At 35.5% G+C, this 137039-nt stretch overlaps 11 protein-coding genes and 1 non-coding gene across 18 annotated transcripts; 5 read left to right on the top strand and 7 right to left on the bottom strand.

The window, feature by feature from the left end:
* The first annotated feature begins 13347 nt into the window (after positions 1–13347).
* On the top strand, positions 13348–15945 carry LOC133302917 (F-box protein SKP2A-like). Its single transcript, XM_061502748.1, has 4 exons — positions 13348–13639; positions 14449–14797; positions 14883–15024; positions 15384–15945. The coding sequence occupies exons 1-4, from the start codon at positions 13380–13382 to the stop codon at positions 15749–15751; spliced, it is 1119 nt and encodes a 372-aa protein (XP_061358732.1). The 5' UTR covers positions 13348–13379; the 3' UTR covers positions 15752–15945.
* Positions 15946–22996: 7051 nt separating this feature from the next.
* LOC133302922 (chaperone protein dnaJ 10) lies at positions 22997–26549 on the bottom strand. The gene is made up of 10 exons (XM_061502753.1): positions 26463–26549; positions 26265–26324; positions 26060–26142; positions 25306–25459; positions 24914–25043; positions 24482–24640; positions 24195–24373; positions 23779–23859; positions 23238–23369; positions 22997–23077 (listed from the first exon to the last, which is right to left on the bottom strand). The coding sequence occupies exons 1-10, from the start codon at positions 26547–26549 to the stop codon at positions 22997–22999; spliced, it is 1146 nt and encodes a 381-aa protein (XP_061358737.1).
* A 508-nt stretch (positions 26550–27057) lies between these two features.
* Positions 27058–27129, bottom strand: TRNAQ-UUG (transfer RNA glutamine (anticodon UUG)). The gene has a single exon. It is a non-coding gene; the product is annotated as a tRNA-Gln (tRNA).
* A 1222-nt stretch (positions 27130–28351) lies between these two features.
* On the bottom strand, positions 28352–33924 carry LOC133302907 (ras-related protein RABC1). The gene is made up of 6 exons (XM_061502731.1): positions 33567–33924; positions 31980–32048; positions 31168–31233; positions 30197–30318; positions 29880–30008; positions 28352–28750 (listed from the first exon to the last, which is right to left on the bottom strand). The coding sequence occupies exons 1-6, from the start codon at positions 33715–33717 to the stop codon at positions 28637–28639; spliced, it is 651 nt and encodes a 216-aa protein (XP_061358715.1). The 5' UTR covers positions 33718–33924; the 3' UTR covers positions 28352–28636.
* A 9812-nt stretch (positions 33925–43736) lies between these two features.
* LOC133302918 (uncharacterized) lies at positions 43737–45074 on the bottom strand. The gene has a single exon (XM_061502749.1). It carries the CDS (start codon positions 45033–45035, stop codon positions 44037–44039), a length of 999 nt encoding a protein of 332 aa, XP_061358733.1. The 5' UTR covers positions 45036–45074; the 3' UTR covers positions 43737–44036.
* Positions 45075–50061: 4987 nt separating this feature from the next.
* On the bottom strand, positions 50062–51686 carry LOC133302926 (trichome differentiation protein GL1-like). Its single transcript, XM_061502756.1, has 2 exons — positions 51510–51686; positions 50062–51088 (listed from the first exon to the last, which is right to left on the bottom strand). The coding sequence occupies exons 1-2, from the start codon at positions 51655–51657 to the stop codon at positions 50250–50252; spliced, it is 987 nt and encodes a 328-aa protein (XP_061358740.1). The 5' UTR covers positions 51658–51686; the 3' UTR covers positions 50062–50249.
* Positions 51687–77711: 26025 nt separating this feature from the next.
* On the top strand, positions 77712–81300 carry LOC133302911 (scarecrow-like protein 1). Of its 3 annotated transcripts, XM_061502736.1 has the most exons (3): positions 77712–77870; positions 79114–79183; positions 79286–81300. In XM_061502736.1, the coding sequence occupies exon 3, from the start codon at positions 79326–79328 to the stop codon at positions 81078–81080; it is 1755 nt and encodes a 584-aa protein (XP_061358720.1). In that variant the 5' UTR covers positions 77712–77870; positions 79114–79183; positions 79286–79325; the 3' UTR covers positions 81081–81300. The 3 variants fall into 3 exon arrangements, with proteins under 3 accessions (XP_061358720.1, XP_061358722.1, XP_061358721.1); XM_061502738.1 differs by lacking the exon at positions 79114–79183; XM_061502737.1 differs by lacking the exon at positions 77712–77870 and having other exon boundaries at positions 78153–79183.
* A 701-nt stretch (positions 81301–82001) lies between these two features.
* LOC133302913 (small RNA degrading nuclease 5) lies at positions 82002–89321 on the bottom strand. 4 transcript variants are annotated; one of them, XM_061502743.1, is made up of 14 exons: positions 89194–89321; positions 88981–89037; positions 88839–88904; positions 88415–88554; positions 88220–88332; positions 87452–87574; positions 87293–87363; positions 86210–86269; positions 85631–85686; positions 84924–84984; positions 84524–84791; positions 83251–83432; positions 82858–83153; positions 82002–82271 (listed from the first exon to the last, which is right to left on the bottom strand). In XM_061502743.1, the coding sequence occupies exons 1-14, from the start codon at positions 89284–89286 to the stop codon at positions 82148–82150; spliced, it is 1710 nt and encodes a 569-aa protein (XP_061358727.1). In that variant the 5' UTR covers positions 89287–89321; the 3' UTR covers positions 82002–82147. The 4 variants fall into 4 exon arrangements, with proteins under 4 accessions (XP_061358727.1, XP_061358725.1, XP_061358726.1 ...); XM_061502741.1 differs by having other exon boundaries at positions 87452–87580; positions 88421–88554; XM_061502742.1 differs by having other exon boundaries at positions 88421–88554.
* Positions 89322–89607: 286 nt separating this feature from the next.
* LOC133302916 (uncharacterized) lies at positions 89608–92238 on the top strand. Its single transcript, XM_061502747.1, has 5 exons — positions 89608–89779; positions 89854–89983; positions 90083–90283; positions 90382–90549; positions 91504–92238. Exons 1-5 carry the CDS (start codon positions 89646–89648, stop codon positions 91948–91950), a joined length of 1080 nt encoding a protein of 359 aa, XP_061358731.1. The 5' UTR covers positions 89608–89645; the 3' UTR covers positions 91951–92238.
* A 7183-nt stretch (positions 92239–99421) lies between these two features.
* LOC133302906 (heavy metal-associated isoprenylated plant protein 43-like) lies at positions 99422–100467 on the top strand. 2 transcript variants are annotated; one of them, XM_061502730.1, is made up of 3 exons: positions 99422–99483; positions 99829–99904; positions 100070–100467. In XM_061502730.1, exons 1-3 carry the CDS (start codon positions 99478–99480, stop codon positions 100342–100344), a joined length of 357 nt encoding a protein of 118 aa, XP_061358714.1. In that variant the 5' UTR covers positions 99422–99477; the 3' UTR covers positions 100345–100467. The 2 variants fall into 2 exon arrangements, with proteins under 2 accessions (XP_061358714.1, XP_061358713.1); XM_061502729.1 differs by having other exon boundaries at positions 99443–99483; positions 99826–99904.
* Positions 100468–113062: 12595 nt separating this feature from the next.
* Positions 113063–114188, top strand: LOC133302925 (thioredoxin M-type, chloroplastic-like). The gene is made up of 2 exons (XM_061502755.1): positions 113063–113390; positions 113691–114188. The coding sequence occupies exons 1-2, from the start codon at positions 113162–113164 to the stop codon at positions 114008–114010; spliced, it is 549 nt and encodes a 182-aa protein (XP_061358739.1). The 5' UTR covers positions 113063–113161; the 3' UTR covers positions 114011–114188.
* Positions 114189–114317: 129 nt separating this feature from the next.
* LOC133302924 (transcriptional corepressor SEUSS-like) lies at positions 114318–123627 on the bottom strand. The gene is made up of 10 exons (XM_061502754.1): positions 123200–123627; positions 121431–122798; positions 121224–121343; positions 120909–120957; positions 120547–120761; positions 120173–120241; positions 119720–119817; positions 117953–118046; positions 117278–117347; positions 114318–115727 (listed from the first exon to the last, which is right to left on the bottom strand). The coding sequence occupies exons 2-10, from the start codon at positions 122508–122510 to the stop codon at positions 114745–114747; spliced, it is 2778 nt and encodes a 925-aa protein (XP_061358738.1). The 5' UTR covers positions 122511–122798; positions 123200–123627; the 3' UTR covers positions 114318–114744.
* Between the last annotated feature and the right edge of the window lie 13412 nt (positions 123628–137039).

The raw sequence follows: 137039 nt of genomic DNA, 5'->3' as shown, positions 1-137039 counted from the left end.
CTCAATAAATTAAGAAATTACCCACTTAATATTAGGATTATGTTGCAAGAGACAATTTTGTCTCATGCACACACACAAATGGGTGTGATCCACTTGTTTGCTTTCTCTTCTTTTTAATGGGTCCGATCCACTTTTTTGTATGTAGAACGAGATAAAATTATCTCGTGCAACATGATAAATGTTGCCTTGCTAACATTTGTGCAAGTAATGCGCGCAAGTATACGCAACAACAAGTAATATAGGGTTGTTATAAGTCCCATTTATCCTTCCCACAAGGATCGTTGGCGTTTTGAAATGACTAACATTTGTAATTGCTTAAAACTGAATTACTATTTGAAAATATAAGAAATAAAAATTGTAAAGTATAAATAATCTAGAATGGACCTAAAACACTACTGTTCACTTTTCTTTTAAAATTTTCTGAATTACTTTCCTAAGTTATAAAATAAGAAGTAAGAATGAAGCAACTTAAATGACAGATGTGACAAAAAAATTTGGAAACAGAACAGAGATTGAAATATGAAATAACAAAGGAAATTGGAAATTGAGTTGATAAAGATGTTCAAAAAGGTGGGTTGAGTTCTGGCTCTCCTTCCCCACAGTGCTTGAAAAATAATTTGATTAACAAAAAGCTCATCCTAAGATTCTCATTTAACAGAACTGTATTGTTAATTTTAATCTCTTAAAAATTATTTTATCCCAAAATTGCCCACTTCCATATCTCTATGCCAAGTGGGATTATGACTCTTGAGACTCAGGTCCAATATTACATGAGGTCTCATTCATTTCTGAAATGAGATCCCTTAAATGATTTCTCATCTAAGTCTATGTGTCTAATGCAAAATCCAGAGTTAGTTGTTTCTCAACAACTAAATCCTAACCAAACCTCTGACATTCGGCCAAAATGCAGATAATTTTACACATTAGAAAAAGCATTAAACAACTGAGATAGAAAAATTAAAACCAGAAAACCAAACATTTAACAAGCACTGAAGTTTGGGTATCACCTAAACCCAACCTTTAAAAAGTTAGCCACTATCCATAGAGATGAGGCTTACAAACAGTAACAGAAAACTAAAGAAATTACAAAAGAAAAATGCTAGAAACTAAATTACAGCACTGGCCTAACAACCGGCAATCTCAGTGCTGTAAAGACATGCATCAAGTTCATCAGATGAACCAGAATCTCATTACAAAACAGAACTTAAAAGAAAATAAATTAAAATTGTTCAGACAACAATAAAACTAAAAACAGTAAATCAGAACCAGAGAGGAAAAACAAAAAACTCTCCATTGACTCACTCCTATTTTCCTTTTTATAGGGCTCATTTCCTTCTTTGCACGATTTTCCTCTCCAGCTCAGCAAGTGTCACGCGCTTCTCGCGCGTTGCAGGCAGGTGGTCCCCAGCAGCTCCCTTCTTCGCTCAGACAACCCGGATGGACTTGTTGCTCCTGCAACTCATACGTAAACTTGCGCCCAAAAATCGCTCCAACCTCCACTCTTAAAAAGTATCCAGCTCACCACTCATTAACGGTTTTCTTTTGTCCTTTTTCTAACTCAAAATAGTGGCTAGGGTTTGGTTGTTTCACTCAAAGCACTAATCTTTAATGGCTAAGGTTCTGTGGTTTGAGAAATTGTGCGGTTTAGTGTGTCAATCGGGTAGAAAGGGTGCAAGCGATGGAGATGGGTTGAATGAGGGTTAGGGTTCGGTCAGAGAGAAAAGGCTATAGGGTTTGCTGATCCTTCTTTGCACGATTTTCGTTTCTCTTTCTTCTGATCCCATCAGCTTCTTCTCTTACTTTTCTTTCACTTGGGCCTTCAATCAAAGATCCAGCCCAATTTCTCTTATTTTCTTCTCTTCTTTCAATTCTTTCTTTTACTTGGCAATTGGGCCTGAAGATAAAACATGTGCAGCCCATTAGCATTTTTAAACAACTAAAGACAATTCACAACAATTTGGGGTATAATATTCACAAAATCAATTAATTTCTCTTCATTTGTAATACAATTCACATGATCTAAGTCTCAATTAAGAGACTTATCAATAAACATATTCCTCTTTAGGGCATATTTTGTGCATAGCATAAGACCTGATAGTGTAAGGTCTGATTGTATAAGATTTGATTAAATTTTAATACTATCCAGCGTTTGACATGATATTATATAAGATAATGTATTGTATAAGATAATATCATCAAGTGTTTGGTAATGCATTGTACAATACTAGATAAGATAAAATAAATATTTTTGATAAAAATACCCTTTAATAAAGAATTTATATAATTCTTCCAAATATGTCATATAATATTAATTTTTATAAAAATTTATTGATCAATATGTCCAAAAAATATATTAATTTTCATAAAAAAAAAATCTCCAATATTTTAAAAATTAATATGTTAAAAAATTATTTTTTATTTAATATATTTATATTAAAATAATATATTAATTCTTGAAAATTGCACTAGTCAGCAATGTTAATACATCAATCACTTATCAGGCCTTATCCCACCCCCTCAGGCCTGATTAAGTTATATATCATTTTGATGTATTAAGCGACTCTGTTGTATAAGCTTATACTATACGATGGTTACATTAAGGCTTGTTTGGTGTGACGTATAAGGCATGATAGTATAAGCTTATACTATACGTTATGATATTTTCAGTTGTTTGGTGTAACCATAGTTTAGTATAAACTTATATAGCATAATCCCGTAATATATCAAAACGATGTATAACTTAATCCGGCCTAAGGGTGAGGGATAAGACCTGATAAGAGATTGATGTATTAACATCGTTGACCAAAGTAATTCTCAAAATTAATATATTATTTTAATATTAATCTATTAAAATAAAAATTAATTTTCAATATATTAATTTTTAAAATATTGAATATTTTAAATTTTATAAAAATTAATTTATATTTTGGACACACTGATCAATAAATTTTATAAAAATTAATATCATATGATATTTTTTGAAGAATTATATAAATTCTTTATTAAAGGATATTTTTATTAAAAATATTTATTTTTATCATATATAGTATTATACAGTACATTACCAAATACTAGATGATATTATTTTATACAATATATTATTTTATTCAATACCGTGTCAAACGTTGGATAGTATTAAAATTCAATCAGGTCTTATACAATCAGGTCTTTTACTAGCAGGTCTTATACTATCAGACATTATCTTATACTATGCACCAAACATGCCCTAAGATAATATATTGTATAAGATAATATCATCCAATGTTTGGTAATACACTGTATATTACTAGATAGGTTAAAAATAAATATTTTTGTCAAAAATATCTTTAATAATAAATTTACATAATTCTTCCAAATATATCAGATGATATTATTTTTTATAGAAATATGTTGATCAGTGTGTCTAAAAATTATATTAATTTTAATAAAAATAAAAATCTCCAATATTTTAAAAAATTATGTATTGATTTTTTTAATTTTAATATACTAATATTAAAATAATATATTAATTCTTTAGAATTGCATTGGTTAACACATCAACCCCTTATCACGCCTAATCCTACCCTCTTAGGTCTGATTAAGTTATACATCATTTTGATGTATAAAGGGATCCTGCTGTATAAGCTTATACTATACGATGGTCACACCAAATAACTAAAAATGTCGTAACGTATAGTGTAAGCTTATACTTTCATGTCTTATACGTCACACCAAACAGGCCATAAACAACTAAAAATGTCATAATGTATAGTATGTGCTTATATTATCAGGCCTTATACATCACTCCAAATAGGCTCTTAATATTTATACTAAGTGTTGTTGAATGAGCATGTTATTCTTACACCGGTATTACCAAATCTTAACCGTTGATTTTCATGTATATAACGGTTAAAATTTATTGGGGTGTATTAATTAATTAATGGGATAGGATCCTTTGATACCAAATCCTAACCGTTGATTTACATCAATCGATAGTTATAATTTATTGGGAAGTAATAATTAATTAATAAGTGAGATATAATAAATTATAACTGTCAGATTGATAAAAATTAACAGCTAGAACTTGATGTCAAATTTTTAGTTTGATGTGTCAAATTCTCTTAATTAATTAATGTAACCCAATAATTACAATTGTTAGATACACAAAAATAATGGTTAAGACGTTTTGTTCTTATATCGGTCTAAATTGATCTTATCTCATTGTTGAAAAGATAATATTAGCGAGTTATTTAACCAGGGGCGGACCAAAGGGAGGGGCGAGCGTTGGCGGTCACCCCTCCCTAAAATTTTATTTGTTTATTATAATTTGTATAAAATGATATTTTTCTAATAATACAAAATTATGATAGCTAATAATTAGCCTCTCTTAATAAATACTTGTAATAATTGCCCTAGCCTATTATTCTTAATAACACTTTTAACTTTGGTATTTTATTTTCTCCCCCGTCATAACCGCCACTATATTTAACTAATGTCCAAAGTATATGGTTATATCTTGATTTTGATTAGGATCTTCACATGCATTGTTATAAAACTAATTCACGAGAAACTGTCGTAATTATGGAATTTTCGTAATAATTATCTTTTCATGAATTTACACATATAAATAAAGTATATTATATGTAATATTTTTATTTTAAATTATTTTAATGATATTACTGACACAACGTCTATAGTCGATGCTATATCATTATATGGGATTATATATTATATTAGATGTAGTTAATTATACAGTTCACTAGATATTCTAGATATTGGGGTAGATCACACACGCTTGAGACTGATCCAATAATAATCTAGGTCTTTTCTAAAATGATATTGTTGAGAGACACTTATGTGGGATGTAGAGTCTAGTGCTAGATGGTTTTGTTTCGTTGAGACAAATATGGGGTAGCATGGGGTAGCAAGGTACTGCAACGCTCAAATCAGTATTTGATTCACAAACATTAGCAAAAATGGATAAGATGATCATACTTGGACTTCAAGTCTTTGTTATATAGTAATTGGTTGTCTTCCTTATGCCGTCTTAATATGACAATATTTAATTCCATTGGTGGGCCGAAACGGCTTTTGCAGACTATCTTGTGTGGAGGATGCCAATTAGCAGGCTATGCCTTTTAGATATAGTTGAAATGATGTGCTTGTCCTTTTTGACTATTAGGATGGTTGTAGAGTCTTGGATTGCTGTGATTATAATTGTATTTGTGCAGGATGCTGTCAACGCAAGATAGATGTGTTTCCTTGTCCTTTAAGTTTGGTTGTTGGGTCTCTTGGGCTATTCATGGGTTGGGCTTATATCCTCAGTGAATGAGTCCAAATCACATATTCATTCTATACCTTTGATTTGACTATGTCATAAATACAAAACAATTGAGAAAAAATAATATATGAAAATTAATAATAAGAGAAAAGTTTATGTAAATTATCAAATTAAGTTAATGCAAAATAGTTAGGGTTCATTTTCTCTGTAATCAACGTAAATAATTTATCTACATTGAACCTAAAACGATATTATTTTGGAGTAAAGATCAAGATATTTTTATAACTATAATTTATTTCAGGATTATAATAGTCTTTCTCATTATAATTTTTTAATTTTTCAATCCAAAACAACATTGTTTTGAGAGTAAATGTAAATAACTTATCTACGTTTACTATAAAAATATTAAAGTCAAAGAGTTATGCCGAGAACATTATTCAATTACTCATTCACCCGATTTTGATTATAATTAATTAAATTTACTCTTGAATATTGTAGGCGCCAAGGCATGTTGCATTCTCTCCTTTCAGTCTTTCACAGTATTTCGTTACGTATCCTAGGCATGATGTGAAACATGTTCGATCCTTTACCTATCAAATTGCACAAAATTATGGTGGGGTAGTGGGAACGAGGGGCATTCAATTGCACAAATTAAAGGAAAGGACTATTTTTCATGGGTTCATTTCTTCAATGACTACTTGATTGCTACATCCACAATCATCAACATACATGCAGATAGATAATAAAGGATATGCACGAGCAATTGCATCAATCAATTCTTTAGACAAAAGGTTAAAAAAAATGTGATGGGATGTGCATTCCAAGATGCCATTACCAACTAACAAGGGGCCAAGATTGTGCTTCCAATACATCTCAAATGCCCTACATAAGAACAAGCTTGTCATTTTTTTAATCCAATAGTTTACCTGCTCTTCTTTCTTTTCAGGCTTAAGAGAAAGAGTTAAAAAGACATGAAGGGACAAATATTTGTCTGAATATATTACGGATAAGAATATGTCTTATTTGAATTTTCAAATGATTTATTATTAAATATAAGAGGCTAGAAAACAAAGATATATAGGTGATATAATTTTTTACTTACGCACTATAGCTTTTGCTAATACTGGATCATCATCAAGCACGGGATTCAGTGGGGCCTCATATTCAAGTTTTGACCATGAGTGCGGCACCTATGTCATTATTTTAAAGAACAAAATGAAAAAGAGAGAATATGAATTTTCATAGTATATTAAATTCAACACTTTATCTAGTTTTAATAGTCATAAATAATTGAGGCCAGATCTAACAATATTTCTTAAGTTTTAAAATTTTATTGTAAGATTTAGTGTATAATGAATTATGAAGAAGTGAATGTAACAAAATTATTATACAATCATGGAGATCGAATATTCATAATAAATTCTTAAATATTAAAATAAAAAATAATATATTAATTACTATTTATACTAAATAGGAATTAAAAATAAATAAATAAATATTAAAATATATGAAAATAGGAAAAATAATTTTAAAATATTCTCTAAAATACCCTAAATCAAACTACTTTAAAAATACTCTTAATATTATAGGACTTTTTTTTTATATTCTAATATTCTTCTTCTTTTATAACTATTATACCATGTAATAAATATATCCTAATTTAGAGCTCAATCCCATACAAAATATATCTTTGATATAATGAATTATAAAAATAAAAATAAATATTTCAAAATATTATTTGTTTCAGGATAAATAAATATTTTTATGTCCAAGTTGTGAAATAATCAAGAATAAGAATTAAAAATATTTGAAGTTTTAGGGGGATGTATTGTATTGAGATTTCAAAGGATTTTAATGAATTATTTTTGAACAAAAAAATTCATTAGTATTCAATTAGGATTTTAAAGAATTGAAAAAATATAACATGATATTCAATTAGGATTTTAAAAGATTATTTTAGAGTCCATATAAATTTGTTGATATTCAATCAGGATTTTAAACAAAATAATAATAATCTTGTTGTATTCAAAAATCTGACAATTGTAATGATTTTCTATTGGTGTGAATTTCGTGAGACTTTTTAGTGATAAATATAAATAAGATACCTCTTTCACAATCTCATTCTAACTCCCAGGATTTTTTGATATTTATCTATTGCAATGTCTTCTTCTTTCTTTGGTGAGTTGACCCGCTCGAAATTGAATTCCGCCACGAGAGCTTCGTTAAAGCTCAAAATCAGCAAATTTTTGAGCGATTTTCATCACAAAACAACCTAGAAACAACAAACCAACAAGATTCTAATATAATCCATCTCAAAAATAACAAATTTTTGAGAGCTTTTAAATGTTTAAAAATTGATTTTTCAAGCTATGCATTGCGATTTTTCTTGGCACAAAAATGTGTGATTTTTGTATTAAAAATAAGGGTAAAGGATTTCTCCAGTCAATGGAGATAAGTTATCCTCAGTGAGCTCAAAACGACGTCATTTTGTGACAGAAATCAAGGTATTTTTGTAAAGGGAAGGATATTGTAAAGGGAATTGAGATTCTTTTTTATTTCACTCTATTAACCAGTTATCTCCAGTAAGCTCAAAACGACGTCATTATGAATATTCATTTTTTTTTCCATATCCGAACGAGTGAAAATAAATTTTGGACCCATGCTTCAAAATCATTGCCTAAAGCAAATGCCAAAATCCCGATAAAAAATCCAATATTGGATCAAATCATGAAAAGAAAAGAAGCCAAACGAAAGTGGCTAATGAAATGAATATGAAAAATTAAAATAAGGGCAAGTGTTATGAATCTCATGCCATTGAAATTAATCCCACTAATAAGGCTAAATATCGTTGTTGGTTATTGCTCTTGAAGTAGCAAAATCTGAATTATTTTATCAATTGCCTATTAATGTCTCAATATAAAACTCTAGAAGAGCTAATTTGTGATTATCAAGGGGGGCCAAATTGGCTATAAATGATATCACATTGAGACCACAAATGGTGGTAAAATTGACTATTTTTATAAATATTGCTAATTGACTATTTTTATAAATATTGCAGGTAAGAAATGTGTATAAAAAGAAAAAGTTACCTGTTTTGCTTCTGATATATATTACACTAATATTAGCATGATTGAAAAACATGTCTTGGTAAATCAAAAGGATATTGATTATAATAATTATATTATTTGGCATGACCGGATGGACCATCCCGGATCAATTATGATGCGAAAAATTATTGAAAATTATTATGATCATACATTGAAGAACCAGAAGATTCTTCTTATACTGCTAGTTCTCAATAGAAATTATCATCGGCTAAAGGGTGAAATATTTGGGCCCATTCACCCATCATGTGGACCTTTCAAATATTATAAATATATTAGATGCATCTACAAAATGGCCTCAGACAATTCGTCTTCATAATGCTGGTGAATTTATATTAAATGTCTCCAATTGATTACTAGAACATTGTTTATGAGAACAAAGCTCCCTATTTTTGCATGGGGATATATTATATTTTATACTGCAGTACTTGTACGCATCATGCCAATAAGTTATAATCTCCCCATTACATTGGCTTATGGTCAGGAGCCAAATAATTTTTAGATGTGCGACTTATATTCTAATTACTCCACCACAACGCACAAAGATGAATCCCAAATATAGTTGAGAATATATGTTGGATATGAATTTTCTTATATAACATTTTGAAATAATGACTGAAGATTTAGTGGATTATTGTTATCAGTCTTTCCAACATGATGGGGAGAGAATAAACAGTTGGAAAATACATAACGCATTATCATTGTCTCATAGATCCTCGCACAAAGCAAATATGAGCAAAAAGATATTATACATCGACTGCTAGATGATTTAACTGACCAATAAGTCTAATATTCCAACTGTACATGCTCCAATTTATATTGTACATAGAAAATTGATCGGTTCCAAGGATAAAAATTCTTAAAAGGGAGGAAAGGAGCAAATGATTAAGATGGTCATAATATGGAGACATAAAGACATAACTTTGATCAAACCTCAAGGGAGGTTCAGGTACCTGAAAATAATGAAAATGAAGAGATCTCTTAGTTATGTCATTTTTGGAACCGTAAAGATATAGTTGTCGACAATATTTTTGCATAAAATGAAATGATGAAATAAGACGAGGATCTTAAAGATAAATTTGTTGATGATGATTGGCCAAAATATAAAGACACAATTCAAATTTAAAGTTTTCTGAACCTGTAGTCCAAACATGAAGGTGTAAATGCCAGTGGGGTACAAATGTGCAGAAATTATAATGAAGTCATTGTAGCACAAGAATTTTGCAAAATCCTGGCATCTATTATATGAAAATATATTCTCTTGTGGTGGATGAGATCACCTTCAGATATTTTAATAATCTGGCAGTATATGAAAAATTGACATGCGTCTAATGGATGTTATTATAGCCTATTTATATGGCTTATTCGATCGATAATGAAATTTATATAAAATCCTAGAAGGATTTAAAACTCTTGAAGCATATAAGAATTCTCGGGAAATTTGTTGAATAAAGCTTCAAATATCAATAAATGGATTAAAGAAATAAAGGCGTAAGTGGTATAATCGCCTTGATGAAATATTTATCAGTTGAATTATAATTTAAAGAGATTGTATATGGATAAAGGAAATCCATTGAGTACCCCAATGGTTATGAGATCGCTAGACATAAATAAAATATCTATTTCAACCCCGTGAAAAATAAAATTCCTAATCTTGAAATGCCAATTGGGCATAGTATATAGCGTGATAAAAGAGATTAATTATGTGGCTCAGTTAAGGGGGAGATATTATGATGATATTCAAAGGGAGAGTTATAATAATTGCACTCTTTTTCCCTTCATCAAGTTTTTATCCCACTGGGTTTTTCTTGTGAAGGTTTTTAATGAGGCAATCTATTACCGTATGATTAAGGGTGAACATCCAAAGGAGAATTATCCCATTTTTACCCTCACATTTTTACTTTATTGTTTGTAAGTCTATTAGCAGGATCATACTCTTTTCTTTTCTTTTTGAGTTACCCAACCCTAATTACCTCTTTGAGGCGAGTTGGCTCCCTCCGGTATCCCCACGAGCTTCGACTCTTTGAGCCGGCTATGAGACTAATCCGGAGTGCGGGGGAGCAGTGATGGCTAAAGGTTCAGCCCCCTCCCCAAGAATGCATTCAGCAGGAATCGAACACATGTCCAACCCCACTAACTCAGCGCCAAGTTACCAACTGAGCTGCACCCATTGGGTAGCAGGATCATACTCTTATCCAACACGAAGATACTAGAATAATTATAAATACAAGTCATTTACCTGAGCCACACAAAGGCAGATACCAAGCAAGATTTCGATCACAAGTGGAAGCATAATTATTTCATGGAGTTCAACAAATTCGTTCAAGTGATAATTTGACAGATTTATTTACCAAGGCATTACCTACTTCAAGGTCTGAGAAGCTCGTTTACAAGATCGAGATGTGTAAACTCGGAGATATTAAATAATGTTATTATCAGGGGGAGTGAAATACGTGCTGCACACTTTTTTCCTTCACCATGGTTTTGTCCCATTGGGTTTTCTTGGTAAGGTTTTTAATGAGACAACTTCTCATACATATTTCTTGTCAATTGGATTATTGGACATCTAAGGGGGAGTGTTATAAATAATTTATGGCTGTCCATATCCGTTATGACTGTTGGAGACGTTATGGCTGTTGGAGACATTATGGCTGTTGAAGATATTATGACCGTTGGAGAATATTTTCAGTTATTGTAATCTTTATATTTCCCGAGCCTATAAATAAGACATCATTGTAGTATTACAAGAAAATAAGAATACTTTCCTCTATCTCTCTTATCTCTTCTCTCCTATAGTTCTTATTAATTTCACAACATCCACTACTATTTTGCATATTTATATCATTTTTTGGCAACGGTGGAGTGCAAGCATCAAAGGGAGGACTTGTAAAAAAGGAGTGATGAAGAACAGTAGAATTCCACAATAATTGTGATTATGAAATGTGGGATCAAATCAGTGTCTTAAAGAGTAACAAAACCATTGAAAGCGGAAAAACAAGGAATTGCGTTACAGCAAAGACTCCTCCATCCACCTGGTACCACCCCCGTCCCGTTTTCGTCAAATTGTCTCCTTCACGACAGACCCACAAATATTGTGCTTTTAGCTGCGGTTTCGATTTTAGACAAAAAGGAATCATCTACACACCAAAGTTCTCTTTCTTATCCCTTTTGTCCTTTACCTCTTACATTTAATTTCTTTTATTTTCTGGCATTAATTTTTTTTTTTAAATTTTTTTTTCTCTTATTTTTTCATGTCTTTTTATAATTATAATACAATTTATTAAATAAACTACCAAATTATGTAAAAATAAATATTTTATTAAAAATAATACAACCATGATATGCAAATATCTTGAATGCGCATCCATATGCATCCTATGCCACGTGGGTAAAGCTAATTAATTTATATATAATTCAGGACACACATTCCATCCATATCTTGTATTATTTTAATAAAATATTTTGCTTTTACATCAATTCCATATAATCGCCTATTTCCATTTTTATGCGAAAAAGATTTGTTTTTTTTTTTATTTTTTTCACTTTGACAGTGACCTGTATTACACCGACATCGACACATGACACGAGATATAACACGACACGATACTTCGACACGTTAATTTCAAAAAATGTTAAATTTTGACACGTTAAGACACATTTTGATATTATATAATATTTTTAATTTATGTAGTACACGCTATATTTAATATTCAATAATTTAACAAAAAATAAAGCTAAATTTATAATATCTATCAATTTTGCAAAAAAATATAAGATATTCCAAATGTTCATATTAAACTCAATAAAATGATAATTCTAATCTAAAGAATCTAATAGTTGGAACTCAAAATGCAATGCAATGTAAATTTTGAAATTTTTTTAAATTTTTGCAACGAGTATTGGGGTATCAGAAAGTGTCGGACACAACACATCAATTTTTTTTTTTAATTTTTACAACAAGTATTAAAATGTCAGTAAATGTCAGAATTTCGATGAGTGTCAAGAAATTTTGAAGTGTTCTACTTTGTAGATAATTACATCCAATTTCGTCAAATTATAACAATTGGGATCCGCATAACATAACCTGTTACGTCAAAAGCCTATATATGTGACATCATACAATTTCTCTTAGGCCCTGTCCTTTTTTTCTCCCTCTTCAATGTCTTCATGTTCCTTCCTTTCTCAATATTAAACCGAACTATATTCTGTATTCTGGTTATTAGCAGAGCCATATAAAAATAATCTTTATTTCACTCTTCTATAGCTACTCGCTGGTAATGTTCATGTCCTTATCACTCATGTATTGTTTGTTTTCCACGGTTACTGTTGATCACCCTGCTGATATCTGGTTGCAATGGGTTATGGGGTTTTCAGTTTTCACCTTTTTTCCTTTCATTTCCCATTAGTGGGGTTGCTGCTTTGTGATAGATATCATGTTTTTATATTATAAAAGGTTTTTCTTTTTTTATTTTTTGGCTCAACTTTGTTTCTGAGTACTTGCTCTTTCCTCTTATGAATTGAATTTCTTGAGTTCTTTTTTATCTGCATTTCAAATATGATCAAAAGGGGTTCACTTTCTGGGAAGGAGGGACTGGATCATCTTCATTCTGTGATTTCCTGTGCGGCACCTCAGCTTGCTTCAAGTTTGATGCTTGTGCTAAGTCGTAATCGTGTAATTGAGAAATATGTGATGGGTATTGATGTAATGTGCTGAATTTCTACCTATCAGATTAGACCCCTTTTTTTAATATTATAATTGTACCATTATTACTATGATTATGATCATTAGTATTATTATATTATTTTTCTGTTGCTTTCTCTTGTAATTTACTTGGGGCCTTGAACACATAGGTTTTTTTATTTATTTGTTTGTGATTGTTATCGTTTTGCTACACCTAGGTTTCTGGAATATGTTGTGCCTCATCTATTTCCCTTGTCTGACATCACTCCCACTCTGTTTGGTGATAAAAACAAGGAGCTTAAAAATCTGACTTTGGTTAAGGGCGGTGCTGGAAATGGTTGGCAAGGAGAACTTGAGGACAGAAGACTTGAAATTGTGCTTTGAGAAGCTTATGATGGTTGCTGGCAGTGGAGCTAGTGGGAAAGGAGTGAACATGAAAGCTGGGAAGATCACAGAATGGAAGGATATTCCAGTGGAGCTTTTGATGCAAATTTTGTCACTTGTGGATGATCAGACGGTGATGGCAGCTTCTGAAGTGTGTCGTGGTTGGAGAGATGCGATTTTCTTTGGACTTACCCGTTTATCACTCTCATGGTACATGTTCTTTTTTCCTTCTAATTTTTTATATCTTGAGGCTATGCTTGGGAGGCAGTGAAAAGTGGAAAACAGAGAGGGAAATACTAAACATGATATTTTTCTTGGTTTATTTTGTTTGTTGTATGAATTGATTTTCCTATGCTGCAATCTTGGCCCTGCCAATAAGTTTTTAACCCACTTTTAACATGTGTTAATGGATTATTGGAGTAGAGACTATGGTGGAGGTAGCGACCCATTTAAATTCACATATTTGTTGTATGTCTCATTCAGCAAGCTGCATTACTTCCTTTGTTTTGGAGAATTGGCAAGTTTAGTATGCTTGGCACTGGAACTGGCATATTTTAAATAGTTTAAGAATGAACAGAGATTTTCTCATGAGAATGTGGTGTGCTTTGGAGTTAAATATTATCCTTTAACTTTTTATGTCAAGTAAATTGGTGTCTTATGAGTTAGTTACTGTGGTGTGGTTTAAATCATGGGTAGAAGTTACTGGTTTTGGATGAATTTGGTATTGGGATTCCTTTGGTTGGTGACTTCACGTACTTTTCTCCTTCATTTCCTCTAACTTTTGCACTCTTCTCGGAAATCTACATTATATTTTGGTTTAATGACATGTATTGGTTGTAATTATGCATAGTCCTTTGACAAATTAAAAAAAGAAAAAAAAAAAACTGATGTGTGCTACTATTTTTTTATTGTTTTGAGGGGATAAAAAATCTGATGTATGCTTTATGCATGGGGTATTGTTTAATTCATGTAAAAGAAAAAACAGTAATAACTGGATTATGTAATTCCTCTCTTTTCAGGTGTAGCAAGAACATGAATAACTTGGTCCTTTCTCTTGCTCCTAAGTTAACAACATTGCAAACTCTAATTCTTCGTCAAGACCAGCCTCAACTAGAGGACAATGCTGTTGAGACTATTGCAAATTTCTGTCACGACCTGCAGACCCTGGACCTCAGCAAAAGTTTCAAGCTTACTGATCGTTCACTGTATGCCATAGCCCTTGGTTGTCGTGATCTTAAAAAACTGAATATTAGTGGGTGTTCAGCCTTTAGTGACAATGCTCTGGCTTACCTAGCCAGTTTATGCAGAAAACTGGAAGTTTTGAATCTCTGTGGATGTGTTAAAGCTGCATCTGATACTGCATTGCAGGTATGATTGATAATAGTTGGTTGTCATAATCATACAAGAACTGAGATGGCTATGAATTATAATCCAATATATATGTGATATGCAGGCAATTGGACAGTACTGCAATCAGTTGCAGTCTTTGAACCTTGGATGGTGTGAAAATGTCAGTGATGTTGGAGTGATGAATTTAGCATATGGGTGCCCTGATCTTAGAACACTTGACTTATGTGGTTGTGTCCTTATAACAGGTATTTCGTTCAAAATTTCAGTAGTTTAAATCTACTGTAATTCCCAATTATTTTCAGTATTCATATTTTTGTTCATTACACAACAACTTTCATTTCCATATTTTCCCTTATTTACTTGAGCTTATTCTGGGGTTTAGATAGGTGCTTACAAGACACATGCGGATATAACCTGGGTAGTGTTTATGTAGTAGTTTCAAAATCTGTAATCTCCTTTATCTTGTTATTCGACAAATAATTACTACAGTAACTAGTTGCTTCATACAGTTTCAGCAAATGCCAAATAGTTACTCCATTTAGTTTGAATGTTTTTTATATCTAGATTGACAACAGTATAACCTTTGACTGTGATGTTATTGCAGATGATAGTGTGATTCCCTTGGCAAACAGATGTCCTCATCTGAGGTCCCTTGGGTTGTACTACTGCCAAAACATCACAGACAGAGCAATGTATTCTTTGGCGAAAAGCAAATTGAAAAATAGGATGTGGGTATCTATGAAAGGTGGAAACAACGATGAGGATGGGCTAAAGACTTTGAACATTAGCCAATGTACAGCACTCACCCCCTCTGCTGTTCAGGCTGTGTGTGACTCATCCCCTGGACTTCACACCTGCTCTGGAAGGCATTCACTCATTATGAGTGGTTGTCTGAATCTGACGTCTGTGCATTGTACATGTGCTGTCCAGGCACATCGTTCTTCCAGCACTCTCCCTCCTTCAGCTCATTGAGCCTTAGGGTTTGATGCATAAGACACTTTGAGGAAGTGCTCTTAAAGGGCTCAGAGAATTGAGAAAGAATTTACCTATTGTAGGTAAGTTTATGTTGATGTCTGCATATTATGTTAAACAGCCTGAACTTGTACCTGAGAGTTTCTTTTAATCTTTGAATTATATGTGAACCGTAGGACGTTTTGGATGTAAAACTTGGGTTTATTCCAAGTTGGCTATGAATTTATGGTGAGACTTGGACTTTTTAAATTGCATGGTTTTATGGAAAAGATGTGCATTTGATGTTTTTCTTATTAAAGTCAAGAAACCTAGGGTATGTTAGATTTTCTTTGATTAAGATGTTTCTGAATGAGATGCACTTGTTGAAATTGATTTTGTTAAATGTCTCTGCTTCTTCCGGGAGAGGAAAGATAAAGTAAATTGAAAGAGAATGCAAGCCTTGTAATGGTAAAAAGGAGCAACAATAGGGATGGCTAGTACAAACAGAAATTTTGTAATTTGATTCGAAGTTATTATTCTGAAATTAGCCAGTGTGGTCTACTATAGAATCTTTAGTGGTCTTTCCCAAGACTTGGCTATGATTACACTGAAACTAACCAATGAGTCAGGCTCAGTGATAAAGCGGAGAGATTCGAAATCTTGAGTTGGTTGAAATAGATATTGATAGCTACCCTGGATGGTGCATATAAATTTTGACATGGCAGGAATCTTAGATTTGCATGGACCACCATCATCCTTGATATGGGATCATCATATTTCTTTCTTTTAATTTCCTGTTGAAGCATGATGTCTCTAGATATTTATCAAATATAAGTGATAGATGATGGGAGTTATATTGAAATTAGGATAAAAATCAAGGAGGAAATCTGCTTTACAAAGAAAGAAATTCTGTATGACTATTATCATTGTAGGTAAATTGACCCATTTGATCAATATCTGTGTGTAACCATTCAGTAATTTGTGAATTGCTGGTTGGGGATGTTATTATGCAAAGCCTGCTTGAGCTGTGACCTGAAAGATAGGATGAATTTGTGTAAAAGTGGAAAGCTTGTAAGGCTGATAATCATCTTTTTTAATTGAAACTTAACACATATCCAATGTTTGTCTAGTAAGAATTTCATACTTTGTTGAACTGTTGTAAATATTAGGTCTTTTATTATTATTAGTATTTGTTGTATTGGGCCAAGCCCATTAGGTCAAGAATTAGGGTTTTTGGTCTCTATAAATAGAGACCTCTTTGTATCATATTAATTCACAATTCAATAATATTTCAAATACCCTTTTCTTTCAAGTTGGTATCAGAGCTCTCGATCCAGAGGGCTCTGCTTCCGCGCCTACGAAACCTTTCTATTCTTTTTTACGTCTCTCGCTGCCATCAGCCGCCACCGGAAAATTTTTTCCGGGGACCTCTTGGACCGAGAAGACCATTGCTTCACTGTTCCTCTTTCTTTTTCTTGTCTATTACACAACCAGAAACAAACGTTCACAGAATCAACGTACAGAACCACCGTACAGAACCTGTTCATCGCGATTGGAACCTTTTTCCGGTGGATTCTTCACTCCGAACAGCCACAGAAACCATCGCGCTCGCCGGACGACCTTCGCCTGAAAAACCCAGCACCATCGGAGGTCAGACGCGCCTCCACGCGCCGCCCTTGTCTCTGCGCGTGAATCCCACGCGCCGCCAGCTTCACCGGCGCGTGACAGCGCGTGACGGTGGTTCTCGGCCGCGGACCACCACGGTTCTGATCGTCTCTCCAAGCCGGTTCTGGATCTGTGCTCTCTACTTTGATCGGACATCGTTTGGTATTTTTTTTTTAGAATTTCTTGGCTTCTTGGAGTTTGTTCTTTCACCAATTTCTTGCCTCCGACCAGATCTGACGTTGTTTGGTATTTGTTCCGGTCACTGTGTTACTGTTTCGGCCGCTGTGTTACTGTTCCGGTCAGATCTGACGTTGTTTAGTATTTGTTTGTGATTTTGTGGCTTCTTGGAGCTTTTCTTTGACCATTTGCTGTGCAGTATGGCCTCTTCTCAAAGGAGTTCTTTTTCAAAATTTTATGATGGTACCTCTTCTAGACCTAAGAGAAATGATCGATGGTGTTCTTATTGTAAAAGAACAGGTCATATCAAGGATTTATGCTTTCGCCTTTATGGAAAGCAAACTGTCTTAGAAAAGATGGCAAGGATGTGTGGTCAAGCGCATTTTACTTCTTCTGAAATAACCCCTGCACCTAATGAGACCCAATCTGCATTTTGTCCAGATGAGTTGGAACGACTCCGAACCATTCTTGATTATCTGAGTAAGCCATCTGATACTAGTGCTTTGGCTATGACTGGTATGAGCTCCAAAACTCATTCTTTCATTTCTTCATGTAATGATTTTAAACATTCTTGGGTTGTTGATTCTGGTGCTACTGATCATATGGCTTGTTGTGCTGACTCCTTTATTTCTTATCATCCTACCATTGAAACTCATACAATATCCATAGCTGATGGCTCACATACATCAGTTGCGGGTTCTGGTGACATAAACTTACAGCAGTCCTTACATCTTAAGGATGTTCTTCATGTTCCTAAACTCTCCACGAATCTTCTTTCTATTCACAAAATTACAAAAGATTTGAATTGTACTGTAACCTTCTTCCCTACCCATTGTGTTTTTCAGGATCTCGCCACAGGGAAGACGATTGGTAGTGCTAAAGAGCAAGGTGGGCTGTACTATCTGGTGTCACAATCTCCCGCAAAAAGTAATAGATCACACATTCATGTCTCATGGTCAATCAACTGCTGATTCTTTAATTTGGCTGCATCATAAGCGTTTGGGTCATCCTCCATTTTGTTTACTCAAATCTTTATTCCCGTCATTGTTTTTGTCTAAGTCTGTTGAGTCTTTTCATTGTGATGTTTGTGAATTTGCTAAGCATCATCGTGTGTCTTTTCCTTCTAGTATTACTAAGAGTGTTGAACCCTTTGATCTTATTCATTCTGATGTTTGGGGTCCTTCTAAGGTCCCTCATTCTTCTGGAAATAAATGGTTTGTTTCTTTTATTGATGATTACACTCGTGTCACTTGGGTTTACTTAATGCGTGAAAAGTCTGAGGTACCACAACTGTTCTTTCAATTTTATAAAATGATTGAGACTCAATTTTGTAAAAATATCAAAAGACTAAGGACAGATAATGGTACTGAATATGTCAATCACTCTTTTTCCCAATTTATACAAAATCAAGGTATGATTCATGAACTTACTTGTGTAGACACCCCTCAACAAAATGGGGTTGCTGAAAGGAAAAATCGTCACCTTCTTGAAGTTGCTCGTGCCTTACTGTTTCAAACACATGTACCCAAATGCTATTGGGGAGATGCCATTCTTACTGCAGCGTTCTTGATCAATCGTCTACCCACTCGGGTTCTCGATCATGTAAGTCCTATTCACTCCATGACTTCTTTTTTTCCTTCTGTTCCAACTTTGCAAAGTCTTCCTCCTCGAGTGTTTGGGTGTGTTGTCTTTGTTCATATTCATAAACAGCATCGCAGTAAGTTGGATCCTAGGGCTCTTAAATGTGTCTTCCTTGGTTATGCTCCTGATAAGAAGGGCTACAAGTGCTATCACCCTGGAAGTCGGAAATTTTTTGTTTCTATGGATGTTACATTTCAGGAATCTGAGTCCTTTTTCCAAGGTCCTCATCTTCAGGGGGAGAATAATTCACCAGAAGACTCATCACCTTCCTTCTTTGAATCTTCAGTGTCTACTTCTTCACCTGTGTCAGTGTCTCTTCCTCTTGTTCCTGTTCCTAATGTGTCTATGTCTGATCCTCCTGTGACTGATCCTCCTATGACTGATACATCAAATACACCAGAGATACGGAAGATTGTAACACCTGAATTGGTATATCAAAGAAGGAAACAGCCCACATTGCCTCAACAGCAACCTCAATCGTCTGAACCACTGGTAAGTCCTGAATCTCATATTTCTGATCATGATGTTAATACGTCTGATGACTTACCCATTACTACTGTTTCTGATGACTTACCCATTACTACTGCTTCAGATGATTTACCCATTGCTTCAAGAAAAGGAAAAAGATCTTGTTCCAAGAAAACTTGTTCTTCCTGTCCCTCTTGTACTCAATACCCTATCTCCCATTTTGTTTCCTCTGCTAATCTTTCTGTGCAGCACAAAACCTTTGTTTCAGCACTAGATTCTACTTCAATCCCAAAATCAGTACATGAAGCTTTGAAAGATGGGAATTGGGCTCAAGCCATGCAAGAGGAGATGAATGCGTTGGAGAAAAATAAAACATGAGAGGTTATTGATAGACCCAACGGAAAGAAAGCAGTAGGGTGCAGATGGGTTTATGCCCTGAAATATAATTCTGATGGCACTCTTGAGAGATACAAGGCTCGATTAGTCGCCAAAGGTTACACTCAAACCTATGGCATTGATTATGAAGAAACCTTTGCTCCAGTTGCAAAGATGAATACAGTGAGAATCTTGTTGTCCCTTGCTGCCCATTACAATTGGGATATAAATCAATTTGATGTGAAAAATGCTTTCCTCAATGGTGAGTTAGAAGAAGAAGTCTACATGGAAATCCCGCCTGGTTTTGATTCTGTGAAGGGGGAAAATAAAGTTTGTCGATTAAAAAAGGCCTTGTATGGATTGAAACAGTCACCTCGTGCTTGGTTTGGAAGGTTTACTAAGGTTATGATGACCTTAGGATATAGACAGAGTCAAGGAGATCACACTCTTTTCTTCAAGCACTCCCAAAATGGGAAGCTTACCGTGCTCCTTGTATATGTTGATAATATTATTATCACAGGTGATGATTTTGTGGAGAGACAGATTCTGCAGACACGACTTGCCTCTGAGTTCGAAGTCAAAGACCTTGGGAAACTAAGATATTTCCTAGGGATAGAAGTAGCTCATTCAAGCAAAGGAATTTTTATCAGTCAGAGGAAATATGTTTTGGATCTTCTCAAAGAAGCAGGGAAGCTCGGGTGTAAACCCTCTAATACTCCTATTGAGCAGAATCACAAGATAGGCTTTGAAGAGGAGAGTCCTCCAGTTGATAAAGGACAATATCAACGGCTAGTTGGAAAATTGATATATCTGGCCCATACTAGGCCAGACCTAGCTTATGCTGTTAGTGTTGTCAATCAGTTTATGCACGATCCAAAGGAGAAACACATGCAGGCAGTAGAGAGAATTCTTCAGTATCTTAAAGCTACTCCTGGTAAAGGATTGTTATTCCGACGTGATGGTAATCTCTCTTTAGAAGTCTACACTGATGCTGATTATGCTGGATCCGTGACTGACCGTCGTTCTACCACTGGTTATTGCATGTTTCTTTGCGGTAACTTGGTGACATGGAGAAGTAAGAAACAAGATGTGGTTGCCAGATCAAGTGCAGAAGCTGAATTTCGAGCTATGGCTCAAGGCATTTGTGAGTTACTGTGGCTGAAAATTGTACTTGATGATCTCAAAATAAAATGTGAGGGACCTATGAAGCTGCTATGTGATAATAAGTCCGCTATTTGTATAGCTCATAATCCAGTTTAACATGATCGGACTAAACATATTGAGGTCGACCGCCATTTAATCAAAGAGAAACTTGATAGCGGGTTGATTACCACTCCATACATTCCCACTGGGCGTCAATTAGCTGATCTATTGACAAAGGGACTTCCTTCAGATAGATTTCAAGAACTTACTAGCAAGCTGGGAATGATAAATATCTATTCCTCAGCTTGAGGGGGAGTGTTGTAAATATTAGGTCTTTTATTATTATTAGTATTTGTTGTATTGGGCCAAGCCCATTAGGTCAAGAATTAGGATTTTTGGTCTCTATAAATAGAGACCTCTTTGTATCATATTAATTCACAATTCAATAATATTTCAAATACCCTTTTCTTTCAAGTTGAACCTTGCTTATGATTAGGTTTTGCTTTAGTTAATGCAAAACACTATCGTATGCTTCCAACTGTCTGTCAACCTCAGCCATAATAGTGTTGTCTTTGCTGTACTATTTGCTCAGTTTCCTCTTTAAAATTTCTTTGTATCTGTTTTCAATAACTCTCCGAAATGGGTGTTGTCTTCCTTTTTCTAAATTTTGGTTCAAAGTGCAAAATTTAGTGATAAAATTACAAAATACTTTTGAGTTATTTAGATTAAAAATATATTAAGGGGCTGCACATTAGAAATAAAACATGTATTCATAAATAAAAAGTATATTAAAGTGTTATATATGGGCAGCAAAAAAATATTTTAAAGAATAAAAATATATATTAAGATGTCGCACATGAAGAATAAAAAATACATTAAAGTGCTGCTGCACTTGATAAATACAAACATATGTGAATGAATAAAAAATATTAAAATGTTGCGCGAGGAAAATACAAAATGTATTAAAATTTTGGGTTTAAGAAAAATTGATATTATACTCTGAAAATTCTCAAATTGGTCTTAAACATTCCGTTACATTTTTATACTTAGAGCTAAGCTGATATAGTTATGCTCAAATTATATAATTGATGTATTTACATTTTTTTCTATTGACTTAAAGTTGACTTATTATTTTTAGGTTTTTGTGTATATATTATTTGATTAATTAATGTTAATAATTAATATCAATTAATCACCATTCTATAATTATCATTTTTTTAAATTTAAAAAATTTAATTGGGATTAGACGTTGGTATTCCACTAGTATAATTACCATTATATTTATATATACATATAATATATTTATTCTTTATTAATTATTTCCTTGTGGTTTTTTAGAGAACTAATAATATTTCTAAAGTTTTATATACTAATTTTAATATTTTTTACTATATTTTGAGATAACTACCATTTGGACACTAAATTGCAGCGTGGTGGGAATCAAAAGTTTGCCATACACAATTCTCAAGTTGGGTTCCGGAGCTTTCGAAACCGATCCCAAATAGAAGTTACTATGAATTTTCAATTTATTAACATACAAAGAGAGTGGAAAAAAAGAAAAAAGAGCTGTGGAATTGACAGAAAGGATAATTCTTGACCAAGTGTTATGCAACATGTAACTTGATGACAGTGGTAATTACAACAAGCAACAAAATATGGTTATTCACGGCCTGCACCATTGTCTTCCCAAAACTACGTTCAGGAGGGTATCAGACAAGCTCTTTTAGTGTATCATCTCACGAACAAAATGTTGACAAGGGCTGAATTTTTGTTTCGTAGTCCATACTTTTATGCGGATCATTTGCTTTTGTAAACTATCTCTTCATCATCAACATCAAATGCTGGATTACAAAGGCATTTGAAGAGCCTACCGATACCCTGCAACAGCAGAGGGAGAAATAATATGTACATATCTTCGTTATCAAAATATCTACATATGCATGATGGTATGAACTATTAAGACATTATAAAGCCTAAATTTGAAGGCAGATCTTAAGCGCATGCATGTGATTAGCTCTAAATAGTTTTCGATTCATGCCTGAGTGAAAAAGGGAGTTCGATAAGAAAGTGCTCTAGGCGATTCATCCTCTGAAGAATCAGAACTGCTTCCTTCGTCATCAGAATCAGCATCGATTTTCTTCTTCAATGTTTCTCCTTTTGAATTTTTGTCCTGAAAGAAGCATCACCATATCATACTGGCTACTACACGAAAATGAAGTTTCTCATCATTGTAAGTTGATGATAGCTTGTTTTACTCCCTCCTTTGGCCTTATTTATATGCAATTTGCAAAGAGATCATTGATGAACACCAAAATGTCTTGTTTTTTATAATTCGATACATCTGCCCTGTTTTAGAATACAAGGTACACAATTGTCTCCAATTTTGCACTATATCTAAAAAATTTGTAGCCTATCTTACATCATGGACAGTTAGATTGTTTATGCTGTGGGAAAAGGGAGTCATGGGGCGAGGGATCAAGTGGGTAACAAGAATTAATAGAAAGTACAATTCATAGCCTGTATTATTCCTGAAAGCTGAAAGCTTGAATACTTGATACTAGGTTACTTAAAATGTGCACCTGAAATATCTTCCCAAGAGTTTTAAGAGCTGTAGCCCGAACTTTAAGTTCCTCTTTCTTGACGTTATTTTCCCTTAGCACCTGCGACAATAGATTTATGAATAAGAATCTGAGAGCGTTTTCATTTCCTTGGGTCAGCTAGCAGGGGATAAAAAATTCAGTTCTTAACAAAGAAATTATATTTAAAATCCATTATCACTCGTCCCAGATTACATTAGGCTTAAGTGACTCAGGTTTTATAACAGAAAATTCCTCATTTTACCATCTGGAAATAGTAGTTATCTTTTCAAACCGATAGCTTCATGTTTCTGGTTAAACGACATGGAATACAATAACCTGTTTCTTGACCAACTACTATATCAAATTACACACTAATACACAGTATTTTATATAATTAAAACGAGTTAAGAACTTACCAATTGACACACGTGTACAAGAGTTGCTTCTATGTCCACTACATTTAACTTCCACAAGGAATTCATCAGTGTATCCTTATTAAGGCGAATGTGAGAGTCAACATCATTTTCAGGGCCACTACCATCCATTTTAAATTGTTTGCGGACGTCTTCTTGAAGCTGAAGTAACTGATAAGCACCTAAATTATATGTTCTCAACAAAATCAGACATCGTAATAACTAACTTCCAAGAAGAAGCAACTGACATTTAAGGGAGGGATTGTTAATGGAATTGCTTGTCATTATACCTTTAGCAGCTGTAAACTGTGATTTCCAGAAATGTCCTTTATTCCGAACCCATTCAGCCACAAATGGCACTCCAAGATAAATGGCTTTTTTTCCTAGTTCTTGCGCTGCCTGTCTTGAATATATATAGCCGATGGTATTTAACATATCAACTCCAAAGGCTGTATTCAGAGAGAGCGGAAACTAATTGGTATTATCATTGACACAATAACATGCTACGAACCATATTCTGTATCATAATATAGCCATTACTTTGCACTACTGCGCTCAAAAATCATGACAGTTCATGGCTCACAATTCAGGATGTAAAGACAAAGCATTCGAATTTTGATGGCAAAATGTGAGTCAACTCGTTTAAAATTCAATCAGAAAGTGTAAGTCAAGCTTTGAAGTCTAATGGGTCATTTTCCCTGTATGAGGCACTCAATATCTACCTGCATGAGAAAGCCGTCTTGCTTCAGATTCTGCGCGATGGAAGAATCCCTTTTTGTCACCACGGACATATTGGCCGAGAAAATCTTTCAAAAATCTTGCTAGCTTTTCTTCCCTTTCTTTTTGGACAGCCTAGATCAAAGCACAACAAACATAAGGCAAAATTCAACCCCCTCCCCCATCCTCTTTCAAATTGACAATTTAAAGCGTAGCTAACAATGCCATGTCATCTCTGGCGTTATAATTTCTCCACATAGACTGCATCTAAGGGAAGAATTGTGCTACTTATGTATTGCAAAATGTCTCCATAACTTCACCCTTTTCTTTCTCTGGGCAAAATTTACGTTGACAAACTCAAATTTATAATGAAAACTCAATTGTAAAACATACTTGCCTTTAACTTTTCATTGAACTTATCAGGATCATCATTTTCATCATCTAGTTCAGAAGAAGCCATTGATGCCACAGCTAAATGCCCTACGTAGTCCTCAAACAATTCGCTTCCGAAGAGCAGGGCGAAGACAGCCGTGGGGTCAAGCATAGTTTCTCTGTCAACGAATTCATTAATCTTTTGAGAAAAAAATATTCATCTTCAGGGAAGACAGCGATGTAGAACAATAAAACGGGGTGTATACTGATCATCTTTTGACTTTTATTGATTTAACCGTTAGCTTTTTTTTTTTTTGTCCCTCTTATTCATTTCGAGGAATGTGCTTTTTGCTAACCCAGATTCTACTTTGGACCTTTTGACATGTTACCATGTTGGATGCTAGTGTTTAAAATCAATCAAGTACAAATTGTGACTCAGATGCATATCTATAATGGCTCTGTATTAGTCACCGAAGGCTTTAGATTAAAAATAACATTACTGAATATCAACACAACTAGAAATCTTTACTAGTGTTAGCGCAAGCCACAACTTCAGCGACGGAGAACTGATACATACAATGCATGCAAACAGAACACTATCATGCTTAACACGATATTTCCACCAAACTCATCAGCATAACAAAAAGCTAAATGTGCAGGAAGTGACCAAAGTTTTCAATCTAATCAACCCTGATTGTTAGCAAATATCATAATGCTAAGCCAGAGAATGAGATCAAGCTGAAAAATAATATCATCATCATCATCATCATCATCTGTACCTAGAAACACAATGCTTCCCATTTTGATTATACGCGTTCCTTTGCACCGGATCGCTCAAAACTTGGTATGCTTCGCCCAAAATCTGCCAACATCACAAATCACAATATATATATATATATATATTCCTTAAATTATTGTAAATAAATAAAATAAAAGAAAAAGAAATCTAAACCTGAGAGATTAAAGTGAAATGGAGTTAGTTACCTGAAACTTTTCAGCAGCACGAGGATCGTTTGGGTTTTTATCGGGATGAACTTGCATTGCCTGTAGCAGTAACAGAAAAAGTAAGAATCTCATTCATCATATTTGCATTTGCGATTGTAACAATAAGAATTTCAGGAATTAAAAACAAACAATAAAAAAAAGGTTAAAAAAAGTAAAAATAAAGAAATAAATAAAAACCTTGTGATAATAAGCCTTGCGAATTTGATCATCGGAGGCAGAGGGAGTGACCCCGAGGATATCGTAATACTCAGTTTCCATCACCATTATTGTGTGTTCCCAAAGCTGGGGGAATGGAAGAAAGAACGAAAGAAGAAAAAGGAAAGAATGGTGAGTCACGAGGGAGAGTTGGCTTTACAGTTATGCTTTGCAATATTGTATTTCACAGCAACTGCTTTTTCGCGGGAGCAAACAGTTTTATTTTTTTTAAGTTCTCTTTCGCCACTCCCATCATCACGTTCATTTCACAAAGTTGGAAAAAGATATCATTGCATTTCGGAGCTGTCCTGTCTGTGGGCCTTCGCCTAATGGATTCCATCCTCTCAGTTTTTTCTTTTTGTTGGGCCTCATTTGGGCCCCCTTGGGCTCGAGGGGTGTTTTTATATAACTTAACTTTTTGTGAAAATAATAAGCTTTTTCATTTTTTATTTCTAGCAGAAAGCTGAAAGCTACATCATGTATTCATGTCAGTGTCACCTTGTCTTTGGTGTGGACCTCAAGGCGGCAGTGAACGAATAAAGCAAAAGTCGACATTCTAGTATGGAAAAATTGAAAAAGGTCCTACCGGGAGTCGAACCCAGGTCGCTGGATTCAAAGTCCAGAGTGCTAACCACTATACCATAGAACCTGATGATGACGGAAATATGTATTATAACTATACAAATAAACTCTATCATGCATTCTGTACGTATGCAAATATTATATTTTTGTTTGATTTGTCAATCTAAATAAAATATTTTCTTAATTAATAGTAAAATTATCAGAAAATATATTTATAAGTTCGCTTTTTCTGCGATGAATAAAGAGAAGTTATTTGCATTGAGCCAAAAATGACGTCGTTTTGGAACAAAAAATTAGAATATTTTTGTAATTATAATTTATTTCAATGTTATAATAATTTTTATTATTATAATTTTTCAACCCAAAATAACATTGTTTTGAAAATGAATGTTTATCTACTTTCACTGTAAAAATATTAAAACATATATGTGTGTGTATTTATATATATTTTACACTCACTCTCTATGAATATCACACTTAAAAAAGAGAGAAAGAAAAATCTTTTTTCTCTTTTTTTTTGTTTGACAACTAGATTATTTTGTGTAAAAGCGAATACGCTGGTTAGAATATGCATCGAGACACTTGATTTATGACACGCGGTGGACGGATCATAATACATCTGCCATAAAATGTAAAAAATACAAGTTGACATTTTCTTCTTACTGCATAGTCCATGATGCTGTTGGGTAATATACGGGGATGACCTTCTACCGGATAATTTTTTTGTGTAATCTAGAATATTACAGTTTGATAAAAATGGACTGTATAATCATATCGTCACATTAAATTTAAAATATTATTTAAAAAGTTTTGAATTAAATGTCAACCATTTAAAACATTACCATAACAGCACCTCAAAATTTCTCTTTTCACGTAGACGTTTCAAGCCTTATTTAACATGATATATGACAGCGATGTGTCATTCTTCTGATAAAAAAACATTCAAATTAAATTAGAGCCATGATGCCATTTGTTTTTTTGTTTGTTTATATCTCCTGACCCATCTGCAACGGAACCAGGATTTTTTATAATAAAGGATAAAAATAAAATTTTAAAATTTTATATGACTATTTCGTTGTTGGTTGAATCACCAAATACAGTAGACCATGGCCATCTTTTAACTGATTTGCTATATCTACTACATACGTTGTGACAAATTTCAAAGAATTATGATGTTCCACTCTACTCTTATGCTGTGTCAGTGCTCCAAACAATGGTACCATAATAATGGTTATGCTTATTAGAGAAAGTTCTCAATTTGAATTTCCTCTATTATGTGAATCTCATCCATGATCATGTTAAAACATCAGAGCATAAATATACACAAAAGCCTTTCTTTAGAGGAATGCAAGGGCAGTATGAAATATGAAATCCCCAGCTGATTACTTGCTCACACCCAATAAAATGAAGATCTTTAAAAGGTAGGCAAATTCTTGAGATAATCGACCATTTAATGCTAGATATACAGGCTCTAATGACATTACTTTTTGGTACATCTAATGAAATTTTAGCGCACTTGAAATCCAGATCATACTGAAAAGTGGAAGGTGAAAGCCAATCTTAAAACATTACAATCACCATGAGCAACAGCCACTAGTTGATGCATCAGACTGTGGGGGTTTCTGCTTGAAGATGTTCTTTTTCACCCCAGATGAGCCCTCAGCCAAGAGGCTTGGTGTCTCCAAAATCTGCAGATAAGCAGACAACCCAAATTTTTATCAGTTCTTCGTTACAGCAATACAACACCCACAATTTTTTTTGTTTTTTCTTTAAAAATGGCAACATGTATATCTAGCAATGCATGTCAATTTAAGAAAAATGGCTGCACATTGTTCAGTAAGATTAGATTGATACAGCAGTTGTTTGAGTTTTTGTGCGGCCTGTACCAAATCACATTATGTTACATTACAATTCACCACTTCAAGCTTATATCTGGGACAGCCATTATGATACTAGCACTTCTTGGAGGTAAAAAGTGAAGGATAAAGGGTATCAATATAAATATACGTTGAGCTGCTGTTACGGCCTACCACAGATAGGTATTCTTCATGCTAATGCAGTGCAAGTAGGGTTCACACAGTTGTAGTGAGGTAATTGTCAGAGTTATTTCGTATTTTATTAGTCTTTGTATTTGTTGGTCCAATTAACCTCAGACAGCTAGGATTGAACTCGTTCTAAGGGCCAGGATATGTTTTATATTAGGGTTTCAATCCCAAATAACGGGTTTAATGGATGCAGCAGGAGATGGTTAACTTTTTTATTAATGACAACAGTCTTCTATTTTTCTGGTTGCTAGCCAGAAGACAATCTCTCTTTTGGCAGTGTTTCATATCTCTTTCACCCATTCTTCTCTCTTAACATTCGACTATATCCTATGGCTTTTATCCTACATGACAAAAGGCTTCTTCCATTTATGTATTTATTTTGTTTTTTCTCTCTTATTTATTTTTCTATTCACTCAATCTTTTCTCTCATTTTATTTGGGTTCATTAACTCCGGACTTCAACTAGTTTGGATTAAAAGTGATATTGATGTTGAATATCTCAAGTTACTAATTCATTTCATTACAATAAGGCAAGTCCTTTCAAAAAAATATTTCATAAAAAGAAATTGTCAAGAGAGGACATATATGAACAAAAGTAATTACAGCAATGATAACCATTTCAATTATTTCAGCGTGCTGTAGTGTTTCTCTGGTACAAGAGAATCTCAAGAAAGGTCCACGGTTGGCAGAAAGCCTCAAATATCAACTATCTGTGAGCTTGTGGTCTTTATTTTATTTTATTTTTAGAAGTTGAGGGAGAGTTGCATGTGTACCTTCATTACAAGTTCCTCAAAACACTGCTCAACATTGACTCGGGTTTTCGCACTGCATTCAGTATAAAGACATCCATACTCCCTTGCAAAGTTTATCCCTTCCTTTTTGCTGACAACCCTTTCAGTTTCCTGAAATATGAGAATATTAGGATGTGGTATACCTCCACATATCTATTCTAAATATGAACACTCGCATGAGCAGCATTTGCAAAAACATATTCATATGCAAACTTCTAAATGGATCAGTGAATCGAAACTTACCCTCACAATTTGCTGGAATGAAGTAATACACAAATGCAAATTCATTAATGACATACCTTATCAACTTTGTTTCCTACAAGCATCTTGATGCAATCTTGATTTGTTGAGTACAAGTCAATTTCTTTACTCCATATATCAGACAGATTTGTAAAGGTTTCCCGCCGTGTCACATCATATACTGCATTCATAAACCAGATTCATTGAATAAGCTTACAACATAAAACTGAAACATACATGTGATTGCTAACGCTAAAACAATTCAAACAATCTCTTTACAACTAGAAATAAATCATGTCATTGCTATACTGTGTTAGCCAGATTTATGGTCTAGAAATCAAGAGTCCAAGAAAATAATACTAACAATAACACCAAGTAATTACACAACAAAAGAAATATGATATTATAAATGAATCCTCTCCAATACTCTCATTGCAGTTCTATCTATCTGATTTACAAAATTGTGATCTGAAGAAAAAGCTTCCAGGCAATTGTCAACACTCAGTCATCAAATTTTCAATATTTTCAATTTGAAGGACATTTCCTAGAAATTATTAAGGCCACTGAGTTGAGGTTAACACAAGAGACCCATTGCCATCACCACGTCCCCAATAAATAACAATTAATATGTTTAAATTAATGCTGGTAATGTCTATAGGTATGCTAATTCTCTTAACCACAGTTTAGTTTAGCTATTGGGGCTCTAGATTGTAAAAGATCTGGCCTATCCACAATTTGAAGATCCCTTGTCCCATTTTGTTGGCTGCCTCATATGGAAAGTATTTTCCTCTTTGTTCCTAATACAGAATTTCACTAAGGTAAAAGAACCAGTGCTACCACCAAAATTTAAGTGTTACTCACATACCACTCCACTTTTGCTATAATATCCTGAATCGTCTAACTCAGGTTTCATGCATTTGATGTGATTTCACATACATCTTGTTAGATATAAAATCATTCATGTGCCTTCACAATCATGGTAAAGCAAACAGGAAATATAGCTAAGTAATGAAAAAAACAAGGAACATACCCATAATTATTCCTTGAGCTCCTCTATAGTATGAACTAGTAAGTGTTCTAAACCTTTCCTGTCCAGCTTCAGAAAGACAAAACACAAATTATACAGCTAACTTATACCAGATATGGTTGGCCAGGCTTCTCAAAAGCTTTAGTTACACAAATTTGTAACAAAGAAAAGAGAATTTAGTATACCACAACAAGCTGCTTATCTCTGTCTATAAGAAATATAAACCGTGGACGGCACACAATAGCTAAAGCATCACATTATTTTCTTAAATATATACGGGGAACTTTCAATATGCTGTAATTTCAACAAATATATTTGAAATATAATTCTATAATATAATATTCTACCAGTGACACTGACAGCTAACTAAAGTTTTCTGTCCTATAACATGAATATAAGGTACATTCCTCATATGCTGATTTTAAACAATTTTGCAGAACTTGCCAAATTCTTTATTTACTTAACAGTTAGTACTTATAATCTTGACCTCAAAGCCCATACATGTCGTCATCCTTGGATATGTTGATGAACCAATAGTGAAATATTCAAAAATAAATTTTAAAAATTTCACTTGGTATGGCATACAGTGCAATTATAGCTCAAAACAGTTAAGTACACCAGAGATACTGCGCTTCCACACTCAAAATGCAGCACGATTTTGTCGCAATAGAGAAAGTTCCGCACCTTAACTAATATAGAATTTTGAAAACAAAAATAGGAATCAAAAAACACATAACAAAAGGAACTCCAAAAATGATTGACAAATAACAGGATTTTGACTTTCCAGAAATTACAATTAACACATAGCACATTACCTGTGTCCCAAATAGCAAGTTTTAACTTTTTCCCGCCAACTGTAACATATTTAACTTTGAAATCTACACCTGCATCATGTTTATAAGAATCAATGCATATGACAGCAGGTATACTTTTTCTAACATATAATTGGGTGATAGACTCCATAATAATATCATAAAGCACACACAAACATCCCCTTTACTATGACTTCTCAAATCAAAGTAAGGGGTTATCATGACTCTATGATGATGCAACTAAATAACATGCATTATCTGTTGAAGACATACACTAGATATTTCTTATAAACAAAAATTAAAAGCTTCAAAAAAATTAATGCTTCTTAACACAACAGTCCAACCAGCATAGTTGAATCCTGGTTTTAGGTTTGTTCCATAACAACACCATTAGATCTAGTAAATAGTCATGTGCAAGAAGTCTGATGTGACTGGCCTTATCTTGTAACTAGACTCAGTATTGATTTGTGCATTGGCAGCCAAAATATATACTGGTGATTTCTGCCAATTCCAATATTAGGAACCAAAATGCCAAGAAATTGTACCGGTAAGTCCACAGTCACACAATCACATGTTCCAAGAAAAATTACGAGTATCAACATCCTTATAGCTATAGGTACTTCAAAGATAAGATGTTCACAAAACATGAGCAGTCCAGCACCATCTATAAGCATCAATGAACTAGAAATATATCATCAAACACATCTCATTCTGTTCAAATACATTAGGACATAACTTTCAAGATTAACACACGAGACGAAAGAGCTCACATCTACATGAACATTATCAGTTTATAAACTGAGAATAAAATAACACTTCAATTACTATTCTGATTCCTTAAATTTCTTCCAACACCCTCTATGACAAAGATGCTCTTGAACTCAATTTTACAAACAGATAATGAAAGAGACACTACCTAGAAAAAAGAACAGGTGAGACAACATGGAAAAACTTGTTCAAGAGATATAATAAAACCGTTCATTCATGTGCATCCTAGTAAAGGCTTTAGCTTTTGGGAGTGTTGGCAAGTGGTCTAGAGTTTGATCTTTGTCGCCCCATTTATTAAATAAAAAATTGAATTTAAGCACAAGATTGATAAAAAGAAATATAATGAACGCTTCAAACCCAAAAAAATAAATAAGGCGTCGCCTAATAGGGTGTGTTAAAAGAGATATAATAGAAGTATTCATGTGCCTCCTCCTAAAGGTTGTTAAAGTTTTGGGAGTATTGGTTACGTGACAAAACTACAAGGAACAATCTTCTATGATATATCATATGAATACCCTGAAATGAATGAAACTGTTGTCAAGCCTAAACAGTTACCACACAATTCAAGGATCCTTATTTGAACAAACACAATAACTCTTAAACACCGAATTCTCAGTACCATCAAGACCTAGTAAAGCATATGATACCCACAGTTAGAAGACGTGAAACTCCTAAGCAATCTGATACACATTTAGTCTTGACAAGATAAGCAAACAGCATAAACCTCTCATCCAATCTTAACACCAAAATGCAAGAAATATATTCAAAATTTAATGGGGAAAATAAAATTGGAAGTAATAGTTTGTTTAATAGTGAACTGACCTATGGTGGGAGAAAGATCCTCGAAAGTATCAGAGGTGAAGCTCAAAAGCAGCGTGCTTTTGCCAACCCCAGAATCCCCAATAAGCAGAAGCTTGAACAAGTAATCGAATTCAGCATGACTTGACGACGACGACGACGAAGAAACATCCATTGAAAATCCAAAATGGGAAAACAAACTGATTCAATCAACCACACTTGGCCTGGGTTTTAGCCTGATAGATAGCTATTACTTAGATTGGATCTCAGAGTTTAATTTGTCTTCTTCTTTTTTCTATTCTTTTCTTCAGTCCATAGGAAAATCTAAACTTGTGTTGAATTCTCTGGAATGTGGAAGCATAGGGAAAAGGAAAGACAGCGAAAAAGTAGTAGAAGGTTGCTGACAGTCAAAGAAAACCCGTTTTCAAGTTTTGTCGCATGCTTGCTTTCTTTCGGTTGCGGTGTTTTCGCACCCAATCACAATCAGTTATAAAAACCGATCCACCGACCAGTTGGACCGGTTGATCCGTAAACCCGATCTCAATCGGTTTAGTTTAAGTATTGGGTCGGTCGTGTATTTAAACTAATATGAAATTGATTGAACCAAGTATTAAACCGTGAATTATAATTTATAACATTTATCACTAAATCAACTCTAATTATTAGTTAAAATATTTTTAATTTTGTATTTATTATATTTTATTATATATATATTTAATTCAGTATCGACCGAGTCGACGACGAATGCGAATGTGATAACATTGCGTCCAACATGCTTTTCTTGGATTTCCTTGTATAATAATAGAATTAAAAATCATAATAATTCGATCTTGGATAAGCACCTATAGATATGTGACCTTCACAATACCTGGATCCAAATTACCAGAGTAATGTATACATATGTTCAAAAACCATAATAACACTCATAATATTTGTAAATCATATATCAAAATAGTTATATTTTAAAAAACAATGTAATATAAAACTTCTACTTTAAGTAATTATTCATTTAAAAATAATTTTCAATAATAATATTTATTATTTTAAGATCATTTTGTAGGAAATAATTATACTTACAACCTCTTACAACCCATATTTTAACCATTAATTTTCGTCAATCAACGGTTAAGATTTTTGTAAATAAAATTTATTAATTAATTATTAATTCGTAATAAATAATAACTGTTAATTGGCAGAAATCAACGGTAAAGATATGATTGTAAGAAGTTGTAAACAAAAATAGGTTGTAAATGTAACATTTCTCCATTTTGTAAATAAAAATATTTAAATATAATTTTTTTCCGTGATAGCTTATTTTACAATACTCTAATGCAAATGAGTTACTTGAGCTAAAACATTAAAGCCCAAAAGCCTTTCTTTGAAACCAGAGGAAACCCGAACAAAAACGAAAACACCACTCGTGTATCAAATACTCGAAAATTTTTAGTGAAAGCTCAAGAACTTTACTATTAAATTTCTTAGGCTTTTTGATTTTTTGTCTTTTATTAATTAATTAATAATTATTTTATTCCTTATTCAAAAATATCTATTAATCTGTTCTTCTTTAATCGATTAACTTGAAGATTTAATCGATTAAATGGTCAAATTTGTCAAAAATAATTGACTCGAGATTTAATCGATTAAATCTCCCTCTTAATCGATAAATATCCCTCTTAATCGATTTAATCGATTAAAACTTATATTTAATCGATTAAATATCTCAAATGACCGTGTAAGCATTAATTGAATGAGACAAACACAGAAAACTGATTAAAGATTCTGCTAAGTATTTTTATGATGAATACGCAAGACGAGAATAGTTCGTTATTCACCTTGATCATTGTCATCGTTCCGAGATTGACAATATGATCACTTTACATTTGCTTATCTATGCAAAAAGACAAAAATACACAGTAACTACTATAGATAGATTTTAACCATCAACCAATACATTGGAACTCAAATTCTCTTAAAGAACTGAAAGTAATTCATATTTAAAAAAAAATTAAAAATTAAAATTTCAAGAACAAAAGAATCATATAATCGTTAAAACCTAATAGGTAAGAAAGGAAAGTACTTGAGAAGGCGAAGATCCAAGAGGGTGCGTGGCAGCTTGAGGTTGGCGTACTCGACAATTTTTTTGTTTCTTTAATTTGCTTGTTTATCATATTTTAAAATCTAATAGGTTGGTGTACTATATCAAAGGAAAAGTAACAAAATCAGTTCATGTAAATCAATCCAATTTTCAAGAATCATTTTTCTTTTGTTAGTTTCTTTGGTTATCTATGCTTGTTGATTTGCTTCATATGCATGGAATCTACTTTTGTTTATGAAGGAGATTTGACATTTGTTGCCTGTTTGACCATTTAATCGATTAAATCTTCAAGTTAATCGATTAAAAAGTTGATAGACAATTTTGAATAAAATATAAAATGGTTATTAATTAAAAATAAAAGGGTCAAAAAGCCAAATTTCTTACGTGTTTTATTTCACCTATGTTATGTTGCTATTTTCATGCATCTCCCAGTGCCTTCGGCTTTCATTTGTGCAGAGAGAGTGTCATGTATATTAGTTTCCTCATGCTCTTCTGAATTCTTCCATCGTGAAAAGTAGAGCGGACTTCGACATTAGTCAAAGTTAACTTGAGTTTTTTTTTTTTTTTTTTGAGTTTGCATCTATCATGTTACGTTACACATACAAAATTCTTACACACACAAAAATTCGCATCTTTTGACGCAAAAAAATAAAAAATAAAATTAAGGCACGCAAAATAAATCTCTATAATATTACACAATTACTTTTCCTACAACATAACTTTTATAAAACCCATTTTTTTTAGCGATATGATATTATGTGTATTGTAGTTATTTTTATACATGAGTGGATAAATTTTAGATTTTCAGAAAATTAATATTGGAATCTTATTTACCCACGTTTTGGTACAAGAACTGTGAAATTTTTTCTCAAAAAATCAGATTCTCAGGAATCCAATTTGTAAAGCAAAATCCATTCCTTGAATACCATTGAGGGGATGGTATTTTCGGATTCCTATCCGGTGGAGATATTTTCCAACATTTTTTGGATAAAATTACTCTAGTCTTGTTATACTCTCTGCCTCTGTTTACCCGTTGCGCGGTAGAAAAAGCGTATCTTGATTGCACAAACTGCTTCATGTAACGCTTCCTGGCCTTACATTTAATATCAGGACCTCATTTTTAATAATTTACAATATTATTATCAACATATAATTATTATGGACGAAATGAAAAGTGGGAGTAAGAAGGGTTTGGATTCATTTTTTTATGGATTCAAGCCTTACCTCTCCAAGATAGCTCCTTTAGATCAGGATCCAACATTTACTTACCATTCTCCAATATCGTTAGATCAGAATCTTAATAAGAGAAAGAAATAATAAATGTAATTGAGATTCTGATCCAATGATATTGAAGAGTAGTAAGCAAAGGCAGGCAGAAAAAATGGTAGCACCGTGACACTGTTTCTTCCCTCTTTATTCTGGAATGGTAGCAACCCATCTTGTGTTTTTGTTCTTGCCTTGCTCCTACAAGATCACCTTGCTTCTGTTCTGTAGAAGAATAAAGCTCGTTTTTTTGTCTGTGTTTGTGTTTGCTTTTGTAGCTATGCTTAAAAAATGGTCCCCTCTTTGGCAAACTCCATAAAAACGTGAATATGGGTGGTGCTCCTTCTGCATAAAGTTTCATATTTTAATGCCTCGAACTCTAGCTTTGCTGGCAAGTGATAAAGTTGCTTTCTTTTGGATAAAAATATCTTCACTTAAACTTTTGGATAAAGTTACTCTAAGTCATTCTCTCTCAGACATGTATTTATGTTTTCTGGTTGAATACGAAACTCCTCGTCAAAAGCACCATTCTAAGATTGCTGCATAAAAGAGTAATGCAGTTAAAATTGATTTAATCCAGTCAAATATGGTACCCACGACACTAATTTCGTCAATGATTCTAACGATGGGATTGATGTCATGTCAACATCACGTAAGTAATTTTGTCATCATAAAACTTCGAAAGTTCATAATTTTTACTTGGATATCAAAATCAGATGATTTTTTTTTATTTCACATAACTTTTTGAGATCTATGTAACGACACCTCATTTGACATATTTTATCTCCCACAATTCGAATTTGGAACAATGGTACAATCACAACAACATTTAAATTTAGAAGCTCATGAGTTCTTTCCGAACCAACATAATGAGCTGCAACATATGCCATCGATTGACATGTTTTATCTATGTAAATGATGTTATTTATTTTTTTTCTTATTTTTCAACTATCCAACAATAACAAAAAATGATAGTGGCTTCCTCTCCATCAACGCGCACAGGCAACAACTTTTCTTCTTACAGAAAGCACTAAAGTACTGAACTTGTTTATGAAAAAATCATTGCCTCATAGGCTAACCATGGGAAAATTAAGCCAAGAAATCGATGACACGTGCTACCACTTATGGTGTTGGTTATGAAAAAAACTCAAGAGCTTCTGAGTTTAAACGCTCTTGTGAATGTGAAACTATTGTTACAAATTTTAACTAAATTTGTGGGATATAAAATATGTTAAATGAAGTGTCATTGCGTAGATTTTAAAAAATTATGTGGAATAAAAAAAATCACCTGATTAGAATATCCTAGTCAAAAGTTACGATCTTTCGAAATTTTACCGTGACAGGATTGTCTACGTAGCCCTGAGATAGCATATGGAACAACTTATCCCATCAGCTTTAATCGGGAAATTTTTTTGCCCAACAGTCTTAAAAGGATGCTTTCGTCGAAACTCCTCTCTCACCCAAAAAGATAATGCAGTTTAGGAATCAGGATAACTATGTTATCCTTGGGATTCTTAAGTGTTGGAGCAACAATGGAGAAAGAGAAAACAATGTTTGGAGAAACTACAAAACAAACAAGTAAGCTTTGGGCAGAAAACAAATGAGGGGATATGGAAACAAAGAAGGAAACTTACAAGGTTAGTTTTATAACAATTAACCAAACATAAAAACTAGCATAGAATCTAGGTAGAAAATTTTAGGCAACATTCCTGATAATATTTTGACTTACCAGATAGCTTTTTGATAACATTAATGAGAAACTCAATTTCTAAGCATATTTCTGAGAATCATAATTTTTGAGGACAAAAAAATTTCTCCTTCAACACATCCTTAGATTATAATTTTAACTCATTTTTACAATTTCTCTTCTTCAATTGTTGGTTAATATTGTAACCTAACTATGTAAATAAAAATAAATAGATGTATTAAAAAAAATAGAGTACGCATAAAAAACGATAGATATAATATCTTTTTCTTTCTATCAATTGGACTTATATAAACCTAAGGAAAAGATCAAAGTTTTAGAAAAACGGCAAACTGCGGCAGCGTTTCTTTTTTAAATTTTTTTTATCGACAATTATAAAATTATTATCTTATTTATTTTTTTATTCTTAAAAAATGTGTACCGAAATTATAATAATATAAAAATATTTTTCACCTTTTTTAAATAAGAATTTAAAAATGAGAAATAAAGTGAAAATAATGTGATATTTTTCTAATTATTTAATAAAACAGAAAATATATTCACAAACTTAATATTTATGGAGAAATTAATTTTCCATAACTTATTTTTAAATTAAAAGAGAATTCAAATACTTTTTTTATCTTTTAAAAAAATAGATGAAGTTGCGTATCCAAATTTTGTAAAATCGAATGAATGTTCTTATAGAAAAAAGGCGCTAGAAAAACCCATGAAAAAAGTTGCATTTGTCAAAAATTCTTACAAATCTAAAGAATTATTTGAACTTTGATGTAAATAGTCTATAAACCAAATTTACAATTTAGATAGTGTATTCAAATTTAAGTCTATCGTTAAATTTAAATTCTCTTTTGATTTATTTTATAAACCTTTATTTTTAGTTTTAAATAATTTTTAATTTAATTAATAATTTTTAAATTTAAATTTAATTTAAAAATGCTCGTATAATATATATTCTGTAGCAATTACGTAATTTAACTCAAGTGTGGTGGCTCAGTTGGTAGCATGAGGATTGAGTGGTGGGAGAGGACCTCGATTTGAATCTCACCAACATCATTTGGAGAAGGGCATAAGTACCGTAATCCTTAGACTCGCATCCGAACTCTGGATTAGTTCCATAGGCGGTTCAAAGAGTCGAACCCATGGGGATACCGGAAGTTCTGATTCGCCTCTCAAAGAAGTAATTAAAATCATTTAAAAAAAAAGGTTCAACTAAAAGGTCTAATCAAGCCTCGATTTATTTTGGTATTCTGATGTAGGCATGGAAGTTTCAGTCTAGGATTTAATTATAATGTTAATCAGTCTAAACTCCAGCATCTACACCACTTTCAGTTGCTTTTCATTTTCCCTACTATGTATGGAGAAGTCCTTTTCTTTTTCCATTTCTGTGCACGCCACGCTGACTTGGATACAGCTTACGAACACATGCAACTTGCCAGTAATTGATACTTTGTTATAATTCTAAAATTTCCAAATCAATTTACGTTCATCACTCAATTCATGGTTCCCTTGTCATCTATTAATAATAACTTAGTACTAGATTAGGATAGGATAGGCAAACAGCTCAAATATTAGGGATAAACACTTTATCCTCAACATATTCCCACTCGGACTCTACACTTACACGTTCTTAGGTAAGCACTTTTTGAATCATAGTGTCTTCGTTGTCATTGTGCACATATTCATGTCCTTTGCCTTGAGCATTTTAATACATAGTGATCCATCTCCGTACAAATCATATATTATTTATGAATCTACATTCAAGTTCCTTTCAGATTGAGCACTCTATTTAATAAATTGTAACAGGGGACCATCACCAATAGACTAAATTAGACTAATCATACCAAGTGGATCCAATACCATGTCACGATCCAAAATCTTAAGACAATAGGTTTATAGGTCTATTTACTTATATGAATTTCACTTAACCTATTACCAACCAATGTGTGACTCATTATACTTGAGCATCCTAACAATCTTTTTCTCAAGTGTGAAATCCAACATTGATATGCTCCTTCTCAACCGAGTACTCAGGCCTAAAGTACTTAGCCCGCCTTCTAGCCAAACAACTAGCTAGTTCGAGCTCAACCCAGCTCTGATACCACTGTCAGGCGAGTCCAAGAGGGGCCCGTGGCGAGCGATCACCACCAATGGGTAAAGCTACACCAACCATAACAAGTTAGTCTGACACCATATCTCAATCCAAAACCTTAAGGCATTGAGTTTATGGGACCATTCACTTATATCCACTTTACTTAGCCATTACAAATTAATGTAGGACTCCATCACACTTGAAAATTCTAACAATCTTCCCATCAAGTGTGAAACTCAACATTGATATGATCCCCCTCAACTGAGGTATTGGGCCAGGGTAATCAACCTGGCACCTTCACAAATATCTTCAAACGTCCATGTTGGAACCGTCTTGATCATCATGTCCGATCAATTCAAGTCGATATGGACTTTGTCAAGCTGCAAAAACTTTTCTTCTATCACATCTCAGATTCAATGGTACCTCATGTGTATATGCTTTGACCGTGAATGGAATGTTAAGTTCTTCGCAAAGTGTATAACACTTTGGTTATCACACATTAGCACATACTTCTTCTAACTATGGGCGAGCTCTTGTAGAAAATTCATCATCTATACTAGCTCCTTGCAGGCTTTAGTTGTAGCAATTTACTCAGCCTTGGTAGTAGATAGGGTAACATACTTCTAGAGTTTTAATTGCCATGAAATAGCCCATTATAAAGGTAGTCAAGTTACCTGTGGTCGACTTCCTTGAGTCTTCATCTCCACCAAGGTTGGCATATGAGTAGGCTTCTAATTCGGGTTTTTCTCTCCCAAAGCACAAACACTTATTCACTGTGCATTTGAGATATTTGAATATCTATCTAACGACATCCAATGTTCCTTGCGCGAGTTCGACATAAACTGGCTTATAACCCTGACTGCATGAGCAAGGTCGGGTCTTGTGCATATCATGACATACATTAGACTGCCTACAGCTGACTGATATGGGACCATTGACATCTCATCTCTTTCTTCATCATTGATTGGACCCTACTGCTAAGTCAACTTAAAGTGTCCAGCAAGAGAAGTACTGACTGTCTTGGATTGGTCCATATTGAACCTCTTCAGAATTTTCTTTATGTACTTCTTATGAGATAGCCACAACAGCTTCTTTAAGCGTTCCCGGATATTCTTCATCCTGAGTATCTGTCTTGTTGGGCCAAGATCTTTCGTAGCGAAAGACTTGCTCAAGGCTGTCTTGAGGGCATTAATCTTTCTCGTGTCTTTCCCTACTATTAGCATGTCATCTACGTAGAGCAAGAGAATGATAAAGTCATCATCATGCCTCTTGATAAAAACAAAGTGATATGCTTAAGTCTTTTTAAAGTCGTGCTGAGTCATGAAGGATTCAAACTTTTTGTACCATCGTCGGGGTGCTTGCTTTAGACCGTAGAGGCTCTTCTTAAGTCGGCATGGCATGTGTCTTTACCTAGAACTTTGAAAACTTCAGGTTGCTCCATGTATATTTCTTCTTCCAAGTCTTCATGAAGAAAGTTTGTCTTCACATCCAGTTGTCCGACCTCCAAGTCTTGAGTGGCCGCTATAACTAGAACAGTTCAGATTGATGCCATCTTCAACACTGGTGAGAATATCTCTTGATCAAAGTCTATACATTTTTTCTGTTTTCACCTTTTTACCATAATCTAGGCTTTATACCTCTGCTTTGGGTTGTTCTCTTCCACCTTGAGTTTGTATACCCATTTGTTCTTCAAAACTCGTTTGCCCTTTGGTAACTCGACCAGATCAAAGGTGTGATTCTCATACAAGGATTTCATCTCGTCTTGCATGGCTTTCTCCGTTTCTTCCTTTTCAGCGCTGGTCACTGCCTCTTTATAACTCTGAGACTCTCCTTCTTCTGCAACGACTGTGTACTTGCATGCAGGATATATGAAGGAAGGGCGTCTAACTCGGACAGATTGTCGAGTTCATAGTTGCTCTTAGGAACCCAGTTCTTCTATTTCATCTCAAACTTTTGGATGTTCTTATTTTGTCTCACCTTCAGTTGATGGCTCTTCCTGTTGTCCGCCCTCCTCAGTGTTTTGCTCATTGGATTCTCCCCCTGCTTCAACTCAGATAGGGGAGAGAAGGTCTTTATGATGAACAATAGTTCGAGCCTTAGGCTTCTATATGTCCTCAATAGTCCGACTCTCCATGAACACTACATCTCGACTCCTCACAACCTTCCTGTTGACGAGGTCCCAAAGACAATAGTCAAACTCGTTATTTGGTGAGTCGAGATAAACACACTCATTGGTCTTAGCTTCCAGCTTTGCTCGTTCATCCATCAGAATGTGCACAAATGACCAACATTTGAATATCTTCAGATGCTCATACTTTGCCTTGCTACCCTTCCAAACTTCTTCTGTGATGTCTCCTTCCAAAGGGCTTGAGGGTGATAGATTGATTAGGTTGACTACAGTCTTGACGGCTTCATCTCAGAATGCCTTAAGCTTGGCATGTGACAGTATACTTCAGACTCGTGCTTTAATGGTCCAGTTCATCCTTTCAGCTACACCATTATATAATGAATCAATTCAATCCAAAAGCTTAAGCTGGTGGATGAGGTTACATTAATGATTTTATATATCTCTAACACACCCCCTCACACGAGAGCCTACTGGACTTGAAGGGTGGACAATGCACAGGTCCACCTACCTGTGCTAAGAAATTTCACAAGAGAAAGTGAGGGGCGATGATAATCGAATACGTAACACCGAGGCTCTGATATCATTTAACGAACCAAATCAATCCAAAAACTTAAGTTGATGGGTGAAATTACATTAATGATTTTATATATTTGTAGCCAAAATTTTGTTTCTCTCTCACTCTTTTTGTGGAAGATAGTGGTATACTTGATATTCTCATTTTCGCAAATGCTTCTATGATTTGAATTTGAATAACCTTACCATTATTCGGCATTGCAATTAACGTTAAAACTCTAGCTTTATTGTTTTATTGATTCATCCGTCAGATCGGACTAAGAAAACTCTAAATTTACCTTTGTCTTCGTTTATGCAACCGATGAAATTTCATTGTCTCTAACGTCCATATTAAAGAGGGGTAGTACTGTCTATCAAAAAATAGAAAAGAAAGAGGGGTAGTAGTAATTAGGAACAAGGAATGAGTCTTACAACTAACACACGCTTCTATTTTTCCTCTACCTCTTATTCTACGATAAAATTTACAAAGTCAACGTGAACAATACTCACAGCAAAACATATAACCAATATTGAACATAAGCCCCTGGAATTTCACACAACGAAATTTCTTATGGCATCAAGAAACTATTGCAGATATAACCATATCATCAATATAGACACAATATCTTTTCTTTCTTTTTCTTTTTTTTAATCTAAGCTATATATCAAACTTGGAATTGCTCCAGCTGAAGATCTTTAGCCTTTAATGGCACATATTCTCCTAGATACACTTGAAGATGATCTGCTAAGGCCGATTTGTCAATATTCTCATGATGATAGGACTTGCAAACAAAATAGAGCACAGTTTGCAGAACAAGCCCAAAGAGGAAGAAATTAGCCAACAGATAGAAACACAGAATCCCATACAATGTTCTGTCCACAGAACCCAATGTCCACGCGTTGACCACAACAACCTTGAACAAAAACCTTATCAGAAAAAATGAAACATTGAGCGTCAAAAATATGAGTATGGACAAAACCATCTTCCCCTTAATCAATTCCTTGCTCTTCATCATAGCTTGAATTCCATAAGAATCTTCCAACACGGTCACAACACTAGCTAGTTGCCAAACCAAGGTGAGGTACACAAACCCAATAACATATAAAATTGTTATCAACACAAAAACAGCAACCCCACCATTCTTTGTCCCAATTGTAAGTGCCCATAAGATTATAACCAGCAGAGTCATAACGTTGTAAGCGAAAAAAGCAGCAAAAGTGCATAAAAAAGTGAGCATAAGCCTCTTCCAAACCTTGGGGACAACGCTCATGACCTTCTTGAAGGTTACATCTTTTGCAGTGTAGATAGAAGCGATGGTGTAGACCACTGCAGAGGTAGAGAGGAGGGAAAAGATGAGGAGTAAAAAGAAGTAAACGAACTTGAATAACCAGAAAGTGATCCATTCAGAGGAGACCATGTCAGAGAGCTTCTCGTACTGAGGTGTGCCACGCTGTGTTTCGTTCATTTCTACTGAGTTGTATAGAATCTTCCTGAAGAGAACATTGGAGACCTCTATGTGAATGAGGAAGATGAAGGAGAGAGGGGAGATTAAGGTCAAGGTAATCTGGCTGAAGATTTTCCACCATGAATATATGATCTTGGAGGATTCTTTGAAGACCCCAAAGAACCCAAGAAATTGCATCTCTTCTTGTTCTCTGTCCATGGCTCTGGTTTTGTTTTTGTTTTTTTCTCAATGAAGATTTGGTTTGCAAAGGTGAAGTTTATATCGGCAAGATAATGTTTATAGCAAATTAAATGTGGACTATGTACCAAAAAATAAAAATAAAAAAAGTGGGTGTGGACTTTTATGCTCCAAAATTACCCTTGCTCTTTCCCAATATGATTTTTGTGTAACTAAATATGTGTTGTTTACTATGAAAATACAGGGGATTAAATTCAATTTTTTGTATAATAATATTCAATAAAAAATATTTTGTAACTAAATTTTTTTGTAAAGCCTTTATGGGTAACTTAATAGTAAATTTAGTTTACTCTTATCATTTGATTAAAAGAACGTTATTTTTTTTATTAAGAAATGATCAATTTGAAAGAACATTGTTTTACTTTTTTTTTTTATATATATAATATACATAAGTGCGTGAAAGGATGCAAGGTCAAAGATAGCATTTGCGTCTGAAGATAACATTTGTTTATTTGAGTATGTGTTACAAAGAAAGCACCTAATCCAATAGGTGTCTAGCATGACTTCATTAAATTATTTTCCTTTATTTACTAAAAACAAATATGTACCTTTTTCTTGCTTTAATTTAATTTCGAGTTAAGTAGTAATGACTTCGGAGTCTTGCCAAATAAATACCTTTACCTACATTCGCGCTTATTGATGTGTTTACGTAAAATGCAATTTGTCTATCAATAGATGAGTTTTAATTTAGAGAGACTTTAAAAAAAAAAAAAAGAATTTCGAGAGACTTTTAGTGGGACACATAGATGGTCGATATAATTAAAATAAAATAATGCACATTTAATGATCGCAACGAGTAAAAGATACGCTCTTGGGAATTTTTCCTTAATTTAATCTTTGATCCTTAAATCGTGTATCTCAATTTCCAATATAAACTTTGAATGGGAAATAACAAAAATAAAAGATTGAAAAATGGCAAATTCGTAGTAATGGGTGGTGTTTGGGGGAAAAGAAAAGGCATAGGTTTTTGTCATAAACGGACGGCGAAGACCGACTTAACAGGTCGTTCACGTAGAGGCGAAGACTAGGAAATATGAATGATTTTAAATAATTATATAATAATAAACAAATAAATAAATAAAAAGGGTCCAAGTCAATCTTTGGGTCTCGTTGGACTTGTCCACGCGCTTTCGTCCTTTCTTCTTCTCCGAAGTTTCCCAATTCAATTATTTTAAGTTACGGTAAACTTTCAAATTAGTCTTTTAAAAATTTAACCACTGATATATTAAGTTTTGAGAATGTCAAAAATTTACTTTGGTTCTTGAATTAAAATTTAAGTACGGGATGTTAGTCTAAAAATTACGATTCATATTTGCAGTTTTTAAAAAATCAAGATAGAATTTTTGCATTATTAAAAGTTAACGTACGTATTTGTTGTCAAGTTTTTAAAGACAAATTAAAACATTTACTTGAAATTTAATTATTATTGCAATACCCCGTTTTAATATATTAACATAGAATTAGATGAAGCAAAAAAGCTAGACAAATATTTGTCACCAATGGATTATACTCGGACTCATAGTCTTTGGTCTTTGCCATTAAGTCTCTCGTATTAAGGAAAATGCACGTGGGAAGCACCTGAATCCCCCTCAAATGCTTTTTAGTATTAATTTACTGAGAAACTGGAGGTAAAAAGAGACTACAAAAAGAAAGATAGTGCCTTCAGAATAAGTTGGAATATTTATAGGATTGAGAGTGGTGAACCCAAATGTTGATTGGGGATATGCAATTACAAGGCTCTCTCTATGTTGGGCTATGCAGGCTTTTATTGGGTTTCCTAACCTTATAAAACACAAGCCCCCTTTTTTCGTGGGCCTAAGGGAAAGTTATTATTGGACCATCAGTTCATCACCACCGCTGACTAGATCTCTGACATGTGATTAATATTATAAATCCATTTTCCACATAAGTCTTCCATACACGATCCATTACTATATTATAATTATGAGTAAATATCTTTTTTAGGTCTTTGACAAAAAAATACGATTCTCATTTTAGTTTTTTATAAAAAAAAATTACTCTCAAGGTCCTTAAGAAATTCAAAGTTAACCCATTTAGTTAAAATTGTGATCCCTCACAGATTCAAAAAATACCCACATTAGTTCTTCAAAAGGACTAAAATTGGTCCATTTTGAATTTCTTAGGGACTTCGACACTATTTTTTGGTAAGGGACTAAAGTGAGGACCATATTTTTTTGTTAGGAACCCAAAAATATTTCCTGTATAATTATATATAACATCTACTAATGCTATTTCCTAGCGAATTCACCATCAATTATTCTCTCTTACTTCAACCATTAATAATATTAGGCTATTATAGTATATCACATTGCATTGAAGGAGACTTTCATATTTGACTAGCAGTGCCCATGAAAGTTGCGCATATGAAGTAGTTTTGTCCTCTCCTTTCCAGAACTGAACACTTTTGTACCCGCCGGCGTCTTGTAGCTATTGTATCCACTTCTGTCCACAGCAACTACAGTGTGGTTCTCTGCATTGTAGTTGAAAACTGCAATATAGTTCCCACATAGAGATATGTAGTTACTTCCATTCATTCTTCCAAAAACTTGTCGTAACTTATACAAGATATGACAAGTTATAAACTTACTTAGCAAATTTCGATTGGGCCAAGAGTCAACGTTGAATCTCCAGCCCCCAGGGCCTCCAACGGTGTGCATCATTGTAAAAATATGCCCCTTAATACATGCATGCATGCAAGTATATTATAAGGACAAATTGAACATATTCAATCTTTATATTTCAAATCAAAATATACTCACTACAATGATTTAATATTTTAATTTATTTTTCTCTAAAGAATGAAACACCCCCTTCTTAATAATTCTTCTTTACAATTCAATAGTCTCTTTTTTGTTGGTAGGAATATACTAGTCAAGTCTTATGACTGCTACAATTTCTGTTACTATTTCAGTTATTAGTTATAGAAGGAGTTACTATACCGTTCAGTTTGTAAGTTTGTTGAGCATGTCATAGCTAAATATGGCAGTGAAAAATAATGCAATTGTATTCTGCAGCATTCAAGTTCATTCATTCAATAAAATTCAGTTCCAATGGTCAAGTAAATCGATTATATGAAAGATAATTGAGTCGTCCTAATATTACAGTAGACGCGTGTGCAAAGCAATTAAGATTATTAAGAATGCCATATATAATCAAGGAATACATGATTATGACTCAAATAATGGTTAATGGACACATTAACCCAATAATGAAAAATGTTGAAATATACATACCACTTCTAACCTACTTCTAGTCTCACATTAGGGTTGCAATTTTCAATACAATTACATGACATTAGAGCCAGTAAAACGAGCTTGGCGTGGCGGGCCAACTCGCCCCACAAGCTAAACGGATTGGAGCCGGCTGAGTTTTTCAACCCATCTCAAAAGCGAGGCGGAGCGAGTTATTTGGCGGGTTGATGGCGGGCATAAGCGGACCGAGACAGGTTAGTGTAAAATAAACTCGAGTTAGCAGGCCAATCCACCCACCCACCAAATGGGATGGGACGGCAGACTTTTTCAGTCCAATTTCAAAAGCGAGGCGTGCTAGCTTATTTGGGGCGGGGCGGGGCGGGGCGGACCGCTCACTTTGCTACCTCTACGTAACATGTTCGGGTTGGTCGGATACCCCATTTTTAGATTCGTGTCTGATAAGATATTTCGCAACTTGGACTAAAATAATGCTTAAGTAAGCAGAATTAATTATTCAAAACGAGGTGTGATCTTACCAAAAACAAATGAATAAATAATAACCGAGCCATCTTAAAATTTTGAAGGAAAAAACAATGGGGGATAATATCATGAAAGATATATACTGTTTGCAATGTGACGAATGAAAGAAAAAAATTTCTATGGACGCAGTTGTTTAGGCATTTATGTGGGTATATTTAAAATCAATAATTATTTATTCATGTCGCAAGGATGTTATTTCCTCAACTTGAGGTGGTTGAACTGAACTAATTGAATTTTTAATGAACCGATTAAAGAAAATAATTCTTAATTTTTTTTAAAAAATATTATGTATTAATTTATTAAAAATAAGAGCGACTTTTAAGAAATTTATCCAGCGTTAATTCGGATCTAATACTAGTTTTTTATATTTCTTTTCTTTTCTTTTCTATAAGATCAAAATCTTGATTATGATTAAGAAGCAACCAGTCACAAGAAAGCACTTGCAAACCATGTTTTCATATGCTGAAATCTTACTTGGTTGTAAATTTTCAACTAAAATATTTTATAGTATATGAAAAATATTTATCAACATCTTAAATAAAAGATGAGCATTAATTACTCAGAAACTAACTAAATAACCAAAGCACATTGGCACCTCATAAGAGAGACCGCAAATAATTTAAAACATCTAAAATCAATGTTTATTGTACGATGCAATCTCTTCATTTATTTAATTACCGTGAGATTTCATCTCTACATTTCTTCCATACACACAAGGAACAAGGACTTATGCATCAATCTCACGAATTATTGAGCAGGGAAGAATTAATAATGCCAGCAAAGCATTCATTTATTAGTTACAATTAACTACACTCGCAACCCTGCAATTAGTAAGTATAAGCTAATATGCCAGAAGAAATAGATGCATCTACATGAATAAATTTTTGGTACAACTGTTACACCTAAATTCAGTATATCTCATCAATGAAAATATTACTAAAATTTTTTCTCTTTTGCCAAATTCTCTTTATCTTCTCTCATGTGTAATACTTTTATTGGTGGGATGCACTGAATCTAAGTGTAACAGATGCACCCAAGATTTATTTCATCTAGAGCCACTCTTCTTTTTTCCTAAATGCTAGCGATCCAAGTTGAAATTACAAAGAAACAAGAAATTTCAGTAATTAAAAAGCTGCAGATTTTCAATACCTTGGTACTCCCTATATATATATATTCATCGAACACCACATGCAGCAAATGTGCTTCTCAAACTAGCTCGGTAACTGAGACTAGCATGATTCATAAGGACAAAAGTGTTTAATCTTGTTCTTACAATGATGAGCCCCACTCAGTACTCATGCATAGATATTGACTAGAATTGCTAAAATTTTGTAAAGGAGGGAAAACTAGCTAGAAGTAGAGAACTAATAAACTAAGCTATGGTTATTTTTATAAGAAGGTTAAAAATACTTCACTGATATCATCATGATGAAGAGACATCAACACCAAGGAAGTCAATGAAAGGAACTTCTTTCCGTTCAATATTGTTGGACTCATCTACTTGATCTTGTTCTGTAGAAGAAACCCTCAACTTTGCTAACTTGGATGAGTTATCGCAGAAACTCATCAAGTCCCTTTTTATCCTTCCATTTCCATCTTTTTCAGAATCAAGGAATCCAAAATGACTTGGAACAACAACCCTACTATAAAAGGTGCCGAAGGATGAAGGATTTGGATAAATTCTGTAAAGAAATCTATCTGAAGTTTTTGAGCTTTCTGAGAGGTTAATGTTAGAGCAAGAGTTATTGAAATAATCTCTCCCTTCTTTCCTAAATGACGAATCCGCTACTTGAGGACTGTTCCTAAACGATGCAATATTGGATCCAAAATTCAAAAGGGCCAAAGGACTAGGTGGAGAGTTTGCTGCAATCATCCTTTCTTTATTATAGAGGTTCCTGAAGTCAAAGTATGTGGTATTCTCTAACCCAATTCTTGAGCTAAATAATAGTTCATGAGGTTTTGTTCCTTTTTCAGGAAAACTATTATTAGACGAGGAAGTAGTGTTAGAATCAATATAAAGATCTTGAAAGCTTCTCTTCCTGCATAGCTTAGATTGCTCTCTTTGTTTTCGTGCCATTATAACATGCCAATGATTCTTCACAGCATTATCAGTTCGACCTGGGAATAGCCTAGCTATTAGTGCCCACTTGTTCCCATGAATTCGGTGAGCTGTACATAGCCTCTCTTCTTCATCTTCTGTAAATGGCTGTCTATTAATTCTGGGATCAAGCTGATTGAACCACCTTAATCTGCAACTTTTCCCTTAAAAAAAAAAAATTATATGATTAAGGTTACATAATTTTCTTGCAATTAATTAATAGATAAATTAAAAAGCATAAGGCAAACCCTGATATACTTGTAAGGATAGAGGTGAGAATTGATTGTACGTAACTTTATTCTCATATTTTTATAAAAAAATTTCCATACACGAACCTATGAACTTTCGGTCACAAATAACACCCTTATGAGGGCATTCCCTCTCAATTAATTAATAGATAATGGAACAAATATATGTGTTAAATACATATAGATATATATAACTCAACTTAGCTCTAGGTGCAATATATTCAAGATAAACTCTTGAATTAGATCCCCTACTATCTAGATTTTATTTTAATGGGAAAGATATGTAATCCAAGTTAATTGTTATATATGTGATATATTGATATATATATATACATACCTGATCTTCCTTGGAGCTTCTCAGCAATTGAGTTCCAGTTTTGGGCACCATATTGTTGAACAAGTTGCCGGAGCTTTTCATCCTCAGCGGGTCTCCAGTGACCACGGAGACAAGTCTTGATTTCCTCACCTGATGAAGAATCCTCCATGGTAGGGTACTGTTTAATTACTGTGTGGATGATGATGGTGGCTCAGATCACCACAAATGATTTGCTACAAGAACTCTTGACAAACAAGCACATATGAGAGAAGTCTAGAAGAAGATTTATAAGAAAGTGGAGAGGTTGGTTTAGGGTTGTGGATGGGAAGTCACTTTAGTTGTCTTCACACGATATAGATTGTGCCATATGTAAACATTTGTACATAGAAAGACCCACATATGGTATGTCATTGGTCCTCCAACTTCTTTATTCAATATTCGAATTCCTCTTTGCTTTCCTATTATTATTATTTTTTAATTATAAAAAAACTCTATTATTTCCATTCGTTTTCGAATTCCCCCAACTATTCTAGTGTAAACCATGGTACCACGTTATGTCAAATCCACTAATTTGGTTACCTTATGGTTTTTACTAAAGGGACATCTCTCCTGCATGAAAGACTGCTTCATTTCCAATTTGTGACCGTAATAAATTGAAGCATTTTCTAAGCGATAGCTATGAAGTTGATGGAGAATTACATATACATATAACTGTCTCAATGTTAGTTTGAGATTGATACATATTAAAGGGAAAATACAGACAGAACAATATAATATATAAAGGGACGATGGAAATAGAACAATATAGGTTGAGTTACAAATTAATTTTGCATTGTTAGTTGTTTGATGACAAATAGATAGTATTATAAATTTAATATTGGATAGAGTATATTATATTTTATTATGATACACTTTGTGTTTATATTGTTTTCCTTTCAATATAGTTAGAAAAATGAAGGGTAGGAGTTATTGGTCCTTCTCTCTCTCTCTCTCTCTCTATCTCTCTCTCTCTCTCTCTCTCTCTCTCTCTCTCTCTCTCTCTCTCTCTCTCTCTCTCTCTCTCGTGCTTGTAGACCAAATTCTGTAATTTGGAAAAATGGATGACAAAAAATTAAAATTTTGTATTGTCTAGATTTTGAATTGCCTTTTATCCAATATTTACACTATTTTTAAAATTAAATAAAGTATAATTTTTTGTGCTGTATACATCATTTATTTTTTAACAAACCAAACACCCTAAATGTCTTTAGTTCAATTTTCTTTTTCTTTTTTTATGACTATTCCTTATTCATAGACACACTAATTACGATGTGCCATGCCTTGATTGTGGAACAACTTGTGTCCACTTTCAATTTGTTGTTTTATCAAAACAATAAAACTCCAAATCTTTTTTATACAGACAAATTTAAAGGAGGGGGAGCTTGCAATTCCTGCAAGTGTACCGATTCGATTGTACAAGTAATAAAGTGTATGAGTAAGAGATAGTTTCTGCAAAGATTAGATTTCAATCACTAATTCACTATTTACATTTAAGTTGGACAATTAATCAAGAGAATTGTGTGAAAATTAAACTAAATAACAAATCAAGAAGGTAAAATTCGAATTACTTACAATCAAGAAACGTAGTTAAGATTTCAATTTTTCCTCATCTTCCCTTTATGTTATGAATTAAAATCCTTAATTAAATGTTTTTTTCATATCATCGATCGATTCTCCTAAGCTAATTAAGATTCAATCCCTTGACATCTTAATTCTTTACTCTCTTTAAAAAATCTTAGTTCCCCGGTTGTTCTTCAAAGAAAATAAGCATTAAATCCAATAATCATAAAAATTACCTTATATTCTTATGTTTATCCCTAAAATCATAAGAATTAATGATGATTAATATGTACCCACAATGTTCTTAAATAATCACTTATACTTCCAGATAACCTATTAGTAAAGGACGATATATTAACGGGAATTGAATTCAAAACTTTCTTGTTGGTACTGTTTGATATTGGCTAGTTAAACTTTCCTTAATGGAAAACAAAAATTAAAATTGAGGTAAGTAATTGTAATTTGTAAGGAATAAATTAATTTCCTTACTCCTAACGGAATAGCTGTAAATATCTTTTCTGACCTGGGTAAATATAATCTCAAACAGAATGAATGGTTTTTGGTTGCTATAAATTAAGATTTAGTTATTCAAATAATTATATTAGCTTATGCTCAGCCTAATAATCTTTTCAAATACAAAATATATTATCTTGCAAAGAAATAATCTGTATGCGACGTAAGAAAATATTGGCAAAATCTTTTAATGTCGGAATGTACAAGGTTAACTAGTTTCACGGATACTCTAATTAATGCTAATTTTTAAGCGAATTTGTTTACTTTTTGTGGTCATTTTGATGGACATGAAAGAAAGGAAGAGAGATGTCAAGATCAGTTCAATCTTAAGGGTTAATTCATATTCTTAACATCAAGAAAAGTACTGCTAAACCGCCTGCTTTTGTTTCCCATACTTCAATTCCTCGCAGATGCCAAGACAAATAAAACATTGAAACATACACTGAAGTTACTATTATTATATGTGTTTCTTAACTGATTGAGATTTCATACCCCAAGAAATCAAATTCATTATCTTTTCAATAAAATATTTGTACAGTTTGTCCATGAACATTAACATAATAATCAATCAAACAGCAAAAATACCCAACGGCTCATTGGGCACACCAAATAGGAATCTAATAGTTATTGGTGGATTTACACATTAAACAGCTGAATCTCATGAAATTTCGTTGTCTTAAAATTTTCATAATTCAACTCTGGCTACTGGATAAGTTCACATTGATTAGACCCGGACCGTTTATTTTGATTGAGTTAAAGCATATATTAGATTTCATTTTTCTGAAATGTGTATTGACCATTTTGTCCCAAGTTGGTTTTCTTTTTCTTTTTTAAATATTTCAATCGATTCTTCGCTTCGCGACTAGTTCGATTCGGGGCTGGTCCAGGATTAAGGCTTTAAATTCCTCTCAAAAGTAGTATTGAGGAGGATCAAATACATGCTCTCACCCCCACCTGCTCAGCTCCCAAGTTGGTTTTTATTTCCGCTTTCTCTTGCACATTTTGAAAAGCGGTCAATCGTAATTTTAATATTAAAGATTATTTTCATAAAAAAATTAATAGAAAAAATGTATCTTACTAATTGCAACATTTTAGTATGTAAATATAGAACTTCAAAAATGATTTTCCTTTGACTTACAAAAGAGTAACATTCATTTACATTTGGGAAAAAATTTCTATTTTTCTTCCGTTAAAATCTTGTGTGTTTTTTGTTTTCATCAAAGTAGTTAATTTCTTTATTGTGTTGAAGTGGAAGCACGTAAGATGTACAAATAGGTGGAGTGAGTGCTTACCAAAAAATAAATAAATAAAATAGGTGGAGTGAGAAGCATTGTTTCTTCGTTGTTTTCTTCAATTTAGTTATTCTGTCCTTTTTTATTAAAGAAAACAAAAAATAGAAGCAAGCGGAAATAGAACACTTATTTCTTAATAAGTAAAATGAGAATATAACTGTTTCTATTTTTGAAAATATCCTCCGGCCCGTTTGCATTTTAAATTATCAACTAAAATCCCCTTGGTTGGGGTGGCACACTAGTGAAGCGTGATGCACAGGTTTAATACAACATTTGTTCTAAAGAGGAACTAGCTGGCTGTATTTCAAGGGCAAGATAATTGCATGTGGTTGAGTGGTGATACCTCCTAAGTTTACCAACAAAATAAAATCCACTAAGTTTTTAATTGGCTTCAATTTTGATTCTTTTATAGTTTTTAAAATTTCACATGATATCGTACTTGCAACCTGGTCTAGGTGTTATTCATGACCCATCCTCTAAATTAAAATTTCTATAATCTTTCATTATTATCGACAAATGTTAATTAGATTCTACTTATTTAATGTTTAGAAAGAAGGGGATACCTATAAAATTTTGACTTAAACATGTTATGTGATATTTTAACGTGAAAGAATCTCCTCCCTTATAGAGATGTTGAACATAAATATCACATTTGAGACCAACTAAAGCTTGTAGAATTTAGTTATCAAAATTTAAGAGGCCGGATGTATTAGTTTCTCTAATTTTTTATTTTTTTTTTAAATTTGGATTGCCTAAATTGCTAAACTATAAGTAGCAGTTTTAATGACCAAATAATGATAGTTCAGTTGGTCATGAAAGCTGAACAGGTGGAGTGTTCGTGTTCAATCCTCTCCAGTATCATATTTGATATGGATTTAAAATCTTAATTCTGAACTTACCCCGAACAAAGTTACCTCCCGTGAAAAATATCCGTAGTTTATAAAAAATAAATAAATAAATAGCAGTCTTAATGTTTATGCGAGACATCCTATATGTAACACTCCCTCCTCAAAACAAGAAAGATTCTAACTGGCAGGGTATATTATGGGATATACAGTACTATTGACTTTGGGATCTTTTATTGGATGGTTATCCTAGGATTAGAGTTGATTTAATTTGACGAAGAAACTTGGTGGTCATCGTAAAGGGGAAATAAATATTGAAACAAAACCCTATGTACAAGCATTCTTTTCTAGGAATTCTTAGAAATTATTTTGGTCTTCAGTCCTTATCTGAATTGAAATTAGGGGTGTGAAAAAAACTGGTTCAATTGCCCTGCTCTTGATCTGACCGTGACCTGATTCATAAATATCTATTTTTATGAACTGGTTTAAATACTGATTCGCTTTTATTTGGGTCAGTTTTAGACTTGACTTGTTTTAATAATAACTCATTGATCCAAAACTTGACTCATACCCATTATGTGAAAAAAAAATCACAATTACATTAAAAAAAAAGTTTTAACGTAAAACAATTACATCAAAATTTTTTACGGAAAATATTTTTATCAAAAATTTTCGCAAAAAATTTTGACGAAAAATATTTTCATCAAAATTTGTGACAAAAACCATTTATGTAAAAAAATTTGATGCAAAAATTCTTTTGTCAAATTTTTTTACAGAATCTAAATTTCGTCAAAATATTTCACAAAAAAATATATTCATCAAAATTTTTTACGAAACACATTTCCATAGAAATTTTTTGACGGAAAAAATATTTCATCAAGATTCTTTGCAGAATTCAAATTTCAGCGAAAGTTTTCGACGGAAATATTTTCGTTAAACTTTTTGACAAAAAAAAATTCTAGTCGAAATTTTTAACGAAACACATTTCCATCGAAATTTTTTTGACTAATTATTTCGTCAATTTTTTTGATAAAAAATATTTCCATCAAAATTTTCAAAGGAACACATTTCTGTCAAAAAATTTCGTAAAAATTGTTGACAAAAAATATTTCGTTAAAAAATTTTGATGAAAAAAATATTTTGTAAAAAATTCTTTAGAGAAATATAATTGAAAGTTTCGAATGAAACATTTCCCTCAAAACAATTTTCGTCAAAATTTTCGTCAGAACATATTCCCATCAAAATTTTGAACGAAAAATATTCCGTCAAAATTTTTGACTGAATTCTTTTTACGTTTAAAATATTTGATGAAGGAAATCATTTTCGTAAAAACTTTTGACGAAAACTAAATTTCGCAAGAAAATTTATATTTGTAAAAATTTTCATTAAAGAAAAAATTCCGTCGCTTTTCGACAAAAAGTATTCCGACGAAAAAATAATCTTGTGACGAAATTTTTGTCATTTGCAACGTAAAAATTTCGACGAAATTTTGTGACGAAACTAAGTTAAAAACGGGTAAGGTTAGATCTGACCCGATTCTGAACTAGTTGAAAAAAATCCAAACTAAGTCAAACTTGACTTGGATCAAATTAAAGCGGATCGGGTCAAAATACCTGACCTACAAAAATCAAATTGGATCGAGTCGGCACAAAAACCTGACCCGACCTCAGCGATGCACACCCTAATTGAAACTGTTCTCTTTTTTTGAAACTGTTCTCTAACTCTTCAAAATACTGCTGATCATAACTAAATAGGAATAGCGCACGCTCAGGTGGTAAGACAGAGACCAGTCATGATATATATATATATATATAAAGTACCAGTAATTAATCCTGAGAACTTCGTTTCTATAACTACATAATCGCATAAATTAACGCTTTTTGAAGTCTTAGATAAGCCAATTCCATGAAGAATTCCTCAAAGTATGTCCTTCCATACCCAATAGAATTCTTGAAGAGCACACCTGATGACTGATTGACTTATCAATATCAAACATTGCTTTTTGGTGCATGCAATCTTAAATAGGTTATTAATTGAAAAATAAAATATTGAATTGTTTTTTGCATGATGAAGTTTTATATATATGTTGGGTTGCCCCAGTATGATTATCAAACTTATTATTGCAGATAAAAATAAGATGGCCTGTCCAAATTAGTGGTGCAACGACAATTACTTATCCAAATGAAGTTTCAATTAAGAACAAACTGGCCAAGTTGAGGTGGTCTCTCGAATTTGAAAAGGATTGCAACAGAACCCTTTGAAGCTGAACTCGATCTGTCAGAACTCAGATGAAATGCAATCTTAAACAACCTTAAAATGGAGGAGCTAAGGATAACAAGATGATCGAACCATTGGTTGCCTTAAATATTAACAATTTATTCCTGCACTGTATTTATTCAACCATTGCAGTGATAATTTGCTAGATATATTAGAGATATATAATTGATACTTTGGTTGGGGGCACTGGTAGTATAAACCTTAACTCAAGTGGAGCTGTTGATATGAATGACTAAGAAACCTGGGAATGAACTTGACTTCGATTTACACCGCAGAAAATTGTTTTATAATGTAAAGAACCACTTCAGCTTAAATGTTGGGTGAAGACTTTTTATGATTTTATATTATTCTCTAACATACTCCTCATGCAAGAGCCTTCTGAGCTTGAAGTGTGAATATTGCACAGGCGCACTTTTTGATTTACCTTTTTGTGCTTTTATTTAATTCTACTAGAAAGTATAGAGGTGAGGATCGAACTCGTGACTTTAAGGTGTTGGGTGAAGGCTTTTTTTATGGTTTTATATTATTCTCTAACATATAATATATATATATATATTGCTAACTAATATACACGGTTAGAAGAATTCAGCTAGAAATATTCATCGTGCTTTGATGAATAAAATCTTGCTTTGAGTAAAACTTGCTGTCATGCATATATATATGGTTAAGCGAAAGTAGTATTTTATGCCATGGGGTCGTTTTTCAGTGAAGGCGCATCATAAGAAGGTAAAAACTGTTGCATGTATATCTATCATGAAACAGAGAAAATAGACCGTGAGAATGATAATACTGCCTCACTATTCTCCTTGCGTTTGTATGTGTGTGTGCAAGAAGCACAAATAGAGGGTTTGAAATAGCTTTCAAACAGTGATGCAAACTTGCACAGGCAAACATTCACTTCCTTTTCTTTATATGAAAACCATAATGAACCTTTTCTCTTACCTTCCCACGTAACCCAAGCAACATTTACCTACCGTTTTCGACAGCATAATTACCCCCACCCTAATGTGACATCAACAGGTCCTGAAAGTCCTCAACAAACTACTTTGACTCCTCCCATCCAACTGTTTTTGTACATAACATTGACATAACCCTCTCTCTGCATATCCTACATAAATGATACATCAACTACCAATTCTTCAAAACTCTTAACTTTCGGCAGCTCAACCTTTTTTTGTCATTCTTGATAGATGCATTGTGGTTTTAACTGATGCTGGTATTAGAAGGTAAAAGAGAGTAAAGAGAAAATATTGATTTCATTGATTTGGTCGGTGAATTAATTTGTACAATGAGTGAGCTCTTATATAGAAGAGCATAACAGAAAAGAGAGATCTAGAATATCATTAAAATACTAAACTACCCTTATACCTAATATCCAATACTCCCCCTCAAGATGGAGAGTGAACAAAGAGAACTTCCATCTTGAACAAGAAAAATTAAGAAAACATAATAACCAAATAAAAAATCCTGAATGAGAAACCAAAATCGTCGGTGTGCTGGAATGAGCTTCAGCGCAATCAATGGCGCTGGTATGGACATCAGCTAAGGAAGGGAGGGCTGGGATGGACATCACCCACAAAATACCAAACTGTGCCGGGATGGACATCGGCAAAATCAAATGTTCTGAAATAAACTTCAGCAACATGAACAATACTCCCCTTGAATAGGAAGCCAAAATAAAGCCAAAACAATGGCAGAAATAAACCAAATATAATCCAAATCAGACTTGAATAACACCACAAACATATGTGGAATAAAATCAAAGTGGCCAAATACAAGCCAGAAATATAAAAGTAAAACCAAATAAAAATTAGCTACGTGGTCAAACGCCATTTGGAGAGCTGAATCCATCTTCAAAACAAGAGAACTACAGCATAAGCTATAGCAGTAGCAACAAAATGCCTTCGTCACGTAAAAACAACAAACACCTTGCTAAAAAGAAATGCATATAAATTCATGGAAGGGAGCCAAGAAACTGTAAGTGGACATAATCAGAAAATAGAAGAAAACAAAAATCAAAGGAAGTATAGGGAGAAAGGGAGATGACAAAGTGGGAGAAAAAAAATGGATAAAGAAAAAGAAAGAGTGAGATAGGATCAGAAAAAAAAATAGATTTGACGAAAAATGGGTAACCCATGCAAAGTGTGACTAGATGAACCTATAAAACTTACTGAAGCATTGCTTGGACTTAGAATGTGTGAAGACAAAGTACCTTGAATTAAGAGATGACAAAGATGGGTAACCCATGGAAAGTGGAGAATTCAAGTGAGAAGCCAGAGATCTTTGGGATGCATTCCTAAGGTCTAAAGAGCTTCGGCTGACACTTAGGGAAGTGGATTGAAGGTCGGACCTAAGAGATGGCTGAACATGAGGGGTACTAGCTAAAGAGTGGTTACGAGAAATCGATGGAGACTGCAAAGACGAACGGAGACGTGAACCAGATCCGGTTCTGACGAACCCGAACAGCTTGCTACAGGAATGTGAACTCGAAAGGACGATGGTCTAAAAAAGAAAAAGAAAAGATATAAAATTCACAGATCTAGAAGAAAGGGAGAGAAAAGATATAGATCTTGGCAAAGGAGACACAGATCTGGAAAAATAAAAGACTCAGAAAGAACGATGAAGAGAAAACTAAAAAAAAATATGATGGCAGCGGAAGCACCATTCATGGAGGATAAAAATGCTCTGATACCATATTAGAAGGTAAAAGAGAGTAAAGAGAAAATATTGATTTCATTGATTTGGTAGGTGAATTAATTTGTACAATGAGTGAGCTCTTATATAGAAGAGCATAACAAAAAAGAGAGATCTAGAATATCATTAAAATACTAAACTACCCTTATACCTAATATCCAATACTTAATTCGTGCAAATTAAAATGGTATTCTAATTAAGACCAGCAGTCCTAGCAATATTGGACTTTTCACAAACATATATATATATATATATATATATATATATATATATATATATATATATATATATATATATATATAAGGTCAGGATCATTTGACACCGGTGTCAAATAAAAAAGTTTGACACAAAATCTTAACCATTGATTTCTTGAATCTAACATGTTAGAGATACATAAAAACCATTAATAATGTAGTCTCACTTAATAACTTAAGCTTTTTGGTTGAATTGGTTCTTTACATGGTATCAGAACCTCCGTGACCAAGTGGTCACGAGTTCAATCCTTACTACCCCATTTTCAAGTATAATTAAATAAGCACAAGGTAAAACAAAATAAAAAAAAAAATCTGGCGTGTGCAATATTCACGCTTCAAGCCCAAAGGGCTCTTGCATGAGGAGATGTGTTAAAGAATAATATAAACCATTAAAAAGGCCATTACCCAACACCTTAAGATTTTGGGTTGAATTACTTTTTTATATGATATCAAAGCCTCAGTGAACAAGTGGTCACAGATTTGATCATTTCTGCCCCCATTATTCTCTTGTGGAGTTTCTTAACACAGGTAGGTTGGGCCTGATGCATCATCCACCCTTAAAGCCAATGGGCTCTCGTGTAAGGGGACATGTTAGATATATATAAAAACCATTAATATAGTCTCACTCAATAGCTTAATCTTTTGGGTTGAATTGATTATTTACATAATGGTTATAATTTATTGGATTATACTTATTAAACAATTATTAATTTTGAATAAATTATAACTATTAGATTGCGAAAATCAACGTATAATTAAGATTTGGTGTCAAACTTTAATTTGATACTGGTATCAAAAGATCCTATCACATATATATATATATATATATATGGGGCAAGATCACACACACACACTTTACTTTGTGTAACACCCCGTATATATCCGGTAATGTTATCATACTATCGTATTAAGCAGCGCTTAATTAAAAATGCGGAATATCTTTTTCTTTTCGATTATGATGACATTATCATTACCAACTTGCTTATTAATCAATTAATAAAACATCGCCTGTATGTAATTGCAATAAAACAGCTAACTAAAATACCTCATTAAATAAAATAACATAATGTATGGCTCTAGTCACGGAACTACAACACGTAGACCGGACCAACTATCAGTTTATACAACCAAACTCAAAAGTACTAACCACATAGTGGCATAGACAACTCTCATGCTCACCCAAATAAGGCAACAAAGTCCAACATAAGTCTCAACATAAACAACATATAATAGTGCGGAAAACATAAAAAACATCCAATCCAGTCATGCTAGAAAATAAGCAGTAATATCATAATCAGCTAAGCTCTGACCTCCTGCCGCCAGCGGCATCAGTCACCATACTACCTGAACCTGAAATAAGCATTCCCCAAACGTGGGGTGAGATCTCTAAACAAGAAATCTCAGTAAGACAAGGGGTCCTCAAGGATCTTCCACCCCAAGCTCACTTACATGTGCAATATAAGTTCAAAAGCAGTTTATCATCATCAGTTCTAAAATAGTGCAATGCAGCAGATAATCATGCCATGTGTGTCGATTCTATTCTACTGGCCAAAGAAATGTAGGATTTATATACGCCAAATACCCACACATAGTGCAAGACGCCACTTGCATTCACCCCGGATCACCATATCGTATGACGCCACATACTCAGGCTTACCGTCAAGATGAAATAACACATGCATATTAAAAGCCATTACACATAAAGCTCAACAGCATTTCGAATATTCAAGCATGTAACACAGCATGCATATAACCACACCCCATGGGACATGGTGGAACCACAACATGGCTAAACCGAGGACACGAAAGCTTACCTTGCAAGCTAACACCCAAAGCCAAGAGTCCACAGCTCAAAGTCCAAACACAGCATATTCACAATCTGTTATGGACCAATACTATATCAATAATAATGCACCACAAGCATATAACTTAAAGACAACACCTTTCCTTTACGTTTTACGTCTTAAGGCTCCATACCAAGCCATAAGCCCTTAATCATTTGATTCTGACTTAGTTCATTAATTACAGAAGTTCAACTTCATCAAACTAGGGTTCACAACCCCCCCCCCCCAATAGCCTACTGTACACACAGCACAGCTACTGTTCTTCAAAATCCAGAATATCCGGATATTCCACGGGGCATATCCGGATATGCAATATCCGGATATCTCACTGACCATATCCGGATATACAATATCCGGATATTCAGATTCCCATATCCGGATATCCAATATCCGGATATTTCTCGGGCACATATCCGGAAATTTCACGACAGAATGCAGAAACTGCATTTCGTGAAGATATCCTTCCAAGGTTCCATTTTTAACACTTTCAAACGTTAAAGCATGCATCTTTATATTGTTTAAGGGTCATACTACTGTTGGTTACTTGTTTAACTCTTTTAAACATACCAAGACACCTCTTTTACTCATCAAACACATGATCAAGGTTGGTACAACTCACCAAAGCTCAAAACAGAGGAAGAAAGGCTCTTGGAGCTCTCAAATCTGCCTCTACAGGTTTGACCTTCAAGGCACACGAAAATGACTTCACAAAGGTTGGTTCTTTCTCACCAAAGGTCACCACTTGGACCTCAAAGTGCCAAAACCAAGGCTCACAACACTCAACTCACAAACTCAGAACCTCTCCACCTCACTCACAGTGACAAGAACTCAGAAAAGCCCTCACACTCCCACACCAAGCAAGCTCTCACAAGCCCCAAGGTATTTGGAGAAGAAACCAAGGAGAAAGGAAGCTTTTTGGCTCACCACAATGGAGGAGAAGGTGGCAAAGGGTGGTTGGAGGTGTTTCAGAACATGGAGGCACGTAGAAAATCTGGTCTAGGGTTTTGTGCTCAATGATTAGAGTATATAAAGCCACTTTCAATTAAAACACACAGTATTACAAGAATTATCATATTTTTCTTATAATTTTCAGAGCATCCTTTCGGTACGCGCTTTTCAAAGCCAGTACCGGTTTCTAGCACCAGTTCTCATTATTCGGACTTGAAACTCGTTTTACAAGTCTTACATATTATTCTAGTAATTATCATGCACTTATTATAATTTTCCGGGATACTTTTTCGATACGCAAATATACCGACTAGCAGAACCGGTATCTGCACTTTTCTTCCGAAAAGCGACTTTCAGCATTCTTAATCACTTACTATAATTATTAAAGCCTCATAATAATTGTTAAGGTCAATTATGGAATCATTTCCTAATTTTGCATAATTAATTAATTAAATTCTTTAATTTACGGTGCGGGTTCTTACATTCACCCCACCTTTTTAGGATTTTGTCCTCAAAATCAGAATATACCTGTCTCAGAAGTCGGGATACTGCCGGAGAAGCTCGTCCTCTCGCTCCCAGGTACACTCCTAAGGAGTTCTTCTTGACCATTGCACTTTGACCATCGGAATGATCTTGCTCCTCAGCTGCTTCTCGCCATGATCGAGAATCTTGAGTGGTCCGACGGGAGTCTTTAGGTTCTCCCGAACCTCCACATCATCCGGTTGCACCACGTGCGAAGGATTCGCTGCGTACTTGCGAAGTTGAGACACGTGAAACACGTCGTGGATGTTGGCTAGGTTCGGAGGCAAGGCAAGCCGGTAGGCAACAGGTCCTACTCTACCAAGAATTTGGTATGGCCCAATAAACCGCAGGCTCAGCTTCCTCACTCCGAGTGCCCGTCCAACATCGGTGACAAGTGAAAGTCTCACAAACACGTGCTCACCTTCACTGAACTCCAGTGGACGATGCTTGACATCGTAGTAACTCTTCTGACGATTTTGCGTCTGCTTCAACTTTTCTCTGATCATCTGGATCTGAAGGGTGGTATCTTGGACAAAGTCCAAGCCAAACAACTCACGATCCCCAACCTCAGACCAGCAAGTAGGTGTACGACACCTCCTACCGTAGAGCGCCTCGTAGGGTGTCATGCCCAGGCTAGCATGGAAACTGTTGTTATACGAAAACTCCATCAATGGAAGGTACATATCTCATGCCGAGCCCTGCTCCAACGTGCAAACCCGCAACATGTCCTCCAAGGTCTGGATAGTCCGCTCAGTCTGTCCATCAATCTGAGGGTGATAGGTTATACTCAATCTCAACTAAGTACCAAAAGCTCCCTGCAGCGCCTCCCAGAACTGAGATGTGAACTTCGGGTCCTTATCACTAATGATACTCTCGCGCACCCCGTGAAGCCTCACAATCTCGCGAACATAAAGCTTGGCCAACTGCTCTGTAGTGAAGCTCACCTTCACTGGAAGAAAATGGACAGACTTCGTCAGTCTGTCCACAATGACCCATATCGAGTCACAGCCAACCTGAGTCTTCGGCAAACCCACAACGAAGTCCATGGAAATGCTCTCCCATTTCCACTCTGGAATCTCAAGAGGTTGAAGTTTACCAGACGGCTTCTGGTGTTCAATCTTCACTTTCTGGCAGATCAAACACTTGGACACATACACAGCTATGTTCTTCTTCATTCCTGGCCACCAGAAATTCCTCTTCAGGTCTTGATACATCTTTGTAGCACCAGGATGAACAGTAAACTGTCTCTTATGGGCCTCCGCTATAACCTCTTCGGTCAATGGACCTCGAGGAATCACAACATGCTTATGAAACAACAGAAGTCCATCCTCATTCCAAGACACACCGTCTTGGTTCTTCACGTAGTCGAGACACTCTCTCTGCACTTGCGCCTCTTGGATCTTCTCCATAAGCTCATTCCTGACTCTCATAGTCTCCATCTCGAGAAGTGAACCCCCAAACAAGGTGGTCACCTTCAGATCTCGAAACTTCTCTATGAGGTCGAAGTCAACCATCGTCAAACTGGATAGACTCACGGATTTCCGACTCAAAGCATCAGCTACCACATTGGCCTTGCCAGGATGGTACTTCAACTCAAAGTCGTAGTCCTTCAGAAAGTCCATCCATCTCCTCTGCCTCATGTTCAGCTCTTTCTGATCAAACAGATACTTCAAGCTCTTGTGATCACTGAACACCGCAAACTGCATGCCAAACAGGTAATGCCTCCAAATCTTGAAAGCAAACACAATCGCAGCCAATTCCAAATCATGAGTCGGTAGTTCTCCTCATGAGGCTTCAACTACCTCGAAGCAAAAGCAACAGCTCTACCAGACTACATCAACACACAGCCCAACCCCTTTCCAGAAGCATCACAGTAAAGCTCAAACTGCTCCTCAGGATCAGGAAGGATCAACACAGGTGAAGAAGTCAATCTCTCCTTTAACTCCTGAAAGCACGCCTCACACTCGTGAGTCCACACAAATGGAGTCTCCTTTCGGGTAAGGCGAGTCAAAGGGAGAACCATCGTGGAGAAACCCTTAATGAACCTCCGATAATAACCTGCCAAACCTAGGAAGCTCCTCACCTCCGTAACTGTCTTGGGCCTCTCCCAATCCAGCACGACCTCAATCTTGTTGGGATCCACTGCAACTCCATCTGCTGAAATCACATGCCCCATAAACTTGACTGATTTGAGCCAAAACTCACACTTAGAAGACTTAGCATAAAGCTTTTTCTCCTTCAGCACTTGCAGAACAATCCTCAGATGCTCTGCATGCTCCTCCTCAGTCTTGGAGTAAATCAGAATGTCATCAATAAAGAAGATCACAAACTGATCCAGATATGGCTGGAAAATCCTGTTCATGTAATCCATGAACACTGCCGGCCATTGGTGAGTCCGAACGGGATCACCAAATACTCAAAGTGACCGTATCTCGAACGAAACGCGGTCTTAGGGACATCCTCCAGCTTCACCCGAATCTGATGGTATCCGGACCGGAGATCAATCTTAGAATACACGCAAGCACCCCTGAGCTGATCCAACAGATCATCAATCCGAGGAAGGGGATACTTGTTCTTGATCTTCACCTTGTTCAACTGCCTGTAGTCGGTGCACAATCGCATTGTCCCGTCCTTCTTCTTCTCAAAGATGACCAGTGCTCCCCAAGGAGACACATTAGGCCGGATGAAATCTTTCGTTGAAAGATCCTCAATATGCTTCTTCAGCTCAGCCAACTCCGGTGGCGGTATCCGATATGGAGCTAAAGAAATCGGCCCCGCACCAGGCAACAAGTCAATGGAGAACTCTATCTCCCGCTGTGGCGGAAACTCAGGAATCTCCTCAGAAAACACCTCTAGGAACTCCCCCACCACAGGAATGCCAATGATATCCTCCTGCATCCCACTCACCAAACCTCCCAACATGACATAACCAAATGACCCTGCTCTCAAGGCCTTCCTAGCCTGTAGCAATGAAATATATGGCGATGAACTAGCTGTGGAATCACACGGAGACATCACCACGCGCTTTGCACAGCAATCAATCAGTGCACAGTTTCTAGACAACCAATCGATGCCCAGAATAATCTCCAAGTTGGCCATCGGCAATCCTATCAGATCCACTGAGAACTCACGGCCATCCCACTGAAACGCTACATCGCGATGTACAGTGGTAGAATCACATATTTCTCCGGTGGCGGTAGTCACCCGCAACGGTGGAGAAAGCACAGACATGGGCAACTCAAGCCCCAAAGCAATCGGGGTAGCAATAACCGAATGCGTAGCCCCGGAGTTAAACAATGCATCAACGGCAATACCACCAATAGACACAGTACCTCTAACAAGGTTCGGAGCACGGTCCGACTGCTGCCTATCCAAGGTGTACACACGCCCAACAGAAGGTGGCACTGTAGGTGCCGAAGTAGAAGCCATCGAAACCATCTGCAAAGGAACTGCCCGAACAGTTGCAACTCTCGTCGTGGACGACGGACAGTCTCTAGAGAAGTGGCCATCCTTGCCACACTGGAAACAATTCAGCTGACCTGAAGCACAACGACCAGCATGCTCCTTTCCGCACCCCGCACATTTTGGAGTGGAAGGAGGCCTAGCAAAACTCCCCTGCTGTGAAACAGTCCTCTTGAACTGACCAGGCGCCTGCCTAGTCGCCAACTGTTTACCCTTGCCCTTCCCAGCAAACTTCTTGTTCTTCCAAGAAGTAGAAACAGGAGTGGAACTAACAGTCCCCTTGGTCTCGTCGACCTTGGCCCTCTTGGCCTTACTCGCTATGCAGACATCCTCAATGTCCTTACACTGCTGAACCAGTGTACCAAAGTCCCTCAAAGCAGCTCCAGCAATATGCTCAGCAATCACTTCACTAAGTCCTCTGCGGAACTTAGCAGCCAGAAACATCGGAGTAGGAGGAACCATTCGGAAGTGCGCAAACTTTACCAGCTCATTGAACTTGGCCAGGTACTCGTCAACAGTCAACGAGCCCTGAACCAATCTATCAAACTCCCTCTGCTTCCTCTCCTGCGCATCGTAGGGAAAGTATATGCCCAAAAAGCACTCCTCAAAGAATGGCCACGTCAAAACACGACCCTGCATCTCATAAGCACGAGAGGTGTTCGTCCACCACTCATGGGCATCGCCCTCCAGCATGTAAGTCGAGAACATCAGCTTCCGCGGGTCTGTACACAGCATGACCCGAAATATCTTGTCCAGCGACTCCAGCCATCTCGCAGCAGCAATAGGATCCAAAGACCCCTCAAACACAGGTGGCTTATGCTTCCTGAAAGCATTCAGCCGGCGATCTATCACATCACGATCCTCAGCAGGCTCTACAAGAGTTTCCCTCGTCTCAGCGACATGAGCAGCACTCTGCCTATGTGACTCAGGCTCTCATCCTGAACACTAGGTGGAGGCGGCAGCGGTGGTGGCGGTGGTAACTAGCCTGCAGCAGGACCAGCCCACATCTCCTCCAACATGACTCTCATCATCGTCATGTTCGACATCCTGTTCGCCTCGAGGACATACTCAGTGGTCCTCCGGTTCGCTTCACGAACCTCTTCTGCGGCTATCCGAATCGCCTCGCGAACAACATCCATCATTGCCGCGTTGGCCAATCTAGTGGCCTCCTGATCGGCTAACCTAGCCGCCTGCATCTCAGCCAATGCAGTCAGGATAGGATTGGGTTGATCCTCAGAAGTCTCTCGTGTTCTCCCGGATCTTACCATGACTCTGCACAAGTTACACAATTTATGAGTTGATCAGGCCCACACAATGTGATTACATATGCATTATCATAATAAGATTCGACGGAGTAAACACACAAGACAGACACAACCAAACATCCTAACTATTGCAATACATACAGGCTTTTCCCTCAAACCATTGCTCTGATACCATAAATGTAACACCCCGTATATATCCGGTAATGTTTTCATACTATCATATTAAGCAGCGCATAATTAAAAATGCGGAATATCTTTTTCTTTTAGATTATGATGACATTATCATTACCAACTTGCTTATTAATCAATTAACAAAACATCGCCTGTATGTAATTGCAATAAAACAGCTAACTGAAATACTTCATTAAATAAAATAACATAATGTATGGCTCTAGTCACGGAACTACAACACGTAGACCGGACCAACTATCAGTTTATACAACCAAACTCAAAAGTACTAACGACATAGTGGCATGGACAACTCCCATGCTCACCCAAATAAGGCAACAAAGTCCAACATAAGTCTCAACATAAACAACATATAATAGTGCAGAAAACATAAACAACATCCAATCCAGTCATGCTAGCAAATAAGCAGTAATATCATAATCAGCTAAGCTCTGGCCTCCTACCGCCAGAGGCATCAGTCACCATACTACCTGAACCTGAAATAAGCATTCCCCAAACGTGGGGTGAGATCTCTAAACAAGAAATCTCAGTAAGACAAGGGGTCCTCAAGGATCTTCCACCCCAAGCTCACTTACATGTGCAATATAAGTTCAAAAGCAGTTTATCATCATCAGTTCTAAAATAGTGCAATGCAGCAGATAATCATGTCGTGTGTCAATTCTATTCTACTGGCCAGAGAAATGCAGGATTTATATACGCCAAATACCCACACATAGTGCAATACGCCACTTGCATTCACCCTGGATCACCATATCGTATGACGCCACATACTCAGGCTTACCGTCAAGATGAAACAACACATGCATATTAAAAGCCATTACACATAAAGCTCAACAACATTTCGAATATTCAAGCATGTAACACAGCATGCATATAACCACACCCCATGGGACATGGTGGAACCACAACATGGCTAAACCGAGGACACGAAAGCTTACCTTGCAAGCTAACACCCAAAGCCAAGAGTCCACAGCTCAAAGTTCAAACACAGCATATTCACAATCTGTTATGGACCAATACTATATCAAAAATAATGCACCACAAGCATATAACTTAAAGACAACGCCTTTCCTTTACGTTTTACGTCTTAAGACTCCATACCAAGCCATAAGCCCTTAATCATTTGATTCTGACATAGTTCATTAATTACAGAAGTTCAACTTCATCAAACTAGGGTCCACAACCCCCCAATAGCCTACTGTACACACAGCACAGCTACTGTTCTTCGAAATCCCAGAATATCCGGATATTCCACGGGGCATATCCGGATATGCAATATCCGGATATCTCACTGACCATATCCGGATATACAATATCCGGATATTCAGATTCCCATATCCGGATATCCAATATCCGGTTATTTCTCAGGCACATATCCAGATATTTCACGACAGAATGCAGAAACTGCATTTCGTGAAGATATCCTTCCAAGGTTCCATTTTTAACACTTTCAAACGTTAAAGCATGCATCTTTATATTGTTTAAGGGTCATACTACTGTTGGTTACTTGTTTAACTCTTTTAAACATACTAAGACACCTCTTTTACTCATCAAACACATGATCAAGGTTGGTACAACTCACCAAAGCTCAAAACAGAGGAAGAAAGGCTCTTGGAGCTCTCAAATCTGCCTCTACAGGTCTGACCTTCAAGGCACACGAAAATGACTTCACAAAGGTTGGTTCTTTCTCACCAAAGGTCACCACTTGGACCTCAAAGTGCCAAAACCAAGGCTCACAACACTCAACTCACAAACTCAGAACCTCTCCACCTCACTCACAGTGACAAGAACTCAGAAAAGCCCTCACACTCCCACACCAAGCAAGCTCTCACAAGCCTCAAGGTATTTGGAGAAGAAACCAAGGAGAAATGAAGCTCCTTGGCTCACCACAATGGAGGAGAAGGTGGCAAAGGGTGGCTGGAGGTGTTTCAGAACATGGAGGCAAGTAGGAAATCTGGTCTAGGGTTTTGTGCCCAATGATTAGAGTATATAAAGCCACTTTCAATTAAAACACACAGTATTAACTTAAATTGCTACGCTTAGCATTTTAATCCCAAACTCTGGATTCTTAACCTACTCAATTTTACAAGAATTATCATATTTTTCTTATAATTTTCAGAGCATCCTTTCGGTACGCGCTTTTCAAAGTCAGTACCGATTTCTAGCACCAGTTGTCATTATTCGGACTTGAAACTCGTTTTACAAGTCCTACATATTATTCTAGTAATTATCATGCACTTATTATAACTTTCCGGGATACTTTTTCGGTACGCAATTATACCGACTAGCAGAACCGGTATCTGCACTTTTCTTCCGAAAAGCGACTTTCAGCATTCTTAATCACTTACTATAATTATTAAAGCCTCATAATAATTGTTAAGGTCAATTATGGAATCATTTCCTAATTTTGCATAATTAATTAATTAAATTCTTTAATTAACGGTGCGGGTTCTTACACTTTGTATATATATATATATATTTATATATATATATGGTTTTATTAGGCTCCTTTCACATAAGATAGTTATCTTATGTTGTAGAGAGATCATATGTGAGTCCCACTATTACAAGGAAAAAGAGAAAAAGGCAAGATACGAAAATCAAAGTGAGAGAACATGAGATGATATTTTATGTAAAAGGAGAGTAATATTTTCCATATATATGTATATATATTTATAGGTAAAATTATTTCTGCAGCCGCTTTACGTACAACAACGACAATTGTTTGGATATGATTCCCCACATTTAATGCTTTCATCCTTTGTATGGTTATAACTCTCCGCATTTAATGCTTTCAAGTATATATATGGCAAGTATTTGATTGTTGCACGTACAACAGTTGTAGAAATATAAATCCCATATATATATATATATATATATATATATATATATATATATAGAGAGAGAGAGAGAGAGGTAGGATCCTTTGACACCAGTGTCAAATTTAAAGTTTGACACCTTATCCGAGAACCGTTAAATCAAAAAAGATCAATGGTGTCACATGCTTACAAATCATTGTCGTTGATCTTTTTTGATCTAATAGCTCTCAGATGAGGTGTCAAACTTTAAATTTGACACTGGTATCAAAGGATCCTGCCTCATATATATATATATATATATATATATATATATATATATATATATATGCACTTTACTTTGTGTATAGACTTTGTATATAGTCGATGACTCATATCTTCGTGGTGCAATGAAGCCAACAATATGTCTCCATGTTGCAAATAAAGCTAAGGAATGAACCTATTTATATTCTCTTGTAATTGAATGCTGGAAGTAGCCTTACATTGAGATGGAACAAAATAAATAGTCTCCTGTTTTTTCTTTGGATAAATTATATGTATCTTTTATGGGAGATAATTTTATTTCTGGATAGGTCCAAATTAAGTCTTTAAACTCTTCAAAAAATGATACTGAGAAGGATTAAACACATATTCTCATCGTCACCTACTCAGCTTTTATGATTCAACTGAGTTGCCGTCATTTAATTTTTCCTCCTTTCTTTACTTTCCATTGTGTGTAAGATTGCTCTTATCCTTATAATATATAGGCCCCACTTTTCTTTCTTCATCTTTCTTTAGCACAGACATATATATACCACTTGAGTCTTAAACTTAATCATGTCCCAGGTCATCTTTTCTCCCATGCTTTTCTTGTTGCATAACGAAATAACCCATTCTACACATCTCATCATCTAGCAGCTAGCCTTGGTTAATTGGTAGATTCATAGAACACTTTGACCTGTAATCCTATCAGGGTGAAGTAACCCATAAGAATATGTATTTTGATTTTTGGGTGTTGAACTTCAATTTCTTGCTCTCATAGGCATACAAATACAATACAAAACTAATAACTCAATCAAACCTGCGTTATTAAGATATTGTGCTAAATATTCTATAGGCCCTCCCCAAGACCGGTTCGTTGGTAATTTAGTGGCTCTCTCTTTCTTGTCTCGCGGTTTCAATAACCAAAAGCGACAACTTTGTGCCACCAGATAATGACACTTCACCCACCTTTGTTCATTTTACTTTATCAAAGCTTAAATTCTCTCAACTAATCATAAACAATTTTTTAGTCCAGCATGTGTTTATGATCAATTCGTCATGCATAAGATTATTAAGAATCGGTTTAAGGTAGCACAGCTTCATGATTGTGGGCTTTGATTAGAGCCCAATACCAAACCCAAAACCAATTAAAATTGGACATGAAGATTAAAGATTGGATATATTTTTTATTATGCTACTAGAACAAGCCCAAACACCCAGTAAATAATAGTTTAGCACGAGTTTAAGTCCAAAATCTTGTGTTCCTGTGCTTTGGAAGATGATAGAAATTTTCAAATCAAAGTCAGCGTAACATTTGTACTCATCTATATGCCGACATTTACTTTAGGACTTGAAAATTATTTAATGTCTTAGTTGCTTACTATAACTGTATATGCGGCATGCTTGATGCATTTTATTATTTTTAATTTGGCAACGAAGGAATTAGGGGACAATTATTATAAATATAGCAATAGAATGACATCAATCTTCTTACTTAGAACCAAATAAGGAACGCACGTTAAAGCACATTACATACCAAATAAGATTGCATTTATGTATATGTTCCTTAAATCATTCTTCAACTTATTCTTTTCCGCTCTATTAATATTAACTTATTTTACGTTGATTGCTTCTGCTTAGTCATTTGTTTGTCTAATCGTTTGTTCCGTCAGAAATTATGTTAATGAAGATATGATGAGGATGAGGAATATGTTTTATGTATTTTGGTTATTTTTTATTTTTACCTTCCTTGAACTTTTTATTTAAAGGCCCATAACCCGTGGCCCAATGGCCTCATGAAAATTTATGAAAAATATAATATTATTGCTAACAAACAACAACTACAAGAAGAATACCCAATAACGGCGTACACAGCGTGTTATTGACATTTGCTCGCTCTACATAGTGCTTGTAAAATACTGTTATAAATAGTGAGATGCAACCTAATTTCCATGTGATTTCTTTCTTAATCTCAACGACTTTGATTTAAATATTAGTGTGAATGTTTATTTAAATTCCTTGGTTAGGTGCAACCCAAATCTTTAATCATGAAGAAGACCAAGGTTTGGATATGCTGTTGTATTATTATCAGCTGAAAACCGTGTCTCAAAATCTCTGTGGTCGCCTTTGTTTTATGCAATGGAAAGATGTGCTAAATACATCAATCGAAAGTGATTTGAATGTCCTCCAAACCCAACTCAACAGGCCAATAAAACTGTCACTCTTCCCCAATAAACCCTCATTTATCTCCTATTTCTTAAATTTTTAGATAATATTATATATTAATAAGAGACAAGATATTTTTATACCGCTGTAAAAATAAAAAATATTACACTCAATCTTAATCATTTATTTATTTGTATCCAACGGCTAACATTACTTCAAAATTAGAGTCGTTAAATCTAAGTTGGATCAACGACTGAGATTGATAATGTAACTTACACTGGTATAAAATGATCTTGATCCTATTAATAAAAGGGGCACAATATTTTTATACTGATGTAAGAATAAGAAATCTTGTATCAAATCTTAACTATTAATTTTCATGTATCTGATAGTTGTGATTTATTGGATTATATTAATTAATTAAGTATTAATTCTCATTAAATTATAACCGTCAAATATACAAAAATTAGTTAAAATTTGTTATTTTTACACCGATGCAAGGAGATGTTATCCCTTAATAAAATGTATAGACATTTACAAAACCAATTTCATCATGATCTTAAAACTTTAAACTTCTCTTGATGCTAATTTTTTATTTTCAAAATATTGATATGCAGCCAGCGACCGAGTGTCTGAAAATATTCATATTACATAAAATCAAAGAAAAATCATGTAGGTAATTACCGCTTAACATTGAATAAATTTCAAACCAAAAGAAAAATCAATGTAAGCACTTTTTTTTTAATAAATATATCAATTATTTTCTTGTTCTGCATTCCAGCTACCCTGATTTGATCAGTTTGGATAAGATGAAGGGGAAATGATTAAGACTTAATTACTAATAAATAAAACTTGCGTGGATGTTAATCTCTTGGATGCTTACAGTTTCTTCTTAATAACTAAGACGTACGTAACTTACGGCATATTTGATTCATTTCACACCAGAAATCATGAAACGATTGGATACACTTGTCCTCCCCCACTAGATGCACATACAAATAAGTTAGCATGGTAAATATTTTATACGAAAACAAAAAAAGCAATTTGGTTATTGAAGAACATGTTACTTTCACCTTTGTTGAAATGTTGTGTCATCATTTTACTCGAGAATAATTAAAGGGGAGGGCATGCATGTCTTTTTACATTCGCATGATAAGTCTCACGCGGTAGCAGAAAAGGAGAAGAAAATTGTCCACCATTGCCTACCAATATTGGTGTAGGTAAAGAGGTTTGAACTTGCTAAAGGTGACGACTTGCACAACTCTGACTTCGTCAAAAAGTACAACTATTCCCTTTTTTTTCATTTTTATAATTTTTGGGTATTAAAAAATTACTATTATAGGAATGTTGATTAGCTTATTTTTTTTTTATTTAAGAATATGCTATGGAAAATGTTTAATTAAATTATGTTATGGAAAAAATTAAAAGCAAAATCGAACATGTGGGTACCATCTACTTTAGTTAAATTCCATTCCCATAACCACGCCTCTCGAAAAGAAACACACAACATGGAGTTATGATGATGAAAGGTTACGCGTCACTAGCCACCGTTGAATTTTTTGCGTTCCATTTTAAGATATAACGAAACAAGTGTCTCCCATGATGTTATTGCCTAGTCCCACTTAACTATGTTTCAACCGTGTCCATGTGAAAAGACCAAGTGAACAATTACGGATCTATTTTATTTTATTTTTTTGTCATGAAACTAATTAAAAACATCAATTAAAGGATATATATAGGGTTCAAGACACATAAGGAATCGACCTTATCTAAAGATATTTGTATTAATCAATCAAAGCAATTTAATATATAAATAAAAAAATATTTGACACGTGTACACGGTTGAATCATTAGAATTGAACTAGGTAATTGAGACAAAGGTGAAGAAGCTAGAAGAAGACCGTGAAGAAGGGATGGTGAAATTTTATTTGAAGAAATAAATTATATTATTAAAAATTATTTTAAAAGATAAGGATTATCATCCAATATTTCAGAGGTAGAATCATTCAATTCGTTGATTAATATAAGTTTATGTATATTAAAGTTAGTTGTCACGTTGGAGTTTAGAGTTGAGGAAGAACGAAAAGACTTAATTGCCACTAATCGACGGTCAACATTGAAGGATGGAGGGGCAATACAGTGTAATCATTTGCAATTGCAACCTCCTCGATGGGTATCTTATGTCATATAATATTGTCCATATCATAGTTTCGTGCGATCAATGCCTTCGGTCAGAGACAGACAAGTTGCAGGGAAAGCTAACAAGTTTCCTTAATTAATTCTATTCTATATAAGGTGAATTTTCCACTTGCTTATCACTTCAATGAATTCCAGAAGCTCTGCTTAATTATAGTCATGATTACCTTTTGCTTATTAATAAGATAAAATAAATGGCCCTCTTTAGAATATGAGTATGTTTATTATTCCACATTGTTTCTTTAATTGGGTTGCTGATTTCCTTTTAACTCACCTCCATTTTTTAGTAGGGATTAATATTATAATAGAGGAAAGGATATACATATAATCAATTTTTATTTATAACCATATCTTAATAGTTGAAACTGAATTTAATCAACAATTTTTATTTATTGTGAAATAATAATTAATAAATTTGATTTACGAAAATAATAATTATTGATTGACGAAAATCAACGATTAAAATATGATTGTAAGAGGTTGTAAACCAAAATAAGTTGTAAGACTAACCTTCGATAATTTTATTTTATACACGTATATAAAAAAATATAATATTCATATTTTATTTTTTTTAAAGAATTTATATTTTTTTTGTCTTTCTCTTCTTCTTATATGAAATGATATTACCCCATATTGAGCCTAAAATAGTAGATAATTTAGATAATTTATCTATATTGAGCTTAAAATGACGTTATTTTAAGAGCATTTTTGTAATTATAATTTATTTCAGAATTATAATAGTTTTTTTTATTATAATTTTTTATTTTTTAACTCAAAACGACATTATTTTAGCAGCGAATGTAAATAACTTATTTACATTTACTTTAAAAACATTAAAGACATTTTGTTTATATGCGTATGTGATAAAATAATCTAATTAATTGCTTCTTAGAAAGTTTTAAACTTGAGCCATGGCTACATCTATATTTATTTGATTGTGCATGTTAATTCTTAAAGACTTAAAAGTTCCTTCTTGTTAATTTTTTTTTGGTTGTTGTCCAATCTGTTGCTTTTCCACCAATCTGACCTTTCAAATCAAACAAATTTCTTTAATATATTGAGGAGTCATGAAGAGGTTGTTTTGTCTTTGGGGTTGGTTATAATCTCTCTGGCACTTTGGTCAAAAGCCTTACCTGAGTTTCTTTTCTCTACCTGTTGAAGCATTCCTTAGGTACATCCTCATCTCTCTGTGTGTCCATTGACAGGGCAGGAACACTGTTTTGATCCGTGAGTCTTCTTCTTGGTTTCACGTTGCATCAGGTACACTTTGTCACTTCTTTAATTTCTGCCTCTAGAATTTTGATGATATGCTTTAAATTTTGTTAACTTGGGTCATTCCTTCGGATAAGAGCTGCTATCAGTTGCAATCCTAAATGATTGCTTGTGAATTAAAGAGGACTAGAGAAAAAAAAAAGGGTCTTTGCTCTTTAGTTTCTAAACTTGGTCTTTATGCTTTTGTTAAAATTTCGTTGTTCTAAAGAAAGTTTGTATTTTTTCCTTACATGGGTGGGTCTTTGCTATGCTCCCAAGGGATTTTTGTTTAACCTTTTTCTGTTTCTGCTTTTGCAATACATACTCATCTTCTGAGTTGGAATTTCAAACGAAATTGGATTTTGGTAGGGAGTTTTGTTTTGTCTTCAAATGATGCTGTTTTGTCATATAGGATTCTTTAGCCCGTAGATTCTCCCGGCCAGGGACATAAAAAGTGATAGGTGAAATCCAAAAAGTTTTATGCATGGTCATCAATTTTATCTATGTAATCAAACTGAATTGGAACCTAATTGTTGCTTGAGTCTCTTAACATAATAATTTGTGTTTACAGAAGGAGATTCATTTCTGTGTTCTTTCAGACTAGAGTAAATATATCATATTCGAAGAGCAAATATTTTGTCAACCTCGTAGAAAATCCTCATTTTTAAGTGGCAGATAAGTTTTAAGATTTAAGTTGAATGTCTGAAGAATCTTAGATCAATACGGAACTTTTTGTTTCCTGAGCTTTTTCATTTGATTTCAAGAATGTATTTGGTTATGTCTATATGGGTGTAAAGGAAAGTCTTTGATTTTTATTTTTCTCTTCAAAATACAATGAGGCCACTATGTTAGGAACGATATTCTTTGCTATGCTAAGGTGGAACTTTATCTGTCATGTCAAATCATATTTGATCAAAGCTAATAACTAAGTTTTGTTAAAAAGGAAGTTTGAATTCTCTTTGCTGGCCAAGTGAGATCACAGTTAGTACTTGAATACATTCAAAATCATAGTCGTGGTCTAAAGATCAAGTGGCAACAAATTCTAATTTTAGTCTAAAGCACACAATTGCATAAGGCTTACTTCAATTTTTAGATAAAAACTTTTGTGAATTGAAATTACTATCAACCAGCTTATTCATGAGGCTGTCAGTCTGTAAATTACTAAACTCCTATGTGTATTTAGTATGTTTTATCATGTTTATATAGATATGCTGTTCTAACTGGAAGTGTCTTCAAATTTTGTTAATCTCAGTATAGGCATCCTAGAAGGTTCAACAAGATTTCATCAGTGAGCTACTTGGCCTGTTTTACTATTTCTCAAGGTGGGAAAGGGAACAAAAAAATTAAATAAAGTGCGGTAGATTTAATTGATTGCAGAATTTATAGCATTTTCCTGACTAATCTTTGTGATGTTTTCGGTGCAGACTGAAATTTTATAAGAGCTGACTGAATAAAAGGCGAACTATGTCATTAGTTATATCTTCAGAGCTGGCTGATACATCATATAGGAATGCCAAGCTTTACTCTCTAAAGGGAACTGATGTTACACCTGACTCATCCTCCCATAATTTTGGTTCTGATAAGCACAGAAGCATGTATGAGACTGATTCTTACTCGAGTGAGAGTTATGAAAAGTACTTCCTTGATTCACCTACAGAAGAACCGATAGAACCATCTAGTTCCAGCATATCAGGAAATTCAATTCACCCTGATGGTGCTTCTTCTTACCAGCTCAGAGCTAGTTCAGGAGCTTCTATGGTTGCTAATAATCCATTTGATATTTCTTTTTCGTCTACAAGGCACTCTGATGCCTATCAGTCCAACTTTGGATCAGATTTCTTGGAAAATGAGAGCCCGGATTGCCTTGACTTTGATGGTGAAATGAGATTAAAAATACAAGAATTGGAGAGAGAATTGCTTGGTGATAATAATGATGATGAGGAGGAGGAGGAAGATATATTTGGTACTGCTCAAAGCATGGAGATTGATCCTGACATTGCTGATATGCTGCTCCATGACTCACCGAAGGAGTCTTCGTCCTCAGATTCCTATCTTAGTAGCTTCAGTAGCACCAAAGAAATATCACATAACTCTCCTCGGACCCCCAAGCAATTGCTTTATGAATGTGCTAGTGCACTTTCAGAAGGAAATGAAGAGGGAGCCTCATCAATGATAAATAATCTCCGGCAGATGGTCTCAATTCAGGGAGATCCTTCCCAAAGAATTGCAGCCTATATGGTGGAAGGACTTGCAGCTCGCGTGGCTTCATCCGGAAAATGCATTTATAAAGCTTTGAAATGCAAGGAACCTCCTTCTTCAGATCGTCTAGCAGCCATGCAGATACTATTTGAGGTGTGCCCATGTTTTAAATTTGGATTTATTGCTGCGAATGGCGCTATTGCAGAGGCTGTTAAAGATGAAAAGAAGGTTCACATAATAGATTTTGACATCAATCAAGGAAGTCAATACATAACTCTAATACAAACACTTGCTTCAAGGCAAGGTAAGCCACCCCATGTGACATTGACTGGGGTTGATGATCCTGAGTCTGTGCAAAGATCTGTTGGAGGCTTAAGTATCATAGGACAAAGACTTGAAAAGCTTGCAGAAGCACTTGGATTGCCATTTGAATTTCGAGCTGTGGCATCAAGGACTTCACTTGTCACTCCATCAATGCTCAACTGTCGTCCTGGTGAAGCACTTGTGGTGAACTTTGCATTCCAGCTTCATCACATGCATGATGAAAGTGTATCAACTGTAAATGAACGTGACCAACTTCTTCGCATGGTTAAAAGCCTGAATCCAAAACTTGTGACAGTTGTGGAACAAGACATGAACACTAACACCTCCCCCTTTATCCCAAGATTTGTTGAAGCCTACAATTACTACTCTGCTGTGTTTGACTCACTTGATGCAACTCTTCCTAGGGAGAGCCAAGACAGGATAAATGTTGAAAGGCAATGCTTGGCAAGGGACATTGTGAATATTGTGGCGTGTGAGGGCGAGGATAGAATAGAACGGTATGAAGTTGCTGGAAAATGGAGGGCAAGGATGACAATGGCTGGCTTCACTTCATCCCCAATGAGCACATGTGTGATAGAAGCAATTAAGAAACTCATTAAGCAGTACTGTGACAGGTACAAGATAAAGGAGGAAATGGGGACACTTCTTTTTGGGTGGGAAGACAAAAACTTAATTGTTGCTTCAGCATGGAAGTGACCAAGACAATTATTTTGTTACGTGAGATTCATTCTGGTAGTGTTAATGCAGTATTTGCTTGCTTGCTTAGTCTATTTGTATGTTTAAGCACAGTCCGGATCCAGATGTATACTAAGGTGCAATTTTAAGCTAATACGAACTTTCATGTTATCTAAGTGCTTAACGTGGTTGGAGAACAAGGGAGTAAATGACAACATTAAACACTGTGCTTTGGGTTGTAATGACATCATTCCTTGTTAATTGTTAGCGTAATTTTGCATTTCTTCTTTTGCATAACTTGTTCGCATAATCTGTTCAACCGTGTTGTTTATTTCCTTTAATTTCAATTTGGTTAGGATGTCACGTTGAGATGCTAATAGCTTACGGCAGTTATAATTTGTTTAAGGCCTTGACAATTATAGATGAGTGCTAATAGCTTAAGTATATAAATGTGTTATGAATTGAATGACGGTCCCCATCAGGCCAGTTAGTAATGCATTGGTGAGCCAAATTAGTTGCGTCAAAAGTTTGACTCTGAAGAAGCAATAATTCAAAAAGTATTATGTTGCTCCGGCAAAATCATAATGCATAGCACTGCATAACTTTAGATGCTAGTGGATTAAATTTGGATAGTTACAAAACTATATAATTCAAGATGCTGTTAGTATATTAATAAGTTTGTGATTCTGATGATTAATTGACTGTAAAAATATATGTAGTTATAAGTAATTGATGAGTTCTAATTCTGTTGTTACGATTCTAAATCTTTCCAACTATTTCATCTCAATTCTTTTCCCAAACGCAATTGCTAATGCTCACAAGCCCCATACTTTCCGCTCCTACTTTCAAATTTATTAATATCTGAAAAAGAAGATTATTTACTTAAAATGCAAAACCAATGAATAATTTTAGAAAGCAGAATTATTGATAAAATTCGGGGCTCTTGTATTTTCTTTCTTCTTTTTTTCTTTTTTCTTTTTTCTGATATCGTTATGAAATACATGAACTCTTGTCGTGAGACCTTACCAATAGTGGGTACTCACCACATGTTATCAAGAATAATTTCAGTCATTTTGTATTATTCATACTCAATTCTTTACACCTACAAAACACAAGGCTACCTCAGCTCTAGCCTGAACCTCTTCCAAGATTTCCACAATCTTCTCACGACATAAATTACTTTCACTCTGCTCAGCAAGCATTCTCCTCAGCCTTCATAAAGAAAAAAAGGTGAAAACAACATCAATTTTCATTCAAAACAAATAACATTAGTAAAAATACTACAACCCTAGCTTTACTCAAGTTCCAGACACAGACAAAGTCACAATAAATTAGCTGAATCTCATATCTATAATTACCTCAATAAGTTTCAATCTGTGTTGTTTGTCAACTGATGGGTTAGCTTCCATGGACTGTGGATAGCTCACACGGAACCCTAATAAGTGGTGTGACTTGGTCTAAGATCACCAAGTGATTATAAAAAATTAAAAAATTAAAGGTCACCTAGGGCAAAGGATACCATTTCAGGATCCACTCCTATTCTAAATAAGCTATGGACAATCAAATCCCATGTCAAATGGGAGATGCCAAAAGTGACATTTTCTGGTCCAAGTTTGATATAGTTAGTTTTCCAGTCCAGTTGAGAAAATTATATATAAGGACTCAAATTGGGACATATTACATCATTCAAGGGTCAAACATTAATTTGCTGACATTATTTTAAGGCGAAAACTGTATACCAGTAAAAACAAATAGAAAGATAGAATACTTAGATATAAAAAAAGGCATGCATATCTACCTGCGGACAATCGCAGTGTCTCCATGACCAGTGCAAATTATCAACATAGCATTTGCGGGTAATGACATATACAGTTTATGAATTCTAGCATCCATGCGAGCCAGAATTTCCTTCAGTTCAGCAGATGCACTCAACTTTAAGCCTTTCCCTTTTGCAAAATTCTTCTGACATGTAAGTAATGACATCATCTCTGCAAGTCTTTTATTAAAGTTCTCTGATTCTTCAGCTTGATTCTTGAAGTATGAGTGTAACTCTGTAAACTGAGTCCAGATAAAGTGCACCTTTTCATTCTTCAACTGAAACATAAAAGGCATAAAACAACACAAAAAGCATAATTATAACTTTTAATCAGAAAGGATAACACTTGAAAATATAGCCAGCTAAGACATCTACCTCCTTGTTGGTTTTTGCAAGTGCTTCATCATCAGAGGTCACTGGAATTGCATGAGCGGATTCAGAGGCATATCGTTTTACTATGGATATATCATCAATCAATGAGGAAGTTTTGCCAGATTCGCTCAAAATGGAAAGGAGCTTTCTCCGCATAAAGGATGGAGGGGAACCAAAGTCAGGCCCTGTTTCAAGAGTGAAGCCAAAAAATGTGACAGCAGTTTGCTAATTAAAATATAACAAACTAAGTAAATAAAAAGCAATAATACAGAAAGATAAAACAATAAATAGAGCTTGTCGATAAAAATCAAAATACTCATTTCCCTGCAGTCTTTAGTTGGAGGCATACATGAATCATAACTCGAAAAAATATACAATTGTCCCTCGTATATAACTACAAGTCAAATCAGCAGTTAATTGACAAGCACAATAAGACAAGAGTATGGAAATAAAAGCTTTTCTTGAAGTTGAATCCTTGAAGGTAATTTATTGAAGCAGGTCAACTTATTACTTAATAAATTAAAAAACATGGTTATGTTGTATGGGGGCTTGAAAAACACAATTTTCTATTAATAGAACAATTAAACCATGTAAAAACTGTATACGATTAAGTGTGCATGGTTAGTAACTTAAAAATTGAAAAGTACAGGCAAAGAAACATGTTTAAATTTCTAAATAAAGAATTAGGTAAAATGAAAGTTCCGAAATAGATGACTGCAATAATGCAAATAACAAATTCAAGTATCCCCAAGACTTCCCCCATGACAAGAAGCTAGCATAAATCTTCAATTACTTATACATTTTTATTATAAAATTTAACTTTTTAAAATCTTTGAATCACCCTAATTCCTTTTTCCCCATGATGAAGAAAGAAAGAAAGAAGCAAAGAGGACGATCCTTGGTATTTCAGTGAAAAAAAATTAAAAAGTTCATAATTCATGCAAAAAAGATATAATTCAGCAGAAAAACTGCATAATCTAATGAGCGCAAATATAATCACAACAAAGATAACAAATGGTGGAATTCATAAAAATTTCACTTCATAAATAGGTCTAATGTCATTCTATCTGAAACTAGAGCAAAGATACATCTGCTTTCAAAGTAATTCCGAACAATAAACAACAGCTGTGAAAGATTAAATAATGGTACAAACATTTTCTTATAAATATACAGATACGTTCACACACAGGAATGTTCACAGAACACATGAATTGTAATGCATTAACAACTTCAACAAGCAGCTTGCAGCATTAACGCATGCAAAAGAACTACTTGCCATTTCTGATCTTTAATAGTGCCAATTCCATGGTAGCTCTAGCATCTTCAATGCTGTCGTGTCCATTCCCAGATTGCTGTATCTCCCTTGAAAGAAATCTCTTAGCAAGAAACCGTAGAGCAGTTTTATAAGATGATCCTCGGGGGTGTTTGTATAATACTGCTGTGTCAATGACCAAGTCATGAGATATCTTCAATGCTAATAAATCATTTTCCATAGAATGCCCAACAAGGATAGTCTCTTTGTAAACCAGCTCTAGAAACTCTTCCTGGACATGGGTAGCCATTGAAAGAAATCAGCAAAATAGTTACAACTAAAATGGTTCAGCACCATAACAACAGTTGTGCCTAATAACCGGCATTAGATAAAGAACAAAACAAGATAACTCAAGTAGCAAAACCTGAATGTCTCTCAGACTTGTTGTCACCCCATCTAACATCTCAGATGTTATTCCACTATATCTGCACATGACATAATTATTCCTTGCTGCTGAAAATTTGTATTCAAGTCCAGGGGAGAAAGAAAAACAGCTCATATGGAAAAAAATTCACCCTTTTTATCATTTTTTCTCTCTCACCTTTTTATTTTTTAATTTTCACTTCTTTTTTTTGGCTTTGCTTTCATTACAAATTGATTGGAGTATCCCAAGATTGAAGAATATCATCCAATAGTCTCCCAATCTGTTTAGCGGTTTCTAGCACTAGAAACAACAAAATATTCTGAATACTTTTGATCTCTTTGTTTCATGAAAATTTCAACCCCACATTAAATGGAAACCACCAAGCCATACATATATATCTTAGCAACAAAACAAAAAACAATAAGCCTTATTAGAAGATTTTACAATGAGGTGAAAGTCTCAGCCCCAAAGAGAAAATAGAGAAATGTTGCTAATATAAAACTCACCCAGTAAACAGATCACTCATAAATAATCACTAACAGAAACAAAAAATTGCGCAGAAAGTGTTAGAAGCAATTAGTTTTACCAACTCACTTATGAGGAATACACAAGACATGAGAATCCACTTACCAATAGTTTTTTATTATTTCCAATATTAAATAATAAACTTATTTAGGCATGTTGGTGATACTCAAACAATCGCTCACCTTGTGTTGTAATCAGTGATAGCATTTGAAGGTTTAACCAATTTATCCATCAAAACCTGAAAAGATAAAATTCAAAGTTACAAATATTAGGAAATCAGCCATCATGTGCAGGTAGCTGTTCTCAATTTTAACGAGTTAACCAAGTCTTAATATGTAAAAAGGTTACTTCAAGTTCGTAAAGATTGTAAACGAGAAGGAATAAAGAACACCGAAAACAGAATCTCAACGCAATAGCATGCATCTTTTTGAATGGCAAATATGTAAAAATTAAGGTTCCTTTCTAAGGGCCAGAAGGCAATGATATCCATGAAGTGGTAAGCAAAATAACATAGAATTTCATGATAAAGGGCGCTCAATAACTTCTTCCAAGTTCAACAATCTTCAGTAAGAAGAGACATGCCAATTTATATATACCTCAATGAAAATAGATACATTATACATAGAAACCAATGCAAGATATAAAAATTTGACTAGTCATAATAATTGATTGAAATGTAAGAACTAATAGCCATGCCTCCTAAAATCAGTAGATGCATTTATTTTACAAAAAGGAGTTCAGAAGATAAATTCAGTGAATACCTGTCCTTTGACATCCACTAGAGTAACTCTTGTCAGCTCAAAACCCTCACTTGTTATGCACTAAACCAAAAAAATAAATAAATATAAAAAACAAGAACAACAAAGACTGACAAGAAACCCATTAAAAATGCCATAACAACTTTAATTTGTCTTAACATATAATGAACTTTAAAATTGTGTGTATTCCAATAAAACCTCAATTTATAAGATTTTCACTTACGTCCATTCCAATTTCGTAAATATGAAATGAATCCAGTAGTCCTCTTAAACAAATAAAACTTGGTGTATCAATGGTCAATCCCAATTAACGATGCAATTTTGCGCTAAGATAAATAAGGCAACAACAAAAAAAAAAAGCAAATTAAATTGCTGGAGAGATAAATAACTATCATTCCCTCATAGATGTCCAGATTTGAAGGGAATCTCAAAAACTTAGCTTCATAATTTAAAAACAACACCAATTTGTTTTGCAGATCAGGAAATTGAAAGAAATTTTTATACAATATCCCTCTAAGATTATGATACACAAATCACCAATCTGCTGAAGCTGTGGGGTGTACAAATAATAAATCGGTATTAACATGATAATTCTCACTCTAGTAAGCAAATATTCTATAAGCTGAGGGAGTGACTGATACGATTTGTATTAGGAGGAAAAGGATATTCCTATTGGAAGAATATACTCAGAGATTAGAAAGTTAGTTAGGAGGTGGTTAGTTATTTAGGTGGGCTGATTTTGTTTGCATAAAAGGGGGGTGTTGCCATCTCTATTCAGAAAATATCACCCCATCTCTAATAGAGAGGACAACACCCCTCTTTTATACAAACAAAACCGACCCACCTAACTAACTAACCACCTCCTAACTAACTTTGTAATCATTGACTATATTCTTTCAGAAGGAACATCCTTTCCCTCCTAATACAAATCGTATCAGTAACACAGTTTGAGTATGTTTCCAAAAACACAGAAAATTGCTCCCTCTGACTGATAAAATCTGGATAAGTTTATCATCATCCAGAACTTCATTTCTAAATGATAAAAACAGTATTATCTTCAAACTAAACTGTTATTGATTGACTTACCATCTCACAATCAAGTGCCAACATCTCATAAAAAGAAGATCCCAAAGGAGCGGGCAAAGTAGAAACAAAGCCTGTATTAAATGCGCAAAAAATAAAGTGTCCTGTAAGCAAATGGCCATAAAGATTGGCACATATAATTGGTAGCGGAGCAAAAGTCACCTGGCTTATTAACAGAATATCCATTCTCTTCCAGTTCTTTCTCTGTTAGTGTATAGTATGTAACAGGGAAAGGAATGTCTTTTGTAAGCTCCATAAATGATAGACTGTCAGTACAACCACAGCCTCCTTCTGCATTAAGATGTCATATGTTTCATATAGTGACCAAATCCATAGGAGTTATATAACTGCTTTGAAATGATAGTGATGCAATCATGTTTGTGGCCAGCAAAAGAACTTTTCAAATAAAGTTGCTTCATGTACAAAAAGCAACACACTAGAAGCAGGAAACTTTTAGTAATCTTTTTAAATATGAATGGACTATATAAAGGAATCAATGGCCTTCACTTGCAGTTGCATTGTCAGATTCAAAACTTTTTTTTTATTTAAACTATAAGAATGGTGATCTTAATTTTTCAAACTCGGATCAGTCAACATTCATAAACTATACACAATAGTTTAACGGAAAAATTCCAGATTAATGCTAATTGTTCTTGCTATGATACAAAAACTCCTAAGAATTAATTAAGAGGCAAAATACAGGGACCGACATCAACTATATCAGGACTTCCAACCATTGTAATACTTTGACTGGGAGAGTAGAAGTATAAAAAGGCAGTTCAAATAGCTTTATTGACTCCACAGCATTTTAGACAAAGCCTTTCTAAGAATTTTTGTCCATTCTCCTCCTTGTACAACTTAAACTCAGATTCAAGACCTAATTTCCCCTAGCAAATGAAACTTTTATATAATGGTTTGAAGAATGAAAACCTTGTCGAGATATCAGGGTAGACTTCCTCATAACTGAACTATTTTGATCTCTCTTTCTTTTCACCTTGCATGTTAGGAGTGCATCTATTGTCTGCATACCATCTGATACACAGCTAGCAAAAAAAAAAAAAAATGGAAAAATCTAAGTGTAGAGGAACAATATTTTGAAGGAAATAAGAAATAAATACATTTTCTACACACCTAAGAGCTAGGACTGGCCTTGGTTTTCCGCACAATTTTTTAAAATTGGGAAGCATTTTAGACTGTGACAAGAACAAAGCTGCATCCAGGCCTGGCATATAGAGCATAACCACTTTAGGAATAAGAGGTTTATTCTGCAAATCGTGAGTGCTGCATTATTAGTAATTGTACCAAAATAAAAAAGTGATATGCTGTAAGGGCTAAAAATTGAAGGTCTGTTGCTATTTTAACTAATACTCCATTCGAACTGTATCAATTCATGCAGTTCCAACTACCATGAGTACAGGAGCAAAACGCACTTGATGAAAGCAGTTTGAAATACAGTAAGTACTAAACAATTAGAAATAAAATTTAATTGGTCATATATTCTGTTGCCAAGATATTTGTTGAAATAAAAAAATAAAAAATATATTTGTACCTTGATGAAAGCCCATGATGGCATAAATCCTTCACCAAGGACCCAAGTTATAAGTCCTTGAATGTCCTGTTTCACAATAAAAACCCCAGTCATAATTATTTTAATTCAAATTTCAAGTTACATGGTGGTGGTAAGAACCTACATTAAGATTCAGAGTTGAATTATCTTCAGGTGACTTGAAAACAATATCTGCCTTCCCCTGCAATAGCACAGCCGATTAAAATAACTCCTGTTCATTATACACTGAGAAAACAAAAAACCCTCTTCTGAAGAAGGAGTTTTAATAAATAAATAAATAAAATAAAATTATGATTGAATAGGGAAATAAAAGCATAATAAAGAGAAGAAAAATTACTTGGGGACCATAGACATCGTAGAACTTGCTACATTTATTATTAGGCGTAGAATCCTCTTCGCTTTTCACCTCCAACCCCTCTGAGGATTCCATTCTCTCCGCAGCTTCTACTCTTTTTTTTCGTTGGTAAACTCTCATACTGATTCAAAACTCTCAACACAAACTGGTACGGATTTTTCATCCCCTTTCGATAATAATGGGCCTAAGCCCAAAACAAAAACCCTTACAGCCGCCAGCCCAGCCTCACACTGAACTCAGAAAAAGAATCATTTATTTTACTCGCGTTAAAATTATCAATAAAAGAAGCATTTATTTTACTTACTTGTTTTTAATTTTAGTAAGAAAGGCATTTCATTTTCATGTTGCATTTAATTTATTTATTTTTATTTTTTATTAATATATTTTTATAGTTCCGTGCCCTAACCCATTGTCGGAGAGAGATAGAGAGAGAGATGTCTCGGTCGTTGGTGCAGCCGATAGGGCAGAAGAAACTAACGAACGTGGCGGTGGTGCGTCTGAAGAAGCACGGCATGCGTTTCGAGATCGCTTGTTACCCTAACACCGTCCTTTCTTGGCGTTCCGGCGTGTAAGTTTCCTTTTCATTTATTAGTATTATTACATTCCATAAACTTCGAATTTAGCTATTAATTATAACAACAGGGAGAAGGACATCGATGAAGTGGTGCAGTCTCACACCGTTTATACCAATGTTTCGAAAGGGGTTCTGGCCAAGTCTAAGGATTTGAACGCAGCGTTTGGGACAGATGACCACTCCAAGATATGCCTAGAGGTGAGGGTCCCATCATGTTTTGTTTGATGAAATGTTGTGTGTGTGTGTGTGTTTGTGTGTTTGTGAGTGTGTGATGAAGTGATTTGTGGTTGGTTGCAGATTTTGAAGAAAGGGGAACTTCAGGTTGCTGGGAAAGAGAGGGAATCGATGCTGTCAAATCAGTTCAGGGACATTGCTACAATTGTGATGCACAAAACTTACAATCCAGAGACTCAGCGCCCTTACACTATCAGCATGATCGAACGTCTCATGAGGGAAATCCATTTCGCTGTTGATCCAAACAGCACCTCCAAGAAGCAGGTCTCTCTTTTATAATCTTCTCATTTCACAATTTAACTCATTCCCAATTGTGTGATGATGATGATGATGATGCAAATTTGTTGTTTTTTTATGTACAGGCTCTGGAGTTGATTCAAGAGCTTCAAAAGCACTACCCTATAAAACGGTGTCCGTTGAGAATAAGAGCTGCTGCTCCTGAGGACCAAATCCCTTCCCTTCTAGAAAAGCTTAATGAGTGGAAGGCAACTGTTCTTTCTAAAGAAGGATCTGCTGCTCAGTTATCTGTTGTAAGTCCTCTGTATTCATCCTCTAACTTTTGTTTGCGGTTCCATTCCACTTTCAGTTTAGCTTAGCTACAATGATTGGTGGTGTTGTTATATATGTGACCTTGAGTTCACATGTTCCAATCATGTAATTAGCTTCTTTTGCAAATGTAAGTTACTAAAGACTATAGACCCACTCAATGGGTTTGACCCTTCTGGTGGACCTTGAACATAGCGGGAGCTATTATAGTAGCAGTAGGTTGCCCTTTTAACTCCTGCTATACTATGTCTTGAAACTGAAATTAAAGTATCATTATGTTAATGGTTTAAAAGATTAGGCCGTTAACTTCATTTTCCTCCATTTTATGTGGTTATTGTTTTCGAGTTTGAGTTTACGCTCATCAGCAAAAATAAAGCTGGAAAAAACATGACAAAATATTCAGTTGTTGCTGTTAGCAGATTGTGTCTGATATTGGGCATGTGGTTGTTTTTTCTCATTAGTTATAGCCATGTTATATCTGTAAAACGAAGAAGAGTACTAACCTATGCAGAATTCAGTTTCATTTTTTGATTTCTTTTCTTGCCTGACCCTCAATCCCAACCAAATAAAATCACTTCCCGTTAAACCCCGACTAACGAGGGTGGGGTAAGGGTAATCTTTGTACGCAGTTTTACCCTTACATATTTGCAAATAGATTGTTTTCCGGATTCGAACCTGTGACCTTTCAGTCACAAAAGAACAACCAAATAACACATAAAAAAGCAAATGGGAAGTCTATTTCGGTAACTGTTCCATGATTCTTCAGTTTCAAATTTTGTTAATGTATAGTCCCTGTATAATAACATTAATGGTTGAAAATGAAATCCTTTCTCAAATTTCTGTGTCTAGTGTGTCTACATATATGGATATGTTTGTGGTTAATCTTGAATCTGCTAACTTGTTGAGGAAAATCGGTATAATTCCTGGTTGGGTTGCAGGTTTTTGAATTGGAACCTGGTCTATATAAGGATTGTCATGACTTTGTTATGAATACCATGCATGGAAGATTTGAAGTTCTTGCACACTCTCTATATCTGGAGGGAGATACCCATGTGGAGCAATACAATGAGCATGAGGATATGCCTGCCCCATTGCCCAAAGAAACTCGGGAATCTGTGCTTGAACTGAATGATAAACTTCAAAAGCAAACAATTTCATCTACGAGTAGCCCTAGTGAGGCACAACAACAAAAGCAAAACAAGTGCAACACATGCAATGTTTCTTTTGAAGACTCTAAGCTGTACAGAGAACACCACAAGAGTGAGTGGCACAAGCACAATATGAAGCGTAAGACAAGGCAACTCCCACCACTTACTGAGGAAGAGTGCGTGGCAGACATGGAATTGGGTGACTCAAAATCTGATTTGAAGGATTATTCATTTTGAGTTGATAATTAGTGTTTTAGAGATGTTACTAGGTTATCACATTATGTCAAGCCTTGTGTGTATACTTGGTCCAATTTTGTCAGCATAGTCTGGGTTATTGTAAAATGTTAACATGGAAATCCTGAAAATGAAATTACCTCAAACATGCTCCATTCGAAATTACAAAGATTAATGCACTTCGGTTTTTTCTTAGTCTTGCAGTATAGTAATGTACCATGTATATGAAACTGAAGATAGCTGTACATTTGTTTCATCAGGGTGGTTGTGGTTTAAGGAAATGAAGCAACTTGTCTTTTATGTACTGTTTATAAGCATAATTGATGTTTTTTTCTTTAATTCAATTTATGTATATTCTAATTGGGTTCTAGAATGAAATTAACTCATTGATCAGGGTTCTGTTGAAGGGCAAAAGATTGACCTGGTTCTTGCTAATAGTGTTGCACAATCAGTAAATGCCATGTGGTGTAAAAGTTGTAGGTCTGATGCTTTGTGCTATTAATTGTGGAATGATCAATTCATTTTGGGGGCACCAAGGATTTGCGTACATACATTTAATCTTAATCTTTTTAGGGTTGTGTAACAACCTTTTTTTGTAAGGTTAGTGTCATATTCTCTCTTTAAGAAGCATAAACGTTGATACTCTACGTAAGCTTGGTGCTTAGTGCATGATATTGAAATAAAATTCTATATAGTGAGTTTCTCTTTAAAATGAATAAATAAGAATGTATTTACTCTAGAATTTAAGTAGGTTAAGATTATGATATATTTTAAATTAAATTAATTGTAAACACACTATTATTTATGGGAATGAATGCTCTCATGTGATATGAGGTGATGTGAGAAGATTTTAATCATTTACATATAAATTTTCACCCTTGATTTGAATGTGTTCTCTCATCATCATTGATTTGTGTTTGCATAGTTGAGATTTTTGCACATGATTTCATGTCATGATTTAGTCATTTTAAAAATAAGTTCATTTTAAAAAAATTCTAATCCCAGGATATTTTGTATTTATTATAAGAAACTATGAAGGCATGAACACAACGGCAGCAGAGGCTTTACTAATATTTTCAGCTAAGGAGAGCGAGAGAGAGAGAGGGAGGGAGAGGGAGGGAGCCATTTTGCATGATATGAAAATTTAAATCATAAATTGATACTTAGAAAGTTGTGTTTGAGCATGTTGTTTAGAAATATATTGATTATAAATGGGAGTAGAATGTCAGGAATTGGGGATGAACTTAATTACAATAAACAAGCATGAAATGGTTGCATAACATTGCACGACTAAATATATACATCATATCGGAATAAATATTTTACGAGAAAGTATATTAATATTTAAATTTGATATATAAATATTTACATTCACGGAATGAAAACTTTATATTAATGCATATTAATATCTAAAACACAGAAGAAAAAAATATTAATAAAGAAGAACAGTCATATCTTCATTGCATAAGTAAATAATTCCAAGACACGAAAATGAAAACTTTATGTGAAAGCTTATAAATAACTAAATCACTGTAATAATTTGAAGCCGGGATCAAGCCATCCGTATATGGCTCCAAGGCAGTATCTTCTATTATTTGTTTCTCACTCATGAGACAAAAGACTAGCTGTTGAATCTATTATATTAACCACTAATTAATGATAATTCAGTTCATTTGCATAATTCTCGTGAGATATTTGATGGAAGTTGAAAAGAAAGTCGTGAAGCCACTAGAAATGATTTTGTGAGGAATTTAAGTAAGTTGTATTAAGTTATGAGTTCAATTTTTATTTGTATATATAACCAAAAAAAAAAAAACAGTGGCTTAAATCATTTGACAAAAATGATTTAGCTAGGTCGTGAAAAATGTGTATTTGACAAAAAAACAGTGGCTTAAGTCATTTAAACGAGGATAACATGCTCATTTAATGTTTTTGATGGATTGTATCTGTTCTTTACCTAATTAATTTGTCATTGCTAGAACTTTGTAGTTTGCATCATAAGTGACTGATCTTGTTCATGAGTCATGATGTTTTTTTTTTTTTACCGTAGGATCCTTACTGGGATAAACTTCTGAGACTCTGACAAAGTGACAATAACTCCTACCATGGCTGTCCTATTATTCCTGAAAGGAAAAGACTCTGAAGAGTCCATTTCATTGGGAAATATATACAAGTATTCATACTACCATCATCATAAGAAAGGTTTTTTCTTGAAATAATCTACCTTCTCACAATCTCACAGTATCCTTTATCTGACTATATATTAATACATTTAATTTGTACTTGAACCAAAATATTTGACCTTGCAATAAGCTAGGGGTAATCACCATCCTTCGTAACTCTTTAAGTGAATCTAACTTCAATAGTATTGCAAACACCACTTGTCATTTTGTATGCTAAATTTGAAGAGATTGATCATATAACATCTTGTCTGTTCAAAGATTCTTACAAGCACTGCTACTAATTTCATACTTCATAAGAGCTTTATAATCAACTCTGAGCTTCAGAATTTTCCTCCACACATTCAATTACATTTATTTTGATATCTCGGAAAACTTGTGCATGAGAAGAAAACATTTACCCATGGACCTTTGGCAGCGTTTCTAACTAAATGGGTGATGGGGTTGTGTGTCATTTATGCCTGGTCCTAATCATTTACTTCTAATACGGACAAAGGTTCAGCAATCCAGAGACAGAATACCAGAAACCACTTCAACCTATTTTGTCAACATAGTCCCGCTTAAATTATATGTACAGAAGTCCTAAGAGATTTTTAAACAAAGAATTAGAGAGAATTGATTGAAGTGGTATATATTTGGTTCCGCTTATGTAAATAATACCATTGGTTTAAAAAAAAAAGAAAAGAAAAGCAAATAGCATCCAATGTACTTAGCCTGAACGGGTCTGTTGGTGATTGTGAGAGTCTATCCAACATACTTAGGAGGGGTGCCACGTGAAGGTCTATCAAAGTGAGAGAGTCTACGTCGTTACGTGAGATGGGCCCTGCTTCCAAAAGGACGGGTCTGTTGGTGATTGTGATTTGCGAGAGAGACTATCCAACATACTTAGGAGGGGTGCCACGTTGTCTATCGAAGGAGTGCATTATTTTTTTGGATTTTATAGTATGTACTACCAAATACCAATACATAATTTCTGTTTGGAAACAAAAATATTTTTTACTTTAAATTCATTTGAGCGTCTACTTTAAAAAAAATAGAAATCATAAAAAAAGTTAAAAATTTATTTTTTTAAGAAATTAAAAATTTTCTTTTAAAAAAAGTAAAGTCAAAAGTCAAATATTTTTTCAAAAGTTAAATATTTTTATAAAAATATAAATAACTTTAACTTTTATAAAAAAATACTTCTAAAATAAAAAAGAGATACAAGTTATTTATTCTATAAATCCAAATAAACGAGCTCATAATGTAAAAACAAAAAGATTATTTTTCTTTTTCTCGCTCCAATAGACTAACTGCTAGTTACTAAGGTGACATAATTTTATTGGTTTGTCGCACCTACATCTGTATTATATTAAAAATTTTCCCTACCCAAGTGAGAGTCTCTACTTGGTTATGTGAGATGGGCCCTACTCCTAAAAGAAGTGGACTGTTAGTCTGTAACCTGCATATGTGAGAATAACAAATATAAGATTTATCATTAGTGCTTACCATAGTTAAGGGAATATAAATTATAGTACTTAGCATTTAATTATATTGGATTATTGGTTAAATTGCACTATTAAAATTATTTATTAAATAATTAAATATAAATTATAAATTTATATATTTTTTAGGTCATGCAATTTAACTAATAACTCACTAACTCAATATCTCGACTGAATCGATAACCGATTCAAATTTAATATCATTGATAAGAAATCAACATATGCATAAGAATAGCATAGTAGCATAGCCCTTCATATAGTAGCATATGTATAACAAACTAGTATTCTGAATTACCTAAATGTACTTAAAACTCGGCTCGAACCGGTCGAATTGACCCATAACCTAATGAATCAGTCATCGAACCCGTTCAGATCAAGCATTGGACCGGTGATGCATTGAATCAAGTCAAACCCGATCAAAACTCGGCTAAACTCAGACAACCCAGTCAAAATCGGTGACCCGATCGGGTTAAGCATTTTTTAAAAACAAAAACAAAAACCAAAATTATTCCATCTTGTCATAAAAAAATGTAGAACTCATTTTAAAAACTTTTTATAATTTTATTTGCTAGTATACTCTTTTATAAAATTTCAGCTCCCACTACCAAAGTAATTTGCGAAATAATAAATTAAGAGAATGTGACATATGTCATTTTAATATAGATGAATTTGAAAAATATGAATTCAATATTATTGAGAAGTATGTTTATGGAGTTTTTGAATTGTAATTTAATTTGACATAGTAAGAACATGCATTTTCATTTATTTATGTTTCATGTTTTTGAACTTATTTAGTGAACCTTATTTAATTCATTTTAAATATAGAGAATATAATTAAATTTATATGTTCATACTTATTTATATTTTTATATATATTCGAGTCAACTGATTCTACCAGTAACCCATCGATTTGATCAGTGTATTATTCTACCAGTGACTCATCGATTTGATCAGTGACTCAATATCCTAACGCAATCGATGTTCGGATCGAGTTTAATAACACTGTCTAATAATATGTTTGTGCCCCTTGATTTCGCTGTCCGATTTTATGTGTTAGTCTCAGTTACCGAGAAGAATAAACATGCAAACAAGAACTAGAAAGAATCATACATGCATATATATTGTCATTGTGGTCTATACTCTGTACTTTGTAAATTTATAAAGTACTAGTTTACTCTAGGACAATCGAAACCAAAATGTACCAGTTCGCTTACAATGTTGCTATTTGAAAGCTGACTTAGTACTGCAACCTCCCGTTCAGAAGTAGTAAAAATCAACTAGTACATAATCAGCATTCACAATCTCAAGATTCTTGGGCAAAACGAACACTTGCATTTATCAGGGCTATATTTTCTACACTTTACCTTTCTACTCTCGTACAATTTTTTATGTATTCTTAGAATAATACACTCAGCTACCTAAATTTTGCTATGAAGTTAATATATCAGGACACAGATTCAACTTTTTAAATCACATGGCCACATGGATAAATATTTATTACAAATGGAGAAGAAAACTTTATGTAAAAAGGCATTCAAAAAATATAGTATAATATTTGCATAACATTGATAAAAAATTTACATGTAAGTATGTTAATATCTAAATTATGAGAATAAATATTTATATTACAGATAAATAAGCACTTTACATAAATTTATATTACTATCTAATTCATACAACTAAATATGTATATTACAAAAGAATAAAAACATTACGTAATATATATATCAAAAAAATATTTTTGCAGTTAATGCAGATAAGTTATCTGCATTTACTTTCAAAACGATGTCGTTTTAGGATTGAAATATTAAAAAATTATAATTATAAAGACTATAATAACCCTGAAATAAATTAAAATTAGAAAAATACCATGATTTTCTCCCTAAAACGACATCGTATTGAGCTTATTGCAGATAACTTATCTGCAGTAATTGCAGAAAAAGCAAACCCTATATCAGAAAAATATTTTAGCAGTTAATGCAGATAAATCATCCTCATTTACTTCCAAAACGACGTCCTTTTGGGGTCAAAATTTTTTAAAAAATTATAATTATAAAGACTATAATAACCCTGAAATAAATTAAAATTACAAAAATACCATGATTTTTGCCCCAAAACGACGTCGTATTGAGCTTACTGCAGATAACTTATCTGCAGTAACTGCAGAAAAAGCGAACCCTATATCAAAAAAATATTTCAGTAGTTAATGTAGATAAGTTATCTGCGTTTACTTCCAAAACGACTTCGTTTTAGGATTGAAATATTAAAAAATTATAATTATAAAGACTGTACTAACCCTGAAATAAATTAAAATTATAAAACACCATGATTTCTGCCCCAAAATGACGTCGTATTGAGTTTACTGCATATAACTTATCTGCAGTAACTGCAGGAAAAGCGAACTCATATATCATAAAAATATTTCTGCAGTTAATGCAGAAAAGTTATTTGTATTTACTTCCAAACCGGCGTCGTTTTAGTATTGAAATATTAAAAAATTATAATTATAAAGACTATAATAACCCTGAAATAAATTAAAATTACAAAAACACCATAATTTATGTCCCAAAATGACGTCATATTGGGCTTACTGCAGATAACTTATCTACAGTAACTGCAGAAAAAGCGAACTCTTTATATATATATATATATATATATATATATATAGGAAAAAATGTTTATCCTTTTAAATGACACAACTTATATCATTTCACTCTCACAAAGGGGTGAGACCCACATCTTTATTTTTTTGTGTCCACACTTTCTCCACATTTATCTATCTCTTTCTCTCACTTAAAATGACACAATTTTACATCCTTTAAAATGACATACATTTTTTCCATATATATATATAGGGTTCACTTTTTCTGCAGTAAGCACAATACGACGTCGTTTTGGGGCTAAAATCATGGTGTTTTTGTAATTTTAATTTATTTCAGGGTTATTATAGTCTTTATAATTATAATTTTTTAATATTTTAATCTCAAAACGACATCGTGTTGGAAGTAAATTCAGATAACTTATCTGTATTAACTACTGAAATATTTTTCTGATATATAAATCACAAAAGTAATTTTTATGTTGTATGTTATGTGTGGATTATATTTAAATGTATTTATTTACTATAAATTAATTATATAAAAGCAAATAACTATTTTTTAACCTACAACTGTACAGCTAGTCCAACTTAATTTCCTAAAAGCCTTTGTCAATTTTCATGGTCACTGCGAGTATATCAATTCAATTTTTTAAGTGCTCAGTTGTTAAGTTAAGTGGGGGAAAAAATTGGATTTAATTTCTATCAAATATATCTTTGAGAGGGATGAAGAGGTTTAATTGTGATTAAATCTTGATTCGAAAATAATCTCATAATTGACTTAAAGAGCTGAAGCTTGTAAAGATACTCAGAAGCTGACTAGTCTCGAGGAGATAATTAGGATATGTATAAAAACATAAATAAACTGATGAATTTATTTTCTGCAAGAACATTATTCAACGTTATTTTATTACAATATTTTTAAATAAAAACAATACATTTTTAATCCAAAAATAAAATAAAAAATACATTTAGTACACATTTTTGTCTTAATTTTTTAGTGTAGTCGTATCAAGTTTATAGTCTTTCAACTAGAAGTTTCTGATCTTTAACACTCAAAGGTGACCCTTTCGGTCATTTAATTCCCTTTGTCTCCTTTTGCGAGTATAGAGTCAAGTCAACTAGCATTCCATTACACACACGCAAAAAATCCCTGCTAGACTCACCTATATATATACATATAATATTAAGGCACAAATAGTTAGGCTCGATCTCTCCACCACAAGACAAGAAGAAGAAAAATCATTAGTTTGTTTCAAGCAATCAAAACATGAAGGTGAGACCTTACACATCTGCAAAATGATCACTGCAATATATATATATATACAAGGGTAGGATTCTTTGATATTGGTATCAAATTTAAAGTTTGGTACCTCATGTGAGAGCAGTTAAATCAAAAAAGATTAATAGTGTCACATGTTTACAATCAGAGTCGTTGATTTTTTTTATATAACGGTTCTCAGATAAGGTATCAAACTTTAAGATACTGGTATCAAATGATCCTATCACGTATATATAAATATATATGTGTGTGTGATGAATTGTATATTCAGTTTTATGGTTTGCAATTGCAACGAATCAAGCAGTAATATATTCGTTAAACTGCCAACTTTTGTAGCAGAAAATAGTGATACGGCTGGAACTGAAGTGTGACAAATGCAGAAGAAAGGCACTCAAGATAGCAGCTGACACACAAGGTGCATGTTTCTAATGATTTTGTTGATATTTACATACATTAGAATTAAAAAGTACGGGATATACAAATTAGACATGCCTAGCTATATATATATGTAACGATAAGTAATGATATTTTGTTGCTGGTTCCGAATTTGTAATTAAATATCAACAAAACATGCATGCAGGTGTGAGTTCAGTGGCAGTAGAAGGAGATCAACTTACGGTGACCGGAGATATGGATGTGGTGTGCTTGAGTCGGAAGCTGGTGAAGAATTTCCGCTGTGTCAACGTTGTGAGAGTGGAAGAAATGAAGAAAAAAGTTGAAAATCCTCCTCCTCCTCCCCCTCCTAAAAAACCGTGTTATTGTCCTCCTCCTCCTCCTCCATGTGTTCCTTATCCCTCTTCCTGCGTGGTTTATGATCCATACGGACCATACCCCAACATTTGCTCCATCATGTGATTGCGTTACACCATGAAATAAAATAAATTAAAAACCACTGCAACCATTTATGGTTATTGTTGTGTGTCCAATCTCTCATTTGATCCCTCCTCAATAAATTAGTCATATTGTTCCAGTTTGGTTCTACCCTCTTACCTCAATGAAAATTTCGATTTGCTTCATGTAATCTCCTTCCTTTTTTTATACGAGTACTGTATATTCTCAAAGCATTTCTTTTTGTGTGGATATATTCTCAAAGAATTAACCGGAGCTACATTAATGATTAATTATGATCATAAAACATGCAGTTACGCATTAAGTTAGAAAATAAAATAAACTATTAAAAAGGTCTTCATCCAATGACTTAATTTTTTTGATTTAATTGGTTATTTACATGCTATCAAACTTCAAGTTCAGATGACTCTTACGTGAAGGGGTGTGTTAGAGAATAATATAAATTATTAAAAAATTTCTCACCGAACAACTTAATTGTTTTGGTTGAATTAATTCTTTACACCATATCCTCAAATGAACAAACTAACTTTCATGCGTTGTCGATCTGTAGTTTCATCTAATTAAACGGACTCCAATTATGTTTGTATTTTGCCTATTTAGTCACGTCATGTGTATCGTCTCCATTTATAAACCTTGGGTCGGCATTAATAGAGCTGGAGCCACATTTGGTATATATACATGCATCCAATAAAATCCATTATAATGAAAATTTTAATTTTACTTAGATATTATTGTAATGAATTATATTGTAAGAAAGATAAATACCTACATGTGATCGATGTTATATAGGATTTCTGAAAGAAGTATGAACTATCATTTGTTTAGAAAATAGAACATATTGACATAAAACACGTTCCAATATTACATAATTTTATGCACATCACATAAGGATATTGCAATTTTATGTGCACCACCGGACCGATAGGTCCGTGACAAATGTTTTGTGGGCCCATGGCCCGTTAAATGTTTTTCTACTTTAATTAGTTTAAGAAAGAGTACGAGCAATTGTGCAAGTATGCGACTATCTTGGAGGAAGAAAAAAAAAAAAAAGAAACAGCATAGTCGAGGGAAAAAAAACAGTACAAAGAAAAAGAAAGAAGAAAACACACAAGATTTTCTCCGGCGAATTAAATGTTGGCGCAATGTAATCAAATTTTTGGGAGGTGTTCATGATAATTAATACTTCATATCCAATAGTTAATTTGTGATTTGAAAGTCTCTATCCTTGGAAACTTTTTTGGTGACTTCCTTTATTGCTTTTTTTATATATATTTTTAGATGATATTATTTGATTACTCTACTGCTACCTATATAGTTTGAGAACATTGTATTTGTGTACTTACTCTACTACTACTACTACTACTAATCTTATTATTATTATTATTATTATTATTATTATTATTATTTAGTGATAGTGAAGATTTGAATGAATTGTAAAATGAATCCTCTGATTTTTCTTTCACTTTAATTTTTTCAAGTTAAAAGTGTTGTTTGCCAATTCTAAGTTGTTTACTTCAATGATGCCCTCACAGTGTGGCCAGGTAGTTTTTTTTTTTTTTCTTCCACTTATTTGATTTTCTTACTATGCAGAGAAATTGAATTGTGGATCTGCTATAGATGGTCCGTGTTATTATTAGTACAAGGTATAATAAAAAAAAAGGGGACATATGCAATATTCATATTTCAAAGTTTTGTGTGAAGAGATATGTTAAATAGATATAATATAAAAATTATTAAAAATTCATCATTTACTAAATCAATCGTGAGGTGAATTGATTATTACTTTATAGCTATCAAAAAGTTTGTGCAAAGGTTAGAATGTAATTGTGGATAGTCTTTGCTGTTTACAATTTTAAATAGGCTACATTTCATAAAACCACGTTGTAATTAGGGTTATTTTCAAAAGACCACCCTACATTTTCAATCCAAATAATTAACCCCCTCATATTATTAAATTAAAAAAATTAAACATATTTAGTAATCATATCACAAAAATACTCTTTTCTTCCATCATCACCTAATCGTTGCCACCATATATATTCTCACCCCGCCATTAGTGCATTATACATAAAAGTAAAAAGGTAGACAGTTATGTGAAAAACTAAAAATAAAAAGGTAAATTAACTTTGAAAGAATGTTGATGAAAAAACAACACTCAAAATTGAAAATTAAGCAATGCCTGGATGATGGAACAGAGATACTATTTGTCAATGTGACTAGTCCTTTTTTGGAGGTGTTGTGGAATGGTGCTAGGACTGCTGGCTTTAGTACTCAACGTGGGATTAGGCAAGGGGATCCAATATCCCCTTATCTATTTGTCCTATGTATGGAGAAATTAACCCATCTAATTATGGATGAGGTGGAAGCTAGAAGGTGGAGGCCAATAAGGGCTGGTAAAACTGGTCCAGTAATATCTCACTTAATGTTTGCAGATGATGTCATTCTCTCTACTGAAGCTTCTATGTCTCAACTGGAATCAATCACCAACTGCTTGGAAAAATTTTCAGTAATGTCAGGACAGTGTGTTAGTGTAGAGAAGTCCTGTATATATTTCTCTAAGAATGTACATCAGAAGATAATTAACTTTGTTACTGCTGTGAGTGGCTTTAAAAAAGTCAGCAAGATTGGATGTTATTTGGGGTCTTTGATGAGGCATGGAAGAGTTAAAAGGGACCATTATGCTGATGTTATATCTAGAGTTCAAGGTAGACTTCAAGGGTGGAAATCAAAGTGCCTTTCCTTGGCAGGTAGGATTACTTTAGCTAAGAGTACTATTTCTGCCATACCCTCTTTCCATATGCAAAACAGTATGCTGCCTGTTCATGTGTGTCAAGAAGTTGAGAGACTACAGAGGAATTTCATCTATGGGGACTCTGATAGTAAAAGAATAGCTCACTATGTATCTTGGGAGCAGATGTGTCTTCCTAAGGAATGTGGTGGGCTAGGCATTATAAATCTGAGAAGGCAGAATTCAGCATTTATGCAGAAATTAGCCTAGAAGGTCATGAATGATCATAGCAGCCTATGGGTTCAGGTTATGCTAGGCAAGTATGGTAGGAAATTAAAGCCAGACCGCTATTTAATCTCAAAAGCTACTGATTCTCCTTTGTGGAAGAATATATGCATAGCTAGAGAGAGCCTAATCCAACATCTTGAGTGGGTGGTTGGAAATGGAAAGGAGATATGTTTCTGGACTGATTTGTGGGGAGGTTAGAATATGAGTTTTTATGACCTTGCTGTGTGTAAACCTCCTGACTCCCAGATTCCTTTGAAAATATTGATTATGTTGATCCAGGTACAGGAGATTGGAGATGGAGCTGTCTTCAGAAGTGGTTAGATATTAATACCATAAATAAACTTAAAGGTATTAGACCTCCTGTCAATGATGACCCAGATGACTCTTTGAATTGGAAGTGGAGTAGTCCAAGCAAGTCCTTTGTGAGGAATGCATACTGCCATCTATCCGAACCTACTATTGGAAAGGATAAAATTTGGACTACTATTTGGAGATAGAGAGGCCCTTATAGGATAGCAGTATTCATTTGGCTTGCATGCTTAAATAGCATGTGAGGTATATGACAGGTCAGTGGAATGGAGGGGAAGTTGGATGTCCCACCTGTTATGGATGTCAAGAAACAGTTTTGCATGTGTTGAGAGATTGTAAGGTGGCTAGGCAAATTTAGGAAAGATGGTTCTCAGGCTTTGTTCCAAATATTTTTTTATCTGTTGAAGGAATATATTGGTTTAAACTAAACCTGTTTCAACAATTCTCCAGTCAACTTTGGCAATCCTGGAAGGAGATCTTTTTTGTGACATGTTGGTTTCTTTGGCAGTGGAGAAATTTTAGTGTCCATGAAGATGTTTCCTCTTTACCTCAAGATCCAATTCATACAATTATAGCTTACCTATCTGATGTGAAGAGAACCAGCAGCCCTATTGATGTTAATATTAATGGGTCTGATTCTGTTGTTCCTTGGTCTGGTTTTGATGTTAATGTTAATTCTGGAAATAAAGGACAAATTAAGATACAATGTCAGGCTAGAATATTTGTTGATGGTGCCTACAATTTAGCTTCGAGTAAAGGAGCCAATGGGGGTTTGATTTGTTCCCCTAGTGGAGAGTGGAAAGGTGGATTCTCATATAATATAGGTAAATGTTCTGCTTTGGAAGCTGAATTATGGGGCTTATATCATGGCCTCAAGATGGCTGGGGATTTGAAATACACCAAGATTTGGATTGGTTGTGATAACAAAGAGGCTATTCTTTGCTTGGAAAAGGAGGCTAATATCTGCGGGTTCTCATCTCTGATTCACAAGATCCGAATAGCTGCTCAAGATTTTGAAGATTTGCAACTAGAGTTTATCCCTAGATAATCCAATATTTGTGTAGATTTTTTAGCTAAGATTGGTTTTAGTCTCAAGGGTGAAGAGTTGATGTTTTACTCCTCTCCCCCTGTTAATAATTTTCCTTTTTGGTTGGTTTTGAGTTCCAACTTGTTGTTGGAGCAGTTGAGTTTGTACTTGAATAGTCTGTCAATTTAATTTTCTGGGCTTGGCCCTCCAATTTTATCAAAATATATATATATATGTGTGTGTGTGTGTGTGTGTGTGTGTGTGAGGCTTATATACAAAAAGGAGAGAGAGAAAAAAATATGGATCACAGACAGTATAATCATCACATCTGAATACGGTTTTTTATAAACTTTCCATGAAAGTCCCACGCCACCGTTTGAAACCATGCCTTCATGACGAGATGAGATAACATCCAATGATCTTTTGAGAATACCAGAGCTTGTCACAAAAAGTGCAAGCCCCATTCCACTGCTAAATCTGCAACCACAAAGGGACACAAAATCCAATACAAGCAAATACTATAAGAAGTGAGGTTACAAACCAAAACATAAAAAGGGGAAGGAGGAATGATTCATTTATCACATACAGTATGGTCATGCATGGTGCTTCAAAGAATAGAAGGACAAGTAAATCAAACAAGAAGCTTGTGATGAAGAGTTGTTGATTCCTATGAAGGAGTGATCTGTTGTTGATTAATAATGAGCATAATGTCTCTATATGGATTTGGTTAAGTCAACACCTTGCGTCATCCTTTTTTTTTAATTACCGATATTGAGAGAGATGCTAGACAAGACAACTAGGTGGTTAAATTAAGGATGATTTAATTGTTATGATTTGATAGTAGAAGAAAATTAATTATTTGATTTGAAAGTGTAGGGTGATTTTTGTTGAAGATGACCAGAGTGGTTGAATGTAATTTGTCCTTTTAAATAAAGGAAAAATTATTCTCATGTCACATGAGGTAAATTTTCTTCCTACACACACTCTTCGATAACCGTGCAATATTTTCTTTTCTTTCTTTATTATTTTTTAGGTTGTGGGTCCCACCACTATGTGGCCAATAAGGGCTTAAGTCAACAGGCGGTGCCAAAATGAACATCGGCAGAAACAACTGTACTTGAATTAGAGGTGGCAAAGTGGGCGGCCCGCCCCACCCCGCTATCAACCCGCCAAAAAGTAAGCCAGCCAGCCCCGCCCCGTTTAGCGGGTTGGGCGAGTTGGCCCGCCAGCCCGAGCCTATTTTACACTGACCCGCCTCAGCCCGCCTATGTCCTCCATCAACTCCCCAAAAAATGAGCCCGCCTCGCCCCGCCCTGTTTAACGGGTTGGGCGGGTTGGCCCGCCGAGTCGAACCTGTTTTGCCAGCTCTAACTGGAATGACCATCAACAACATGGACGGTGCCAGAATGAACATCAGCAACGAATTTTGAGCTGCTGGAATGAACATCAGCAACATGAACAATGTTCCCCCTAAACAAGGAACTTTTTAACACTCCCCCTCAAGATGAAGGGTGAATAGCATGAACACTCCATCTTGGGAAGAAAGAAGATTAAAACGAAGCTTCACGGAACATAAGCCCGAAATATTGGTAGCACAACAAATTATCTGGAATGAGCATCAGTCTGAAGAGCTGGTAGTAACGGATGACCACGAAAGACGTTGGCAAAGACAACTAAAAAGATCCCTTGCATGCATTTCATCAAACAGTTGGCGAGCAACACTGGTTTCCCCCTTAATAAGAGACCAAAATAATGCTAAACACAAATAAAAAACATTGGAAACACCACAAAAATGTGGAAATAAAATCAAAGTGCCAAATACAAGCCTAATCAGACCAATATGCCAAACAATGGCAAAGTGAAAAACAAAGATTAAATCAAGCCAGATCTGACTTGAATAAAATCCACAAAAAATGAAAAATAAGATCAGGAGGCTGTAAGATGAGAAGCCAAAGACACAACAGTAGAACCGAAGCAACCTGAGAGACAAGGCGATGTAGAAACCACAGATCCACGCGAATAGGGGTAGACTGCTGATCCGATGAAGATGGCGTGTTGGTCCGACGGCAGATCCAGTAGAATGCAAACAGCAGAATATGACAGGTTGTCCGACGGCAGAACGTGAATAGCGAACGAGGTTGTGGTGGTTGCTGGAGTTGCTGATAGTAAATAAGGAACAACAAACGTGAACAAAAATAGGAAAATAAGTCCGACGAGGGTGTTCTGAGAAGACAATGCGCGAACAGGGACGATGGTTGTTGTAACAAGAACGAAGTTGTCCGACAAGGAACGAGGAACGAACAACATCTTTACGAGAAGGACGAACCAGTGGACGGACCAGTGGACGAACGAGGCTGGAACAGGGGCGACAATGGAACCCACGAACTGGACAGGTCGAAACCCTGCAACAGTTGGCAGATCTGAACCACGACAGCGGGCAGTAGAGTGGCGGGGATGAGAACTGAAGCGTGTGGGACCTCTTATGACGGTGGGTACTCCGACGTAAGGTAGATCAACTCCTTCTAATTCTGTTGACGTACTTTTTGATCGAAACGGTCACCGAAAAACTTTTTCAGTGGCGGACGCCGTGAACAAACGTGAACAAAAATAGGAAAATAAGTCCGACGAGGGTGTTCTGAGAAGACAATGCGCGAACAAGGACGATGGTTGTTGTAACAAGAACGAAGCTGTCCGACGAGGAACGAGGAACGAACAACATCTTTACGAGAAGGACGAACCAGTGGACGGACCAGTGGACGAACGAGGCTGGAACAGGGGCGACAATGGAACCCACGAACTGGACAGGTCGAAACCCTGCAACAGTTGGCAGATCTGAACCACGACAGCGGGCAGTAGAGTGGCGGTGATGAGAACTGAAGTGTGTGGGACCTCTTATGACGGTGGGTCCTCCGACGTAAGGTAGATCAGCTCCTTCTAATTCTATTGACGTACTTTTTGATCGAAACGGTCACCGAAAAACTTTTTCAGTGGCGGACGACGGTGGCCGGTTATGTCGAAAACAGACAATGGCAGTGAAAATCTCTCATGGAAGGTGATATCTCTCTATTACCATATTAAAATTATAGAAAAGAGAAATAAGGGAAGGCAGATTAGGATTTCTCTCGTTAGGCTCTGGATACCATGTAATAAATCAATTCAGCCCAAAAGTTTAAGCTGTTGGATGAGGCTACATTAAGGGCCCGTTTGGTGCATATGTTAAGGGGAGTAAGATAGGATATAATATCTTATCCTGTTTTTATTCATTGTTTGGCGAGGCAATAGAGTAGGATAATCTTATTGACCCATATTATCCTATTGTCAACCTGATAACTAATCCTGAGGAGGGACCTAAGTTACTGCAAAAAAATTGAAATAATGCATTTAAATTAAATAATTACGCATTTAATGCTGTTTTGTAAAAAATTACACATCTGTTGCACAATGTGACGCCACTTTAACGCCCCATTGGGACGTCACATGTGACGCCCAAAAGTGGCTTCACATGTGTGCTCTATATATTCCCCCACCCCTCCATTCAATTCACACCTCTTCTCTCACTCTTCATATATCTCTTCTCCGCCAACATTCATTTATCTTTAATTTAGTATTTGAATTTTATTTCTTATTCTATTTAAAAATGAGCTCAAATCCTGATTCTGTTCATGCTATGTTATATTACAATGGTAGGAAGGTAGAAGGTCGACGAGGTGTCATCTTCGAAGGTGAAAAAAGGCCAACACGTATCCAACGCAACACAACCATTGGCGAACTGCATCAGAGAATTCGGCAGAAGTTAAGTCTTCTAGACAACCAATGTATCACTGAGATCACGACAAGGGTATGGCAAGGTGATAAATACATTAGTTTGAAAGTGTTTGACGATGAAGACTTGGAGATGTCAATGGAAGAATTTTGCAACCAGTCAAGGACAGATTTTCTAGAGTTGTTTGTCAACATCGCCGCAACCGAGAATGCTCCCTTACCGGTGAGGTCAGTTTTTTTAAATTCTCCCCGTCTTCCAGCTTCTCCTGCCGCTCATGCGTCTCCAGTTGGTAACTTTTCTGAGGGAGATGAAAATGATCCAACTTGGGAAATGCACGACGAAGATGACGATGACGACGATGAAAATATGGCAATGGAAGAACATCTTCTGGCGGAGGATGCTAGTGCTTCAGAAGAAGATGAATCCCGTGAGATGGGTGCGTCTCAAATCCCAATATTCCATGAACCAATCGTCGCGCAAATGCCGCAGTTGAATGACGTTGCGTCTGCCCCGTTCGGTATTCACCATGAAGGTAATTGATCTCATTTGTATATAGCTGATTAGATAACTGATTTAATACCTGAATTAGTAAGTTTGTATTACAAAATTATAATCCGCAATTGCAGGTGACACAGATGTTATTCCTTTTTGGGAAGGAATTCCGCATTATTCCTACATTGATTGGAGTTATCAGAGCGATCAAGAATCATGTACTGATGGTTCAGTCTCTGGATCGGCTTCAATACAAGGTCTGTGGCAACTGGGTGACATGTTATTTGTCAATCAGGAATTTGCGACAAAAAAAGATGTCCAAATGGCACTTAAGCACAACCTCATTAGGGAGCATCAAGAAGCCATTGTAATTGAGAGCACGCCTGCAAAGTTGTCCATGAAATGTTGTGCGTATGATCAAGGTTGTCCGTGGCGCGTAAGGGCGATCAAACCGGTGTTTCGTGAAAACTGGAAGATTACGAGATGGGGTGGAAAACACGAATGTGTGAATGAGCACATTTCCCAGGGTCATAGACAGCTCAATGCCGACGTTATTGCAGATCTCGTCATAGGTACGTATTTATTTACCGTATTGACATGTCAATGTTTACGTACTACCGTGTAATTAAATTCGTTCGATGTTATCGAGGCACTGATATCCTCTTCAATGCAGGGATGATAAAGTCAGAACCATCTGTGTCAATCTCTTTGGTGCAAGAAAGGATAACTGCTAAATATGGCTTTAAAGTTTCCTACAGAAAGGCGTGGTATGCGAAGCAGAAAGCGATGGCAATTATGTACGGTGATTGGGAGGAATCGTATGCTTTTTTGCCAAGGTGGTGCGAATACATGCTTCGCTTTTCTCCAGGTTCATTTTATCATATACAAACAAATGATCTTTATGCCGAGCAGAGCTTAGTTTCTGGAAAAAAGGTTTTTCATCGCATTTTTTGGATGTTTAGACAGTGTTGTGAGGCGTTCAAATTTTCCAAACCCGTCATACAAATTGATGGAACACATTTATATGGGAAGTACAAAGGGAAATTGTTGGTGGCCACAGCCCAAGATGGTAATAATGAGATGCGGAGGTCGCCAGAATGATGGAACTCACCGGCCTCTGGAACATGTCCAAAAACAGCAGCACAAGCAGCGTGCCAATCCTCGGAGGTCGATCCGATGACGACAGTGCCGTCAGTCGGCAAGCCCAATATGACTGCCACATCTTGCAAGGCGATCGTCATCTCACCTTGGGTCATGTGAAAGGTATGTGTCTCTGGTCTCCACCTCTCGACCAGAGCACTAATTAAAAATGTATCGATCTGTGATAAATTACGCAGTTATCACGTGTTAACGAATTTTATTGAATAATTACATAAATACAAAACGACGTAAATAACATACCTGGATATGTTGCATCCTGGCAACATGTATGAATCCCGCCTGTCTGAGGTACTCTTCGACAACCTGTGGAATAGCACCGGTAGGTGGCCCCCTTGTGGCTTCCCACGCCTGGTCTTAATTTTCCTTACATGCTCTGTATTCCCACTCGCTGTGAAATATGAGCTTTCTGCGTCCTCTTACGAAGGACCTCCCATCTGTACGGCCCTGGTATGATCCACATGCTGGGATCGGTGGGCTCTACATCCGACTCAGATCCCGATGAAGATGATGACTCAACCATTATCCTCAACTATATAATATAAAACAACATTTAAACTAATCACATGTAATGCCCCATTTTATTTACAATTTAATTAAGCAGTGACATAATTCAAAAATTAAGCATATGCGTCATTTATTTAACTAGAATCGAAATTTATGAAGTCTCGCCAAAACGTAGAACAATTATTTATTTGCAATTAAATAATAATAATACATCGGACAAAAATAATATAATACTAACTGAATACTTAACTCTAGGTCAGTACCAACTTGTTCAATACGTACTAATCATCACACCTAACTAACTACACTCCCGCATTAATAACATCATACATATGAAATTTACGAAGTCCATAACACTATTTATAAATCACTAATTAATATGCTAAACCCTAATGCATAATTAAAAATTAATAATAATAACTACATAATAATAAAATTACTACATCATTACAACATTCATAGCATGCCACAAAATTTCTAAGTGACTATCCTAATGTTCCAAGTCTCTAATATACAATCAATCTTAACATGTATTACTAACTACCACTGTAATTTAAATGTATACATATGAGGTATTATAACCTTTCCTACGTTGGCAGAGCTTCGCTACGAACCGCGGTTAGAGAGGTGAATGAGTAAGGAGTGAAAAAAGAAAAGTGGAGTATATATGGATTGCACATGAGACGCCCCATTTGGGCGTCACATGTGACGCCCCAATGGGGCGTCTTCGCCAAGGGAGAGACGCCTCACTGGGGCGTCACATGTGACGTCCAAAAGGAGCGTCTCATTGTGCAACAAATGTATAATTTTTTACAAAACAGCATTAAATGCATAATTATTTAATTTAAATACATTATTTTAATTTTTTTCCTCTAAGTTACAATCAAACAGGATAAGATAAGAATTTTTTTCCCAAAAAACCTTTTGCCTCACCCAAGTCCCATCCTATCACAAGTCAGCCACCGCCCCTACTATCCAACCGTCACTAGCACCGGCACCGCTGCATCCCTCTCCCTCACCAGAAGCTGGTATCGGCAACATGCTGCAATACGCAAGCCTTTTTCGAAACGTACCAAATACGCTTACATTGCCTAATCTCATGTATTCTTTTCTCATTAATCATCAAAAAAGTTGACGGTGGCGTCTTCATTTTTGCTTACTATTAGCATTTATGCTTGAATGCCTAATAAATATTGCACAGAAGAGATCATCGCAACGACACTGGAATCCTCTGAGTCAGACCCTAGACTCATGTTTTAGCACCCAAAAAATTAATTTTAAAATAAATATATATATTTTTTCTCGAGGTTATTTTGTCAATTTATATCATATCCCAGCATTATTTGATTGATTCCAAACATAGGATGTGATAATATAATCATATCATACTATTTATCCAATGCACATCAAATATATGATATAATATGAGCTTATCAAGCCCTTTTTCTTTCTTATTCTTATCCAGCCCATCTATCCTATTGATATCGTGTCCACCAAAGGAGCCCTAATGATTTTATATATATCTAATAACATCTAATTTAAAAAATTATTTTTATCAAAGTTTGACACAAACAATTATTTAAAAAATAGGTTAGTAGTTGTCAATTGTTCATCAGATTTCCTACGAGTTATTATTTCTAACAATACTATACTTTAAATTTCTTTGAAAGAGAACAACAATGATAATTGTTTAACGTTTCATACCAGAGATGTGAACAACTTTAATAGTTTAAAAAATAAAAATAAATGTAGTATAGTAATTGTCTAATAATTTAAAAAGATTTAAATTAAAATTCAAGCGTGAGTTGAGACTAAAGAATGTAGGGGTTTCATTAGCCAAAAGAAAAGAATTAGAGAACTCCACTCGATACCAACATGTGTTGGTTTAGTCGTCAATACCGGAGTTTGCTTAATGTATATATAAGAATTTTATTTTTAAAATTAGTTGTTGATCTAATATATATCTACAGCTTATATAATAAATAAAAACCATTTCATATAAATAACATCAGTAATAAAATTGGATGTTGTAAGTTATAACACTTATATAGAGAGAGAGAATGAGAGTTATAGGAATAAGAAAACTAAAAAGAATAAATTTTAAAAACTTTATAATTTATTATATTAATCTTAAGTTTTTATTTTCTAATAACTGTTATAATTTAATAATTCTCTCTTTGGATTGTACTTAATTTAAAATGTAAAATTTTAGACGATTATAATTTTTATCACTGTCTGCCTTTTTTTTATTCTCCTAGATATAAAATTTTTCCCTAAAATTTAATTTAAGAGTCAAAAATACGTGGACACTGGACACTTAATTCTTGCTACTTTTTCTGTGCAGTTATAGACAAAAGTTAAAAGGTTTGAAAACATCAATGACAACCACATGAATCTGAGCCTTATGAGAACCTTACAATATTGAAATAATATCCACTTTAAAGAAAATACAGCACAAAAACCAGGACAGTAGCTTATCCATAACACAAGGAGTCCTGCATTGTGAAAGCAGAAAATTACACACTCAAAGGAAAACAGAGAAGCAGCTAGCATGGCCATGGAGAACTGTTTACGAGTAACCACAGTAGGCACTGCCACCAGACCCCAATATTGTCTTCATCCATTCAGTTCAAGGGCAAAGCTTGTTTTCCCAACTTACAGAGGATTCAAGAAATCTTTGTCAAAATCAACTTTGCCAAACCCATCTTCTCTTTACCATGCTGCTGGTGGCAACACAAAATCTCGTTTTATCTGCAATGCTCGTGAAGCAGTCAATGAAGGTAACCCTTATATTTCACTCAGAAATAATCCACCTTCTTTGACATGGTTTTCCTGTTTAACTCTCCATTATATATATTTCAGTCTCTCTTAAACAGGCATCGAAGGTATAAAACTGGATACTGTAATATAAACAACATTAAAGGAATATCATTGTATAAGACTTTATATTAGGTATTAGCATTTTGCAGCCAAATATGTGATTGAGATGAGAAAGAATTTATGTAGCAGTTCCAACTAGTGGCTATAGCCCTCATTGTGGTGTTTTTGTCTGATGATATGCATATAATCAAATTTTGCAGTAAGAGTAGTGACAGATTCAAGCTGGAATGACTCTGTCATTGCAAGTGAAACCCCAGTGCTGGTAGAGTTTTGGGCACCATGGTGTGGTCCATGCAGGATGATAGCCCCAGTAATTGATGAGTTAGCGAAAGAGTATGCAGGGAAAATTGCGTGCTACAAGCTTAACACCGATGACTGTCCCACCATAGCCACACAGTACGGGATCAGAAGCATACCAACTGTTCTGTTCTTCAAAAATGGAGAGAAAAAGGAAAGCGTTATTGGTGCAGTTCCCAAGTCCACTTTGTCCGCAGCAGTGGAGAAATATGTTGATGTATGATTCGAGAAAAATGTTATAACATGGTGAATGCTGGATCATAAATTAAAGACCATCTTTCATTTTATGGTTTCAACATTTTAAATAGAACTTTGTATCCATTTGTTTTTTTCAACATTTTGTAAAGATTACATTGTATAAATTCCGGATGGAGGAAAATCTAGAGTCCCCCTTTTCTTCACTGCCGGTTCCTTCGTTCATCTATCAGAATTCAGTTTCCAAATGTTATTACTATCACTAATCCAACAATTTGTCACGCCAGATTGATTTGACACCAATGCTCCAGATTTAGGAGGATAAATTCAGTTTCCAATGCCCTCAGCCTTTCTAGCTCTGTCTCAAAAGGAAACAAACTCCTTTTGGGGACTAAAAAACCAGACATGGTACCAAACAAACTCACCGCTGATGCATAGCTCCCAATCAGCCCAAAACATCAACATTCTTGCGTGTGTTTGTGTGTAACGGGCAATTTTTGTGAACGCCATAAAGATACTTTAAAAAATATAAAAATAAGAGGTTACATTTGAATTCAAAACAAAAAAAAAACCCCATCAGCCAAATAACCAGCCAACAAATTTTCATTTTTATATATATAAAATAACAGATTAGTACAACGACCTATCACTAACCGACTGCGTTCTGCCATCATCAGGGGACCGAAGGCAATTCTAGCATTTCTCATGCTGCACAAGCAGCTGCCCAAGAACCACACAACATCCATAAGATTACAAAGGCTCTCATGGAGACGGTTTCCAATCAAATTGAAGACTATTAAAACCATTTACTGCTCCTAGCCCATTAAGTAGTTGACTTGACAAATCCTGTTGATGATTCATAGCTTGATCCCGAGCAATAGATGCCATTGCTCCCCTTCCATTCACGACTGAATTATTTCCTATTGCAGGTCTCATTCCATTCGCCATACCAGAAGAACCAAGACCCATTGTGCCATAACCACCAACCCCAACACTTGAATTACCGTTCACAGCACCATTACCCACAAGGACATTGCCACTGTTGAGCCCAGCATTGCCACTCACTTGTAAAATCCCATTTACATTCTTAACGTCATTTCCAAGAGAACCAGCACCTACCATTCCACCTGTGCCGTTCATCTGGGAGGATATCATCATGTCATGAATGATTTTCTGGACTGAGCTCTGATCATCACTAGGGTTGGCTTCAACAGTAAGAGATGTCTGCTGTTGTTGCAAGGAAATATTAGCTGGTGAGTTTGCGGAAGTCATGTGATTGCCAGATGTTAAGACAGGATGAGATGTCTGTGTGAGGTTGTTAGATGAGGAGGGTGTTGGTGGTTGAAAAGGAGATGGGTTTGGTTGTGCTTGTGGCACCGTACCGGAACCTGGGGATGGAATCTGAACAGAATTACCTCCATATGGACTGCTTGCATTGTTCATTGAATTATGTTGTCTAGAATTCATAGAGTTCTGGTGGAGAAGTCCAACAATGGTGCTTGTGGTGGTTGATGCAGATGCTGAATTGACAGCATTATTTACACTAGCCACACCATTGCTTGAAGCAGTTTGCACAGGGTTTTGATCACCATTGGAGGTATGGGCCACCATATGCTGTTGTTGCTGCTGCAGCTGTGACTGCTGCTGCAGCTGTGACTGCTGCTGCTGTATTTGATCTTTAGACTGTTGAGATTGACTAGGTCCAGATGAACCACTCGTTCTCCGAGGAAATTTGGCTAAGCTGTCTGAGAATGCAAGAAAAATAACATTCCATAATTTGCATATTATTACAATCAAACAGCTTGCAATTATTATTAATTAAAAAAATCTTCGCAACAAAAAAGATCATTTCCAACGCAAATTATCTCGAATACCAAACCTTTCCTCTGTTTAAGGGAAATGGCCTTATGTAAAGATTTTGAACTCATTTTCCCAAACATAGTCCAAAGCAGCAAAAGAGATGCATTGTTATACTTTCCAGCTTTTATCTCGGTTAAAAAATGGTTTGATTGTGTTCTTACCATCTGCCAACCAACAAGTGAAGCACTCAAGACTAGAGGACTTGTTTCAGCAGTTAAAAACGCAAGCATATTTTCCCATAATGACGAAAAATATTTAATACAGATAGAACGAAGTCATGAAGTACAGAATGAGCATAAACCTCAATAGCTTTGGAATGCATGCAATTACTTTTGCCAAATAGCAAAGACGTTTTTTTTCTGGAATTAATTCCATTAGCATAGCTTTGAGAGGTTGGACGCAAGGTCCTCCAGATATCAACCAAAAAGTAGGATATTGTTTTTGTGGGAACTGGTGTGAATGTCCAAAATAAATTAATTATAGTTTAATCTACTCATTTACCCATATTATTTTCAAACTAAATCCAACTTAGTCCCAACAATTCAAACATTAAATTAATCCCTATAATTTCCGTAGTGTGTAAAATAATCCCCACTAACGATGCATAAAAGGAAAATGATTAGTGAGCAAACGGCCAAACAATGTGGTAAAAACAACAATTTTTAATACTTGGCGGCAAAAGAAAGCCACAGGCAGCATGCCAGTTCACGCTGGCATAAATATAAAAGAAATCCAAATAATGATCACAAGTGACTCACATGGAATGACATGACGCTTTTCCTACATGTCACTAAAAATTCATATTACGATTGCGACTTGTATCTCCATTTGATACTTTTTTATTTAAATGTCAACATAATTATCATAGGGAAGTAATGACATCAGACAAAGGACCATTTTGCATAGTTCGGGAATTATGGGGGCCTGTTAAATCAATTTTAATTATAGGGACTAAACTGAACTATTCAGTATGGAACTATGGGGACTAAATAAGTAATTTAGTCTTAACTACATGCCCCTGTGGTTTACTTCAGAATCACTTATGCCCCTGTGGTTTTTTTCTTATCACATATGCCCCTGTGGTTTGTAAAAGGGTATGTTTTTTATCACATATATCCCTGTGGTTTCTTATTTTTTACAAAGCATAGGGGCACATGTGACAGGAAAAAAACCACAGGGACATAAATGATTCTGAAGCAGACCATAGGGGCATTGGTGAACTTTTCCCTATAAAGTATAAACTGATAAAAGTAGAGGCATTAAGGCTCTTCCGATTCTATATAAAGCTCAATTAGAAATGGTAAGTCAACATTGCAACAATATATGAGAGCAAGATAGTCGGTGCCTTCAATAAAACATGACACTATTTCAAAACTATGTTCATATCCACATTCATAAATGTATGATCAATTTCGTAAACAGATCATTAACTTACCCATAGGTCCAGTCCCGGTTTCTCTGCTGTAATCTATCAAGTCTTTCATACTATTTACCACTTCTGATATCTGCAACATAAACAGGTAGGGAACAAAAAAACAAGTTGGTCAAGTCAACTCAGCACACCAAACTCAGTAAGTTTATTAGGAAACATACTCTCAATTAATTCATAACTTATCTGATAACTTTTCATTTACTTCAATTATTAAAGCATCCATGGCAAAAAAAAGTTATATTTTACTCTCTTTGGTAGCACTCAAGAAGTTATTTGAAGGGAAACGCTTGATAATCACTCCCCAAAAATTACAGAAAAAAACATCAACATCAACTTTATCCCAAACTAACTGGGGTAAGTGAAATAACAGAAAAAAATTGAAAAGACAAAAAAAGAACCATCACAATATCAGAGCTAACCAATACTGGGTCCAAAGTCCTATCTCATAAGAAGATTCTATTACAAACAGTGATTCTGGAAACAATAAAGAACATAACAGTAAACCAGAATAATTGCCATATTTTGCAATCAAATTGACACAAAATAAAGCATTGAACCAAGTAAGAATTTCTTATTCAAAACAACCAGAGGAGAAGAATGTGGGTGTTCACTGTTCAGTTCACAATGGCATTCTACTTTCTATACTAAAGAAAGCGCCTCAACAAGTAGAGCAATGACCTGTAGGCAGCGCACATATCGCTTTGTATAACCTAAATCATTAACCAATGGAACTTCTAAAGCTTTTTCCAATTGACGTGCTGATGCAACAAACCTGGAAAAGCAGCATATAAAGTTAGGAAAAGGAAAACAGAAATTTAATAAAACCAGAGAACCTAATTAAGTTAGATCACAAATAGATCAAAAAAAAAGTAGGACAAATGAAATAGGAAGTGGATGTATCAGCATGCAACACACATCCCTGAAGCCTAGAAAATCCATTAAAACCCAGGAACAATTATCTTTGAAAATTAAAAAAAAATAAAAATCGGTACAAAATATATATTTTCAAGAAACAGCTCAGCCAAGAAGAAAAATGGCTGCTAATCCTAAATTTTCCCAATCTAGGACAGATGCAATAACAGGAGCATAGTTATCAATCGTGGATTGAAGCCTGTCGCGGCTGACCCTGAAATCGCTAGAACGATATATAGGGTTGCAGTATAGAAAAATAAAATCTAGATATACCAGACATATACATTTAATATAGAGTCTATTATATTGAGTACTTGTTGAGTCAATGACTCTATATAAATATGATATACCATAGACAGAGATAGTGCAAGCGTTATATTGAGTCAGAAATATAGTAAACTAGAGACAAAAACATAATGATTAGACAGAGACGAAAAGAGAAATTAAAAAAAAAAAAGCATTTGACAATACTATGGCCACGGAGACAGAAACATAATGACAATACAGAAATAGAAATTTGACATAGTATTTGAACAAAAAAAAAACAAGGAGGGGGGATGAGAGAGAGAGAGAGAGAGAGAGAGATGAGTTAAGAGATGTAATGAGAGACCAGAAGCAAGAGAGAGATGAGTTAGAGATGTAATGAGAGACCAGAAGTGAAGAGAGTGAGCGCAAATATTAGGGAGACCAGAGACATGATGAGAGACGAGAAACAGAGAGAGACAAGATCACAATCGAGAGAAAGGAAAGAAGACTCAGGGTTTCATAAAACCCGGTAAAATGACAAAAAAGTCCAAAAAAACTAACTATTACAAATATAAAATAGGGGCAAATTTAGAATTTGCCACTGCTTCAGTGTTGTGGCACCCGCAACAGCCGCAATTTGCCCGTAATTTGCAGCCGCAACAGCCGCATCTCCCTCTAGCGTTGCGGTGCGATCAGGCGCGGTGGTGGTCCGCAATCTGCTACTGTAGCATAATTGCGTGTTTTTGTGCCACAATTGATAACTATGAACAGGAGAGCACAAAAGAAAAACTTAGCCGTAGAAATTTGATACAATAAGGATAGGACAAATGTTAGTACCATCTCTCACTAATTAGGAGTACGATTCAAGGACCGATCAACTGAAGCATCCAAAAATGTATTTCATAAGCTAATACATTTGATCTTTTATTCAACATTTAAAAAAATATAAATAAATTTTATTACAAACCACTATGAATACATGAGTAAGAGATTCATATACAAGAAGATGCAGCAGGGTAAAACAAAAAGAAGAGACAAAAACAGAACAGAACAAAAACTAAAATTTACAAGAGAACATAAACAAAGTGAAACTTTAACATAAGAAATCCCTACTCAAAAGGAAATAAGTCAAGGCCATTCCATGATCCAAGAAAAAGAAAGTTACAAGATAATTAACTAACAAAACTTCAAGTTCACAGGTACAGCATAAAATTCCACAATTAGATAATTAAGAAAACGCTCAGGCTCAGAAACAAGTACAAAGAATAGATAGAAAAATGGACTTACATATTGCAATTATTTTGTAACTCTGGAACGGATATATTGGCTGTTGCATTTTGAGTAAATGCCTGGTATTTTTGAGCAACTGCTCTAAGCTGACTAACCTGAATACAACAGTAAAAAAATATGAATAAATAATTATAATGTACAATACATTGTCATTGGAAACAATAATCTAAATATATAAGCAAGTATTACTCTGTTAACATCTCTAGAAGTTATTCCTAGCAAATAATATAACTAGCACCAAAACCAAGAATACATAGATTGAGTGATGCTTGGCAAACATATTACCATGTAACAATATCAAAATATGCAATAGTCACACAAATATATGAAGTCTATCATACTCTCAACAGAAATACACATCAACCATCATAACAGAATATCTTGTGAGCATCTCTTGATACAAGATCAGGATATAATGGCTTATCATTAAGAAAATATTTAATCAGCAACCTGAGGTATTAACAATCTTCTGGGGATAAGCTCTTCATGGCGCCGAGCACAAAATTCCCAAGAGCATATCTGAAAAAGAAATAATAAACAAAAAATTTCAATTAAAATCACTTTCGGATATAAAGAGAATTTAAATAAGGGGTTTGATTTTCTCATGTTGAATGAGAATTCAATTCTCATGTTGTAGAGATAAAAAGCATGTGGGACCCATGTGTTAGAAAAAATGATATGTAGGACCCATGTTAACACGGGAATCGAAGGGTGTGTAGGAAAATTTGAATTCTCATGTTGAATGAGAATTATAAAACCCTTTAAATAATAATGTACATTCATTTTTCAGTTAAAAGCTGAAGGCTATTATTCCTATCCCTAACCTTCAGGTCTGGAGAAAAAACTATTCGAAGTTGCCCATCACGAGCAACACGAAGTTGCTCAAAAACGCTTTCTTGTATTGCTTTTGCATAATCTAGAACAATCTGACCAGAGGAATTATGATACTCGCGAGGCATGTCAACATAAAGTAATTCTTCTAAAGTACCACTTTCATACTTTATTTTGAAAAGCCTGGGAAGAACCTCAGCAGTTGCTTCTGAAAACACGTCAAACACTTCAGAAAGGATAGTGCAGCACAATCATATTTTTAAGCAACCGACATGTTTAAAATGCCAACATTTACATGATAAAGATCCAAAACTAAACTAGAAAATTAAATTGAAAAATAACAAAAAGAACTTACCAAACCCACGGCCAGGTTTGCGATTACATATTTCGCAGTGCCATACATCCTGAAAATATTTCAGAAAACAATATTTTAGCTGAAACTAATGCTTAACTTCATGAAGCTAAGAAGGCTGCACTTCCATAGAAATTTTAAGGCAATAATTTCTTGAAAAATAACATGGCAATCACAACATCAAAATCAAGATGCCAATAAATGAGTATAGTACATTGGATAATGGACTATGGACATCATTCAATAATCAAGATACTAACTTAGATGAGGTTATGGAGGCATCAGAAATAGTTTAAAAGGTTTTCTCTTGCAGCATACCTGAGGGAAAACTCCAGTTGTTTGTCTGCCACTTCCATACATAGAAACACACCACTTCTTTTTGGCATTAGGAGCAAAATACTCAGCAACAAATTTCCTCCAAAAATCGATGTTGTTATCCTACAAAAAATCAAGTGCAAACACACCTTAATAAGACAGAAGACATAAATATATAGAAAAAAAGACAATAACGAGAATAATTATTACTTCAGGTCTATGTTGTTGCTGATAAATGTAATGCGTCAGCCGCCTAGCACACATCCCAGGTTCATATGTTGGTTTCGCAGGAGACCTTATATTCTGCTGTTGAAACTGCTGTGGTAGCTGGGACCGTTGTTGAGGCATTGCCTTTAAGAGTTGTTGCTGCTGATGTTGTTGGTATTGCAGAAGTCTCTGCTGATGCAAAAGATTAATCTGCGCAGCAGCAGCCTGAGACGATTGCCTTGACATGTGGAGGAGTTGTTGCTGTTGTTGTTGTTGTTGCTGCTGGTGCTGTTGTTGCTGTTGTTGTTGTTGCTGATGCAAAAATGGTTGATCAGTATGCTGGGGCTCCATTTTTACTGGTGCCAGAGTTCTCATTGTTTGAAGTTGTTGCGGCTCCAATTTAACTGGAGCAAGGCTCCTCATTGATGGCAACTGCTGCTGTTGCTGCCCAAACTGATCATTGTTTAGCTGGGACTCCAACTTTACCGGTCCATTACCACCTATCCCTCCTCGAATTGATTGAAAATGCTGCTGCTGCGGTTGTAGTTGGGTGTTCATTGAAGAAGAGAATTGTTGCATTGACTGCTGAGTGTGCTGGAAATTTTGAGGTTCAAGTTGTTGGGAATGCTGTTGATCCAACAACAACTGGTTACTCGAAGGGTTTGGAAATTGTTGACCCTGACCCTGACCCTGACCCTGACCAGAAGAACCAGTGTTCACCATATTTGGTTGCACAAACGATGAAGAAGGATTGCCGAAGCTCATTCCATTGCCAACACCGGATAGCGGATCCGGTTCAGCCCCATTATCAACAACTCCGCGCTGGCTACTTCCAGGACCAGGGAGCCCAGAATTTGGAATTCCATTCGGGAAAGATGGGTTCAGCAAAGAAGTAACATTGTTCATGTTGCCTAGCATGTTCATATTGTTATACTGCGTTCGCTGCGATACTAGCGAAGGGAAAGAAGTCTGTGAAGGCACAGGACCCCCTTGACCCCCCAACACACCTGAATTCGATCTCAAAAGCGAAGGTGGCACAGACTGGGCACCACCAATCGGAGTGGGTGGCCCCGGAGGTACCATTCTTTCAATACTACTCTCTTTAAAAACAATCACTCACCTAAGCAAAACAACTAAGAACACAAAACATGAGCTCAACAAACTACCAATTACGCAGCAAGCTTGTGAGAAACCACATGCCACAAAAATAAAAAATAAAATAAAAAAATAAAATGAAAACTCTCTCTACCCAGATAGTATTTCAACCCAAAGTCCAAGCCCTTCATGTGCCACCAAAACAAAGGAGTAAAAGTTGCAATTGTGCTACCTCCATTGAAATGTGCTATCTTCAAACGCCTTTCGAATGAATCTCTGCACAATACACGAATTTTCAGATCCAAATCATCAACTATAAGCCACAAAACACTACCCAATAAACCATTACAACAATAAAAAACATTTAACAAAAAAATAAAAATAAGAACATCCCACTAATTACCAAAGCCTTTTTAAAAAACAAATCAGCTATCAGTTCAAAATTAGTTTCTTTCTCAACCAAGTCTAAAGTCAATTTACAATAATAAAAATAATAACTAAAACGCAGTTGAGTTCGAAGCAGAGAAGGAAATAAAAAAACAAAAAAAAAAAAAAAAAAAGAACAAGGGGACCAAAAATAGTAGCTAAGTAAAAGGGGTCGATCGAGCCCTAGGTGAAGCGAATCAACGATCCATGACTAGGAAGGAGGAGAATGGGTTAGACTCGGCGAGACTTACCGCTAGTTGAAAATTAAAGAGAAACAGTGTTGAGAATAATGGAATGGAATAGAATAGAATAGAATCGAAGTGATCAAAGGAAAATGGAATTTGAATTGTGCTGAAGAATATCTGTTGAGTTGAGTTGACGTGCTTCTTTCTTTCTTTCTCTAGGGTTTCTTCTTCTTCTTCTTCTTCTTCTTCTGTATTCAGTGAAGGAGGGAGGGGTGGGCACTGTTCTGTTCTCAAGCTGCGTTTTTTTAGAGAGAGAAAGTAGAGAGAGAATCCTTTGTTGCCGCGGACGTCAAGATTGTATTCGATCTGATTGAATTTTGATTTGATTTGCTTTCCTTTCCTTATTCTCTCTCTCTCTCTCTCTTTGGGCTTTTTTTTCTCTTTCTTCTTCTTCTTCTACTCGCTCGCACACACTCTGTCTCTGAAATCAAGTCAAATCTTATTCTTCTCTTGGCCTCTCTCTATTCTGCACATGCATCATACATCATGCATCATAAGCTGCCATCTATATATCATCATAGTCATCATCCCCCCCCATCCCTTATCATGTGTTATCTATTCTCTTCCTTGTTCGGAAATTTCGCTTATGGATTTTTAATAAGATAAATATCGGTTTTGTTTGTATTTATCTTGATAGGTAGTGATTTAGAAAATTCAAATTAAATATAGAAAAAAATCAAATTTTATTTTAAGATATATGGATATTTATGAAAGGTGGAGAATATGAACTTACCAAAAAAAAAAAAATAGAGAAAATGAAAGTTTTTTTAAAACTTATTTTTAAAGTTAAAAACTACTTTTAAGTTAAAGCAACAAAAAATAGCTTTAAAAATAAAGCTACAAGTTATTTGATGATTTATAAAAAAATTAGCTTAAAAGGCTATTTATTTCAAAAAAAACACACATTTAAAAAAAAAGATTATACAACTTAAAAAAAAATTTCCTATGAGCTTTTAGCTTCTGATTTTTTTTTATTATATAAAAAAAAAACTCTTTTTCTTATTGGAGCTCTTGTAAAAACACATTTGACCTAGCTTCAACTTATAAAGAAAAGATAAGCTAAAAAAAAACCTCCCAAAAACAGGCACTAAAATACTTTTGGTTGTAGATCCATACTTAAATGTTTTTTTGGATTCATCCCACATAATTATTTATGGGCGTAGAATGCACTTGTCTGGTTATGTAACGATTTTCCCTTAATAATCAAATCAATAAGAAAACTTTTCTTACACTTGTACATCATTCAAGGCTACTATTGCTTGTTACACATTTATGATGTGAAGTCCGTTCGTTAGGTATATTGGAACTTAGAGCGGATTTGTTTGTACTTTTAAAAAAAGTAACTTTTATCTCTTCTTTATTTTAGAAGTCTTTTTTACAAAAGTTAAAGTTATTTATATTTTTATAAAAATATTTAGATTTTGAAAAAATATATTTGGCTTTTGACTTTTACTTTTTTTAGAAGTTAAAATTTTTAGCTTCAGCAAAAAGTAGATTTTTGACTTTTTTTGTGACTTGTGCTTTTTTTAAAAGCAGACAGCCAAACGAACTACAAATGAAAAGTGTTTTTTTTCACACAAGAAAAGCAACTTCTGGAGAGTAAAAAGTCCATCCAAACGGACCCTTAGTAGATGGAGTACACCTCGTGACCATGTAACCATTTTGTCTTATCATTTGAGAATCTTTGTTACAATAGTCTATCATTCAATGTCATTTGCTTGTTTGGCTATTGTACATTCAATGTCATTTTTAACAAACCTATATAAATATAGATAATTGTGAAGGCTTTTTGACCCTTTTGCCCCTCATTAATTAATTAATAATCAATTTGCCCCTCCCCCATAATTATCCACCATCATGCCCCCCTTAGTCGATTAAGGTGAAGATTTAGTCGACTACATTGCAAAAATACAGGAAATATGAACCCCGCATTTTAATCGACTACAAATCCAGCTTGATCGATTAAATTCCTGGGAGATTTAATCTACTAAACATGATATTTAGTCGATTAAATTTCGTTGATAACCCTATATGTAGCCCTTTCTCTATCTCATTTCAAATATTTTCGTTTTGTAACCCACTCTATCTCTTGTTTGTCATCTGTGACCCTTCCAATCAAGCTTACATTTCATCCCACCATCTCTAAAGACTTAATATTGTGAAATCATTGTCATTCCATCCATATTCTCATTTTTTGGCCCCAAAATCCGAACCCAAATCCCCAAAATCCGAACCCTACTCGCAAATTCGTGTGAAAGATGACCTCAAATCCAAACATGTATATTACAATGATCTACTATGATGGAAAGCATTATGAAGGCCCCAATGGTGCTCAATTTGAAGGAAAAACAAAAATGTTGAAAATCAAACAGGGCACTACATACAATGAGCTGAATGGGAGAATTCACCAAAAATTGGGGCTACAAGGCAGCCAATGCGTTTAACGAATGATCGCCAGGGTAGAGTCTACAGTTGGTAAGGATGCTTTATTCTACATTGGTAATGATATATGTGACGATGAAGATGTGGAATGTGTCATAGATGCAATTGTTGACCGAAAATTTCAAAATTTTATTGAGATATATGTTGAAATAGATTGTGGTCAATCTTCATCTGCACCTATGCATGAAAGAAGTCGGAGTAGTCGGTTTATCCGCACCGGCACCTGTCTTAAGTCAGATAGCACTGAGGGTAATAGACAAGGATGAGAAGTTAACAGTGAGTCTCCGTGTGCGTGTTTTTGATACAGACTTGCAGTTGTTTGAAGTTGAGGATGCCTACAATCAATCTACGCATGATGCCGGCGACATAATGAGGGTGGACTTGCTCAATCGCAAATGTCAATGTGGACAGTTCACAGCTAGAAGATTTCCTTGCAGTCACGTGTTAGCGGTGTGCAAGGTAGAAAAATTGAACCACTATGACTATGTCAATCCTGTGTTTTCAATGTCACAAATTGACAAGGTCTATGCTGCACATTGGTATCCAATGGGTAATGAGTTGTTGATTCCACAAATAGATGGCCCAACTATTATCCCAAATTCATCGTTAGTACGTGCACAAGGAAGACCGAAGTCTTCAAGGATACAGAATGAGATGGATTGGGTTGAGTCGCAACCCACAAGCAGTCAGAGTAGATGTAGCACCTGCAAACAAATTGGTCACAATAAACGTACATGTCCTATGAGGATTAGACAGAGTTGAACCAATGTTGTGCATTCAGTTATGAACTTGATGTTAGGAGGCACCATGGGAGGTGGTGAATGTGTTTATGGTTTATGTTAATGTATTTCTTTTATGTGACTTTGTATTGTAAACTTTATGTTACTTTATGTTGCTTTATGTTGCTTTCAATCCAAATTTGAAACCGATGACATGAAATGTTCAACAAATGCAATGAATGGTAATTTTCCAAAAACTTGATCAATTTGGTTCAAACCATAGCACAACATGTCACAATTGTCCATAGAAACTCATAACAATGACTAATACGTGTGTAAAATGACTTAACCAAGTTTCGGGGATCCTAAACCAACGTTCCAAACAATATATTTACATTTATGGATTATAACATCCACGTTGGTTTTTTGTGTCACAAATTGTGTTCCTCAAGTCACACTAACGTATTCCATGAGTGTACAATCACTACCAAACCAAAAAAATCCGTGGAAAACAGAATGGGGTGCCAAAAGTAATGGTTTAATCGATCAAACCATACTGGTTTAATCGACTACTTTTTAGGATCCCCGAAACTTGGTTAAGTCATTTTACACACGTATTAGTCATTGTTATGAGTTTCTATGGACAATTGTGACATGTTATGTTATGGTTTAAACCAAATTGATCAAATTATTGGATAAGTACCATTCACGGCAAATGGTAAACATTGAAAAGGGCATAGATAATGATAAATAATTCCAATAACAAAACAACAACTTCATTACATGAAATAGTTCAGGAACTAAACCCTAATACAAACCCTAATCCCAAATACATCAAATCAGATATAAAGCAAAATACATAACAATAGATCCACCCTAAACATGAACTAAAAACATAAACCCTAAATCTAATTCTCCTCCTCCTCGGACGTCGTCTCCTCGTCATCCTAATCTGACACATGAGCCCCCTCTCATGCATCCTCCTCAACCTCATGTGCTCGTGCGAGCTCTAGACGAGCAAGCCTATCTTCCACACCCTTGAACCTTCCCTGTATGTGTCTAAACCTTTCATTCCTTTTCTGGATGTGACTCTTCCTCTATTTTTTATGTTTCAGCGCCATTTTTCCTATCTTCTTCAGTGTGGCATTTATGCCCTTCATGACATCACGCAAAGAAAATCCACCTTCAGGTTCAGCTATCTCCTCAACCTCAGCCTCTTCATCCTCTTCCTCCTCATCCTCCGCCTCTGGCTCAACTATGCGTGCATCTGGGGCAACATAAGGAACATCAACCTCAACTGTACCAGTGAACTGCCACACACCCGCCCTGTTCTTTGCAATCTTGCACTATTCCAGTAGACGCTTTCCGAACTTGCAATTATAGCTTATGGTCTTCTTCAAGTGCTCAGTGTCCATGGGAACACCAAATTGAACCAGTATCCTCTGTACCCGACAGGCGAATGGAAGATGACCCTTATGTTTGGCCTTAAACATCATCCAACAGATGTAGTGCCTCCAGTTGACCATAACAGTATGTCGGATAGCTCACATGATAGGAATGTCATGTTCCAACACCCTGGAATGATTGAAAGCTCGCGGAAACAGGATGTGGGTGATGGCATAGTGTAATATACGGGCCTCTACACTGAGCAACCCTACCGTGTAGTGAATGTGACGCCCACGTGCGATATCAGGCCTCCTAGCCTCCTCCACAGCATCACCTCGGGAATATCCAGGAATTGTTACACTGTTATCTGCTTCATACTCCACGTCTGCGAAGCATTAAAGTCATAGCCCAGTATCTCCAACCATACCAGAGCCGTCATGATGATGTCCACCCCGCGGACCCTCGACCTCAACTCACCCTGTACGTAGCTGAGGTTATGGTAGAAGGCCCGCACCATCAGCTCTAAATATGGACACAAGATCTCATCCAAAACCCTCAGATGTGCTGCCTCCAACAATGCCATAATCTGAAATCCCTCCGCCGCAAAAATGTTGTATCCAATGATTTCGGAGGACATAAAGGTCGGTTCACATGGTCACGTACAAATGCAGCGTGAACCGAGGGGTCATCCTCAAACAAGTATCCAAATGGGAGGTCGACAGTAGCAGGCTCTTCGTCTTGTGGCCTTGACGAAGACGGTCGGTCTTGTCGTTGCTTCGTGCGTCTCTCATCTTAGGTATTGTCTGGTCTTCTACGGCAGCCATTTGAACAAGCGTACCTACAATGGAAGTGGAAACAATATCAATTAACAATATCAATAACTCAAAATCGGACAATAAGAATATCAAAAAATTTCAAAAATCAATAGTCATGCATACTAACAAAAAAATAATCTAAAAACACAAGTAAACCAAGCTATAGAAATAAGCTAATGATAATATCAAATCTCTATGTGTTCCTCCACATTCACCATTCCAAAGTTCGGTGGCTGTGGAAAAGATTCAAAATCAAAACCTTAACCCTAATGTTCTTCATTACACGAAACAATATCAATAACTAAAGACAAAAAAATCAAACCACGTTCTACCATAAAACAGAAAAAAAAGGAAACAAAATCATGTAAAGGAGAAAAAAAAACTAAACATAAAACACAATGCAAGTGCCTGATAGTTACCTACCAACTCAGTTTCACAAGATGGATAGTTCTAATGGTGCAATCGGACGGCCAAGGAGAGGAATTTCGTTCGGTTCTTGAAGAGGTGGTATTTTGGGGGATTGTAATCGACTAGGGTTTCAAAATAATTCCCTTCGCGAAATGGGGGGTTTTAAAAATCTGATTCAGCGAAATTTAATCGACTAAATATCATGTTTAGTCGATTAAATCTCCCAGGAATTTAATCGATCAAGCTGTATTTGTAGTCGATTAAAATACGGGGTTCATATTTCCTGTATTTTTGCAATGTAGTAGACTAAATCTTCACCTTAATCGACTAAAGGGGGCAAGATGGTGGATAGTTCTGGGGGAGGGGCAAATTGGTTATTAATTAATTAATGAGGGGTAAAAGGGTAAAAATCCTAATTATGAATGGCTTCAGGATTTTTTTTTATCTTGAAGAATTTCTTAGCAGCTTTATTTAATTTATTTAATATTTATGATTATTAATTATAAATATAATAAATTACAATCTCTAATATTAAAATATGTACAAAATTGTTCTTGATTTATACCTGCGGTGAAGGCTACCAAGTTCAAGCCCAAAGGCTCAACCCATCCAAAGGCCCAAGATCCTCTCATTCGGATTAGGATTTCTGACTAGCTTCAAATGCCACGAGGCCTAATTATGGGATCATAGACCACGAACTTGGATCGTGGGTTTAAAACCACTATACTTTCCCACGCAGCCATACCCACGATTATCCCATAATTGCCTGATGTTCTGCCGTGGGTAGAGGTGTCCGACCGTAAGTCGGTTATTTGATGTTGGATCTATAGCTTTCTCTCTAGATACCTATGGATTAGGTATCTTGGGGACAGCAAATCACTACACACAGTATGATGGCCTTAGCCTGAAGGAGGGTGTGTGTGCGCTGTCGTGCTTGAAAGAAAATAGCGTTAGAGAGATCAGCCATACCTGTGGTCTTTAGCCCCTATTTATAGAGCTTACCTTTGGGCTTGTGTAGGTTGGGCTTCTTGCTGCCGTGGGCCTTTCCCTGGTCCATAACAGTTGCCCCCCAGCCCGGTAGACTGAGTCTTCAGGTTGCCGGGATGTCCAAGTCAAGCCGATTGTTGTGCTTTTAGCTCAGATGTTGGTCACCTGGCTGGTTTGTTATTTCGGCTTCCCCACTTGGCTTCGTGAGGGAAAGTTTTCCCTGGTTTTTACAAGCATATTTGCATCCGGGATGGTCTACGGAAGTTTTCATCCGGGTTACGTTGCCGGGTTTTAGGGCATGCGACCCTCTTAGACTAGAGACTCGGTCACTCATTTCGGCAGCATAGAGAATGGTTGTATTTAACTGCTACTTGATGATTGCTTTGAAGTGAGAAACGATCTCCCTTCTCTCTAATGATTAATTTTCCACGTACTCCCTTCTAATAGGCTCAACGTGTGGCTTCATGTGTTTCTTGCCGCCTTAGCATTTAATGCTTCTGCAAAAACGTCTCTCAACTGTCTTGTCCACCCTGCAATTACCGCAAATGCCCCTACCCTTTGGCTTTCGCGGGTTTAACCTTTCAATTTCATCCCCCATATTATCACCCTCAGTTTTTATTTCAGACCATTTGTCTCATAAATTGTCAGTTTGCCTTTGTTACTATCTCGAATCGCTTGGCAGTACCCAGAACATTTCCCTTCAACTTTCACCATATCCTGCGTTCGTCAATCTCCAGCTTCTTCAGCGCCTTTCTCCACAGGTATTTTCCTTCAGCATGCCTTTCCTTTCTGACGTATTCTCCATTAATTTTTCAATATGACCATGGCTTTTGGTTTTGCAATGCTTTTCTTTATTCCAGACCTATTTACTTGCTTGTTCCTTTGCGTGTGTCAATCTGTATGTGTGACGCATCATATTGTTCTTGCCTGATTAAACCTTCTGTACTAGTCTCGCATTGTCTACATAAGCTTATCTGCTGTTTGTTCACTTCCTGCACACCCTGCTTTGAATAGTTTTGATATGGGTGAGAGAAATTATACCATTCGAGGAAGACCCTCTTGCCCCCGCACCTTCGGTCGTGGTGATGAAATTGATGCCGAAGAGGAAGGACGATTTACGCAAGAAGAGGAAAGGTTCATTCAGAGCCTACCTCCTGGTTCGAGGTACTGATTGTATGGCAGGCCTCGAACCGAGGAAGAAACACAGGCTGCTTTGCTAGGCGGCTATCGAGGTGGTGGCCACAGGAGAGCCTCTTCATCTCGCTCTTCGGTCCGTGGTCGCAGGGGGTCTTCGAGGTAGAAGGGCTTCCTCTGGTTCTTCAGCCCGGGGTCGAAGCGTTGTTCCCCGTAACCTAGGCAACCCGTCCAGGGAAACTTCCCCATTTTCCTTAGGTTCTACCCCCGTTCACGCTATTACACCTGTTCTATTTCTGAACCGGAGTGTGAGAGTCCCTTCTCGCCCCAATATTACCAACCCTGAGCCTTGCTTCAACTGCGTATACCTTAGTGCTCAATTTGTGGAGAGGGGGAATGACTTCATGGCCAACCTAGTTTTGGGTAGCTGCTCACACACCCCAGGTTCACCAACCCCTGCTCCTTTTTTTACATCTGACGATTCTAATTCTTCTAACAGTAGATTGTTTAATTCGGGTATGTATTCTCATTGCTACGTGCTATTATTGCCTTTTAATCTTCCATTTTACTATTCTAGGTATTTATGGAGTCCCATTCTACAGAATCGAATGCGAATATTGCCTCCTCTAGCCAAGGTCCAAAGGCCGGGGTGAGTACGGCCGAGAAAGGTTCTGCTCTAGTAACCGATAATCTTCGTACCCAATATCCATGGGTTACGGAAGAGGTGCTGAGCTTTGCCTCCGAGATGTCAACCGAAGAAGTATTCAGGCTTCCCATTGGCAACCCGGTTGATTTCGACACGTTCGTTCCTGCCGATGACGAACCTGTTTGCTCAAGCCGGAACCCTGGTGAGCCACATTCTTTTTTCTTCTACTGGGATCTGGTGACGAAGATTGGGATTCGGTTTCCCTTTTTCTCATTCAAGATACAGCTCCTAAACCACATATTACTCGCACCCACCCAGATTCATCCCAATGGCTGGGCTTACGTTGTTGCTTTTGAACAGCTCTGCGACTCGCTGTCCCTTTCGTGTACTGTTCCCCTGTTTTTGCATTTTTTTACTATTTATACTTCACGTACCGGCTCAGAACCTCCTAAACTTAAGGGGTGGAGCAGCATTTGAGGCCGAGTTAGCAAACCCTTGCGTTTTATGTGTATAGTGATTCCTTTAAAGGCTTCAAAGCCCACTTTTTTAAAGTGGTGGCCGAGGTGGGAAAGAGGCCATGGTTCATTGGTGATGATGGGGAACCGAAGTTTCCCCTGTACTGGATTCAGGATCATCACCAGCGCAGGCCAGCCGACTTCAAGCTGAGATTGTCACAAGAGGATAAAGCTAATGCCAAGACCTTGTTGGCCCATGTAGGTTCCAAGGGTAATCTGAGCGCAGCGTCTCTAGTAGCCAGATCTCATTCCACCCCAGAGCCCACCAGTATGCTTTGTGCTATTTAAATCCTTTCTACTTGTGTTACTTTCATGTTACTGTTATAACTTGTTTTTGTTTGCAGATTCCGACATGAATTTTGACGAAAAAGATGAAGGGTCAGGTCCAAAATATATTTTATCAATAACAAGGCAAACTTCTGCTCTGCCTGCACCCCCGGCTAAGAGGCCAAGGACAGTCAGCCCGGTTGCGGTCGCTTCCACCTTGGCTTTGAATTCTGGGGTCTCCATCCTGGATCTTACCGACGACGGTGAAAATACGGAGGCTGATGGAATTCCAGACCCTCCGGTCTCGGCTAGTGGAGGCGGAACGCATGCCGTCATTTCTCTTCCTCGGGGCACCCCTGCTCCCGTCGCTCTCCCATCCGGACAAAGGAGGGGAGCGTTATGGACTCAGGGGTAACAGCTGAGTTACGGGGTGTCGTGCCTCCTCCTCCCGCATTCTCCGGTTCTGGGATCACTTCAAGAGCCGAGATGGAAAAGCTCCAGAAGGCCGAGTTGTACACCTTCAAGACTGCTTCCATAGTGAAACCATATTCCTTGCTGCTGGAGAAGCATTCCGAGACTATCGTCGAGCTTCCGTTTGAGGTATAGTAAAGTTGTTCTTGTCAATGAACAACTAACAAACAATTCTGCTGAATTAAAGGCTTTTTTGGAGACTTCCCAGTCAGACCTGAAGTCTATTGCTGATGCCGTCGGTGTGACCCCTGGTAAGGATAATATCGTGAAGCAATTCAAAGATCAATCCGACACGTTGGGGGAGAGGGGTGTAAAGGTTGCCGAGCTGACTGCGGATATTAATAAGCTGAAGTCGGACCTCCAAAACTTGCAAACGGCTTATGATTTTAACCAGTCGGCTTTGAAAAAAGCCGTTGTTAGTGCCTTTAAAAATGGAGTCAACCAGGTAAGGTAATTTAATCCGAAATTTCCTCTCAGGCTCGACCAGCTTGACTATTTTGGCTACATTCGCAGCGGGGTTTATTTCCCCCCTCCATCCATTCCAAGCCTGCCAGAGAGCAGCACCACACAGGTTGGGAATACGCTAAGGATTAAGGAAACTGGAGTCAATGCCGCTATAGAGGCAGCTGGTGCCGAGTTCGAGGCTGAGGTGAGGGGGATGATGTAAGACGACGGCGCAGAATGAAGAGCCGGAATGCCGGTTTATCTTTGTAATTTTCCTGTCTTTTCTTTTCTTTTCGACCATTTTGAGTAGTCCGCCAATTCAAAAACATGCTTAATTGTTAGAGCAAATTTGACTTTACATCTTTGTTAATATGTGTGATTGATGTGCATCGATATCTGCTGTTCAACCGGCCTTCTTTTTGTAAGGATATTAGGGATGTAAGGGCATCCCCTTAAATTCCCCCTACCTTGGTAGGTGGGCATGAATCTTTCCATCCAGTTGCGCGTAGGCAAGAGGTTCAAATATCGCGACGTTGTTGGCCGGGTTAGAACTCCAACCTTGCTCGTAGGCAAGAGGTTCAAATACCTCGACGTTATTGGCCGGGCTAGAACTCAAACCTTGCCCGTAGGCAAGAGGGTTCAAATACCTCGACGTTATTGGCCGGGCTAGAACTCCAACCTTGCCCGTAGGCAAGAGGGTTCAAATACCTCGACGTTATTGGCCGGGCTAGAACTCCAACCTTGCCCGTAGGCAAGAGGGTTCAAATACCTCGACGTTATTGGCCGGGATAGAACTCCAACCTTGCCCGTGGGCAAGAGGGTTCAAATACCTTGACGTTATTAGCCGGGCTAGAACTCCAACCTTGCCCGTGGGCAAGAGGGTTCAAATACCTCGACGTTATTGGCCGGGCTAGAACTCCAACCTCGCCCGTAGGCAGGAGGGTTCAAATACCTCGACGTTATTTCTCGGAAATGAACTCGAAAACTCTTATTTCTTCAAATACCTCGGATTATTCCATTTATTGAAATTTGAATTTTAAACTACAATTTGTGAGTAAGAACTTTTCAACTAAAATATTTCTTCAACTTGTCCGCATTCCAAGTCCTTTTAACCTGCTTCCCCTGTGAGGTTTCCAACACATAGGCTCCTTTTGATAGTTTAGCTTTAATCTTGTATGGTCCTTCCCATCTTGGAGCCAACTTTCCTTCAGCAGCATTTCGCCTTCCGATATCCACCCTTCGAAGAACAAGGTCTCCCACGACAAATGACCGCGACTTTACCTTTTTGTTGAATCGGTTTGCCACAAGTTGCTTTGCCGCAACATTCTTCCAATGAGCAGTGACTTGAGCTTCATCAATCAAATCCAGCTCCACAACTATTTTGTTACTATTCTCTTTTTCAGTTTGTGATAAAGCTTGGACCCTTCGCCACAATGGTTCTCCAAGTTCCACCGGGATCATGGCCTCGGTACCGTAGGTTAATCTAAACGGGCTTTCTCCAGTAGAAGTTTGCATCGTGGTTCTGTACCCGCACAGTACATACCATAGTTCTTCTACCCATTTTTCCTTGGCACATTGCTCCATTCTTTTGCGCAGCCCGGCTATGATAACTTGATTTGCCGTCTCGGCTTGGCCATTGGATTGAGGGTGTTCCACAGACGCGAAACGATGCCGGATGTGAAGATTTTCCATTAACTCTTGGAAAGTCTTACTTGTGAATTGGGTTCCGTTGTCGGTAACTACCTCGGCTGGAATCCCAAATCTGCAGATCAAGTTCCTTTCGAAGAAACGTTGCATTCGTGCCGTGGTGATTGTTGCCACTGGCTCCACTTCTATCCATTTAGTAAAGTAATCGACAGTCACTATTAACCATTTTAACTGTCCTTCAGTCGCAGCAAACAGACCCAAAAGGTCCATCCCATATTTAAAGAACGGCCATGGAGTCGTGATCATACTTAACTCTTCTGGTGGTGCCAACAGGTTCTTGCCGTGCTTCTGGTATTGATCACATTTTTGCACGTGCTCCTTCACGTCATAAACCATAGAGGGCCAGAAATATCCTGCTCTGAGAGCTTTCCGGGCTAGTGTCTTACCTACAATGTGCTGACCATTGATCCCCTCATGGATTTCGGATAGGACATATCTCGCCATTTTCGAGTTTAGACACTTTAGCAAGGGGGAATAGGCTCCTTTCCTGTAAAGCTGCCCTTCCATCATTGCGTATAATGCTGCGTCCTTGACCAGCTTTCGAGCTTCCTCCTTCTGGGGGGTAGGGTTCCGTTTTCTATATAGTCAACGATGACACTACGCCAATCCTTGCCCTCGGCTATCTGCATGACACATACGGGTTCTGGGATGTCCTGCTCAACCACCGTCCTGTGGTTTCCCCATCCTTTAGTGCTTGCCAATTTTGACAGTATATCAGCCCTGCTATTTTCATTTCGCGAAATGTGGTGGACTTCTACCTTTTCGAACTCCGTTATTAACTGTCTTGCGGAATCCAAGTATTTTGCTAACAACGGTCCTTTAGCTTAGTAGCTTCCTCCGATTTGCGATGTGACCAGTTGCGAATCACTAAAGATTTGCAGTTTCCTTGCCCTGAGCTCCTTTGCCTGCTGAAGCCCAGCTATGAATGCTTCATACTCCGCCTGGTTGTTTGACGTTTCAAATTTCATTTGTAGGGAATATTCTACCGCCACTCCTTCCGGGTTTTCAATGATTACCCCGGCCCCAATACCTTTGGAATTTGAAGATCCATCGACGTAGATCTTCCAGGTGTCTGGGTTTGGTGAGCTCTCCTTTTGGATTGAAGTCAGCTCTCTGACAAAATCTGTCAGTGCTTGAGATTTGATTGTTTTTCGGCTTTCGAAAACTACGTCAAATTCAGACAATTCCACAGCCCAGGCCATCATCCTTCCTGCTAAGTCGGGCTTGTGTAGGATTTACCGGATTGGTAAGTATGATCTTACCACAATCTGGTGCCCTTGAAAATATGCTCTGAGCCTTCTAGCCGAGATCATCAAGGCGAAAGCCACCTTTTCTAGCTTCTGATAACGGAGCTCTGCTCCCTGGAGGAGTCGACTCACAAAGTAAATTGGTTGTTGCCCTTCCTCACTTTCTTGAACTAGGACCGAGCTGACAGCAACATCTCCTACGGAAAGGTAAATTATCAGCGGCTCCCCATTCCTTGGACTAGACAGGACCAACGGTGATGCTAGCTGTTTTTTTATTTCTTGGAAAGCGACCTCACACTCCAAGGTCCACCCATATTGCACCTCTTTTCGCAGAAGCTTAAAAAAGGGTAAAGCTGTTTCCGCAAACCGAGGTAAAAATCTGGTGAGCGAAGCTAGTCTTCCTGTCAACTGTTGGATCTCTTTTTTGTTCGCTGGTGGCTTCATCTCCAGTACAGCTCTGCATTTGTCCGGGTTAGCTTCTATACCCCTATGAGTCAACATAAATCCTAGAAAATTTCCTGCCAAGACTCCAAAAGCACATTTAGCCGGGTTTAAATGAATATTGTGCTGCCTTAGTTTTTGGAAGGTTTGCTCTAGATCCTCAATATGAACTGCTGAGTTAATTGATTTAACAATCATGTCATCTATGTATACCTCC

This window comes from Gastrolobium bilobum, unplaced genomic scaffold (assembly GCF_033153095.1).
Source record: "Gastrolobium bilobum isolate Gb01-03AN ecotype WA unplaced genomic scaffold, APGP_CSIRO_Gbil_v1 utg10412, whole genome shotgun sequence".
NCBI lineage: Eukaryota > Viridiplantae > Streptophyta > Magnoliopsida > Fabales > Fabaceae > Gastrolobium > Gastrolobium bilobum.
Note: the sequence above shows the minus strand (reverse complement) of the source record. Positions and strands in the feature narration are given on the sequence as shown.

Bases quoted from the DNA above. Each gene is read 5' to 3' on its own strand.
- LOC133302918 (XM_061502749.1), bottom strand. From the start codon at position 45,035: ATGGACAGAGAACAAGAAGAGATGCAATTTCTTGGGTTCTTTGGGGTC.
- LOC133302922 (XM_061502753.1), bottom strand. From the start codon at position 26,549: ATGGTGATGGAAACTGAGTATTACGATATCCTCGGGGTCACTCCCTCT. The intron at 23,860-24,194 runs GTAAGTTCTTAA...CTATTGTCGCAG, and splicing joins TTGTACACGTGTGTCAATTG to GTGCTAAGGGAAAATAACGT. The intron at 23,078-23,237 runs GCATGAATCGAA...CTGCTGTTGCAG, and splicing joins GAACTCCCTTTTTCACTCAG to GGTATCGGTAGGCTCTTCAA.
- LOC133302926 (XM_061502756.1), bottom strand. From the start codon at position 51,657: ATGGAGGATTCTTCATCAGGTGAGGAAATCAAGACTTGTCTCCGTGGT. The intron at 51,089-51,509 runs GTATGTATATAT...TTTTTTTTTAAG, and splicing joins GAAGCTCCAAGGAAGATCAG to GGAAAAGTTGCAGATTAAGG.
- LOC133302925 (XM_061502755.1), top strand. From the start codon at position 113,162: ATGGCCATGGAGAACTGTTTACGAGTAACCACAGTAGGCACTGCCACC. The intron at 113,391-113,690 runs GTAACCCTTATA...CAAATTTTGCAG, and splicing joins TCGTGAAGCAGTCAATGAAG to TAAGAGTAGTGACAGATTCA.
- LOC133302911 (XM_061502738.1), top strand. From the start codon at position 79,326: ATGTCATTAGTTATATCTTCAGAGCTGGCTGATACATCATATAGGAAT.
- LOC133302913 (XM_061502743.1), bottom strand. From the start codon at position 89,286: ATGGAATCCTCAGAGGGGTTGGAGGTGAAAAGCGAAGAGGATTCTACG. The intron at 89,038-89,193 runs GTAATTTTTCTT...GTGCTATTGCAG, and splicing joins ACGATGTCTATGGTCCCCAA to GGGAAGGCAGATATTGTTTT. The intron at 85,687-86,209 runs GTATTCACTGAA...TTATCTTTTCAG, and splicing joins TAGTGGATGTCAAAGGACAG to GTTTTGATGGATAAATTGGT.
- LOC133302906 (XM_061502729.1), top strand. The intron at 99,905-100,069 runs GTGCATGTTTCT...ACATGCATGCAG, and splicing joins GATAGCAGCTGACACACAAG to GTGTGAGTTCAGTGGCAGTA.
- LOC133302924 (XM_061502754.1), bottom strand. From the start codon at position 122,510: ATGGTACCTCCGGGGCCACCCACTCCGATTGGTGGTGCCCAGTCTGTG. The intron at 120,958-121,223 runs GTATGCTGCAAG...AAATATTTTCAG, and splicing joins CAACTGGAGTTTTCCCTCAG to GATGTATGGCACTGCGAAAT. The intron at 117,348-117,952 runs GTCATTGCTCTA...TTTATGTTGCAG, and splicing joins GATATGTGCGCTGCCTACAG to ATATCAGAAGTGGTAAATAG.
- LOC133302916 (XM_061502747.1), top strand. From the start codon at position 89,646: ATGTCTCGGTCGTTGGTGCAGCCGATAGGGCAGAAGAAACTAACGAAC. The intron at 89,780-89,853 runs GTAAGTTTCCTT...TTATAACAACAG, and splicing joins CTTTCTTGGCGTTCCGGCGT to GGAGAAGGACATCGATGAAG. The intron at 90,284-90,381 runs GTCTCTCTTTTA...TTTTATGTACAG, and splicing joins ACAGCACCTCCAAGAAGCAG to GCTCTGGAGTTGATTCAAGA.
- LOC133302917 (XM_061502748.1), top strand. From the start codon at position 13,380: ATGGTTGGCAAGGAGAACTTGAGGACAGAAGACTTGAAATTGTGCTTT. The intron at 13,640-14,448 runs GTACATGTTCTT...CTCTCTTTTCAG, and splicing joins ACCCGTTTATCACTCTCATG to GTGTAGCAAGAACATGAATA. The intron at 15,025-15,383 runs GTATTTCGTTCA...ATGTTATTGCAG, and splicing joins TGGTTGTGTCCTTATAACAG to ATGATAGTGTGATTCCCTTG.
- LOC133302907 (XM_061502731.1), bottom strand. From the start codon at position 33,717: ATGGATGTTTCTTCGTCGTCGTCGTCGTCAAGTCATGCTGAATTCGAT. The intron at 31,234-31,979 runs GTAATGTGCTAT...GTCTTTCTGAAG, and splicing joins ACTTGCTATTTGGGACACAG to CTGGACAGGAAAGGTTTAGA. The intron at 30,009-30,196 runs GTATGTCATTAA...CTCATATTTCAG, and splicing joins TAGGAAACAAAGTTGATAAG to GAAACTGAAAGGGTTGTCAG.